A 144179-nucleotide genomic window follows, 5' to 3' on the forward strand; every position below is an offset into this window, starting at 1 on the left:
AGCCTGGGGACAGGGTATCCTACTGGATACCAGTAAACAATCTGTCGCTTTCTGAAGAAAATTTTAAGTTAATTAGAAGCACGTACTTCCCCCCACGTTTCTCTTGGAAATATTGAACGTTTAAAATGTTAATTTTATGATGGAAGTCAGTGGCGGCAGGATTGGTCTGAAACTTTTCACAAATATGGAGTCATGATAAAGTCATGGGTATGTCAAAGATGATTAACGACACAACACAACACCGTGCGTAGACCACCCAACTTTGTTTTTCCCCTCACGATGTTGCATTTCAAATCGGAGACAAGACAACTATTGTCATTTCATGGGAACTACAGTACTGGAGTTACAGTGAACAGCTGAGGCAGGACTACTGAGGGGGAAAAAAACATACATGGACATAGAAGATTTAAACAGACAAATCATGGTTTAATATTGAAGTTATGAATGACATTGTAAAATATAGCACAATGTGTGGTTGACGTGAGATCCAGTTTTACATTCAATGGGTTGCAGGTAGCAGAGGTGGCTATGATGTAGTGGTGCTATTTTATCATGAACACTAGTGAGGACCAATTATATGAAGATAGGTTGAAATGTGGTGAAGTCGTCCTTTAAGCACACATGATGCTAGGGTTTGGCTGTATTTTCCATCAACATGCATGTTGTCTGTGAAATTAATGCTTTCTTTTCTACAATTGTCACATAAGCCATCCCATAGTGCCCTCTAGGGTAAATCTTAATATCATTGTTTGTGAAAAGAAAGAAACACATAACCATGTTTGAGGCAACTTCAGTGGAAAGGGCAGTGAATTAAGGAGATACTGTATTACCCCATTTATTACCCTAGTAATACATAGGCCTATAGGCCAAAATAACTTTCAACCTGGTGTCCCTATTTGTGAAAACTCCAGTTCAGACCACATCCCTGGTTTACATACGCTTTGCATAGGTTTCTTAATCGAATGCAATAACATAGCCACCATTCCTAATGAATTGACAAACTGCCAGATGTATGGAGAAATTTGGAATAGGACTCAATCATTAATGATTAATAGAGCACAGTGTTTGGCCATTTGAGCTTATGTATTAATGCTGTGAACCAAATTTAATACCACATTTCTCAGGATAAAGGGTCAACAAATAACACTTCCAAAGAAAAATGTTATTTGTTATGCAATCCCAATTTGTTATGCAAGAGATGGGGTAATAACTGTGTTCCATGTGGATCTCAGACTTCATGTGGCCAGTCTATGATGTATGACTCCAGATTGTGGCAAGGTTTCAGTCCGATCTGGCTGCCATTGACTCCCATTCTAAAATTAAAGATTTAAAAAGTTTCATCTTTCAAAAATATATAAAGGATATTATATTATGCCAATGTGGCAAAATTGGCATAGCCTACTGGCAGCAAGACATTCGGGACTGACTGAAACTAGAAAGTTGCAATTCTGGAAATTGCAAGTGTGGTTGCCCTGACGCTGGTCACAAGGAATCCGCAGCCAGGTAAATGTATTCTGTCTCTGTCCATTTGTCCCTTTCATGCCCATATATGCATATCTTTGTATCTGTCAGTTCTTGTCCCTATTTGAGCGGTGCTAACCATGCTGTCCTTGTCCCTTTTATGCCCATTTATGGAGATCCCTGATGTCATCAATAGTATGTCCATATCTTGGAATGACCGTGTATGGACATATTGTGCCAGTCTCATGTGGTCTATGACGTCAGACATCTATGATGTATGTCAGTCATCTCCATATTTGGGAAAAGTTACATTTTTCCATTCAAGTCAATGGAGTCAATTCACACTAACTGTAGGTCTTCTTGGTCACGTTATTCATGGCGGAGTAACATGTGTAGGCTAACCTTCTGTGGATATGACTTATGCTAGCATCTGTATTCAAAAATGCTGTGTGCAGCGATGTTATTTTGCATGGTCCCAGTGTGCAGCGATGTTATTTTGCATGGTCCCATAGACAGAGGCTATGTCCATGATGTAGGCTACATTATATGATTAGATTCGACCATAAACGGCCATTTATGTGAAAGTCTGTGCTTGTCAGTGTGGATCTCTGTATCTGTCAGTCCTTGTCTCTTTTATGCCCATATACGGAGATCCCTATAGTATGCCCATATGAGATTCCTGATGGCATCAGCCCAATATGGGCATATTGGTTGGATCGGCGGTTCTACTATAATATGCCCAAGTATGGACTAATATGCCCATATATGGAGATCCCTGATGGCATCAGTGGATCGGCGGTTCCACAAACAAATGCAACTGTACATCGTGCAAGTACAGTACAGTAACAGCAGGGGAAGCAGCTAAACACATAGGCAAAATCTGAACTAGTTTTAGGTTAGGTTAGGTTAGTTTATTTCGGTATGAAATGGTACCGAAAAAGACTAACCTAACCTAACCTAAAACTATCCGTGTGCAAAAGTTGGAGTGTGTAGAACCAGCCGTGTACTTCATCTCCACATACGTGACAAAAGCCTTCCATAATGAGAAGTCTTGAGAAGAAGAGACAGGCCTACTTAAACAGTCTGTATAGTAGGCTGTTTATTATCCTCAGCCAGGCCAAGGCAGATTTCACCCCTGTGGCCCCGTTTGTTTCTTTGTTAAGTTTGTCCGGTGCCAATCTCTATCCCCCCTCTGTGCGGGTGTGGGTGTGCACGTGTAGGTACTGGAGTGCTCCTGGGATGAGCTGTTGAAGAAAGTCCAGCAGGCTCAAGACTTGGATCACATCATCGCTGCCACAAGATCTTCCTGGACTCCATCATCTCCAGATGCCTGTTGGACAACAACAACAGGCACACACACACACACACACACACACACACACACACACACACACACACAGGATAGTGTATGCCCAGAATATGCCATGTTTGTTATGCATCATGCTATTTCTTGTTAAAAAAGACCATGCATTCAATATATTCTTTATAAAATATCCATTGATTCAAAGTCACACTGTATAGGCCCTAACTGTGTATGTCATCGGAGCCACACTATCCTACCTTCATACAGTAACATTTAAGGACTTTTACCAATCGAAATGAATGAATTAGTTCTAGTAGGCTACTCCAAGTTCTGAACACCCCCACTCATGACATGGACCTGCTCCATATTAATCCAAGGTTCTTCTTTTAACATTGAGCATGTTTTATACATTTCTATATCATGTTTACTTTGATACTTTTTTAGAAAGAGGTCTGCTAAGTCTACAACGTTCTATAACTATGCTGACGCAGTATCTTGTGTAATAACAGCAATGTTACTATTTTTTGATTAGTTTCCATAAGATAGCAAAGATAAATGACTGGTGATGAGTGCTGTTAGAGAACATGTCATGGGCAGGCAATCCTGTCGAGTAAACAAAAAAGAAAAAACTAAACAAAGACATTATAATTATATAACTGTGGCGTGTCTGCAATAAACGGGCAGCTATAGTGTAGATACTATATTAATATGCTACTTTAATTTAAACAAATTCCATCCACACCATAGAGTTATATTAAGAATAGAGAGGGCTTCTGATATCCCCGCCCGTCCACTTGCATTGAGTTGCTCACCCAGCGCATGAAGCGTACTTCCGCGTTTGAAACTCCTCTGAAACGTGACGTAGTGGGGCTACTATTTGGCTTCTGAGCCAATCGCTACGGTCGGGGAGCGAGAAACGGGGAGGCGGGGGTAGCGGGGGGGGGGCTATCTGCCTCAACTGAACTAACTGTTTGAATAGTAGCCCCAACTGCAGTACCACAAACGGCCACCATGTACTTTTTGCTTCAAAGCGCCCCCAGGGTTCTGGGGGCTTCATCCACGAGAGAGTGTTTTTTACTGGTGATTCAGTCAGAGTTTATGAAAGGGTGCGCTCGTTTTATTGTCCACGACATTGCAAGCGGCGCGAAGGCCAGCGGACCTTGGTCCTGCTCTTCGCCCCCGAGCGCCGCAGGCGCGAGTGGCCGCGAAGAGCGGGCCAGGGCCGCGCGGCCGGCGGAGCGCCGCGCGAGTTACGAAGCCGTGGTGAATGCAATCGTTATATTTATGCCCAGGCCGTAAGGCCTGGGCAAGCCCACGATAAACGCCCGCGCAGTCCGGTGCGCATTTCCGAACGCACCCTTTCCCCACACTCGGACTGAAACACCAGTAAAAAACACCATCCCCTTGATCCACACTCACAAGCTAGCCAACTTGCTACCTGCTAGCCTAGCTAGTCAGTCAGCGTGAGACCTTATCGGACAAGTTCACAAGCACGCACACGCACGCGCACGCACGCACACACACACACACACACACACACACACACGTAAAGAAAATGGGGGGGAAAAAGCGATCTGAGCTTTTTGATTCCAACACCTACACTAAAACTAATTTAAAAGATAATAATTGTATTAATTAGTAATTCTAATTATTCAATTATTTACCTGGATTTGGTAAATAATTGCAAAAAAAGGCCGAAATCAAATAAACATTCATCCTTCTTCGTGTTTTTTTACCACAGATGGGAATGAGTCGGAATGAGCATGCTGATTGGTCGACTCAGTCACGTGTCCCCATACGAAGCGAATCGGCGGGCCAATGGCGTTGCGCGAATCCCCCCGTGCAGCTGCGTGCAGCAGGAGCAGGTGTTTTAAATGACAACAGCGGTTCTCAAGCCGTCAGATGCTCTCAGAACCTTCACTGGATCAGTCACGCATCACCAGCTCCGACACAGAGGACGTTACTTGGCTTTCAACCTGTTTCAACTCTACATCCACAGTTTCAGACAGTTCTTGACTTTCACGGAGGACGTTGCTTGGTTTTCAACGACGACGAGGACCTAACCCCTTGTTTACTTGATAGCCTACCTACAACCTGCGTTTTGGTTCTTTGTTCCGAGTTTCTTCCAACTGTTCCAGACCAGAAATCATCATGGGTCAACTTGGGAGCAAACTCCGCAAAGTCCGTTCTACTGACAGCCACACGACCACCTTCTCAGCCCGCCTGGCTGATTGGCTGAAGCGTACTGAGCCAGACTGCAGCACAGAGGTGACCCAGTACGTCTTCTTCGAAGAGGACAAGCCGTATGAAGAAGATGAGATCGATGACAGTTTGTAATGGCTTCCTGCAGCGATCTCTATCATCATCATCGGCGGTCACTCGATCGTAGTCGACTATGACTGTAGGCCTACTCCTTGGTCCCAACCTAACCTAACTGACTCGTTTTGGCGTTTCATATTTCAATTCTACATCTGCAGTTCTTGACTTTTCTTCATTTTTGGGGAGTTAACGTCAAGTTCGCCGTCAACCAGTTGTACCGAGAGGGTAAGTTGACAAGTTTTTGTGACAGTTAGCTAATGTTTTCATTTAAAAAAGGGTGGCTCATAGTATGTTGTGTTGGGGAATCACTCCAGTCGTTGTGTCGCTTGACATATTTGAACTGTTATGGTGATGTTGGGTGAGTTTCTGTGACAGTTAGCTAATGTTTTCATTTTAAAAAGTGGGCTCACACAGTATGTTGTGTTGGGGAATCACTGTAGTCGTCGTGTCGCTTGACATATTTGAACTGTTATGGTGATGTTGGGTGAGTTTCTGTGACAGTTAGCTTATGTTTTCATTTAAACAAGGGGGGGCTCACTGCTCACAGCATGTTTGTTGCTAGGGAATCACTTGTCTTCAAGTCGTCTTGTCGCTTGTCAAACAGAACCGTTACATGTTGGCGATTTTCAAAGCGTTCATAATCTTGGGGGTATTTCATAGGAGATAGGCCTATGCCTTGGTATTTGGTTTAAGATGACAAGCTCAATTTCAAACACCACATTGATGCTTTAAACTGAAATGTAATGCGTTTTTTCTTCATAGAACTACATTTGTTTGCTTGTTGGTCTTGGTGTGTGTTTTCAACTCTGCTGGATTATGGTGACAAATTGATGTTTATAGATTTGCTTGGGCCATTGTACTGGTTAAATAATTGAATGCCCTCTACCATGTTGCTCTGGACTGGGATTTATGGTAAGAAGGACCCATCTGTAATGTATTTACTATACATTCTAGGCTCTATAGTATTAGTCTATACCACAGCTCCCCCTGATGGCTGAGTATGGTACGCTCCAGCTTCATACTGCGCATGTGCATATCTCTCTGTATGTTCCCGGTTCCCAGTGATTCTTTCATTCAGTAAACAAGCAGGCATCCACGATACATCGTGTCTCTGTCTCAGTTATTAATAAGAGTATATGAACCCAATATACTACAGTGGCGACGAGGTGGATGGGATTTTCTAACAAAAGAGGATCCCCCTTGAAGAGACACAACTTTGCAGCAAGTAGATCTCAACTTTGTGGAAGTTTAACTGTGGAAGAGACTACAAAGTTTGCACAATGGCTGCATTCCAGGTTGGCGCGATAGGAGAGTATAAAGAAGGACAGGAAGATTTTGAATCTTACATGGAAAGATTGGACATGTGGATGACAGCAAATGATGTGAAAGATGAGAAAAAGGTCAGTGTTTTCTTGTCAGTAATTGGAGCTGATGCCTACAGACTTTTGAAGAACCTTGTCAGTCCAGACAAACCCAGCACAAAATCGTACAAAGAGCTGTGTGATGCACTTGGAAACCATTATAAACCAAAGCCACTTGTCATTGTGGAAAGATTCCGGTTTCAGAAGAGAAATCAACATGACAGTGAGTCAAATGCTGATTATATTGTTGCATTAAAGCAGCTGTCCACACACTGTGATTTCGGTACACATTTAGATGATGCACTACGTGACCGTTTTGTAAGTGGATTAAAATCTGAGGATGTGCAAAGGAAACTACTATCAATGACACAGCTGACGTTCAAAACGGCATGTGAGACGGCATTAGCGATGGAGATGGCCTCACGCAATGCACAGGAATTTTCGGGACGCATGAAAGACACAGAAACAGTCAACAAAGTGCACCTGGAACAGAATAAGGGCGGATGGAAGCCACGGAGCAGCAGTGCTCAACAGAGCTCCAGACCAGCACCTAGAAATGATGATGGCAGGCAGCAGCAGCAGGACAAGCCTTGCTACAGATGTGGGGGTAAGCATGCTGCACAGTTTTGCAAATTCAAGCAAGAAAAGTGTCACTATTGTTCAAAAATCGGCCATATTGCACGCATGTGTAGAAACAAAAATACCCACTATGTGGAACAGGAAGCACATGAAGAGGATGAAAATTATGATGAAGATGCAATGCTGGGAGTGTGCTCTGTGTTTACAGCTTCTAGTAATAAGCGTGGCATTAATGTGCATGTGAAACTGGAAGGAAAAGGGGTGGATATGCTGCTAGACACTGGGGCAGATGCAACCTTAGTGTCTGAGATTTTCTATGAGAAGTGTTTATCTCATTTGCCCCTGGAGAAATGCCGCCAGAGACTGTCCACATTTACTGGGGAACGGATTCCCACACTGGGACAAGTGACGGTGAATGCAAGATATAAGCAGCAGGCCGCAAGGTTACCTCTGGTGATTGTGAAGGGAGACCGACCAGCGCTCCTAGGGCGTGACTGGTTGGACAAAATCAAACTGAACTGGGGGGAAATATTCGCTGTGAAAGCAGCAGGTGGTGCTGGAGTTCCAGATGTGGAGGCTGTGCTACAGAGGCACAAAGCTGTGTTTGAGGACGGCCCCAGCATCATTAAAGAGTTCAAAGCCTCTATTCGAGTCAAATCAGACGCACAGCCCATCTGTAGAAAGGCCAGACCTGTGCCGTATTCCCTCAGAGAACCAGTCGAAAAGGAGCTGGACAGATTGGAAGCGATGGGCACCATTTCCAAAACAGACAGAAGTGAATGGGCATCGCCAATTGTCATAGTACCAAAAGCGGACAAGTCTATACGGATATGTGGTGATTACAAGGTTACCATCAACCAGAGTGTGGAGGAGGAAACGTATCCATTGCCTAATGCAGAAGATCTGTTTGCAACATTGGCTGGAGGCAAACTTTTTACAAAATTAGACTTGTCACATGCCTATCAGCAACTACAACTGGACAAAGACTCAGAAAAATACCTCACCGTAAACACTCACCGTGGGCTTTATGTCTATCACCGGCTCGCTTATGGTGTCTCAAGTGCACCATCCATCTTTCAGGGAGTGATGGATCAAATACTGCAGGGACTTGACCATGTGACCTGTTTCCTGGATGACATCCTTATCACAGCAGGGTCCAGAGAAGAACACCTACAAAAGCTGGACGAAGTCCTGAGTCGTCTGGAGAAGTATGGTGTGAGAGTAAAACGGGCCAAGTGTAAGTTCATGGAAAGCAGAGTGGAGTATCTAGGCCATATCGTGGACAGTGAGGGACTACATCCCACTGACGAGAAGGTGGAAGCTGTAGTGCAGGCTCCAAGCCCCACAAATGTGTCTGAGCTACGCTCGTTTCTTGGGCTGTTAAATTATTATGGCCGTTTCCTAAAGGGTCTGTCTACACTATTACAGCCCCTGCATGCTCTCCTCAAGAAAGAGACTCCCTGGAAATGGACACCGGAATGTGAGGAAGCGTTCACAAAGACAAAGAGACTATTGCTAGAAAGTAAAGTAGTTGTACACTATGACACCAAGAAGCCAGTGAGGCTAGCCTGTGACGCATCCCCTTATGGCGTGGGGGCGGTGATATCACACATCATGGAAGACGGTGAAGAAAAGCCAATCGCTTTTGCGTCACGAACTCTGTCGGATGCAGAGAGCAAATATGCTCAAATAGAGAAAGAAGCCCTTTCCATAATTTTCGGAGTGAGAAAGTTCCATAAATACCTCTACGGGAGAAAGTTTATACTCACTACTGACCACAAGCCGCTCTTGGCAATCCTGGGGCCAAAGTCAGGAATCCCCACTTTGGCTGCCCTGAGAATGCAAAGGTGGGCACTAATACTAATGGCTTACACCTACGACATTGAGTATCGCAAATCAGCAGAACATGCAAACGCAGACGCCTTGTCCAGGCTGCCGCGACCAGACAAAAACAAAACGGCTGAAGAAAGCAGCGTCTTCTACTTCTCAGTAATGGACGACTTGCCGGTGCATGCCAGTGACATAGCACAAAGCACACGCAAGGATACAGTATTGAGCAAAGTGAGAGAGTTCACTTTAAATGGATGGCCAGGCCACGTGGAGGATGAGACTCTTAGACCATTCTTCATCCGGAGAACTGAGCTATCGGAGGAGCAAGGATGTGTTCTGTGGGGAATGAGAGTCATTGTACCACTCGCACTTAGGGCAAAACTGCTCAGTGACCTACACACCGGACACCCGGGCATCTGCCGCATGAAAGCACTGGCCAGGTCATATGTGTGGTGGCCCCACTTGGACAGTGACATTGAGAAAACGGTACAGAGCTGTGGAGCCTGTCAATCCGTGAGGAAGCTGCCTGCAGCAGCCCCATTGCATAGTTGGAGGTGGCCAGAACGTGTCTGGCAGAGAGTGCACATAGACTTTTGCGAAAAGGACAAACAGTACTTCCTGGTACTTGTGGACAGCCACTCTAAATGGCTGGAGGTCATGCCTATGAAAACCACAACGTCGGCAAAGACCATTGATGTTTTACGCAACCTGTTTGCTTCTCAAGGCCTTCCGGAGGAAGTGGTAAGCGACAACGGCCCTCAGTTCACTTCCTGTGAGTTCAAACAGTTCCTGAGGAGCAACGGCATCAAGCAGACACTTGTGCCCGCTTACCATCCTGCTTCTAACGGCGCAGCTGAAAGGTCAGTGCAGATAGTCAAAGCTGCTCTCATGAAACAAGTTCTTGGAGAGGAGGCTCAGCAGCTGCCCGTGTCATTGCAACACAGACTGGCAAACTTCCTGTTGATGTACAGGAGCACACCCCACTCGGTGACGGGGGTTTCGCCAGCAGAGCTGTTCCTAAAACGTCAACTCAGAACCAGGTTCAGTCTGCTTAAGCCGAGCCTGGCAAGGACTGTTGAAGAAAAGCAACTCAAACAGAAGATTCACCATGACAAGACTACAACCAAATTAAGACACCTGTCCCCGGGTGATTCAGTTCGGGTGAGAAATTTTCGTGAGGGGAAGGAAAAGTGGTTCAGAGCCACAGTAGTGAAGCGTCTTGGACCAGTCACGTACCTGATCAACGATGGATGGAGAGAGCGCTCCGTTCATATCGATCATCTGCTACTCTCCAGAGAAACCGAGCTGCAGTACCAGAACTGCAGTGACCACACGACAACCGCCAGAGACTTCAGTGAGCCGTTCACCAGCCAAGTTTCTACTCAGCCTCCGGGAACCTGTGAGTCCACTCCTGGGCCGACTCACGCTCCACGGATGACTCCAGGGACACCTGCGAGGACGCCTGCCAGCAGCGTCAGCCCTGCACAGCCGCCGCAGAGTCCAGCTCAACCAACGCAGAGCCCTACTGCGCCTGTCAACCCCAGCAGTCCTGCCATGCGCCGCTACCCTGAACGAGTGCGCATGAAACCAGCAAGGTTGAGAGAATAGTCAGGGACCCAAGGCCAGTACAAAGGGCAGAATAATCCCTTTTGGCTTGGTTAACAAGGGTGGAGCAGTCTACCTCTCCCTTGTTCAGAATAGGGACTTGTTTTGCTATGGACATTTTTGTTGATGATTATTGCTAAGAAGAATTTATGCATGCTTATTACTATTATTACTATTGTTACTATTGTTATTGTTACGTGGATTGCCAACTGAATTAACGGGACTTAAAGAAAAGAAACAGTACTCTTTTGAAGTTGTTTGGCTAGAGTATTTGTGGTGCATGCTTTGAGTAAAAGAAAACAGTTAAGGGAGTTTTCATTTAAAGGGGAGGACTGTAATGTATTTACTATACATTCTAGGCTCTATAGTATTAGTCTATACCACAGCTCCCCCTGATGGCTGAGTATGGTACGCTCCAGCTTCATACTGCGCATGTGCATATCTCTCTGTATGTTCCCGGTTCCCAGTGATTCTTTCATTCAGTAAACAAGCAGGCATCCACGATACATCGTGTCTCTGTCTCAGTTATTAATAAGAGTATATGAACCCAATATACTACACCATCCTTGTACTTTGTATCTACTGTAGTATGGTTTATCTTTAGCTTCACCTATGGAACAGCATTAATACATCTTCAGTTGCATAAGCAAACTATCCTTGAAATAGCCTATTTCACTATTTGAAATATCCCTTTCTAGAAATGTATTGGAGTCAAAAGTACACCATGTATGCATGCAGGCAATATTGCAGTACTATTTTATGTTGGTCTGTTGGCCTGGAATGACCATGACCTTCAATCCAAACTGCCACATTGACTTTGATAAAGTTAGCAAAGGGCCACATAGGACGATTGAAACTTGAATTGTGTTAAAACAGCATGAATTTGGTAGACAGTTTTACAGCTGTATTGTATCACTCTGGTGTACTCTGGAAAGATTACTTACTTCTAGTCTACATAAAACAATCCACTTCAATACAGTATGAACTTTTAAATTAGGCTACCTGGTTATTAATGTCTTAGTAAGTCACTAATAAAACACCTTAATTAGGTAAGACCTTTTCCTTGTTACATTATAAACAATTAACTTTGTAACATTTGATTACACTTGGATGTAATATGGAAATTACTATTAATTTTAATCAAATTAATTTGCCTCAAAACCATTAACATAATGCTTTTGCCTTTTAGAATTGCGATTTTATGGGGGGTGCACATTTTGTTTTTCCTTTTGAGGAATGTTGGATTGAATCGGCTAAACGGCTGGATTGAGATGGTCAAAGGGCCGGTTGCGGCTGGGCTCTACGTTGCCCATGATGTGTGCTTTAGTGACTCCCATTTGAGTGGTGTTTGGTAGTCAGTATGTAAATGTGTTTCTTTCGCGTTATTACATTGTCACCCACTTTGACTGTGATGTTATCAACCTTGCTAAGGTTATGATTTGATCCAAAGAGGATGGTTTCGGTTTTACCCAGGTGTATTGATATAGTTTGTTGTCATTGAGCCAGGTGCAGATCTTATTTAGTTCAGAGCTAGCAGTTAAGTGCAAGTCGACATGAGGAGTCTCTTCTGACTGGTCACAGAGGTCCCGGTCCCCCCAGTTGAAATAGGTTAGGTGAGCCCTAATCTTGTGTTTCCAGTAAGGATGGACGTCTGAAGACAGCTGCACTAGTTGCCAGTGAGCTTGACTCTTCAGGTGAACGCACATTGCAATGATGGGTACCAGGTTTGATTCCCCCACAGAGATCTATGTCACTTTGCTCTGTATTTGTAGTTTATTTTTTGGGGGAGAGACGGGGAGTGTCATGTGGAAATGGGGGAGAGACGGGGAGTGTCATGTGGCAAAGTCGTCTGGATCAGGAATCAAACCGGTGACGCAGTCAGGCATCAATGCCTACGTGGTATGCGCCTGGACCAGTAAGCCAGCGGGCGCCCCTCTCTGTATTCGTCTTGATTGATTGAGGAGTCTCTGACTGGTCACAGAGGTCCCCACAGTTGAGCTGGGTTAGTTGAGCCCTACTCCTAGCCTCTCCTGGTGGATGTGGACATGGACGACTGCAGTATGAAGAAAGCTGCATTATCTTGCCAGTGAGTGAGCCTGGCTCTTCAAGGGAATTCTCTTTGTGATGCCGCCCCACTGAGATCACATTGATTCACATTGGTCACATTGATTTATATTTGTCTGGATTGATTGAGGAGTCTCTTCTGACCGCTCACAGAGGCCCCTCCAGTTGAGCTGGGTTAGTTGAGCCCTACGACCGCAGCATGAAGGAACCTGCATTACCTAGTTGTCAGTGAGCCTGGCTCTTCAAATGAAGGCACTTTGTATTTGCCCCCCTCCCACTGGGCTGTTACTTTGATTGTTTGTCTGGATTCCCTTGGTACTGTAAAAATTCCAAAAACATAAAAAAAAAAAAAAAAAAAAAAGAAATGTCTGTCTAACACTACTAACTAACTCTATATCTAACTAACACTAACATATCTGTCTAACTAACACTACTAACTAACTCTATATCTAACTAACACTAACTAACTAATACACGCATGCATGCACACACACACACACACACACACACACACACACACACACACACACACACACACACACACACACACAATCAAAACAGTATGGAGCGTCTGGGTGTGGTAGAGGTAAAATCACACCCTCTCCCGCCACTGCAGACGGCTGGGTTTAATACCCAGTAGCAGCGGTGCCTCCAGCTTGGCCGGGCGCTCCAATAAACACATTTGGCAGTGTTTGATTAGTTTAGTTTATTAGCACATTGCAATACAAATATAACAATAGTTAGGGGGTGGGAAGCTGGTGAGGATCTAGTGATCGTGTTCTTTTTGCTGCTATGCAGAAGCTGCTGATGCACATAACCTTGATGCACATAGCAGTTTATACCTTAGCAGCAACAGGAACTGCAGGACACTTGGGGAACATTTGGGAATTGGCAACGACTAAATCGGTCTTCTCCCTGGATTGTTACCTTGTCGTGGTGGAGAAGCTTAGTGACCCAAAGAGCTCACCTGGCAGGTCCAACAACCATGCCAGATAGCTCAAAAAGCAGGGGTCAGACTAAGGACAATCCCTTGTCCTCCATATTGGAGGTTGGGAATGAGGTTAGCAACCTCGTCCCTTAAAACAAACATGGTTACAGAAATAATCTCAAGAAACCAAAGCAGTAAAGTGCTCCAGAGGATGAGACACCAGGAGACACAGCCACAACAACACCTGTGCAAGGTAGCGGCAGTGTTGGAAAAAGTACTCAGACATTTTACTTTTTCTTGACGGTTTTCGAAGTTGTACATCGCATTGATGTGTAATTAATTGTACATGATCCGTCTCTCGCGAACTGCCGGTATAGTGATCCACCCATTACATTTACACATGTATTCAATCTTTCACAGATGGTGGAGAGTCCGTACAGCTCTCAGACGTCGCTGTCTTGTGATGATTCCTCTGATGACGGGTCCGGTGAATGGTGGTGACCTCGGTGAGAGCGAGTGAGACGCACCGGAGGCATACATCCCAGATATAAAATTTGCCAGTAAGATTTTATTTTATAATCGTGAGATGAATGATTATATATATTTTCTATATAATCTTAAGTCGCTCTGGATAAATGTGTCTGCTAAATGCCTAAGTGTAAATCAATTTGTTATTTTTTTGTACTTCATCTGTTATTTAGGTTCAGTGTCGGTGTTGGTGATGATGACTATCATGAAGAGTCACGTGATGGCTTGGGAGGTAAAATTATGGTTATTTAAACACGTCCATTTGGTTCCATTTGTATACTGTGTCATTCAAGTTTGAATGTAAAAAAGATATTTTATTTTGTGCACATCATAACAATTTTTGTTTGTGTGTTTTCAGTTGTGGAGGGAGCCTGCAGCATCCGTTCCACCTGTTAGGAAACCGGGAGAGACAAGCCAGGTAAGAAATAAAAGTGTGTGTGTGTGTGTGTGTGTGTGTGTGTGTGTGTGTGTGTGTGTGTGTGTGTGTGTGTGTGTGTGTGTGTGTGTGTGTGTGTGTGTGTGTGTGTGTGTGTGTGTGTGTGTGTGTGTGTGTGTGTGTTTTTTTGAGAGAGTGAATGAGAGAGGCAAATTTTATTGTAGTGTGAGAGAGAGAATTTATTGTATTGTACAGTTGTGTGTAGAGATCGGGGGACCGATCAACTGGAATCAGTATCTGCCGATACCGATATTCCCGATCACAGCGTTTAATCCACAAATTATTTTATTTATTGTGTTACTGTAGCAGCATTTATATATTTAATGATTCTTCTTATAAAACATTGACATTGTATAAAGTATAAACATTAGGAGATTGCAAGTTGAGGTCCTTTAGTATCCAATTCAACTTATAGATAAATATTGTGAAAATATCTGATCTAGCTTGTTGATCAGCAAGCCATTAGACATTATCGGCCGATCGCGATCACTCATTGATCAATCGGCACATCTCTAGTTGTGTGTGTGGGTGGTGTGTGTGTGTGTGTGAGAGAGAGAGACTAAATGTATTGCATTGTAAATGGATATGTTTTTCTTTACTTATAGGTAGAGGACAGACGGTTTCTCCTGAATGGTTCGGTGCAGAGGTGGCTTGGCAGCCTGCAGACTTCACTTTACAGCTACACCTGGACTCATCAACGATGCTGCAACCATCCAGTCCGACCAACCAGCAGACTTCCTCAGCCCATTTTTGACCAAAGACTTGCTGAGTGGTATTGTGGAGCAGACCAACATTTATGCTGAACAGTGAGTGCCTTGCCCAGACCCCAGAGATGAGGGTCAATGACTGGCAGGACCTCACAGTTGAAGAACTAAAAACATTCCTTGGCCTCCTGTTTCTGACTGGCAAAAATACTATATGCATTAGATGCATAGATGCATTGACGTCATTGAAGTCAAAAAATAAAAAGGTCAAGTTAGTTATCATTTTTCTCAGATTTATTTCCTCAGAGCAGAGGGCATATTCTGGTCAAACCATGCTTTATTCAAATTTCTATAAAGAACTGAACATGCCAAAAACATTATTTTGAAAACTATACATTCACATCTTTCATTAAAGCTATTGTGTGATATTGTCATCATAATACAGAATATTGGGTTTTGAAATATTGGTCAAAATTGTTAAAAAGTTTGGCAGGAAAGCAACAAAGCCAGAAATAAGTGCTATATTTCTCATAGATGTTTCTGGGTTAGGAGAAGGTTTTGTTTAAGGTCTTGTAGTTAGTCGTTATAAATCAATGTGTAGTTGTAGGACTATGTGTACTGTGTACTGAGTACCTTATGTCCACAGAGCAGCCAGCCTGGGGACAGGGTATCCTACTAGAAATGGACCATGACCATGAATGTAAACAATCTGTCGCTTTCTGAAGAAACTTCAAGTTAATTGAGTTTGGAGGTCGTTTTCCTTGCCATGCAGTATACGCTGCACACACACTACAAAGTGTGTGGTACTGCTAGCTCTGATATTACTGTCGTATATTATATCGGCATGCATGATCATGACTAATCTCTCAAGACAGATTCGGGAGGGAAAAAAAGAAAGGGGGGGGGAAAGTAGTTGTTGTTTTTTTTGGTCGATGGGTTCCCACATGACAGATGACCATCTTGTGACTGGCATCATTTGGAAATCTGTGAGGAAGTGACCACGACGCCGTACTTTGGCACATGCATGCCACAAAACCGATTTCAGATCATCCTCTGTTTTTTCCACTACAGTGATGTGGCTAACGATGGGACAGAAAGGCTGTTCAAAGTCTGCCCGGTCTTGGACTATCTAAAACATCTCCTATTATCTGTTCAGTAGGAAGAACATAAAGCATGAGGAAATACTTTCCATTAATATAGTGGTTCCAATGGTATTTATTGGTCGCCAGAGTCCCGTGGTCAGAGTTCTGTTCAGTTTGAATGTAGTGGGGGTCCCTGCTTCATCTCTCTCTCAGCTATACTATGTAGTGGGCCATTTGTCCCTGCTTAATCTCAGCTTTACAATATGTAGTGGGGTCACTGCTTCATCTCTCTCAGCTATACAATATGTAGTGGGGGTCCCTGCGTCATTGTTCTCTTAGCTACACGCCTACATACACAGAAGTAAGCAGACAGTAATTTTTCTGCATGTATTTCTCATAGAGGTATAATATGGTTCTGGGAGCTTGGTGTTTCTGTGCTATGCATGATTTTTACTTGTAAAACAGTATTTCTGCAGTATTGATACTTTTACCTAAGTACAAAATGTTAGTACTTTTTCCACCACTAAATAACGCTATTATTATTATTGAAAACTACTTTAAAAGAATATAGAAAATTCAAAAATAGATCTATTTTCCAAAAACGTTGATTATTCCATAATGTATGTTTGTGTAAGTCTGGGTGACTGGGTCCCCCAGGACTCAGGAGACACCAAATTGATTCTGAGCCAATCATTTACTTCTTCCAGACTAGAGGCGACCCTTCAACAGTAGAGGGCGCCAAAAGCTTGCGTACTTTGTAACTAAGGCTTTGATCCCCTTCATGAAGTTTGGTGGATACATTAATGATAAAGTATCGGAATGATACTAGAGTAGCCTACACTATTATTAGTCCGAAATGAATTTTGATATGTTTCTGGGTTAGGAGAAGGCTTTGTTTAAGGTCTTGTAGTTAGTCGTTATAAATCAATGTGTAGTTGTAAACCTATGTGTACATTTTGGAAAAAGAGTACCTTATGTCCACAGAGCAGCCAGCCAGCAGCCAGCCTGGGGACAGGGTATCCTACTGGATACCAGTAAACAACCAGTAAACAATCTGTCGCTTTCTGAAGAAACTTTTAAGTTAATTAGATGCACGTACTTCCCCCCACGTTTCTCTTGGAAATAATGAACGTTTAAAATGTTAATTTTATGATGCTAGTCAGTGACGGCAGGATTGGTGTGAAACTTTTCACAAATATATGGAGTCATGATAAAGTCATAGGTATGTCAAAGATGATTAACAACACGACACCTTGAGTAGACCACCCAACTTTGTTTTTCCCCTCACGATGTTGCATTTCAAATCAGAGACAAGACAACTATTGTCATTTCATGGGAACTACAGTACTTGAGTTACAGGTACTCATGGCAAGAAAGATACTCATTAACTTATACTATACAATGATATATCCTTATATTTCATACTGTAATATGGTTTGGGCAAGCAATTTTAAAACCAATCTCAATTGTATTTTTCTGCTTCAAAAACGTTTTATAAAAATGATTACTTTTTCTAACAGATTCACTAGTTCAACTCCATTGTTTCAGTCTCTCAGAATTCTCCCCATTTTTGCTTTAAACAACTTTCAAATATGCATTTTTGTATTTCAGTCAATTCATAAACTATTTCCAGACAGTTTTCAAAATGTATTTAAGTTTAACAATGAAATTCATAATTACTTTACCAGGTCAGCTGATGATTTGCATTCTAATTTCTTTAGGACAACAACCGCTCAATTTTCCATAAAATATAGAGGACCTCATTTTTGGAATTGTTTGCCACATCAAATAAGAGACAGTACAACCCTCAGCTCTTTCAAGAAACAACTAATGATGTTTTTGTTAGAAAACATAGATAGCTAGCCATTAGTGGGTTAGTTATGGATATGGTTGTCTGCATGTGATACTGGTATGTTGTGTGTGGGTTTATATTCAGTGTAGTATATATTTATAATCATCCATTTCTTATATTAACTATGTTATGGATAATTTCTGCCTTCACGGAAGGTTAAGATATACATACTGAAAAAATGAATACTTACAGTATTTCATAATTGTATTATTGGTAATAACTATTTTTCATTTTCTTGTAAAGATGATTCTAAGCTTGAATGATAGCTTTTAGGAAGGCCACTCGACAAGCCCTTCATGGGTTTTTTTGGGCCTTTCCGGCACATTATTTTTATTTTGTCTTTATTTCTTTATGATGTATTGTTTTGTCTTTTTTCTATTTTGTTGATCCATATGTTCTTTTAATAATGTGCAAATAAACTAAACTAAACTAAACAGTGAACAGCTGAGGCAGGGCTACTGAGGAAAAAAACATACATGGACATAGAAGATTTAAACAGACAAATCATGGTTTAATATTGAAGTTATGAATGACATTGTAAAATATAGCACAATGTGTGGTTGACGTGAGATCCAATTTTACATTCAATGGGTTGCAGGTAGCAGAGGTGGCTATGATGTAGTGGTGCTATTTTATCATGAACATTAGTGAGGACCAATTATATGAAGATAGGTTGAAATGTGGTGAAGTCGTCCTTTAAGCACACATGATGCTAGGGTTTGGCTGTATTTTCCATCAACATGCATGTTGTCTGTGAAATTAATGCTTTCTTTTCTACAATTGTCACATAAGCCAACCCATAGTGCCCTCTAGGGGAAATCTTATTGTTTGTGAAAAGAAAGAAAGACATAACCATGTTTGAGGCAACTTCAGTGGAAAGGGCAGTGAATTGACGCCTATAGGCCAAAATAACTTTCAACCTGGTGTCCCTATTTGTGAAAACTCCAGTTCAAACCAAATGAATGCCATGTCTCTGGTTTACATACGCTTTGCATAGGTTTCTTAATCGAATGCAATAACATAGCCACCATTCCTAATGAAATGACAAACTGTCAGATGTATGGAGAAATTTGGAATAGGACTCAATCATTACTGATTAATAGAGCACAGTGTTTGGCCATTTGAGCTTATGTATTAATGCTGTGAACCAAATTTAATACCACATTTCTCTGGATAAAGGGTCAACAAATAACACTTCCAAAGAAAAATGTTATTTGCTATGCAATACCAACCAATATCTGTAGGATGTCTAAACATTACCATGTGTTTAACGGAAATGAGTTCCCCAAAATCGACTAAAACTCAAACTATTTACCTGTTATTTTTCCTCTACCAGCAAATTCTTATATTTCAATAAACTGCACAAATTATCAGCCGATATCTTTAATTTAACATATTTACATAATAATCCTCTTTGATCCAAGGAAGTTCACATTTTCATAAACCATTTCAAGTACAATCATACCAGAATGCAGGTACTGTAAAATTAATACATCTGAATAAATTAACATTTTACTTAAGGCACACTCAGTAGTAAACAAACACCAAATAAATTGATCAGATGAAGCCCTTCAAAACGCAATATGGACAAAAGTGAAGCCGTATTCAAGAATGTTGACCGACTAGCCACAGTTACAGAACACATCACACTCCTCCACTGACTTGGTGGTTTAAGTTGATTATTTGCAGCTTGTGGAGGATACGCAAGGCAAAAACAAAATAATGAACTGCTATAATAGAAAAAGCCAAATGAAAGAAAACACAAGTCAGATAAATAATTACCATCTGTAAAACTAAGCTTGTTATTTATGCACTGCTCAATAATCATTGTTTGTTTAAAGAACATCAACAAAAAAGAAAATATACAAGTTGATCGCACAGAATTACAATGCATATATGTGCATGTACTGTATGTGTCATGTTTTGCTTTTAGACTGGCAAGTGTCGGTGGATGGAAGAAGCCTGTATGAGGCCAAAATAAATGCAACTTGATTTGGGAGCATATCTGAGTTTCTAGGGTCCACCGTGAACAGTACCCTGGAAACAGGAATGACCCCCTTGAATCACGTCAGCAAGGTTTGAAGTAGACACAGGGTGTTGTTTAGACATGCAAGTATGGAGAATTAGTACAGAAAATTCTGAAATAAATGTGAAAATACATTAAGAAGTTCATTATTAATTAATTTTGACCACCACTCCTACAGCATCCATGACCTTAGCATTTGTAGAAGTTGAGATCCCTTACTAAAGGGAGGCTGGTAACTTGTGGGAAGGACACCTTCCTTTACACAAGCATCAACAGAACGTGCTGTTTTATACACTCAACATTCACATAGAGAGTCCCTTCATTTTGTGCCGAGCAGGTTTAAAGTGCAAAGACTGTCTATCTGGACAAGACTCCTTCAAATAGTGGGATTGTCCTGTCAAAATGGAGAAGTAATGTGAGCACTGGTGACAGGCCGAGAGAATACTACTGGGCTGTTACAGTGTCATCTACATTGAGCCCCCTCATGCTAAATAATTTGTCACCCACAGGCTCAAAGCGTAAAACCAAGCAATTATGCCAACAGCACAAACTTAATTTTTGTGCAGCAATCCTGCTCTGCTATTTTGCACCTGACGTCATGGCTGCCTTCCTAAGGAGTGGCTTCTTCACCTGTGTTGGTCACCTGGTAAAGTCAGAGGCGGAGGGTTAGAACAGGGCAGCAGCAGCTATGATGGCTATGTAGATTCCCAAGGGAAGGAATGAAACCCATTACAGATAGGATAATGCACGCAGATATCTTAACAGTTATAAGCAAATGGTCAGTTTATAATTTGTGAGGTAAAGATTAATTTGTTAGGGTTGATAGAAAAGAGGCAAAGCCATCCTTTAGATTTCTACTTAATTTAATCAAGAGTGAATTAATCAATATAAAACATCATCAAAAACACAAAAACTGGGGTTAGTGGCAAGAGATTTAAGGAAAGGTTAGCACACAGTCCAAGCTCATTGCAAGTAAACAATTAGACTATGCAGATATGGTTCTCCCAAGAGTTCTGCATGTTACCAGTTACCACCAAATTTTGTTGAGAAATCTAGGGGAAAGTAGCATGGTTACACATAAAGTAGACAGGAAGCAATGTGTTTTTGTACATTCTGGGCATGGCAGTAGGCGGCACCGCTCGACGAGGTTACTTTGATCCAGGTTACTCAATGAATTTTGAAGGACATTTTTACAAGGTGTGTAGAGCCATAATACAATTGTCAATATTATAGTGCTGTAAATGGGGAATTGTGGTCGAAAAGGACAGTGGAAACAAACTGAGAGGAACAGAGGAAATATTTGTTCACAAAACTATTATAACTTTGATACTTGAAGGCACCAGGAAAAGTTGAACTGTGTATCAACTAAACAGTTATAAAACACAAAATGGCTTCCAGATCTTTATACAAGAGGCTTACCGGGGTAAAACATGAGCTATTTTTTGTCACTTAGATCTTCAAATATTATGCTATACTATACATATTCTGTAATACACAAAGTGCAGTGTAAGCAGATGTCTCGATAGCCTAGGCTAGCCATCACAGCTTCATCATTTAGGACTAATTGTAATAGGGCCAGTGAACAAACACGATGGAAGTAAGATTTTGTGATTTGCAATCTCGAATAAGGGCTACTTTTCTACTGTTGGATGTAAATGTAATTGTTACATATGACAACACTATGAAAAATTTGAATTAGAATTTACTTTCACACACACACACACACACCCACTGAGCCCACTACTGCATCCAGTTTTGAAAGGAAAACAAAAGGGAAAGGTTGTGCACACAGTAAAATACTCTGTCAATTTATCCATTTGTAACTCTGAGAGAATTTGGTTACATTTGTACACTCTCGGAGTTAAATTTAACAGAGAATTCTTCTGTGCAACCAATCAGGCCAACCACTCCAAACAGGACCCACAGATAATGGAGAAAACAATGTCAAGTCAACATCCAGAGAGAGGAGACAAACTCAAGCCCCAGAAATCAACACACACCAGGAAAGGACCGATAGAGACAGGGAAAATCGTTGCCACCACACACAAAAGTCAAAAACCAAAGCACATAAGGTTCATCATGTTGCGTGTTTTTCATTCCAGTTCAAAGTATTGGGTTTGTCTGTGTGTGTTTTTTATACCTTGCTCCTGAAGAGGGGCTTAGCACCAGGGCCACAGTACTCATTATAGATGAGCTTGAACAGGAACAGGTGGAAAAGGGTGATGAGTGAGGCCACGCTGAACCAGAAGAGGAAGGGCAGACCTGGGTACCTGTTTGCCATGTGCTCCTCATGGGCCAGGATGGCTTTGAGGTGCAGCGTGTGGCGCAGGTCCTGCAGGTGACGCAGATCCGTGGAGATGTAAAGCAGCGGCGTGATTGGCTGCGTCACCATCACGGGGAAGGTGTGGCCTTTCACCTCCGACGTCAGCTCCACCGGCTCGTTGAGGCAGCCCGCCTCGCAGGCGTACAGCTGCACGGGCTGCTCCTGGGGTTTGACTGACACGTGGAGGAACGGCTTCCCCTCCGCGTCCAAAGGACATAGTAGTAGTAGTTCATATTACTTTGTTTCTGAATCAGAACAGCAGCCACCCCCTATAGCTGCATATGCATTTCTGTATTTATTCATTTATTGACCTTTATTTAAGAGGATTTCTCCAGGGAAGACCATTGAGAGCCAGTACAATTATAAATTGCGATACAAATAATGATGAAGAATGTGGTGCTTGTCAAACAACTCACCGGAGATGAAGAGGTCCATCCACGCGTGTTGATGATCCACGACCAGGTCATCTACGGTGGCCCTCAGCAGCTCCCCCAGCTCCTTCTTGGCTCCGTCTCGGAGCCTACTTAAACAGTCTGTATAGTAGGCTGTTTATTATCCTCAGCCAGGCCAAGGCAGATTTCACCCCTGTGGCCCCGTTTGTTTCTTTGTTAAGTTTGTCCGGTGCCAATCTCTATCCCCCCTCTGTGCGGGTGTGGGTGTGCACGTGTAGGTACTGGAGTGCTCCTGGGATGAGCTGTTGAAGAAAGTCCAGCAGGCTCAAGACTTGGATCACATCATCGCTGCCACAAGATCTTCCTGGACTCCATCATCTCCAGATGCCTGTTGGACAACAACAGCAGGTACACACACACACACACACACACACACACACACACACACACACACACACACACACACACACACACACACACACACACACACATGCACACACAGGATAGTGTATATGCCCAAAATATGCCATGTTTGTTATGCATCATGCTATTTCTTGTTAAAAAAAGAACATGCATTCAATATATTCTTTATAAACTAGACCAGGTCAACCTGGTTGTGCCAGACCCCGGTTCTGCCAACCCCCTGTCTGTCATCATCATTTATGACATCATGCCTTTTGTAGGCATGTCATCATCATGTCATCATCATATATACCCTTTATATAGAAAAGGGACAGACCGACATTTGCTTATGTAGGCCTACCCATTTCATGGGTCTGGCAAATATCCATTGATTGTATGTCATCGGCACCACACTATCCTACCTTCATACAGTAACATTTAAGGACTTTTACCAATCGAAATGAATGAATTAGTTCTAGTAGGCTACTCCAAGTTCTGAACACCCCCACTCTAACAAGACATGGACCTGCTCCATATGAATCCAAGGTTCTTCTTTTAACATTGAGCTTAATTTACACGTTTTATACATTTCTATATCATGTTTACTTTGATACTTTTTTAGAAAAAGGTCTGCTAAGTCTACAACGTTCTATAACTATGCTGACGCATGTATCTTGTGTAATAACAGCAATGTTACTTATTATTTTTGGAATCAAACCTGAATCAAACCAGAACAAAATGTGAGTTTGAAACATATTTAGTTTCCATAAGATAGAAAATGAGTGGTGATGAGTGCTGTTTGCAGAAAATGTCATGGGCAGGCAATCCTGTCATTTAGAGTACAAAAAAGAAAAAGAAAACAATAAACGGGCAGCTATAGTGTAGATACTATATTAATATGCTAATTTAAACACATTCCATCCCCTCCACACTCACGTAAGCTAGCCAACTTGCTACTTGCTAGCCTACAAGTTCACAAGCACGCACACGCACGCACACACACACACACACACACACACACACACACACACACACACACACACATATGTAACAAAAATGGGGGGGAAAGCGATCTGAGCTTTTTGATTCCTACACCTACACTAAAACTAATTTAAAAGATAATAATTGTATTAATTAGTAATTCTAATTATTAAATTATTTACCTGGATTTCGTAAATAACTGCAAAAAAAGGGTCGAAATCAAATAAACATTCATCTTTCATCGTGTTTTTTACCAGAGATGGGAGGAACGAGTCGGAAGGAGCATGATGATTGGTCGACTCAGTCACGTGTCCCCAATGACGCGATCGGCGGGCCAATGGCGTTGCGCGAATCCCCCCGTGCAGCAGGAGCAGGTGTTTAAATGACAACAGCGGTTCTGAAGCCGGCAGATGCTCTCAGAACCTTAACCGGATCAGTCACGCATCACCAGCTCCGACACAGAGGACGTTACTTGGCTTTCAACCTAACCTAACGAACTCGTTTTGGCGTTTCAACTCTACATCTACAGTTTCAGACAGTTCTTGACTTTCACGGAGGACGTTGCTTGGTTTTCAACGACGACGAGGACCTAACCCCTTGTTTACTTGATAGCCTATATACAGCCTGCGTTTTGGTTCTTTGTTCCGAGTTTCTTCCAACTGTTCCAGACCAGAAATCATCATGGGTCAGCTTGGGAGCAAACTCCGCAAAGTCCGTTCTACTGACAGCCACACGACCACCTTCTCAGCCCGCCTGGCTGATTGGCTGAAGCGTACTGAGCCAGACTGCAGCACAGAGGTGACCCAGTACGTCTTCTTCGAAGAGGACAAGCCGTATGAAGAAGATGAGATCGATGACAGTTTGTAATGGCTTCCTGCAGCGATCTCTATCATCATCATCGGCGGTCACTCGATCGTAGTCGAGTATGACTGTAGGCCTACACTCCTTGGCTTGGTCCCAACCTAACCTAACGGACTCGTTTTGGCGTTTCATATTTCAACTCTACATCTGCAGTTCTTGACTTTTCTTCATTTTTGGGGAGTTAACGTCAAGTTCGCCGTCAACCAGTTCTACCGAGAGGGTAAGTTGACAAGTTTTTGTGACAGTTAGCTAATGTTTTCATTTAAAAAAAGTGGCTCATAGTATGTTGTGTTGGGGAATCACTCCAGTCGTTGTGTCGCTTGACATATTTGAACTGTTATTGTGATGTTGGGTGAGTTTCTGTGACAGTTAGCTAATGTTTTCATTTAAAAAAGTGGGCTCACACAGTATGTTGTGTTGGGGAATCACTGTAGTCGTCGTGTCGCTTGACATATTTGAACTGTTATGGTGATGTTGGGTGAGTTTCTGTGACAGTTAGCTAATGTTTTCATTTAAACAAGGGGGGCTCACCGCTCACAGCATGTTTGTCGCTAGGGAATCACTTGTCTTCAAGTCGTCTTGTCGCTTGTCAAACAGAACCGTTAAGTTTTGGCGATTTTCAAAGCGTTCATAATCTTGGGGGTATTTCATAGGAGATATGCCTTGCCTTGGTATTAGCCTGGAGAGACATAACCTCCGCATATTAGCACCCTCTCCTGGTAGTTATAATTTATGGCTACCTTGGTATTTGGTTTAAGATGACAAGCTCAATTTCAAACACCACATTGATGCTTTAAACTGAAATGTAATGCGTTTTTTCTTCATAGAACTACATTTGTTTGCTTGTTGGTCTTGGTGTGTGTTTTCAACTCTGCTGGATTATGGTGACAAATTGATGTTTATAGATTTGCTTGGGCCACTGTACTGGTTAAATAATTGAATGCCCTCTACCATGTTGCTCTGGACTGGGATTTATGGTAAGAAGGACCCATCCTTGTACTTTGTATCTACTGTAGTATAGTTCATCTTTAGCTTCACCTATGGAACAGCATTAATACATCTTCAGTTGCATAAGCAAACTATCCTTGAAATAGCCTATTTCACTATTTGAAATATCCCTTTCTAGAAATGTATTAGAGTCAAAAGTACACCATGTATACTATGCATGCAGGCAATATTGCAGTACTATTTTATGTTGGTCTGTTGGCCTGGAATGACCATGACTTTCAATCCAAACTGCCACATTGACTTTGATAAAGTTAGCAAAGGGCCACATAGGACAATTGAAACTTGAATTGTGTTAAAACAGCATGAATTTGGTAGACAGTTTTACAGCTGTATTTTATCACTCTGGTGTACTCTGGAAAGATTACTTACCTCTAGTCTACATAAAACAATCCACTTCAATACAGTATGAACTTTTAAATTAGGCTACCTGGTTAGTAATGTCTTAGTAAGTCACTAATAAAACACCACCTTGTTACATTATAAACAATTAACTTTGTAACATTTTGATTACACTTGGATGTAATATGGAAATTACTATTAATTTTAATCAAATTAATTTGCCTCAAAACCATTAACATAATGCTGTTGCCTTTTAGAATTGCGATTTTATGGGGGGTGCACATTTTGTTTTTCCTTTTGAGGAATGTCGGATTGAATCGGCTAAACGGCTGGATTGAGATGGTCAAAGGGCCGGTTGCGGTTGGGCTCTACGTTGCCCATGATGTGTGCTAGTGACTCCCATTTGAGTGGTGTTTGGTAGTCAGTATGTAAATGTGTTTCTTTCGCGTTATTACATTGTCACCCACTTTGACTGTGATGTTATCAACCTTGCTAAGGTTATGATTTGATCCAAAGAGGATGGTTTCGGTTTTACCCAGGTGTATTGATATAGTTTGTTGTCATTGAGCCAGGTGCAGATCTTATTTAGTTCAGAGCTAGCAGTTAAGTGGAAGTCGACATGAGGAGTCTCTTCTGACTGGTCACAGAGGTCCCGGTCCCCCCAGTTGAAATAGGTTAGTTAGGTGAGCCCTAATCTTGTGTTTCCAGTAAGGATGGACGTCTGAAGACAGCTGCACTAGTTGCCAGTGAGCTTGACTCTTCAGGTGAACGCACATTGCAATGATGGGTACCAGGTTTGATTCCCCCACGGAGATCTATGTCACTTCTCACTTTGCTCTGTATTTGTAGTTTATTTTTTTTATTTTTTAAGATTTAGTTTTTGGGGGCTTTTATGCCTTTATTGGATAGGACAGTAGACCGACAGGAAATGGGGGAGAGACGGGGAGTGTCATGTGGCAAAGTCGTCTGGATCAGGAATCAAACCGGTGACGCAGTCAGGCATCAATGCCTACGTGGTATGCGCCTGGACCAGTAAGCCAGCGGGCGCCCCTCTCTGTATTCGTCTTGATTGATTGAGGAGTCTCTGACTGGTCACAGAGGTCCCCACAGTTGAGCTGGGTTAGTTGAGCCCTACTCCTAGCCTCTCCTGGTGGATGTGGACATGGACGACTGCAGTATGAAGAAAGCTGCATTATCTTGCCAGTGAGTGAGCCTGGCTCTTCAAGGGAATTCTCTTTGTGATGCCGCCCCACTGAGATGTCACATTGATTTGTATTTGTCTGGATTGATTGAGGAGTCTCTTCTGACCGCTCACAGAGGCCCCTCCAGTTGAGCTGGGTTAGTTGAGCCCTACGACCGCAGCATGAAGGAACCTGCATTACCTAGTTGTCAGTGAGCCTGGCTCTTCAAATGAAGGCACTTTGTATTTGCCCCCCTCCCACTGGGCTGTTACTTTGATTGTTTGTCTGGATTCCCTTGGTACTGTAAAAATTCCAAAAACATAAAAAACAAAAAAACAAAACAAAAAAAAAAATGTCTGTCTAACTAACACTACTAACTAACTCTATATCTAACTAACACTAACTAACTAATACACGCATGCATGCATGCACACACACACACACACACACACACACACACACACACACACACACACACACACACACACACACACACACACACAATCAAAACAGTATGGAGCGTCTGGGTGTGGTAGAGGTAAAATCACACCCTCTCCCGCCACTGCAGACGGCTGGGTTTAATACCCAGTAGCAGCGGTGCCTCCAGCTTGGCCGGGCGCTCCAATAAACACATTTGGCAGTGTTTGATTAGTTTAGTTTATTAGCACATTGCAATACAAATATAACAATAGTTAGGGGGTGGGAAGCTGGTGAGGATCAAGTGATCGTGTTCTTTTTGCTGCTATGCAGAAGCTGCTGATGCACATAACCTTGATGCACATAGCAGTTTATACTGTAGCAGCAACAGGAACTGCAGGACACTTGGGGAACATTTGGGAATTGGCAACGACTAAATCGGTCTTCTCCCTGGATTGTTACCTTGTCGTGGTGGAGAAGCTTAGTGACCCAAAGAGCTCACCTGGCAGGTCCAACAACCATGCCAGATAGCTCAAAAAGCAGGGGTCAGACTAAGGACAATCCCTTGTCCTCCATATTGGAGGTTGGGAATGAGGTTAGCAACCTCGTCCCTTAAAACAAACATCGTTACAGAAATAATCTCAAGAAACCAAAGCAGTAAAGTGCTCCAGAGGATGAGACACCAGGAGACACAGCCACAACAACACCTGTGCAAGGTAGCGGCAGTGTTGGAAAAAGTACTCAGACATTTTACTTTTTCTTGACGGTTTTCGAAGTTGTACATCGCATTGATGTGTAATTAATTGTACATGATCCGTCTCTCGCGAACTGCCGGTATAGTGATCCACCCATTACATTTACACATGTATTCAATCTTTCACAGATGGTGGAGAGTCCGTACAGCTCTCAGACGTCGCTGTCTTGTGATGATTCCTCTGATGACGGGTCCGGTGAATGGTGGTGACCTCAGTGAGAGCGAGTGAGACGCACCGGAGGCATACATCCCAGATATAAAATTTGCCAGTAAGATTTTATTTTATAATCGTGAGATGAATGATTATATATATTTTCTATATAATCTTAAGTCGCTCTGGATAAATGTGTCTGCTAAATGCCTAAGTGTAAATCAATTTGTTCTTTTTTTGTACTTCATCTGTTATTTAGGTTCAGTGTCGGTGTTGGTGATGATGACTATCATGAAGAGTCACGTGATGGCTTGGGAGGTAAAATTATGGTTATTTAAACACGTCCATTTGGTTCCATTTGTATACTGTGTCATTCAAGTTTGAATGTAAAAAATATATTTTATTTTGTGCACATCATAACAATTTTTGTTTGTGTGTTTTCAGTTGTGGAGGGAGCCTGCAGCATCCGTTCCACCTGTTAGGAAACCGGGAGAGACAAGCCAGGTAAGAAATAAAAGTGTGTGTGTGTGTGTGTGTGTGTGTGTGTGTGTGTGTGTGTGTGTGTGTGTGTGTGTGTGTGTGTGTGTGTGTGTGTGTGTGTGTGTGTGTGTGTGTGTGTGTGTGTGTGTGTGTGTGTGTGTGTGTGTGTGTGTGTGTGTGTGTGTGTGTGTGTGTGTGTGTGTGTGTGTGTTTTTTGAGAGAGTGAATGAGAGAGGCAAATTTTATTGTAGTGTGAGAGAGAGAATTTATTGTATTGTACAGTTGTGTGTAGAGATCGGGGGACCGATCAACTGGAATCAGTATCTGCCGATACCGATATTCCCGATCACAGCGTTTAATCCACAAATTATTTTATTTATTGTGTTACTGTAGCAGCATTTATATATTTAATGATTCTTCTTATAAAACATTGACATTGTATAAAGTATAAACATTAGGAGATTGCAAGTTGAGGTCCTTTAGTATCCAATTCAACTTATAGATAAATATTGTGAAAATATCTGATCTAGCTTGTTGATCAGCAAGCCATTAGACATTATCGGCCGATCGCGATCACTCATTGATCAATCGGCACATCTCTAGTTGTGTGTGTGGGTGGTGTGTGTGTGTGTGTGTGAGAGAGAGAGACTAAATGTATTGCATTGTAAATGGATATGTTTTTCTTTACTTATAGGTAGAGGACAGACGGTTTCTCCTGAATGGTTCGGTGCAGAGGTGGCTTGGCAGCCTGCAGACTTCACTTTACAGCTACACCTGGACTCATCAACGATGCTGCAACCATCCAGTCCGACCAACCAGCAGACTTCCTCAGCCCATTTTTGACCAAAGACTTGCTGGGTGGTATTGTGGAGCAGACCAACATTTATGCTGAACAGTGAGTGCCTTGCCCAGACCCCAGAGATGAGGGTCAATGACTGGCAGGACCTCACAGTTGAAGAACTAAAAACATTCCTTGGCCTCCTGTTTCTGACTGGCAAAAATACTATATGCATTAGATGCATAGATGCATTGACGTCATTGAAGTCAAAAAATAAAAAGGTCAAGTTAGTTATCATTTTTCTCAGATTTATTTCCTCAGAGGGCATATTCTGGTCAAACCATGCTTTATTCAAATTTCTATAAAGAACTGAACATGCCAAAAACATTATTTTGAAAACTATACATTCACATCTTTCATTAAAGCTATTGTGTGATATTGTCATCATAATACAGAATATTGGGTTTTGAAATATTGGTCAAAATTGTTAAAAAGTTTGGCAGGAAAGCAACAAAGCCAGAAATAAGTGCTATATTTCTCATAGATGTTTCTGGGTTAGGAGAAGGTTTTGTATAAGGTCTTGTAGTTAGTCGTTATAAATCAATGTGTAGTTGTAGGACTATGTGTACTGTGTACTGAGTACCTTATGTCCACAGAGCAGCCAGCCTGGGGACAGGGTATCCTACTAGAAATGGACCATGACCATGAATGTAAACAATCTGTCGCTTTCTGAAGAAACTTCAAGTTAATTGAGTTTGGAGGTCGTTTTCCTTGCCATGCAGTATACGCTGCACACACACTACAAAGTGTGTGGTACTGCTAGCTCTGATATTACTGTCATATATTATATCGGCATGCATGATCATGACTAATCTCTCAAGACAGATTCGGGAGGGAAAAAAAGAAAGGGGGGGGGAAAAGTAGTTGTTGTTTTTTTTGGTCGATGGGTTCCCACATGACAGATGACCATCTTGTGACTGGCATCATTTGGAAATCCGTGAGGAAGTGACCACGACGCCGTACTTTGGCACATGCATGCCACAAAACCGATTTCAGATCATCCTCTGTTTTTTCCACTACAGTGATGTGGCTAACGATGGGACAGAAAGGCTGTTCAAAGTCTGCCCGGTCTTGGACTATCTAAAACATCTCCTATTATCTGTTCAGTAGGAAGAACATAAAGCATGAGGAAATACTTTCCATTAATATAGTGGTTCCAATGGTATTTATTGGTCGCCAGAGTCCCGTGGTCAGAGTTCTGTTCAGTTTGAATGTAGTGGGGGTCCCTGCTTCATCTCTCTCTCAGCTATACTATGTAGTGGGCCATTTGTCCCTGCTTAATCTCAGCTTTACAATATGTAGTGGGGTCACTGCTTCATCTCTCTCAGCTATACAATATGTAGTGGGGGTCCCTGCGTCATTGTTCTCTTAGCTACACGCCTACATACACAGAAGTAAGCAGACAGTAATTTTTCTGCATGTATTTCTCATAGAGGTATAATATGGTTCTGGGAGCTTGGTGTTTCTGTGCTATGCATGATTTTTACTTGTAAAACAGTATTTCTGCAGTATTGATACTTTTACCTAAGTACAAAATGTTAGTACTTTTTCCACCACTAAATAACGCTATTATTATTATTGAAAACTACTTTAAAAGAATATAGAAAATTCAAAAATAGATCTATTTTCCAAAAACGTTGATTATTCCATAATGTATGTTTGTGTAAGTCTGGGTGACTGGGTCCCCCAGGACTCAGGAGACACCAAATTGATTCTGAGCCAATCATTTACTTCTTCCAGACTAGAGGCGACCCTTCAACAGTAGAGGGCGCCAAAAGCTTGCGTACTTTGTAACTAAGGCTTTGATCCCCTTCATGAAGTTTGGTGGATACATTAATGATAACGTATCGGAATGATACTAGAGTAGCCTACACTATTATTAGTCCGAAATGAATTTTGATATGTTTCTGGGTTAGGAGAAGGCTTTGTTTAAGGTCTTGTAGTTAGTCGTTATAAATCAATGTGTAGTTGTAAACCTATGTGTACACTTTGGAAAAAGAGTACCTTATGTCCACAGAGCAGCCAGCCAGCAGCCAGCCTGGGGACAGGGTATCCTACTGGATACCAGTAAACAACCAGTAAACAATCTGTCGCTTTCTGAAGAAACTTTTAAGTTAATTAGATGCACGTACTTCCCCCCACGTTTCTCTTGGAAATAATGAACGTTTAAAATGTTAATTTTATGATGCTAGTCAGTGGCGGCAGGATTGGTGTGAAACTTTTCACAAATATATGGAGTCATGATAAAGTCATAGGTATGTCAAAGATGATTAACAACACGACACCTTGAGTAGACCACCCAACTTTGTTTTTCCCCTCACGATGTTGCATTTCAAATCAGAGACAAGACAACTATTGTCATTTCATGGGAACTACAGTACTTGAGTTACAGGTAGTGTTGTAGTCGAGTCCACCTAAAGCGAGTCCAAGTCAAGTCCAAGTCATATGAGGTTCGAGTCCGAGTCGAGTCCGAGTCATGACCCCCTGGGAGGGGGCCGAGTCGAGTCCGAGACCGACGGGAGTCGAGTCCGAGTCGAGTCCGAGTCTGACGGGAGGCGAGACTGAATCGAGTCCCCAAAACCCGTTTTTTCTTTTTTTTTCTTCTTTTTTTTAGGTAGGCTACAGAAAACAACCTTTTTTTGTTGTTGTTTTTGTTTAGTTGTTTTGGGGGAATGAGGGTTCTTTGTTCTTTATTAAAACAATAATAGGTCTCCTCAAATTACCTTTGGTTGCTGTGGTTTAGACCAGATGGAGGGATTATATCTCCAAACTGGCTTGGGAACGCCTCGGTATACTCCCTGAGGGAGTGGAGGAAGTTGCTCGGGATAAGGAAATCTGGAGGTCTCAGTTGGAACTGTTACCCCCGCGACCCGATTCCGGCTAAGCGTTTGATGCCGGTTCACAGCCAAAATATCCAGCTCCATGTAGCCGGCACCTTAGGTTTGAGGGCGTTTTACAGTAGGCTACTCCATTGCTGAATGTGATGTTGTGAGCCAAAATGCAATTGTAAATGTCTGCTCGTTTTTACATAATGACATCAATCACATATGGTGAATGATGGATTCATTTATGTTCAGTCTCTCTCTAAATTAGTACCAGGGTTGGGAAGGTTACTTTTAAAAAGTATTCCTTACTTAAAGGTATTAACTAGTTACTGCCGCTACCATTTTTCCCAAACAGACATTAGAGTTGCTCCAATGAAAATGTTTCCCCCAGGCAGAGAACAAGTAGGCCTACTTTTGAGTGCCAATATAATAGTACAAATAAGACTTATACTGTAGTACAATATCCCAAATCACAGGCGATGATTATCCAGTCTAATGTCATGATATTAAAAAAATAATATTAATTACAAAATAATTATACTAATGTAGTCTAGGCTATAACATTTTAAACATTGCTGTTTTAGCTCTGTCATTGTAATAGAGCTGCATGATTATGGCAAAACTTATTAAACAAAATGTTATCTTAATGAAAAACTATTTTATTTTGACCAAAAATAAATTATTAGTTTCCCCATTCAAACACATTACATGCCTGTTTGCATTTCATTATTTAAGGTGATAAATACCTTATGTCATTTTAGTCTGATGCCTGTCAAACAATGCAAAAAAATTCCCCATGTCACTGTTGTTTTGATTTGTCTCAACCTCTCTAGGGGGACTTAAAACGTTACACTTCTCTCTGTTAATCAGTGTAGCCTACTTTGTTAAACTTTCGGACGAGGCTTGCTTAAAGAGTATTAATAGTTTACAGCTGGAAAGAAAACAAGACGTTGCATCTTAATCCAGCAGTGCGCGTGGATGATTTAAACTACACACAACGTCGTGTTTGGAAGCTGTTTACTACACTATGGAATACTATTATATATATCTATACTATGGAATTATTTATTTGAAACACAACACGAGGATATACTGCAGGTAGGAGAAAAGAAAAGTAAAGTGGACTGTGTTCAGTGTTGTCTGCTGGCTGCCGCTGCAGGGGCTCAGTGTGTGTGTGTGCGTGTGTGTGTGTGTGTGTGTGTGTGTGTGCGCGTGCGTGCGTGCACAGTAGTGCGTGTGCTTATCAGATGCGCGTCAGATAGCCTATGCTGCATTACTTAACGCTCTTAATGTTAACGTTAATGGGCTCCTCAACATATGGATATACATTTCTTCCTTTGCATTGTACTGACTTGACTTGACTCGAGTGGACTCGGTGGGGGGCGAGTCCCGAGTCAAATGGTCCGAGACCGAGACGAGTCCAAGTCAAATTGAGGGCGAGACCGAGACGAGACCGAGTCAATGAAAAATTGGACTCGAGTCCTGACTCGAGACGAGTCATTGACTCGAGTACTACAACACTAGTTACAGGTACTCATGGCAAGAAAGATACTCATTAACTTATACTATACAATGATATATCCTTATATTTCATACTGTAATATGGTTTGGGCAAGCAATTTTAAAACCAATCTCAATTGTATTTTTCTGCTTCAAAAACGTTTTATAAAAATGATTACTTTTTCTAACAGATTCACTAGTTCAACTCCATTGTTTCAGTCTCTCAGAATTCTCCCCATTTTTGCTTTAAACAACTTTCAAATATGCATTTTTGTATTTCAGTCAATTCATAAACTATTTCCAGACAGTTTTCAAAATGTATTTAAGTTTAACAATGAAATTCATAATTACTTTACCAGGTCAGCTGATGATTTGCATTCTAATTTCTTTAGGACAACAACCGCTCAATTTTCCATAAAATATAGAGGACCTCATTTTTGGAATTGTTTGCCACATCAAATAAGAGACAGTACAACCCTCAGCTCTTTCAAGAAACAACTAATGATGTTTTTGTTAGAAAACATAGATAGCTAGCCATTAGTGGGTTAGTTATGGATATGGTTGTCTGCATGTGATACTGGTATGTTGTGTGTGGGTTTATATTCAGTGTAGTATATATTTATAATCATCCATTTCTTATATTAACTATGTTATGGATAATTTCTGCCTTCACGGAAGGTTAAGATATACATACTGAAAAAATGAATACTTACAGTATTTCATAATTGTATTATTGGTAATAACTATTTTTCATTTTCTTGTAAAGATGATTCTAAGCTTGAATGATAGCTTTTAGGAAGGCCACTCGACAAGCCCTTCATGGGTTTTTTTGGGCCTTTCCGGCACATTATTTTTATTTTGTCTTTATTTCTTTATGATGTATTGTTTTGTCTTTTTTCTATTTTGTTGATCCATATGTTCTTTTAATAATGTGCAAATAAACTAAACTAAGCTAAACTAAACAGTGAACAGCTGAGGCAGGGCTACTGAGGAAAAAAACATACATGGACATAGAAGATTTAAACAGACAAATCATGGTTTAATATTGAAGTTATGAATGACATTGTAAAATATAGCGCAATGTGTGGTTGACGTGAGATCCAGTTTTACATTCAATGGGTTGCAGGTAGCAGAGGTGGCTATGATGTAGTGGTGCTATTTTATCATGAACACTAGTGAGGACCAATTATATGAAGATAGGTTGAAATGTGGTGAAGTCGTCCTTTAAGCACACATGATGCTAGGGTTTGGCTGTATTTTCCATCAACATGCATGTTGTCTGTGAAATTAATGCTTTCTTTTCTACAATTGTCACATAAGCCAACCCATAGTGCCCTCTAGGGGAAATCTTATTGTTTGTGAAAAGAAAGAAAGACATAACCATGTTTGAGGCAACTTCAGTGGAAAGGGCAGTGAATTGACGCCTATAGGCCAAAATAACTTTCAACCTGGTGTCCCTATTTGTGAAAACTCCAGTTCAAACCAAATTAATGCCATGTCTCTGGTTTACATACGCTTTGCATAGGTTTCTTAATCGAATGCAATAACATAGCCACCATTCCTAATGAAATGACAAACTGTCAGATGTATGGAGAAATTTGGAATAGGACTCAATCATTACTGATTAATAGAGCACAGTGTTTGGCCATTTGAGCTTATGTATTAATGCTGTGAACCAAATTTAATACCACATTTCTCTGGATAAAGGGTCAACAAATAACACTTCCAAAGAAAAATGTTATTTGCTATGCAATACCAACCAATATCTGTAGGATGTCTAAACATTACCATGTGTTTAACGGAAATGAGTTCCCCAAAATCGACTAAAACTCAAACTATTTACCTGTTATTTTTCCTCTACCAGCAAATTCTTATATTTCAATAAACTGCACAAATTATCAGCCGATATCTTTAATTTAACATATTTACATAATAATCCTCTTTGATCCAAGGAAGTTCACATTTTCATAAACCATTTCAAGTACAATCATACCAGAATGCAGGTACTGTAAAATTTATAAATCTGAATAAATTAACATTTTACTTAAGGCACACTCAGTAGTAAACAAACACCAAATAAATTGATCAGATGAAGCCCTTCAAAACGCAATATGGACAAAAGTGAAGCCGTATTCAAGAATGTTGACCGACTAGCCACAGTTACAGAACACATCACACTCCTCCACTGACTTGGTGGTTTAAGTTGATTATTTGCAGCTTGTGGAGGATACGCAAGGCAAAAACAAAATAATGAACTGCTATAATAGAAAAAGCCAAATGAAAGAAAACACAAGTCAGATAAATAATTACCATCTGTAAAACTAAGCTTGTTATTTATGCACTGCTCAATAATCATTGTTTGTTTAAAGAACATCAACAAAAAAGAAAATATACAAGTTGATCGCACAGAATTACAATGCATATATGTGCATGTACTGTATGTGTCATGTTTTGCTTTTAGACTGGCAAGTGTCGGTGGATGGAAGAAGCCTGTATGTGGCCAAAATAAATGCAACTTGATTTGGGAGCATATCTGAGTTTCTAGGGTCCACCGTGAACAGTACCCTGGGAACAGGAATGACCCCCTTGAATCACGTCAGCAAGGTTTGAACTTTGAAGTAGACACAGGGTGTTGTTTAGACATGCAAGTATGGAGAATTAGTACAGAAAATTCTGAAATAAATGTGAAAATACATTAAGAAGTTCATTATTAATTAATTTTGACCACCACTCCTACAGCATCCATGACCTTAGCATTTGTAGAAGTTGAGATCCCTTACTAAAGGGAGGCTGGTAACTTGTGGGAAGGACACCTTCCTTTACACAAGCATCAACAGAACGTGCTGTTTTATACACTCAACATTCACATAGAGAGTCCCTTCATTTTGTGCCGAGCAGGTTTAAAGTGCAAAGACTGTCTATCTGGACAAGACTCCTTCAAATAGTGGGATTGTCCTGTCAAAATGGAGAAGTAATGTGAGCACTGGTGACAGGCCGAGAGAATACTACTGGGCTGTTACAGTGTCATCTACATTGAGCCCCCTCATGCTAAATAATTTGTCACCCACAGGCTCAAAGCGTAAAACCAAGCAATTATGCCAACAGCACAAACTTAATTTTTGTGCAGCAATCCTGCTCTGCTATTTTGCACCTGACGTCATGGCTGCCTTCCTAAGGAGTGGCTTCTTCACCTGTGTTGGTCACCTGGTAAAGTCAGAGGCGGAGGGTTAGAACAGGGCAGCAGCAGCTATGATGGCTATGTAGATTCCCAAGGGAAGGAATGAAACCCATTACAGATAGGATAATGCACGCAGATATCTTAACAGTTATAAGCAAATGGTCAGTTTATAATTTGTGAGGTAAAGATTAATTTGTTAGGGTTGATAGAAAAGAGGCAAAGCCATCCTTTAGATTTCTACTTAATTTAATCAAGAGTGAATTAATCAATATAAAACATCATCAAAAACACAAAAACTGGGGTTAGTGGCAAGAGATTTAAGGAAAGGTTAGCACACAGTCCAAGCTCATTGCAAGTAAACAATTAGACTACAGCCGATATGGTTCTCCCAAGAGTTCTGCATCTTACCAGTTACCACCGTATTTTGTTAAGAAATCTAGGGAAAAGTAGCATGGTTATACATAAAGTAGACAGGAAGCAATGTGTTTTTGTACATTCTGGGCATGGCAGTAGGCGGCACCGCTCGACGAGGTTACTTTGATCCAGGTTACTCAATGAATTTTGAAGGACATTTTTACAAGGTGTGTAGAGCCATAATACAATTGTCAATATTATAGTGCTGTAAATGGCGAATTGTGGTCGAAAAGGACAGTGGAAACAAACTGAGAGGAACAGAGGAAATATTTGTTCACAAAACTATTATAACTTTGATACTTGAAGGCACCAGGAAAAGTTGAACTGTGTATCAACTAAACAGATATAAAACACAAAATGGCTTCCAGATCTTTATACAAGAGGCTTACCGGGGTAAAACATGAGCTATTTTTTGTCACTTAGATCGTCAAATATTATGCTATACTATACATATTCTGAAATACACAAAGTGCAGTGTAAGCAGATGTCTCGATAGCCTAGGCTAGCCATCACAGCTTCATCATTTAGGACTAATTGTAATAGGGCCAGTGAACAAACACGATGGAAGTAAGATTTTGTGATTTGCAATCTCGAATAAGGGCTACTTTTCTACTGTTGGATGTAAATGTAATTGTTACATATGACAACACTGTGAAAAGGATTGTGCCCTACTCACAAATTTGAATTAGAATTTACTTTCACACACACACACCCACTGAGCCCACTACTGCATCCAGGTTTGAAAAGAAAACAAAAGGGAAAGGTTGTGCACACAGTAAAATACTCTGTCAATTTATCCATTTGTAACTCTGAGAGAATTTGGTTACATTTGTACACTCTCTGAGTTAAATTAACAGAGAATTCTTCTGTGCAACCAATCAGGCCAACCACTCCAAACAGGACCCACAGATAATGGAGAAAACAATGTCAAGTCAACATCCAGAGAGAGGAGACAAACTCGAGCCCCAGAAATCAACACGCACCAGGAAAGGACCGATAGAGACAGGGAAAATCGTTGCCACCACACACAAAAGTCAAAAACCAAAGCACATAAGGTTCATCATGTTGCGTGTTTTTCATTCCAGTTCAAAGTATTGGGTTTGTCTGTGTGTGTTTTTATACCTTGCTCCTGAAGAGGGGCTTAGCACCAGGGCCACAGTACTCATTATAGATGAGCTTGAACAGGAACAGGTGGAAAAGGGTGATGAGTGAGGCCACGCTGAACCAGAAGAGGAAGGGCAGACCTGGGTACCTGTTTGCCATGTGCTCCTCATGGGCCAGGATGGCTTTGAGGTGCAGCGTGTGGCGCAGGTCCTGCAGGTGACGCAGATCCGTGGAGATGTAAAGCAGCGGCGTGATTGGCTGCGTCACCATCACGGGGAAGGTGTGGCCTTTCACCTCCGACGTCAGCTCCACCGGCTCGTTGAGGCAGCCCGCCTCGCAGGCGTACAGCTGCACGGGCTGCTCCTGGGGTTTGACCGACACGTGGAGGAACGGCTTCCCCTCCGCGTCCAGCAGCACCGCCAGGTTGATCAGGTCCTGGTTGTAGTGGATTCCCCTCAACGCGTAGCTGTTGTGCAGCACGTCCGGGTCGGCCTGGAACTGAAGGTGGTTCTCTGTGAACTGAAGCCCACCGAAGCTGAGCGTCATGCCCTGCATCACGCCGTGGGCTCCGGCCGCCACCAGTACCTTGCATCCTCTCTTCTGGAGCGTCAGGGTCCACAGCGTGACGAGCTGGAGGATCTGGGCAGCGCTGCTGACGCGCTCGGGCCACAGGTTCTCTGCGTGCATGGTGGCGTGCCCGCTGAAGCAGTGGTCGGCGTAGTTGAGGCTCGACTCCAGGCGCGCGCGCTCTTCGCTGCCCAACCTCCGGTCTAGCAACGGCGCCGTGGATGAGGAGAGGATGTAGTAAAGCGTGGTGTTCACCGTGTGGCTTGATGGTGTGTGGGAGTCTGTGATCTTCCTCATCTCCACACCTGTAATACACAAAAAGGATGGAGATTCCTGAGAGCCTGTATCAGAGTTGTGCTCTATTATTTTCAACTGAAGCAAAAACAATCTCTGTATTTATTCATTTACTGACCTTTATTTATGAGGATTTCTCCAGGGAAGACCATTGAGAGCCAGTACAATTATAAATTGCGATACAAATAATGATGAACAGAAGAATGTGGTGCTTGTCGAACTACTCACCGGAGATGAAGAGGTCCATCCACGCTTGTTGATGATCCACGACCAGGTCGTCTACGGTGGCCCTCAGCAGCTCCCCCAGCTCCTTCTTGGCTCCGTCTCGGAGCCTAGTGAAGGTCTCCTCCAGCTTGGAGGACTCTATGGGCTCTGACGTCCACACCACCGACAGGACGTTATCGGTGTAGTCAGACTTGGCCGATACCTGGATCCTGCTGCTCAGCCTTTTTGTGGCCACCACCACCAGCACGATGCGGTTCTTCTCCACCATTACTCTCCCAGAGGACAGCACAAACTCGTTGTCCTCCACTTTCTCCACGCTGGAGGAGAACTTGCTCCCAAAAGAGGGCGGTTCATAGGACACCTCCAGCGCGGCCGCCCTGTCGGATGGGTTGCTGATGTGAATTCGCTGGAGGTAAACGTTAGGGCGGCTGCGGTGTGCTATGAATTCCTCCCTGATGCTCACACAGTCCCGTGCCGCCTGTGAGGTGGCTGGCAAGATGCATCGCACCGAGAGCACAGACCCTTTTCGGAACCACAACATGGTAGCGTGGGCCTCTGCTCGCTTCCCCGGCAGGTGGACCCCCAAATTCGGGGAGTATTCAGTCTGGTGGACTGGAGCTGAACCCGGTTGAGAAGAGGAAGCTACCCATAATTTGTTAGAGTCAATGTCAACCAGGATATGTCCATTGCCTGATACGAAAGGCGTATCAACGTTCTCCTGAGGTGTGCTGTAGATTCCCTCTCCTCTGTCAACAAGGGACTTCCACCTGTGGATTTCAGTCTGAAGGCATTGGCCAGCAACTCCCCCTGACTTGTTTGAGCCACTGAAAAACCTTATCCCACTGTCTGCACCCATGTACCAGTAGAAAATGAGGAAAATTAACAGTCCGATGAGTAGTCGCCTTGCCCAACTGCTTGAAAGCAAACCTGGCAGACCCTTTAGTCTTTGCTGGAGCCACATTGTGGATTCAAGGGATGCAGCTGAACACGAAATTCAGTTTGCAAACAAACGAATAAGCTTCAGTGTTTTGAGTTTGTATCGACCCAGCTATGCCAGCCAGGTAGGCCCCTCAGACTTGGCTCATTGTTTCGACAGCAAATGATTGATGGAAGCTGACAAACTGGATTAGCTATCCGGGCTAACACCACGACTAGCGATATGAACTAAATCTACGGAAACTTTGCCCTAGTTCCTCACATCGTTACTATCAACAGTTATTATCATTCACATGCAGGTCACCAGACGCTTGTTAATGCCGGTCGTTACATTTCATGTCATTCTGAGGTGTGTCTGGTCCTCGGAAAAATCACTTGTTTGCAAACAAGCTCTCCGTCGTTGACACTTCTGGGTTTACTAAAGATGCCGTAAAGCTTTGCGTAATGAACGCAACCGGAACTGTCGTGGTGCCTGGCATTTCATCTTTTACGACAAGTGGTGGAAACTTTCACTTTCAACCAAAAGCATAGTTTATTTTTCGTGAGGATGAAAAGTAAATGCACCAGAACTTAAAATAAATCTTCCTAGACTAAAGGCGATCTTTCATATCACTCATACATCAGAAAGGGCTCGTCACACGATGTATTTCTAATTATTTCCATTTTCTTTTGATTCGTGAGTTACACACTTGTGACACTTCTAAAAAGCTGCTGCATATTACCGTTTGGGTTGGAACTTGGATCCATAGAGTTAGGTTGAATCAGATCCACATAAGTGCACATTTGATTTGATACTAAACGTGATATGGGTCACGTAGACTCGAATTGAGCCGGGGGGCGTTACTGGGTGACGTGCGTGGTAGTACGATACCTACTAGTAGTAGGTATCGTATGGCAAAAAAATCTAAAACTAAATATATAATGAGACAGCTAGAACATTTTGAATTAATTTTGCTCCATGCACGGGACGGGTAGCAAATTGTCACTGATCATTCAATAAAGTCAGATGTGTGTGCGTGCGTGTTCGAGAGCGGGCGGGGCGGAGAGGGGGCGATATGAGACACACATGTGTATTGCCCCCCCAATGGGAGGGGTTGTGGGTCTACTGCAGGAGTCAACAAAGTCGTCACTCGTCACAGACACAGCAGAGAGTTGAGAGAGATCAGTCCTAAAAGCATCCAGAACAACGGCTCAGGACTCAGGACGGTCTACATTCCACTGGTTGGACTTCACTTCCACTGCTGCCTGGGATTGGAGGATTCAGAGGCAACATGAGAGCTGTGTGTTTTGCACTCTTTTCTGGGATTACTCTCGCAGTACTTTTACCACTCACAAGTTGTTCCAAAGAGCCGCAAGCCACCCACGGTAGGAAAACTGATGAGACACGGTCTGTCTGCCTGTCTGTGTGTCTGTCTGTACTGCAGGCCTACAGAACATGCTCACACTCACACACGCCGTTATGCACGTTTAGTTACACTGTAGCCTGTTCCTATGCGATAGACTGGAGTAATAATACATTTGGTTTAAGTTTGTTGTAAGAATCCATGAGACTTTTCCCACCGGGTTGTTCTGGAGGTTCCATGCCGCTGACGTGGACGTGATCCAGTCCAGTCCAGTAGCCTACCTACCACCGGAGCGGTGCTCTGCTCTGCACTGGCGATTAGGAACTTGTAAAATCACATTTTGTAGCCGAGACTAGACAAATAGCCTATTAGATACCAAAAGTACTAGGAACCAAGACTCTAATTGTGTCAAATCGGTTGCAAATTATTTTTTTCTGCTTAGCCAAATGAAGCGAGTAGCTGCTGCTTTTTCGATTTTTTATAGGCATATAGTTGTTTTTCATTAGCATTTTTTAATAAGCAATGTATTCCACTGTTCAGTCTTTATGTTCATCCATCGACGCGTTATCTTTTATAGCGGTGTGTAGTACTGTGTTCTATTCGTCTGTCATTCAATGTTATATGAGATAGACTACTTAAATGGTTTCCTGTGGAAATAAGCTTAGTCTTTTCATGGATCTCCTTTTAGTAGACCTTGTACCAGTGAACTGTACCGTCATGAAACTGTACCTTTTCCTATGCAAACTTCTAATAAAGTCTTCAATCAATCAAGCGGCATTGTGTGATAATAATTAGGGTACTAAACCTCACGTACAAGCAGACACATGTTATTCTCATTGTTGCTCTGCATGGCACGTAGTCCACTGCTGGCTTATTTGATCAGACACCCCTGCGTGACATGACACGACACGGGGCTCCAATTTGTTTCTGCAAATAAACAAAGTGTGTAGGCTAATAGTGTGCATGTGTCTGCAAATAGCACAGCATGAGATGAGTGCAGCTGCATGTTACCTATTCAGCAGATGTTGTGTTATTTAATTTATTGATGCACTCATTCAATACCTAGTATCCCTTTGATAAAACAAATCACCTGACATCTGATACATCACTGCAAATGTCTTGTCTTCCAGGCAACCTTCTAGTGTTGACAGTTGCGACTAAAGAGACCGATGGCTTCAGGCGTTTTTTGAGGTCGGCACAACATTTCAACTACACTGTCAAGGTAAAAGAGGGAACACATCTTGATTCGAGCTCCTTTGCTCCTGTTTTGAATGCAGCGATAATGACTGTTTCATAAGGCGTGGAAAAGCCCATGCCTGGCAGCTTCCATTCTGCCTACGGAAAACTTAGAGAGAACATAGACACCCATTGTTTGATCATGGCCATTTATCTTATGTGAAGCAATTAGTATGTCATAGGGGATGAGGTTTAAATGCTTCTGACAAAAGTCACAGAAGACACATTTCCTATTTTAAATGGTTTTCTCTCCCTTGGCTTTTGAAGGTGCTAGGTCAAGGGGAGACATGGAAAGGAGGGGACTACACCACAGCTCCAGGAGGAGGGCAGAAGATCCGTCTCCTCAAAGCGGCCCTGGATGAAATGAAGGATGAGAACAAGATCATCCTGTTCATTGACAGGTAGGCTGCAGCTACCACTGTTAATGGCCTGCTGTGCAACCAGATGGTGTAAAACTCTTACACTGTGCCTATTGGTCACTAAAACGCTGGTCATTTTTATTACGGTGTGGCTCTGCAGTCTGCAGGCGTCTAGCCTTCTATGAGCAGCTCAGTCTTTGTGTCTGGAGCTCTTCTTGCAAATGACACATGCGTAACTATAATTTGAAACTTTTAAGTATTTTACAATGGAGGTTAATTGGGCTGAAATACATGGGCTACGTCATACAACTGATGTCATAAGCTGGCCACATGAAATCTGGGATCCACATTGGAGCCACACCGTTTCCATGTGATTCAAATGATTCAGTTGTTTTAAGTAAACCCTTTTCCCTTGTATTTGATTTGTGATCATAACATTCAAGTTGTAGTAAACACCATCACAGGCAACTTGTGCTCTGCACCCAAAGAATGTGCCAAATGTCTCATAAAGGAAACCCATTCATTATTTTTGAAAGTGCAATTGGCTTCTCACTGCTGGTGCTGGTCAACATGGCACAGTAAAGTTTTCTATTTTTCTCTCTGTGTTTCACACAGCTATGATGTGGTCTTTGCCTCGAGCCCCAAAGAGCTTTTGAAGAAATTTCAGCAGGCCGGACACAAGGTTGTCTTCTCCTCAGAGACTCTGATCTGGCCTGATAGACACCTGGAGGACAAGCACCCCCATGTCAGGGAGGGCAACCGGTTCCTGGGCTCCGGGGGTAGGTCATATGTCTACGTATTTATTACATTTTAAGGTATTAATTAGAATCCAAATGGAATTAAGAGAGCTTAGCTGTCGATATGGCTTGGTTTCATTACACTTTTGAGAGAGTACATTTCATATTTTTTTTCTTCATATAAATTAAGTTCCTTGTGTTGGAAAGTTTTTCTTTTTTGTTTAAACAATTGTTAGATTGAATGTTTTTTTTTGTCAGATTATAGATGTTAACAGTTAGCTGTAAGTCCTAAAATAGCTTTTGCCTCCTGTTTTAATGACACACTGTAGTCTACTGTAGGTTAATTTCAAGGGGTTTTGTGTACTTTTATAGCAAGCAAATCACAGGTCTGTCAAGACAGACACCTGGCCGAGTCTGCTGACACCTTGTTGCAAGGTTTCATTTTTGCAGTATGGAGTTAATGTTATTGAAAGCAACGGGAGAGCCTACACAGTAATATTCTGCTGTTATTATTTTAACTTGGAGTGTACAAATGTAACCACAGCATTGACACAAAAATGAATACAGTAACCTGATGAGCTTGTTTATCGTATGACCCGTCCAGTATTGTGAAACTTCCTAACTTTCCTTTTTCTTTCTTGCTTTCCGGTTCTATTTCTGTCCTTAGGTTTCATTGGATACCTTCCCAACCTCAAAGAGATGGTTGCCGATTGGACGGGGGAAGATAATGAGAGTGACCAGCTTTTCTTCACCAAAATTTATATCAACTCAGAGAAAAGGGTACGGATCATATCACTGCATTGTTCTTTTTGTGGTTCTTTTGTCCAAAAATCATTAATTTATATATCTTATTGTTTTGACCTAGTTGATGCTAGTTTTACATGCAAGTGAAACTAGCTAGTTGTATTATCATAACATTGTTTTTTACTCCCCCCAGAAAACCATAAATATCACGTTAGACAATAAATGCAGACTGTTCCAGAATCTTCATGGAGCTCTTGGTGAGTGCATTGAATTTCACTTTTTGGGGTTCAGGCATTGTTGTCAGTGCAGCACACAGGGCAAGAGCTTGTGTTAGAACCGAATTGTTGTGGTCACATGCTAAATTAAATACAGTTGGTTTCCTTATTAAAGGAGTAGTTCACCCCCAAAATGACTTTTTTTCTATTGATTACTCATGCCATGGAGAGTAGAGTTCAATAATATTTTTTGGTTTTTGTCACATTCCTAAGACAAAAAATTGATTTGAGTAAATTTACCCCCATTGATTCCGGATGGTGACCCATTTAGAAACGGGTCACCATCCGGAATGAATGGGGATAAATTAATTGTTATCACATTATTGTCTTAGGAATGCGACAAAAACCAAAAAATATTATTGAACTCTAGTCTCCATGGCATGAGTAATCAATAGAAAAAAAGGCATTTTGGGGGTGAACTACTCCTTTAAATTGCATTTTCAAGTTGCCTAAAACACCTAAAGTAAGCAGCTTTTAGGGTACAGTCACACTTGTGATTGAAACATTTCCATCCTAATCACTTCCATTCTATGCAAGTGAAAGGTTGGAGCTTTTGGTTTCAAAGCAAATTCATGTCAAATTCATGTTTGTAAAGGGCAACAAACAAATCAAATCAAACAAAGTAAACTTTTAAATTTGTAAAAAAAATTATCTTGGCAGATATTGGCCACTCCCATTCATTCACACATTTGTGATCATACGCTTCTTTTTTGTTGATGTCAGTTTTTTCCCCCCATCTCCTTTCTTTGGATGGAAAAATTGCAAAGTTGCTGTTTTCCGGTTTATAGCCGTCCCGGCATGGTTTAACCTGCTGTGCCGTGAGAATAAAAGATGAAAGGAAAGGCTTCCCCCTGCTTTCACTTCCTCTACAGCACTCTGATAGTTGGCTCAAAGAGCAGGGCTAAAGAAGGAAGACTTTGTGGATTGTTACTTACTAATAATCACAGGAGTTTTACGCTTTGCAAAATGTCATTGGTAAACAATAATGTGTTGACAAGTCCAAACAAATACTCTCATTGGATTGTGAACAAGACAACCTAGAGGTGTACATAGTTGAGCCACATGTTTCAGCACAAAAGCTAGCATTTCAGTGCCCTCTAGTGGATAAATGTCACACAGATGCAAGGATTCATTTCAATAGTTTTGCACTGCTTCACCCACCTCAACCAATACCAATAAAAACAGTAATACTGCAATACCGGTTGTATGCCTTTGCCAACTAGTTGCAGTTCACACCCATGACTCGTATAGTAATAAAATGTGTTATGTGTATTTTTGGTGAAATGCAAGTTATTACTACAGTATGACATCAAGCATTCCTGAGATTGCACATTCATGAGAATGGGACATACGGATGGTCGTACGGACGTATGTTCGGACGACCCAAAAATCCATAGGCATAATAATAATACTCCAAAGTTAAAATGCTAACTCAGTACATTAAAGTTCATTACAGCTCATGAAGGAGTTTAGGTAATTATCTTGAAAGGGCATGCTCTTTTGTGTGAGCCCAGCTCCCTTTCAGACATGTCTTTCTCTGCCTGCCTGTTTCTTTTCCCTCGCTCTGCCCTGTCCGTCTCCCTGTGCCGTCTGTGTCAGGAATTTATGAGTTTGCTGCGAGGAAGGGATGTGCTTGTGCACACGTAGCCCCAAGAAGTAAAGAAAGAGTGTAGGGCGGAGGGAGGGGGTGGGGTTGAGGAGAGGGGATTGGGGGCAGGAGGCTTTTCCATTGCTTTCCCCCCACGGGAGGAGTGCAGCTGAGAAGGAGTGCAGCTGCGTTTACAGGGTTGTGTTTGAGTAAAGCCCTGCGGCCCCGTCCACTCCCCAAACAGCCACAGGCGTTCTGTCAGGAACTATGTATTTAAAGACGTGTCGCCTGAAAAATCAAAGTTAGTCAGTGAGGTAGCGATTTCCACCATGTTTTTTAATGCGACTTTCACCACGTTTGAATCCCATCTGTTGTGAGAATGTCTGTTCACAAAGTGCATTTTGGAGGTTCTCTCTCTGTGTGTGTGTGTATATGTGGTATATGAGTGGTTTGTATATATGTGTGGGGCCCTCTTGAGTTTTGAGGTTTAATGTTTAGTGGGTGCTTATCTTTGGATCTAAAGTCACTAATTTGAGTTTTGGAACTCCGGTGTTGTTAACTTAAGGATTATGACATCTGTGTGTTTCCAGATGAGGTGGTGCTGAAGTTCGAGGACGGACGGGTACGAGCAAGGAACGTGCTGTATGACACCCTGCCTGTCATCGTCCATGGCAACGGACCCACCAAGGTAAAAACCCCCACTTTAACCAATTCGACAGTGAACACATTTGGCTGACAAACTCAGCAGCCGGCCTGGTGCTGTGGTCCAGATTCCAGATTTGTGACTATGAACAAGTCCAATCGTAGAATGTCATCTGGGCTGCCAAAAGACATAGCGCACAGTCTCCCTCCAGCACAGTAATGTGATTTTCCCCTTAGCATGCCAAAAATTGCAGATTTACACGCTCATAAAATTATGACTACCTCATCTTAATTCTACACATAATTTGTACACTTTAAAATTTTTACTGACTTGTGTACTTTCCCCTATTATTGTTGCTGTATCATATATGTAAACCCTTTAGCAAACTCAGTCTTTAGCATACATGTACAGTATATCAAAGTCTTATAGATTCCAATAAGCAGATCAGATGTTTCTGTTGGTTTTGTTTACCAGCTCCAGATCAACTACCTGGGCAACTATATCCCAAAAGTGTGGACATTTGAGACAGGCTGTACAGTGTGTCATGAGGACTTAAAGCCACTCTCAGGACTCAAGGTAAGTTTACTGAAAACCCATTGTAAGACTTAAGGCCTGTCCATACTTTGACCGAAACTGCCGTTTTCGGTCAAAAGGTCCTTTTCAACTATAACATTTAATTCCTCGAAAGTTCTGGAATGCTTTTCCTCCGAACAATAGTTCTGAAATTTGCACAACGAGATGTTGTCATTCGCCGAAATCAGGTTCGGTGAAACGGCAAACGTGATTGGTCCCCCCCAATCACGTCCCCCCCCCCCCCCCCAGCTACTGTATTGGAAAGCCTGGTGACGCGAGGCTACTGTACATTGCTTTTGTTTTTGCTTTGCGACCCGCGAAAACTACTATACTGTGTGTCGGTGCAGCGGCGCGACACGACGCAGAAGGTCGTCAAAACGACTAGCAGACATTCTCATTATTTCAAAATGTTTCTCCTCGTCCATGCATGCCCCTCATCCCCTGAACGAGAGTCTGATACAGGCCATCCCGGGGCCTTGTCGTATTTAGCGGGCGGACATACCACCGACGGCTAGATGTGCTCGCCTCCTCCTCAGCCGCACAAAGCAGGGCAAAATCCTCCTCCTCCTCTGCCTCCTCTAACATTTCCTCCTCGTCTTCCTCCTCCTCCATAACCTCCACAATACGTGCCACCGCTTCCAACTTCCAACGTGCCAACCCTCCGAACAGGAGCGAAGTATGAACATCCGACGCTGTTTTTTCCTGAAAAGATAAAAAACAAAAAAGTTTATTTTTCAACCGAAAAGTTCGGTTCTGTCGAAGTATGGAGAGGCCTTTACTTACACAGGGATATGTTAAGGAAATGGAAGACCTGTTCACTCCAGCTGTCTCTGTGTTGCATACAGACCGGCTTGACTTCCGTGCCTGCCTCAACTTCCACATTCAAAGATTATTAATATTTTTCATATTCTAATTATATTCGACTTCCGAATTTCGTTCTGAGAGCACTACTGAGTGTACATGGAAGCCTTCTCAGCTTCTGAATCCTGATACACACGTTGTCATATGGCAGCACAAGACATTTACGTATGAATATGCTGTTGAGTTCAACCTTTTTTAAAGCATAATTTTGCATGTTTTCAGTTATTTATCAGCAGATCAATATCGCAAAAATAGTGGCGTCAGTGGACAATGAACATACAATCCTAGGCCAGTTAGTTAGTTTACCATTCCTCACCTAATATTGAGGTTTGCATTTGTGACAACAAGAATGTAAACTCTTTCAAAGTGCTTGAGGTTTTGACAGTGATTACGTTCTAACAAGTTGTCAGGAATGAATGAGTTTCATAGCTATATTAACTGGGGTATTCAGCTTGAGGTTTGGGGCTCTAAAAGAAACATGCAGAAACGTGTTCAATGTTCGCTCAACAGGTTTTTGCAGGTTTCAGCTATTTTGAACCCCAAATCTCAAGCTGAATACACCAGTTATGGTGAACAATGGACAATGTACTTCTGAATTGAATGGTTGTGTTTAAAGAGAAAAACTAATTTCACATGTTTTTCTATATTGCATAGGTCAGTTTTTAGTATTGAACTTATCAAAGCAAGGTTACAAAGTGATAAGCTTAAAGCTAAGTTAAAGTTACAGGAACATAGCATGAAAGAGATACTGTACAAATGGTAAAGAAGGCATTTAAGGAAATGAGCACTGATAAAAGGTGATAAGATAAAATAAAAGTATATTTTCTGATGGTGTGTAAAAGTCTAGCCTCAGAATCTCAGGCAGGGCTTTACAAAGCTCAGGTGCCCCTGCCACAAAAGCCTGATCATCCCAGGAGAGTTTTAGGAACAACATAAGAGAGCTGTATCTGAGGATCTAAGGCTGTGCTCACGTTCATACGGGACCAGCATATCTAAAATGTAACCTGGAGCCTGGCTTTGTAATGCCTCATTTATACTCCCTCGCATGGCACCGGTGTCTCTTGCCGACTGGTCTTGTCGGCAAGCGTCACGGTCATATGATGAGTATAAATTGAGTTTGAGCCTTTTAAAAAGTCTTCTGTAAAATATTTTAAATCAATTGTGAAAACTGACAGGCACCCAGTGAAAAGAAACAAGTATCTTCTTTAAGCTGAATTGCAGAGTTACAAGAATGTAGTGATGATGATGTCATCTGGAGTCAAATCCTTGAGGTGCTCCATAGACAGTTAATAATAATGAAACAACATCTATTACACTATGACAGAACCCCTGATGCTGCAAGTTGGTTTGTACATAGACCATAGTGTACCATTCACATTCTAACTGGATGAGTCAGTCAGTAACTATTGTAGTTAAATACATGACTTCTTGGTAAAACATGACAGAATGTCTTGCAAAAAAGAATTAACTCCTTTCTTCCATACTTCCATATTTTTTCCCTCCCCTTACAGGAGACTGAATACCCGCTGGTGGTGATTGGCATTTTCATTCAACAGCCTACACCTTTTGTCACAGTCTTCTTCGAGCGTCTGCTGAAACTCAACTATCCCAAGAACAGGCTCAAACTCTTCATTTACAACAAGGTAAGGAGAGAAGGCTGTCAGGAGGACCATAATCACCTTTGTTCTTTGCACGTTGTCCATTGTTTGTCCCCATCTTCTTGTGGGCTCAATTCCATGAAACACTTAGAATGGTATGGCATTTCGGATGCCTATGTGGTCGATCGGCTATCTGCTAATTTGAAAAGCTGTGTATAAATGACAAGCACAAATAGTGGTGCCAAATTGAAAGTGGTTAAGCTGGGTTCTCAATATACTGTAAGTGCTGATTCAACCATTCTCAGACTGTCAGGGTGTTCAGATTTTTGGTGGCATGAAAACTAAAAGCTGCCTCTCCATGTCTCTTGCCACTGACAGTTGGAACTTCTAAACATTCAGTGCCAGAGGATGTCAGCGACCTGCTAGGTTCATATCGTTTGATCATATCTGACTTGAGATACGACGCACAGACAGACAGTACATACGTACAATCCTAAACCTCTAGAGCTCTCCTACCAATGCTCTTCCTAGTCACATGTGCTCACTTGCCTCTCTGTCTGCCAGTTGCAATGACCAGGAATGTGACATGCTGACAGCTTCTAGAAAGAGAACCCACAGGCTCATTGTTAGAGGGCATGCAAAAGCATGCATTGTTAAATACTACAAAAGAACATGTACACAGTTATGGTGTAAGAATGTACAGTATGATATCAGCCAGGTTTGATGAATCTAATTTATTTTATGATAAGATGTATTTTATTTCTCTTCTAATGCGGACGAACTGTGTTTTAATTCCTTATGAGTCTCAGGGGGAAAATCACAACCAGCACAAAGGCACGGTTGTTCAAGTACCTTGTAAGTCTACTATTAAATATAATCATCCAAAATGATGGTGACTGACTAACTGTCATCTTCTCCTTCAGGAGGTTCATCATGAGAAGCAGGTCAGCTCATTCCTGGAGGGACATGGGACCCTGTATCAGGATGTCAAACTCGTCGGTCCTGAGGAAAATATGGACAGTTTTACATCACGCAATTATGGCCTGTAAGATGACGTAAAGAGCAGAACTTTACTTTATACTGAAACACTTGCCCGATGTTTGCCCTCTGTCTCTGTCTCTCTCTCTTATGATTGATTGATTTCTGGTCTGACCCATACACACCCATAAAACGTTTGGAATGTCCTGTTCGCCCTTAAGCTCTATATTTGAAGTACAATAGACTGAGGAATATGCTGAGGACTCAGGAAGTATATTTGCACCTGCTGCATATTTGACTATAGTAAATGTCTTTATTGTATTTTTTTATTCTTTATTTAACCATTTCTGCAGTCGGAGGTAGCTTACATAAAATAATTACCTCCTTTATACGTGTTTATACATGTACTTGGTGTAAACATGTGATGTGACAATAAAGTTGAGATTGAAGTAGAAATGGTTAAATATTTATTTTTATTTTTACTACTATTGCTTTCAGTTAATGTAATAACATCAATTGACTATTAACATGTCAATGTCCATTTGTTTCCCCTTGTCATTGTTCTCAGTGATATGTGTCGACAAGACAAGGACTGTGACTATTTCTTCAGCTTGGACATCGAAGTGGTCCTGAAGAACGAGGACACCCTCAAAATTCTCATCGAGCAAAATCGGTAAGAAATGATGTCACGTATTGTTCGTTTTGGCATTGCCAAAGGGCACATACAGTATTTATCCATATATATAGTGTGGAACTAAAACAATTCTAATGCTTCTGTAGGCCTATCATTGCACCTATGATAACTCGTGTTGGCCGACTGTGGAGTAACTTCTGGGGAGCACTCAGCGCAGACGGTTACTATGCCAGGTCTGAGGACTATGTGGACATCGTTCAGGGACGCAGGGTGTAAGTGGCCACAGCTTTGCTCTCCTCCACATTAACACACAGCGAAATCCTCAGGTTGGACCCTAACCCATTTGTAACTCTAAGAGTGTACAAATGGTTCCATTTGTACATTCTCAGAGGATTCTCTCACCAAGGATTTGGCTTTGATAGTTGCAGCCATGATTAATCAATTCCATTTAAATGTGTTTTTTTTTCACTGGCTAAATTGTTATCTTAATAAACATGGACCTGTAACGCTTTTACAGAGCATTTATCTGATCTTTTACAAAATCTTTTACATAATAATTACAAATATAGGCATATTTTTAGACATCAGAACTTTCTACAATAGACTTGCAATTGGTTTTTCTCTATAATATATTTTGGCGAGGTAGCGTTCCTAATATGTAATTCTAGTGTTGGTAAAGGGTAGCAGTGACATTACTGACTCTGTCTGCTTGCAGGGGTGTGTGGAATATCCCCTACCTGTCCAGTGTGTACCTGCTGAAGGCCGGCCTCCTGCACTCAGAGCTGCCCGATTTTGACTTATTCAGCTCTGAGGACTTGGACTCCGACATGGCTTTCTGTATCAACGTTCGCGATGCGGTCAGTGATTGATCTAGTCACCTTTTTATTCATTGTCCAAATATGTGTGCACGCACACACACACACACACACACACACACACACACACACACACACACACTTGCGTATGGAATGACCATGTTGACACGTTGGTTTTTCAGTCAGTGTGATGATTTCAAATCTTTTTTGAATTCCAGGGAGTGTTCATGTACGTGACCAATCTACACACCTTTGGTCGCATCCTGTCAACAGAAAACTACCAGACCAGCCATCTTCATAATGACCTCTGGCAGATCTTTGATAACACAGTGGTGGGCATGAGCATACTTTATCATACGTTAGCAGAAAGAAATTGTCTGTCTGTCTAAAATCATGTGTTAATTTAGAGCCATTTGGACCCGAGCACTTTACTGTATACCTTTTGGGAAAATGTTCTATTTGCTTTGTTTCTTCAGGATTGGGAAGAGCGCTACATCCATCCAAATTACACCCGGATCATGAAAGACAAGCTGATTTTAACTGTGAGTCCCTCTTTAGGTTGGAACTATAATCACTCGCAGGCAAAACAGAGCAGACTTACTGATGGTAGATAATTTAAAAGGCTGAGCTTCAGGAAAGTACATACCTATTTCTGATGCTGTACTATAATAGGCCCATGGGACATTTTAATAATGCTTTTGATTCAAGTTATTTCTGTTCCCAGTCCTGGTATAAAGGTAGGATTTTATAAGGCCACTGAGTTGCTTTTCTTTTTTTCTGTGTCCCAGCCCTGTCCGGATGTCTATTGGTTCCCACTCTTCTCCGATATCGCCTGTGATCACATAGTCGAAGAAATGGAAAACTTTGGACAGTGGTCAGGTGGCGCAAACCACGTAAGTTTTAATTCTGTTTCAGATTGATGTGTTAGTTGACACCTATATAAGAGACCCTGTGAAGTGAGAAAATGAGTTCAAGTAATCTATTGCAGCCTGGCACGGCCAGACGAGGGCTTTTTAATTTTTTTGCACTGGCAGATTCGTCTAGTTTCCAGTCTAATTCTATTTTATGTACCCGACCACAAGATAAATATGTATCAGAATGCTGCCCTCAAAACTAACCAAGAATTATTTCTGCCATAGTGTTTTAAACACTTTTCAGTAAGACTTCACACTCCGAGTTTTGCTATGTCCAGTACTTCAGTTTGTTTACCCTGTAACATTTATACAAGTTTTATGGTAGTGTGTCCACCACAAATGGCATGTAGATGCAATCTACATATGTAATCATATTTTATCCCTGCTTAACTTGTTTGTTTTATTTTGTTTTGACACTATGTGAGCATTGTCACCAATTCAAGTTTCAAAGGTGTTTATTGTCATGTGCATGTACTGTACAAAAGAAAGAAAAAGCGGTCTTTTCTGGTCTCCAGGGATGGGGAAATTGCTACTTCACCCAGCAAGATGGCTGGCTAAGGGGGAAGCTGTTCTTTTCAGTGTGTGATACTGTCATTCGACACAGTATAAATTAAGCATTAGGTGTTTAAGTGTTTTGCTCCTGGACACGTAGGTTATGTAATGTCTTAAATGTTTACTCTCAGGACGCCAGAATCCAAGGTGGCTATGAAAATGTCCCCACCATTGACATTCACATGAACCAAGTGAACTACGAGAAAGAATGGCACAAACTTCTACTGGATTACGTCGCGCCAATCACAGAGAAAATGTATCCCGGTTACTACACTAAGGTAAGATAGATTTATATTTTTGTTATCTCCTAAACAGATATATTTAAATTATTAAGAGAAAGAATTGACAATAATTCTAGAGAAAGAATTGACAGTAATTCTTAACATTGCATAATTATTATGCAGTCTTCCAATGATAGTGGTGTCTGGTTTCTATATTTGTGGCTTGTTTAGCATAGCTAGCATCAGGGAAACGAAGGGACCCGTTAGTGGCTGTAACATTTCATCCCCATGTGATAAATACATTGATCTAAAATTCTAAATGGAAAGGTATCCTTCAAAAGAAGAGGGAAAAGATTTTGAAGTCTAAAGCCGACATCATAGTCGCCTGGGCGGTGGAAGGCTTTACACCGCGGTGTAGTCTTTTCCAGTCTTTTTGAGTCATGAAACTACAACGTTACGTCATTCCTCGCGGTGGAGAGCTTTACACCGCAAGTCCCAACACATCTCTCTGTTTTTACTATCAGACAGACAGGCTCTACACCCCGTTCACTGATTGGTCGACCTGAACCGGTCTAGACGGTAAAGGACTTCACCGTGGGCCCCGCGACTATGATGTCCTACACTTATTTTCTGACTTGAGGTGGAAAGCTCTCCACCGGTGGATAGCTCTCCACCGTACACTCTGATACGGGCTCAAGTGTGCAATGCCATTGCGACATTTCTCACTGAGAACAGACATGGTGCAAAAGCCCTGTCATTAAAGTTAAAATGAGTTTTGTTGGCAGCCTGTAAATGCTGCCAAGCAACACACCATATAACTGTGTAAATGTTTATCATTATGGCCTAGTTAACATTTACGGCTTGCACAAGTTAGAATTATTCAGGCAAAATACTGCATGCCATGCCAATATTCTTCCTAGTTTTTAATTAAAAAGGGAAGTGTTTCTTGTGGAATTGGTCTGACATACTAAGAAACAATATTGAAAAAATAAAGAGATATTTATAATACAGCCAGCCATATTAGTCACTTGTTTTCTGTTTTATTTGTTTTTGTGTCGCCTTTTCTTGGTGAGTATTTTATTGCGACCGTCAGGGAGCAGTTTACTATGAAAACCTCCACCGGCCGTCCGTCCGTCGGTCTGTCACACGTCACACGTCACACCTTTGCCCTGCTCATATCTCCGCATCAGTATATAGGGCTTGTTTGTTTATTGTATGACATCACGCCACATCATCAGCTGTGGACTCTGTGATGTCATCGTATCGCATCAGTATATAGGGCTTGTTTGTTTATTGTATGACATCACGCCACATCATCAGCTGTGGACTCTGTGATGTCATCGTATCTCCATATATGGCCATCTCCGTATATGGAGATATAAGTCGTCCATGCCCAAGTATGGGCTGGTGAGGTCAGACTTTGTGTGATGCGTAGGTTATCTCCATATATGGAGATTCAACATTCCAGGCAATGCTCTCTTCCCTGGTGAGAATTGCCCCTTTATATAGGGCTTGTGTGTGTATTGTATGACATCACGCCACATCATCAGCTGTGGACTCTGTGATGTCATCGTATCTCCATATATGGCCATCTCCGTATATGGAGATATAAGTCGTCCATGCCCAAGTATGGGCTGGTGAGGTCAGACTTTGTGTGATGCGTAGGTTATCTCCATATATGGAGATTCAACATTCCAGGTGTAACTATGGCTACCCGTATGACGTGAGAGGTGGAGGTTGTGATATTTGTGGAGATAAGCGACCAACGGTCGCTTATCTCCCGATTAGGGAGTCTTACTGGTTTATATATAAGAGTAGGTGGTGACTGGACAAGATCACACTCCATTACTGATGAAGAACAAGCTAACCACGTATCCACCAGTTAATGGACAAAGAGAGACTAGATCTGCTTTATGGCTTGCTGCTACACAAACAATGTAGATGTTGAACAGGCACATGACTCCACAGGGATTATCAACACACACCATCAGAGGGAGATTATACAGCAATCTGACTAGGATGAGCATTTGTACTATAGTACTCTAACCCTAACCCTAACCCTCATGCGATAGCATGATGGCATACTGACAGCTAAACGCCACAATGAAGTGATAATTCCTGTTTAAATAATGGCTCAACAGTTACATTTTCCAGATTGCCCACTCCCATAACAGCTCAGGAGTGGTCAACATTCAACACATCTGCAGTCCTGCTGTTAACACCTGCATTCAGGCTTTATCTCTCAACAACAAACAGGTGACGTTCGTTACGTCCTAAGAAGAAGATCCAGGACACAGAATAAAGTAACGCGACCAGTGTCTCATCTGCTCCTTGTTGATAGATGACATAATACAGTATGATTCTTTGACTGGGTGACAATTCATGAACCCCTTTCTCCATTTTCAGTTTGTGGACAAAAAGAAAAGTTTAAGAAAACCTGTTATGGAGGAAATGTTCCTCTCACTCTGTGTTGCTGATGTCCCCTGTGTTGACATTTTAATATTATGTTTCCCCATCATCAGTGTACCTCTCCCCTGAACTTCGTGGTAAGGTATAAACCTGACGAACAGCCCCTGCTTGCCCCTCACCACGATGCCTCTACTTTCACTGTTAACATAGCTCTCAACAGCAAAGATACCGACTACAAGGTAAATGACCGATGGAGGGCGGTAGAGTGTAAACCGTCAGGTACAGTAATAGAGGGGATGGCACGTGATGCAGGTGACTTCTTCCTTTCGCTTCTGGTCTTTCCTATTTAACTTCCGGATGCGAATGCCGGAACAGGAATGGTGCTAACGCGCATTCTTTTTTCAGCAGGAGATCCAGTCACACACACTTACTCTCTATCCGGCCTAACAGGCCATTTCAAAAACAAAATCTTGCATGACTTTCTTTTCAGACTTCTGTTGTCTGTCTGTCTCTTTGCAGGCTCAATTTGAATTGGCGTTTGTAGTTAGATATAAGCCAGATGAACAGCCCCTTTTAAGACCACACCATGATGCCTCCACATTCACTATAAACATTGCGCTCAACCAAAAGGTCCTTGATTACCAGGTGAGTAAGTGTCCTGATTAATGTAATGGGGTCATCTCAGAGATGCTACATTCATTAATACTAGACTGGAACTTTGGCTTGGGACAGACTGAACAATCACTTGGCTTAAGTCAGGTTCAGGTATAAGAACGGACGGAAGAAATGCATTTGTGGTCAAAACGCAGTAACTTTTTCTGTATGGCACAATTCGAACATAAAATGCAATTCAAAGTTCTCACATATTTTTTTGTATTAATTCACAACAACAGAAAGCAAATAAGGGAATAGTTAATATTTATTCTTAATATTGATAGTTACAAATTCACCTGAGGTGAAAGCGGTGCCAAAAAACTATGCCTAAGATTTCCACAGATTAGAGTCTTGTAGCTCCTCTGACAGAGTCTTGGGCTGAAAATAACTATGCCCTCTAGTCCTAGCCTTTGGAACAACTTTAGGGATCTAATGGCACATATCTAAGAAGCATATAAGATAAAAAAAAACGAGCCATCGCAGAGAACTATTTGTGGTGCGGGTTAGGTTAAGCCAAGGTGTAATATACACACAGTCACAGTACGTTTGCTTTCTGCATAGTTTTACGTGTAAGACTACTGGCCGTCTACAAATAGCACACCGACCACTTAAACTAAAATATTGCAGTACTACAGTGGTTTGAGGACATTCCTCAAATGCACACACAACGGTAATGCTTCATTGTACAAAGCATTGCAGGCATGTTTTGGCCATTTTGGTGTCTCCAACTTCTTCTTTGCATGTGCTAGAAACTGTATATTTTCTTGTTTTGGTATCTATGTCACTGACCTGCATCTTTGATTAAAAATACAAAAACTAAGTCAAGATCATTCATTATTGCTGTATTAAGTGAGTTGCTCTGTCATTCTCAGTCACACTGACTGTGCCACAGCAAAGATTCGATTCTGAATGAGATCTGTAAAATATACTGACATTCACCTTGATCTTTCTTTTAGGCAAATGGTTTAAAGTTAATTGCCATCGGAAAAGTAGCTACATAAGAATTAGAAAAGTAGACCGTCCGCACATGTTTGCATTTACCATGTGTGTATGGCATTCTAATCAGAGTCTACCAAGTAGCTTTAGGCTATAGGCTTAAAAACCTGCCCACAAAGGGAAGATAGATGATAAAGGAAGAAAAATAAAGGTGAAGGCATGACTCCACTTGCTTCTTTAATATAATTTGCAACCTTCAAAACTATTTCTACAAAGACGTTGATTTGAAGCAAACCCGCAAGATTGTGACATAAAACGTATCTACAAATGAGCCACTGCATCTAACTGGAAATGACAGAACATCATTCACATAGACATAGTATCTCTAACTTGTCATTTCTGGGTATAGTAATTGATGAAGTGCTGTTAAATATAAGTTACTACTTAATAATATAAACACAAGTGTAACATTATGGTAATGTTCTTCTGATCATAGGAATACTTGACATATTTTACTCTTTGGCATCTCCACACTAACAGCTGTTGTACCCATTAATTTGTATTTTTATTAATGTGTTTATAATAATATCCAGCACAGTGAGCCCCGTCTTCAGTGAGCCTTGGCCGATCTAAGCCCTCTTGTCTTGTGTTTAACAACAGGGAGGTGGATGCAGGTTCATTCGCTACAACTGCTCAATCGATGCACCAATCAAAGGCTGGGCCCTGATGCACCCGGGCCGTCTCACCCACTACCACGAAGGCCTCAGAACCACAGAGGGCGTCCGATACATCGCAGTTTCATTTGTGGACCCTTGAGCAGCGATCACCTAGCCCACTCTGATGTTGAAGTTGCTCTTTTCCTGATCTGAGCGTAGTTTTTCAAAATTATTTTCTCCAGCACAGGCTCTGAATACAGTTTTTACGGAGAGAGGTTGCTGTTACAAGGGGCAGCTTCAACGCAAGAGTGTGTTTGGTAGACATTCACGGTTCTCCAAGACTAAGAGGCCAGCTGACCCCGCAAAGGCTTGAGCTAAAACTCTCTCAGGAAACCTCCTCCGTAGCTCAACGTAGGCTTCATTGTAAGAATCCACTACATATGTTTTTTTGAGAATCTGTTTTAATTTGAAAGAATTATTCTAGTTTGGAAATGACCTTTCTTTTAATGGACAATGTGCATTTTCTCAGTATTATAACCATATACATTTTTGTTATTCGGTCTTCTAGTTAATTTCACTTTCTGACACTCCAAAAGCACAAAGCCTAATAAATCCACTATTTATTTTTACATGTTTTATATGAATATCTTCCAAAGATCAATGTGGCTTTTATGAAAGCTTTATGCTTTTATGTGCAATATCAGAGTCTTCTTTGGAAGATTCTATGTTGAAATGCAAACCTACTTTTTGATACTTGATCTGGATTAACGGAGATTCACTGAATGTTCTTAAATTGTAGTATTTTCTTGCTGTTACATAACATGGTTGTACTTTTTATGCCCATTTGTTAATAAAACATTGAACCTAGCGAAATTGTGAAATTAAGCAGTATCACTGTTTATGTCTATATCTTAGTACTGAGACACTGAAACACTTAGCTGAGGGTGCTTGGGTGGCACAGTGGTTAAGTAGCTGTCCACCACCACGGAGACCATGGGTTCAAATCACCATGGTCTATCTGGCTTTATCAAGCATCTACTTCCACAAACACGATTGTTCCGGGGACTCGGGGAGGATGACAATTGGCACTGCGCACAGGCTGGGGCGGCACCTGTCAGCAGGGTGTCTTGGGCGGGAGGAGGCTCTTTAGTCCTCCCGGTTGGGACTCCTCACGGTAGGCGAGTTCATTGTGGTCTCGTTTTTTTTTTGGCACCTAAAAAAGACATGTTCAGCTTTACACAGTTATCTGCTTGTATTTTTCTCGTTAACAATTTTTATACTTTTTGAGATTTAAAAAAAAAAAAATGTTTCCCAGTGAATTCCTATGGGAAATGAATTCTGTTTTACCATTTATATTACTGCTCGGGCTTGAGCTTAAACTCAAATTATTCCTAGTTCCCCGAAGGAGGCAGCGCCTGCTCCACCTTATGCACAAAAACGAGTGCTCCTGTTCTCAATCTAACTGAATCTCAAACTAACTGTGACATACACACATAACATATATATATATATATATATTTTTTTTTTATTATTATTATTATTATTATTTTACTTTGTGAGACACATGTAATGTTCCATCCTAACCCTGCTGGCTACATTGTTTTTGTCAACTCCCAACAACCGCCGGCAGATGGCAATAGCACACTGTATAGGAACAGAACAGAGCGCACGCTCGAAGAAGACAACCCAACTGAAACCAAAGAAGGTCTCAGCAAAGCAACGAACGAAGAAGCAGCGCCTGACTGTTGTTTATTATTTGACAGCTAGAGCGCGAGACGCAGACAATATAAATGTCTTCATAAAATAGTTATTTCCACAGCAACCTACTGCCCGTCTGTTGCCAACTCAACGTTATGTAATAGCTTACATGTAACAAATGTAACACTGATGTTTGGCAGAAGAATCAGCGAACGTAACGTCGCCAGGTTAGCTTGAGAACAAATACAATAGACATTGTTTTGGACTTTGGGACCAAAGATGCAGGAAGCAGACTGGTGACAAATCAGTCCTCCATCCACGGTGAGTCCAGACAGAGAGACTTTCAATTATTATTATTATTATTCAACCAGTTAGCCTTTAATAGCCAGTTGGCTCACACTAGCTCTGGTCCACAACGCTATGTCACCGGTGTTGCGCTCGCACGAAAGGCTGAGCATAGTCTGTAGTAAAAAATACGAATTACACTTTTGCTACTCACCAAAACAAAGACTGTTCTAAGATGTTGAAAGCCTACTTTCCTTAGTGGCAACACTCGTAGCCCCCCACCACACGTCTAAAATACACTTTTTGTCCAGAAAAGAAGATATACCACCGGAGGTTTTAGCTACTCCTCACTGCCCTCTACAGGCCTTATCAATAGAAATTTCTATTTAGCCGATTGCCTTCGGTGAAATGTTTTCTTTTCTGGCTAAAAAAATTGTAATTTAGACGTGAGGTGGGGGGCTCAGAGTGTTCCCACTAAGGAAAGTAGGCTTTAAACTCCATAAGGTCGTCTTAGTTTTGGTGAGTAGCGAAACTGTATCTTTTATTTTTACTACAGACGAGAGGCTGCGCAGCCTTTCCTTCGGGCGCAAGGGATCATCGGTGGCATAGCGTTAAGACCAGAGCTAGCCTAGGCTCACACATGCTAGCAGGAAGTGGACAGTGGGCGGCTATACTTTTTTGTCTCGTGCTCATTTATTTCGTCGTACCGCGGTGACAATAGCAGATTTACAAGCTCACCGTACGTCGCGATTTGATGCGCTGCTCGCTTGTAGATCGGCTATTTTTCGGGCGCGCGACCGTTGCACGACGAAATATACAAACCGCCAGCAGCCTTTCTTTAGCTAGTGTCGGTCAGCGGCGATCTGGGATTGTTACACAGAGGACAGACAGATGATTACATAATGGGATTTTAGGTCCCATTTTGGTTCAATGTGGGTGATGATATCGATTACATGGATAACGGATTACATGACACATGTTACGATGTGCTTGATCGATCGTGGAAGCTGATGACAGACTGACAGCGAGCCGATACATCGTTTCCAAAAGCAGAGAGCAGCTCAGCTGTCACTCCGTCCTTCGTCTGTGAAAGCGTGACTGTGTTTTAAAAGCGCTACTATTTGTATCCTCTTCTTAACTCTCGGATCCTTATGTCGTTTTTCCATTTACAGTTATTGTGAAACGAGCGGTGTACTTGATATGTCCTCTATGTTTCGTTTTTTAACGCGGAAACATTTTCGGGATAATTAAAAAGCCGGCATCCTCTGGGATTTGTGTGAAAGGTCACTCACTCACTGCTGTCTGTCTGGGTGCCGCCGGGTGGAAATAATGCTCACATCGTCTTTGTATTAAACATCAATTATTTTGGGCGTTTTCTATTCCTGATTTACTACATCGTTTGCTTGAGTCCAGGAAGGTAAGATTATTTGACATCTCTCCTCTACTGTACAATGCATTTGTTCTAATCTTAGTGTATTGATTGATTGACTGAAGACTTTATTAGAAGGTTGCATAGGAAAAGGTACAGTTTCATGACTGTACAGTTCACTGGTACAAGGTCAACTAAAAGGATTTACACCTCAAAAAAGCTTTTGGGCTTGTTGGGGGTCATTTTTAAATATAATGTACAGTATAATGAATGTAGTCAGTCTTGGACAGATTTGAAAGAGGGCTGGGCCCCTCATTCCACTGCTTTCCACTCCCAAGCTTGCATGGATGCACCCTTATTGGGACCTTAATGGTCTGTTTCGCACTCTCTCTGAGTTACACAAATACTGAGGATTTTACTGTGGCTTTGAACAGCATTGCCTGCCCTGTAGTGACAAAGTAAGGCAGAGAGACCCTATATTTTACTTCTGGGGTCTCTTTGGAGAGACCCCAGACCTCCGGCCAGGTCCTTGATGGTGATCATACGGATCCAAGACAGTTTATAACATTTGCCAAAATTTCATTTGGGGATTTATTTTCTGCTGTGGAAAGCATAACTGAACAGTCACGAAAAACGGTTTATCAAGGATCACAATTTTCATATTGGAGTAGTGTCTTTCATATTTGGGTGAGGAACAATTAATTGATCAAACATGCAAGTTCGGGTGGCATTTAAGTTATAGATCAATTGTTTTGCTATGAAAGAAATAGTAGATTCAACAGCTTTGGTGTCGTGTGGCCGGATGAAGGAAATATTTAGCTATGTTGATATAATTGGCATGTAGACCTATGAGTTGAAGACAGCTGTTGAAACTGAATGCCCACTTTGATGTGAAGGTGACCCACTAACTAACAGGTGTTTATGTGACCATCCAGTAGCCTGCTTTTTAGCTGACCTGACTAGTGAATCAACTCTACTGCCAATCAGATATTAGACATTAAATCATGTAAAGATATATTGATATGTCCGGTATAGACAAATGCCACCCAAACCTTTATTTGCAGAACACAATTGTCCTGTTGATGACAGATATGTATATTTTAGAGTTCCCCCTTATGGACTCACGGTGACAAAGTGGGACGGAGCCCTGTCACCTGACACTGTGTGTTGTAGCCAAAGATTTTGTGCATGGCGGTCATTTGGCAGGACAGTTGATTACTTGTACGGCTGCACGTACGACTGCAAAGTCTTATACTTGGTCCGAGGTAGCCTTGCGCCAATTTCATTTGTTGACCGATAATGACGCAATGATGCAAAATGTGTTTAGGCGAAAAACTACAAAATTGTCTAGAAAATGTCATAATATTCTGATTTGTCAAAAAATAGCAGATTTACAATACAACCTCACAACGCACTGTTCACTGCTCATTGTGCTCCTTGAACTACTCCCCAGGGATGTTTCAGTGTAGTTGAGCTCTGGAAACATCCTGTCTTTTTCATTCCCATGGGAAGCCGACACATACATAAGAGCTTGTGAATGTGCATTGTCCAGCCATAGGCCTGCCTTTTTTACACTGCAGTTTTTGTCCATTCAGCCCTTTACATTTAACAGCTGTAAACATGATGTTTTTGCACAGTATTGTATATTTGTCTGTCACTTAATTTTTCATTGAATTGAATACACAGGACACCAATGGAAACAAGTCTTGGGTATAATCATTTTAGCAGACCTTTCTGCTAAAAAGAAACTGTACTTTCTGTTTTTCCTTTTTTTATTTATTTTTTGTTGCAAACTGCAATGAAGTATTCAATCAGTCAGTCAATCAGTCAAAGCTAGTATCTAGAGGTCAGTTGAGTGACTAAAATTAAGAGTAGTTTTAACTAAGTAGACATAATGCAGTAACCTGACTTGCGTCAGATGGTGGCAGTAGTGCGTAGGCTACCGCTCTACTTTACCATCTGAGATCTCTCGGTGGGAGTTGATAGCTCGTAAAGCCCCGGGCCGGACCAATCAGCGGCAGCTACGGGCGGGCTCTGAGCGGCTCTGAGCCAATAGAGTCTGATTGCAGACCACGTGGATGCAGACAGGCCAATATGAGTGGTTGGAGTTGGCACTCCCAATCCCAGACTGTGACAGAGAGACGGCCACATCCAATCACCTGCTAAAGAATTTCAAAAAATGGCCCGCCCCTTACATCGAGTCTGCCCGAGAGATCTCAGATGGTAAAGTAGAGCGGTAGCCTACGCACTACTGCCACCATCTGACGCAAGTCAGGTTAATAATGCAGGGCATTAGGGATAATGGCTTAGCCTGTGTGTTTTTTTTACTGGATCCACACATTAGGCCATTGCAATATAGCCTATATGCAAAGGTGAAGCCAAGACCATTGGTCTAAACATGTAATTTGCACTACTTTTTGTCTTTGTGTGCTTTCAGAAAGTTTTAAAAACATACTACATTTCATGTATTTGTTTTGTTGTGTTCTCTATTCTGCTCAGTGCCATGTCTCTGGTTTTCCCACGACCCAACTCCAACGTGATCCACAGCAAGAAGGACAAGAGACTGATGGCGGAGGTGAATGCGTCGCCGCTCAAGCACTTTGTCACAGCCAAGAAGAAGATCAATGGTATCTTCGAACAGCTGGGCGCCTACATCAAGGAGAGTTCTTCCTTTCTAGAAGGTGGGCTTCTCTCTCTCTGTTGATCCATGAGATCAATCTTGAAAACGGATTTAAAACTGTACCAAATAGTTTGAAATGCCCTGCCTGGGGTGGCCATTTGAGTGCTTTAGGATGGAGCAGTGCAAATGATATCACGGTGGACATGACTGTTGTGTGTGCCATTTTTGAGAGCATCAAATGATAACATTCCGTTGGTAAACAACGGTAGGGGAAAGGCCTCATCAAAAACCCTTGACAGCATACACTTGCTTTAGGCAAATTATTTGCAGTCAGAGAGGAGCAAGACCTGCATGTTCTTTCCACGTGTATGCAATTCCAAAGCCAAAATACAAAGCGTACATCCAAATCGCTGTGATTGGCGTGGTGGAGGGAGTGCTCGTTTTAATTGATGTTATAACCTATTGTGCAAGGCCAATGTGCAAGGCCATTGGCCAGAGAAGAGTAATCCCATTTGTTGTTAAACCTTGCACATAGGCAGGAGGTTGAGTGAACCAAAACGAGCGCTAACCTAAAAGAAATGGCATCAGAATGACATGCACGTGTGCTGGATCAAATTAAAGTCATGTGGTCGACCTCATGTCTGATGATTGCACTTAACCTCTCAGTAATAACAGGTTTGTAGCACCAGAATGCAGGGTTATAGACAGTAGGTGGGTAATGACATGTATTTGTATTCACCACAACACACTTTTACAAAGTATTTTCCTGCAAATTCAGATGTAACACGGTTTAAGATTCCTTTGGGAAGAATTCATGTGATCTATAGCTAGGCTTTTCTGTTTTCTCTTTGACTTTATGTTCCGCTCTCCTTCACATTGCAGACACACATAAGAACGATGAGTTGGACCCAGTCACCACAGAAGAGCAGGTCCAAGAGGTCCGGGGCTACCTGTCCAAGGTGTCTGGGATTGGAGAGGTTCTGGCCCGCAGGCACATGAAGGTGGTCTTCTTCGGAAGGTACTGATCTCAAGGTCAAGGTCCCACATTTCCTGCTGAACTGTACACATTCTGTTGAGCAGTAGTTCCCAAACGGTGTGATGAGGCACATTGTTGTGCCATGAGACAAATCCAGGCGTGCCTAGGTATTTTGTGACAACCACACTTTAATTTGGCAATATTATGCTATACAAAAGCTATTTTATTTACTGTATCAGACAGTACTTTCTGCGCACTCAAATTAGGCTAATTCTATACCATAATTCTATTTTATTATATCCACTTTGAACCTGGTGACCAATTTGAGAGGTCACGTTGTTGCGATACGACGCGTTGTGAGCTTTTAGCTCTGCCAGAGAGAAACCAAACCAGTTACAGTACATGGCTATCAGCTAAATTACAGTAGACGCATGGCGCTGATGCTCATGTCCATAGCAAACTACGACAAGGTCAACCAACAGAATCCTGCTGGTAGAAGGACATGACGGAACCAATATTTAAAGAATAAAAGGTCAGAGCCATAGTGCTCAGACAGTGCTGCTGTTATCCTAGAAGGTCAGACAGACAAGTGCCAGTAGGAGGCTTACTGTAACATATAGCGGAAATGTTGTCTCTCCCTTTAGGACAAGTAACGGGAAGAGCTCTGTGATCAACGCCATGCTGTGTGATAAGGTTCTGCCCTCGGGTATTGGACACACCACCAACTGCTTCCTGCGGGTGGAAGGTACAGACGGTAATGAGGCCTTCCTGCTCACTGAGGGCTCAGAGGAGAGGAAGAACATCAAGGTGAGCCTGTCGACAAAACCGTTTTTTTCCCCCCCACTTTCTACGCTTCCCACATAAGTAGCTTCAATGCGTCACACATTGACATGTTGTGAGTTTGTAGATCTGCTATTCTTACCGAATGCTTGCAGATTTCTAATTTAGGCAAATGTTTGTCTGATATGCTCAGAATAGGAACGCAAGGATTTGTGTGGTTAAAGGAGTAGTTCACCCCCAAAATGACTTTTTTTCTATTGATTAGTCATGCCATGGAGACTAGAGTTCAATAATATTTTTAGTTTTTTGTCGCAATCCTAAGACAAAAATGTGATAACAATACATTTACCCCCATTCGTTCCAGATGGTGACCCGTTTCGAAACGGGTCACCATCCGGAATCAATGGGGGTAAATTTACTCGAATCAAAATTTTGTCTTAGGAATGTGACAAAAAACAAAAAATATTATTGAACTCTAGTCTCCATGGCGTGACTAATCAATAGAAAAAAAGTCATTTTGGGGGTGAACTACTCCTTTAAGGTTGCACTGTTTATTCTATTTGTCTGGTGTAATCATCAGTGCAAACATGATGGAGGGAATGGGTTGCTTAGTTCTAGTAGTGAATTGTGCAGCAATATCAGCCTGGGTTAGTTCATATCTACTGTATATGGGGGTATTGAAATATTGAAAAAACGTTATTGTTCATTGCAAGTAATGGATCAAGCCAGTACTCATTACAAGTCACAGGGAAGACCTCAGGTTCCCACAGTATACAGTACCCTCAGCAAAGTGACTTAATAAACAGTCAGAACTCCGTTGACTTGTCACTGTTTGCTTAAGGATTATCATCAGATCTGTCACACATATGTTTCTGTTAAATCCATGCTATGGATTGGACATAGAGGAGAAAGTAGCTGTCAAACCCGCCATGCTTGTCATACTGCTCAACTGCTGAGTCAACCATGTCTTTTTAGCTGTGTTGAGCTCAAATGTATTGACTGTAGTCCAGTTCGCTTTCAATTTACCTACTTGGCAGTTGTTTCCTTTTGTCCAGCTTACAATTTTTGAAATGTAATAGATGCATGATTTATTTTCTGTAGAGAGATAGAAAGTATTCGTTGTGACTCCACCAAAATGTAAGCTGTCCGACATAGACTTTTTTTTCTTTTTTTTTTTGAGGATTGTTTTCATGAAATTACATTTTTAATTTAGTATGAGTACAAAGTCAATCTGAGAACCCATCTTACAATAAAAGCAGGAAATCTTTGTACGTCTGTACAGTAGTTCACACGACCGACTTAGAAATTGGCACATGCGTCGCAGGCGACCCGAGGAAGTCCAGTCAGATATGCGGTTGTCCAGAACGGCCGATCCAACTGATACATGTATCAGTCAGATCGCCCATTGTACAAAAGGCTCTGGCCGAGGCCCAAATGATTGCCATAGTAACGCAATCTTTCTATAAACCCTGCATCATGTTCTGTTTTTGACATAGACTATAAGTTTCACAGGCAGCCGGGCACTGGGGAACCGAGACAATAGGTCAGTCAGCTGGTTGCCGTGATGCATCCATTACTACTGCTAGTCTTAGTCCACTTCCTCCTGGGTGCTTCTGTGTTTATTCCTACTTAGTTAGAACAACATTATGTTCAAGGCAGTGGTGCTGACAGATTCGGCTGGCTTGAGAGATTTGTACAAAGTAAAATCTGAGCATTTTATATACTGTAATAGTAATAGTATGAATGAACTAGCCATGCTGGTGTTGTATATACCAGCATGCCTTTAAAAGTAGGTTCACTGCTATCCCATTTCCATGCGCTCATAGTTCACGTGTGTCCCAGATATGACCCACTTCTCATATTTTAATGTATGTATGGCCCGTGAGCGTTTGACACACCTGCCTGACTGACACTCACATGACCACGCTTGACCGTGCCAATTTCCAAACATAGACACAAACATGGCAACTTGAGCTAGCAGACTCTGGGTTCATATCTGTATCTGCATTCCACCAGGTCCAATATGTAGGCCAGGTCATCCAACTGCGTTCCCTGCACCCAGTGTCTGCAGAAGTCTCATTTATTTTATGTCACTGGTTAGGCCTTTACACGTGAGGGGTGTGACAACTAAACAACACAAAAATGTCATACTTTCCAGCGAATATTTTGCAGTATCTCTTATATTATAGTTAATGCCGCATTCATACAGGTTGAAGCCTTAATTCAGGGCTTGTAAGCTCAGAGCAGTCTACCTTGTTCTGTAGCATATAAAGATTGCATTATTGACAGATTATGACGATAATATTTACATTATGTGTGAATGAACTCATGACAGGAACAAAATATATATTTGAATTGCATTTTATTTGCAATAAACTCCCCACTGTATAAGGAAATACTTTTTTATAATCCTTATATCAGGGTAGGTTGAGCCCAGTCTAATTGATGGTAATCTATTTGTGCCTCTGTAATCTTATCCAGATCACGGTGAAACACACATTGCATCATAGTCTGCCCACGTGGTTCATTTCTGCCGTCGTCATATATTTGTCCACTTCTGTGTGAGAACCCTGTACAGAATCTATTTTCTAAAGTCCAATTTCAAAGGTTGTGGCAGCTCAGAAGCTATACTTCCTATACTCCCTCCTGACATCACATGACCTATGAACTCGACGGAAACGCATCACAGTAGAAGAGAAGCTTTATTGTTCACAATAAAGGTGATTTGTTTTTGGCTTCAGTGGAGTCGATCGGACAAGATAGATAAATACACATAAAGATATAACTACCAAATAAAACATGAAAAGGCATATATGGGACACTTTCATTAAAAGACATTGCAATTCCTTGTTGAGATTACGTCACATGTCGGGTAATCATATGATTATTATCAATATTGTCAACATGTTGAGCACAAGTGGGGTTCTGGGTATTGTATATTGCCTTCCAGTGCATGCTAGAATGCTCTCATCAACCTGTGTCTCCCTCCCTCCCCTCTCCATCTGCAGACGGTGAACCACTTGGCCCACGCTCTTCACCAGGACAAGGACCTGGACGCAGGCAGCCTGGTGTGTATCATGTGGCCCAAAGGAAAGTGTGCCCTGCTCAGGGACGACCTGGTCCTCGTGGACAGGTGAGCTGGACACTCAACACCATGTGCTGACATCATGTTCTAGACAAACCCTAGTTTGGGTCAGATGCGGGTCATATCACAGCTTCTCGTGTCTTGTTTCAGTCTCTTGTGTCATCATCATCCATGCATACAAACTATTGTCTTCTTCTCAACCGTGCATGGTTTGTTGACAGTCAAACTGAGCCAGTGTTTTCCTCTACAGCCCAGGTATCGATGTCACCACTGAGTTGGACAGCTGGATCGACAAGTTCTGCCTGGATGCAGATGTGTTTGTTCTGGTGGCCAACTCTGAGTCCACACTCATGCAGACTGTGAGTTGCTAGCACCATTGTTGAACCTTGTTAACGTTAATGCTGATACACAAAATCCTCAGTGTTCATTTTACTTGGTGTACAAAAGAAACCAAATAGACCCTTACAGACACAGAAAAGATAATCAAACATAGCACTGTAAGTAGGAGAGATGCAGCAACTGAACTCTACTAGTCTTAACAAAAGCTCACATTCTACCATTGCTTGATGCAACACAGCATTTTAATGTTTTGTTTATCCAGAATGTGTATTGCGTGTCTTTCTATAGGAGAAATCATTTTTTCACAAAGTCAACGAGCGTCTCTCCAGTCCGAACATCTTCATCCTGAACAATCGCTGGGACGCCTCGGCCTCCGAGCCTGAATACATGGAGGAGGTGGGTGAGCTTTTAACACCAGTTCTATAACTGAGGAACAGGATTAGTGTCCTGTCCAGATGCTGGACAACGATGCCTTGAATTGAAGAGCCCTAGCCATTCTGTGGTATTTGTGTTGTCACTCTGAACATGGTGGCTCTTAAAAGGAAATGACAGAAATACAGGATGTCACTGTGGTTGTTCTATGAATGTATTGATCACCAATCCAATCCCACAACCTTGTTCAATCATAAAAGATTGCCGGTTGAAGTTGTCTTTTAATTCGGAGGAACTGAAAGTTACAGCAGCCTCATGTTGGCCCTTTCCTTTTAAGTTGAAGTAGCCTACCTTTATCATAGAGCTGTTCAAACCCGATTTACATTATCTATTTCTTCTTCATGTGTGAATTGCTTGGTGTTTAGGATTTTGTAAAACAAACCAAAAAGGAATCATAGCTCCCTCCCTGCTACTCAAGGTCATTGGTGTGATTTTGGCTTCACTTGTTGCTTTGGCTGAATGACCATTTTCCATCACCATTTGAACTTTGCAGCATGGCTATTCTTAGCCTGTAGAGCAGGGTAGAGCAGTGGAGCTATAGCAGCCCTGTCTCCTTATTAACTCTAAAAAGACAGATGACTGATAAGCTAAAGCATTATTTGCTATAAATCCGTGGAGTAGCTGGACCTTGGAAAGAGCTTTAAGTGTGTGGGAAGGGACAGAACAGTGTTGATGGTGTGAGCTATGTCTGGCACTCAACCTGCTCTGGTCTTGGTTACAGGTGTCTGGTTGCTCATTATATGAACCTTGAAGGTCTCCTTTCGTTTCTGCACCATACATGACTGGGTGTCTTCTGTGTAGCCTTTATTGATGATGCTGAGCTCATGTCAAACAGACCTTTTGTCTGTTTCTTTCACTCACACAAGGTTATGGTTGAGTAGGGGACTGCTGTGTAGATCGAGAATAAATGAACAGACTTTGTGACATCTACACAAATGTGGAAACAGAAACAGAAGGCCCAGGTCATCAGCAAACTGAAAAGTATGCAGGAAAAAACGACCAACGACCAGCATGGTAAAGTAGCAGTGAGCGATTGAACTGGCCATATTATGAAATGTGCAGGTTGATTTGGGGGTGCAGCCACTCTGCAAATCCAGTGCCTTTGCTGAGCTCAAAGCCCGAGTCGAAAGCCAATCCTGAAACTGGATGGAGAGGGTACATCCTGCACTGCTTAGTGTTGTGTGCCACACGCCTAGTCTCGCGTGGACAATGACTTCTCGATCCATGACGGTCTTTTGGATAAACAGACTTTTGTCTACATGGACTTTTCTTGTACCCGAGACCCATTTGTGGAGGATGAAAATGAAGGTTATTGAACCCTTGAATGTGGCAGGCTCCATGTGTGAAGCAGGCTTCTACCACACTCTTTGGTTTCTTTCAGAGTTGTAAAATCCCTGATTTATACTTTACTTGGTTGTTCAACACCTTCACACAACTAAGTATAAATCCCTGTATGAGTCAATGAGCTCAGCAGGGGAGTAGATTATGGAGCCAGGTGAGGGCAGCTTAGTAGGCTGCTTGGAATGACTGTAGTAGCTCCTGAGCCTGTCTTGGGCTGCTGAACTTGAACAAGGCTCTACAATATGGCCATCAACTCCGTATTGTCCTGTAACTGCCTATGTATTTGTGTCACTATGAAATAGGCACATGAGTTCAATCATAATGTTTTCAGTATTCTTGTCATTCCCTGAGACAATCTTGACTTTATACATGATACAGTATTTCCTCATTTTTGCCCAACAGTCCCTGAATAGATTATGATTGTGCTGTTCTGGGCAGTACCCACAGGTACATCTCTGAATAAGTGCTATTTTGTGCAGCCATTGTAGCCAATGAGAAGGAGTGACTGGTGATCGTATAGTAGGATTGTTATGAGAGGGATTATAGTTTAGTAGGAAAAGATCTCATGACATCATCACCTCCTCTGTTGTCCCCTCAGGTCCGCAGGCAGCACATGGATCGCTGCAGCAGCTTCTTGGTGGAGGAGCTGGGCGTGGTGGACAGAGCCCAGGCCAGCGATCGCATCTTCTTCGTTTCCGCCAAGGAGGTCCTACAGGCCAGGGTGCAGAAAGCCCAGGGAATGCCTGAAGGAGGTGGGCATGGATGTTTCACATGTTCTGTCAATTATTCCCTCAAACCCCACCATTTGATAGGATTTGTATCTCTGCTACCCCATTTTACACTGTAAACCAGGGGTCTTCAAAGTTTTGCAGGCCAAAGACCCCTTAGTTGAGAGAGATGAAGCAGGGACCCCCACAACCTTTTTTCATAGATTCCATATAGTTTTATTGTTTGACAGCACAATCGTCAGAGTATTTTGGATTAATGTCAATTTGTGTTTTCAGATATTTAACCACTTGAACCGTCAATACTTAATAAACTTGACCTTTCACTCTGTACCCTACACCAAACTTCTTTGCCGAAAATAGCCGATCTACAAGCTCACAATGCCTCGCAGCTTGTGGCGTTGTGAGCTTGTAGATCTGCTATTTTTGGTTAAAGTTCTCAGAATATGGACGATAGGGTTCAAATAAATAAATAAACATATAAAAAAGAAGAAAAAAAAGTATGTATGACATAAAGATTTGGAGGACCCCCCGTAGTAACTCTGAGGACCCCTAGGGGTCCCGGACCCCCTGTTGAAGACCGTTGCTGTAAACTCATCAGTGTTAATTTAACTTTGAGTGTACACATGGAACCAGATGGATCTGTAACAGCCCATATGGTTTCATGTGTAAACTCTTAGCATTACAAACCAATTTGTGTTATGTCAGTGTGTTGACATTACATAATGTCACATGTGTGTTGTACCGAAATATAAGTATGGGTCACATACGTATCAAATATACTGTGTGTATGACATTGAAATTTAGGAATGGCACATGCACTACTAAGCAATATTCCTTCTGTGGCTCTATACTGGAGGCTTGTATATTTCTTCTGTAATTGTATTTAGTGCAGCTATGAAAACACATTTTGCCACAGTTGCCATTAATTTGGTCTAATGACATACTGACAAAGTATGCAAGCCTCCTTCTGTATGTGACCGTCAATGGTGGTATCATTTCAGGTGGTGCCCTGGCAGAGGGGTTCCAGGCCAGGATGTTTGAGTTCCAAAACTTTGAGAGGCGCTTTGAGGTAAGCTGATCCTACAGTATGTGAAATGAATGTCAATATGTTGTTTAATTAATGTCAACTAGTTGAGGTCTAGTGCCTCAACTTGTGTGACAATCCTCTGGATGCACTGCGTTGTGTTAGGAGTGCATCTCCCAGTCTGCAGTGAAGACCAAGTTCGAGCAGCACACAGTGAGGGCCAAGCAGATCTCAGAAGCCCTGCGCCTAATAATGGACTCTGTACACATATCTGCTCAGGAGCAAAGGTGAGGATGTGGCTTGTGACTGATTGGCACAATCATGCATATACTGTACAGTATGTCCTTAACTCATTTGCTGCCCCCTCCCGAGTTTCCAGAGTTATTCCCATTGTTTGACCCCGCCTCGCCCGAGTTTCCTGAGTTGGGGCCGAATTTGCATAAAAAAAGACCCTACTATCTACTAGGCATGATCGCGATCGCGAAATTGCATGTTTGACCCCCAGACCAACCCCATCTTTCTAACATGGCAGCCATGTTTGTTTACATTTGAAGAAAACATGACGGCTGCTATCTCATGAATGCCTGAACGGATTTCCAAGCAGATTTTTTTTGTTTGAAAGCTGTGAACGTAGTGCACACACTTGGTGCATGATCTGTGCATGGGCGTGCATGATCAGTGCACTATGGATTACATGGCAGCATATGGAGAATTTGGCAGTTCGGCCTGAAAGTGGACCTTTTTAAAATGCAGTGAATTAGTTAAATAAAGATTTGGATTTTGTAAATTCAAAATATTCCTTTGTGTCCGTCTATGCTCTCCCAGGGTCCACTGCCAAGAGACCAGGGAGGAACGTCAGGATCGCCTGGAGTTCATAGACAAACAGCTGGACCTGCTGACCGTGGACTGTAAAACCAAGATCAAGAAGATCACTGAGGAAGTGGAGAAAGAGGTGACAGTTCACCCGTCACAATAATAACACACCATCTGAACACTCAACAATTTGGTCTGCATGCCAATGGCAGGCATTCATTTTCTAGACCTTTCTCTCCCAATTTAGTCAATTCTCAAGTGCCTTTGCACTGTAGTGGTGATTCGTAAGGGAGGGTGTAGATAAGCTTGTGTCTCCTCTAATACATATGACACTTCCAGTCCACTTCTTCTCACCTGAAAGTGAGAAGTGTCATCGGGAGGACGTAATGTCTACGGAGGAACACACTATTCTTCCCAGTTCAGCTTCTCACCGAACAGGCGGCCTCACCAAACTGTAGTAGTCACTAGTGCAGCGACAGAGATGGCCCTCTCCACCTGGCTTCCCTTTCATGAACACAGCCAATTGCGCTTGCCTGCCTGGCCAGGCTGAATGCGCCACAATGGATTCAACCCCTAGTCTCTGCGGGTGGTGAAAAGCCAAGTTTGGCTTCCATTTGGTTTCTATTTTGGCTTTTGTGTATTCATCCTGGGAAGGTTTCTGTGTGTGTACACTTGGAAATTAATGAGCTGGAACAGCATGGCCTTTGGTTTTTCACCATGGTGGCAGTATTTACAATACAACACCCATTGACAGAGAGTTCAAATAAGGCCGTCTATTTATCTCTCTCTCCATGTTCAAGCAATTCTCATTTTGTGGCCTTTAAGCACCAGTCTGACACACCCATAGGGTCATTGGCTGCCATTACATCAACCTGATAAATACATTTTCAGGTCAAGCTATCACACAGAGAATAAGGACAGTGTCACAGCTACTGCTAAAACCAGCGCAGGGACTAAGGAATGTAATAAACTTTACAGCACCACTTCATTGGCTTTTCAGAGACAAACAGAAGATTTTTTTTTTTTTTTTGGTGTGCATTCCATCTTGATGGCATTCCCTGGGCTTTCTGCACCCTGGTCTCTTATCTAAGCTCAATGTCATTTTTTGCTCTCGTTGGCTGGCATTTTATACCGATACATTATGTGGTGGCCTTGTTCCTTTGTTTCACAAAAGCCCTGTGGATGAATACTGTGTGACAAATGTTGTCCACCCCAAGCTAATTAAATGTATCCACAATTTTTGCCACACAGGCATTGGGTCTATGTTTTAAAAAACATTCACAAGCTGTGACTCTTACTTTGTTTGCATATACTATAGGTGTCCAACAGCATGGCTGAGGAGATAAGGAGGCTGTACGTGCTGGTAGAGGACTTCCATATGGACTTCCACCCCTCGCAAGTGGTGCTGAAGGTCTACAAGAATGTGAGTTGGAACACAACTCAACGCAAGTTTGCATGCAAAACCTTATTGTTCTTGATGATACCATACCTTCCAGCACCTTACATAATCCCACTGAACCAAATATTTAAACTTGGATAAGGATCCCATAAAATAAAAAATAGAAATTAATAATAGAAATTACATTAAAGGTATATTCATTGATTGTATTTCATTCAAATAAAAATATAATTTCATTCATTCTCCTCACTAGAATGTGTGCTGACCAAGTGACCATATAAGGACTTCACCATGGCCCGTGTTGCGAGCATAGCTAGATTCGGTTTTCAGAGGTGGCCAGCCAGTCCTTGACCAATCGGGGTTCGAATATGGCCGTAGTTATGTTATGATGTTTAGTTATGATGGTCAAAATAAAAGATTTGAGAACCACAGTCGCTCTGAATTAAGAACGTCTGCTAAATGCCTAGATTGTAAACTACTGAATGCCACAGTCTCGTAGTAAATCAGTATCATACATATCCTGAAGCTGGAGACGTAGGCCTACCGATATTCAGTGATTTGGTCTAATGATCAAAACAAGAACATTATAATGGTGTAAAAAAAAAAACTAAACATTTCCACGCTGTAAGGCCAGTAAGGGACAAGATGACCCCCGGCCACTTTCATTATCACTGAATACACCTTTAATGTTTATAGTTTGATCGGGGATAAACAGGTCTTTCTGTCTGTGCGATGTGGGACAACATTGTAATAAGCCAGTGGCGGCCTGTACACACACACACACACACACACACACACACACACACACACACACACACACACACACACACACACACGTACACACACTTTCTCATTGACAATTCTTCTTCCTTTACCTGCTTATCCCAGATTAGCCATCTGTGTAGTGGAAGGGCTCAAGTCATGGAGACACCACACTTAGAAAGCCCTCTACTACTGTCTTGTCCTGACCTGGCCATCATTGACAACCTACTGCCCTTGCTTTACCTCTTACACACTGTGCTGTGTTCTTGTGGCCTTTCACCTAGTGAGCACCTGTTGACTACAGGAGGTTCAAAGACATTGTGTTGAATGCTCGCGGTCATGTCAAACGCATTCCATAAGCACTGGTCCTCACTGTTGAAAATGTAAGGAGCACCAGACAAAATTTAGAAGCCCCACTTAAATTTACGTATTTTCTATATTTATAAATTAAGTATAATAAATAAATAAATGGTTCTCCAAAGCATTAAATCAAAAAATACAAAGCCACAAGTGAAGGAAGTGAAGGAACACAACTGTGTGTAAGCTGTCTTTCTGTTTTTGCAGCTCAACTGCACTAAATGGGTGATTGATTTGGTTAATTTTGGTTGGTCTGGCGCTATCAAAGTATGAATTTAACTCTAATAGTGTAACAATAATAATCTAATAATAAATCATACAAAATAATATACAGTACTGGGTATATTGTGAAATCACAATCTTCAGGTATTTTGGCATTTACCCTTTCCATACTGTTGTGTCAGTTCGGATCCTCTTCTAGGATTAATACTTTTATCTCCAATCAGCTAATGTATCATTAGTTATTTAATTAACACAGCCTGCACTGCAGCATTCCAGTTTACAAGAAATCTGGTCCCCCTCTGTTGCTGTCGGCAAGAAACCTAGTACGTCCAAGATCATTACTTGACACATTAACCTGTGGTCCAATAGATCCAATATCATTATTATTTCATCACAAACTCTTAATTAATATTAATATTAATATTTACTTAACAATGATTACTTATTTATAAAACCCACAGACAGACAACAACTTTAACTTGGTGTCCCTATTTTGTCCACATACACAGCTATTTACAATATGCTTTTGCGCCTATACTGCCAGGAATATTATTACATATTATTATTGTCACAGTATGGGGAACGTGCGTATGACGTTTTGTAGGCCGATTTGGAGTTATCGGCCTACAAAACCAGCGCCATTGCTGAGGGGGACCAGTCCAAAAAAAAAAGGGGGAAAAAAAGCTGTAGTTGCTTCTTGTCGGTGAGGTGGTGTGTAGGCTGGCTGTGTACAAGATTTCCACAAGAGCTGAGTGTGTGTGGCTTAGATCACTCTTCTCCTATCTCTAACTTGGGTGTCTGTCACTCTAATTTAGTAATAGGCCGTGGACAGTGTTGCATTGTTCGTGCTTTAACAAGTGCACTGAAGCATTAATATGTTCTCATTTCCAACTTGAAGCAACAGTACTGAGAGATCAGATGTTGAAACATTTTCCATTGACTAAATATAAAATAGCCTACAATTTAAAAAAAGTGTCCCCATTATACAAGTAAACAACATTCAATTGTGGTTTAATACATAGGTTTAGGCCTAAAGAGATTATATTTTAATCGGCAATGCAACACAGGTCCCGTCTTACTCACAATACAAAGTGGAGCTCACTCGACCATTTCTCTCTCTCTCTCTCTCTTTCTCTCTCTCTCTTTCTAGCCTACAACTATTACAAACAAACGGAAAATGACTTACCTCTGTAGATAGAAAATAGCCTAAAAGCATTCCTTTCTCCCTGGCTTTTGTTTCAATGTTAATATTATAGATTCCTAGGCAACCAACCAGCATAGCATTGGACAAATAATAAGTCTACATTATTACATGATAAAGTTTACACCGCTCTGACTTCTGACAGTGCCTGTCAATCAGTTCACACAGCTGCAGACAGTATGTTAGATTGAGTAGACCTCACCACATGAAAGGCAGAGGCACGCATGGACTTTTAATAGCCTAATCATAAGCTAAATGCTCGGGTCTCTCTGAACCTCGGAAATAAACGGATTTCAGGACAATGTCACAGGTCTAAAAAAAAAAAAAAAAAATGAATCAGAACGGGACGGAACTGGACAAGACAATTACGGGGCCACTCGGGTTTGGTTTTGTAATTTGGCATAACACATATATTTCTATTTAATATATTATATGCTTGAGCTTTTCTCTCTCTCTCTCTCTCTTCTGTTGGATAATTAGAGAAAGCGCACCTCTCTCTCTCTCTCAATAAAAAGTGATCCTTGCTTGACCACAATGTTCTCTCTCAGATGATCTGCGTAAAGTGGCAGAGTTGACTGAAGTGTCTAGGCTAATACATATTACAGGAGGTTGAGGCCAGTAAATCTGTCATAAAAATATATCTATTGAATATATTATAGGATATAGCCTACAATGAGATTGAGCAAACAGTTTTGTTTAAAGACAAAATATGAACAAGGCTGTCTGTCAGACAGACCCATGATGTTTACCAGCAAGAAATAACACTAGAAAAGTTGTTATTTTGAGAGAGAAATGTCCCGCACACTTTGATATGGTTTATTTTAATGATAACTGTTGTAGCCTACTACAATCTATCTCAATACATACAGTAATAGGATCGTCATGGAGGTTGTGTAAACGTTGTAGTGCACTTATTATTATTATAAGTGACGTCCCTCGAGGATGGCGACGGGAAATACGTCTTACGCTCCGCCTTACGCTCGAATTCTATATCTCCCTCATATGCATGACATTTTGGTAGGCTGTAGTCTATATAGTGTACACTAGATGTCGCCAACGATTAAGGTCTCTGGCGATTGCTAGAAGGCCTCAAATTAGCAACCAGTCCATCCACTAGCATTAGCGTTAGCATGGAACGGCGCGGGACCCGTGCACGCCATACGCGCGCCTGATTGTCTTAAAAAATTATCGACTATGTGCCTTAGATGCCCAATAGACGCACAGAGACTTCAAACCGGATCAAAATCCGACGTTTTGAACGTGAGATAGAGCGGAGTTGCTGTAATGGCTTCCAATGTAAAAAAATATGCTTGTGTACATGGGAGACACGCTCGATTTCCGGTTTCCGGCGATGACGTCATTTCCATCGGAATATCATTGCTGAAGCTTATATGAAGCTAGAATGGTCATTTATAGCTCTAAAAATGTCAAAAAAATACAAAAAAAATCAGAAAATGATCAGCAAGGCACCGTTTGGCAATCTGGCCCCCAAAATGGCGATTTTTGGCGTTTTGGCTGGCTAAGAGTTATAGGTGAAAACAAAATTAAACAAAAACAGTAGCTGTTTCCGCTACTTTTAAGTAAGTAAGTATAAAATAGAAATAAAAATCAATTCATGAAACACAAAAAGATTTCTGCCCAATAGTGATGAAATACAGCAAATCACCTTTTGTTTTACTTTTTATTTTCACTTTTGGCAAATCATTGGTTGGCACTGGGCAGATAGTTGTCCTGGCATGTCCCTGCATGTAGGTCAACTGTCACGTGTGTGTCTGTGACAATCCTTTCCTTCTGGTTTTGACTGTGGACATTCCCCAGGTGAAATTCCACTAGTTTGTCACACACAACAGAATGTCGTTCCTTGCCTAAAATAAAACTACATAGTATACTGTTGTTCCAATGCAAGCGTGCGCACAGTCACACACACACACACACACACACACACACACACACACACACACACACACACACACACTCACAATCTCTCAAAATTGTTTTCAAGTAAGGAAGCAGTCATAGACATGAATACATCAAGGCAAATACAAAAATAAGTTTATGTATTTTATTATGTTGGCAAACATACTGAGAATGTGTACTTTTCTTTTTCTTCTTTTTTTAGTAGTAGTAGTTAATTTCAAGTTTAGTTGACTAGTCGAACATAGTGTTCCTGGTTTATGTTTAAGAATGCCGGACATGAATCATAACAGCTAACAAGTGCCATATGAATCGGCTTATGAAAAGGAAGTGGCAGGGTGCACAGTGTACTGCAGTCTCCTGACTATGCAGTTTAATGAGCCAATGTTTCATTTGTTTAATGAGCCAATGTTTTAAACTGGAGGTCTTCATCAGGATTTCAAACAACCTCTCAAACTAGACAACGTAACTGTGTGCCCATAGTTACTTCCCTGCTGCTCATTCAGGAAAAGGGTATTAACCCATTAAGACCCGAGGCCAATTCTTAAAATGTCTTCTAAATCCTAAAAGTTTCTGAAAAACCTATGTTGCTGTATATCATCATCGGGCAGAAACCTCTTGTCTCCATATTTTAACTTTTTTCGTATGCTTTACTTGATCATACTTCAGCATCACACAAAAGCATCAAAAGTAACAGATGTAGATCTGCTTGTAGATTTGCTACTTTTGAATTCTGAAAGGTTACAGTTCTGGACATAGAAAGTTTCGACCTGACAAAGATAATATTCGATATATAGCTAAAATAAAATAAATTAACCCCAAGTAAATAATAGTTGCTGCACAAGGTGCGGTCCAAGCACGGGTGCTGGAATTAGAAGTTGAACAATACTGTATAGCTGATACAGTTTATTTCCATTTCACAGTAAGATGCAGGTTGAAAATGACGGTTTTTGAACTATTTTGAGCTGGACTTAACCCATTTCGAACGGGTACACATTTTGTGTTTCATTATTTTTATGCTTTAACTATTGAAAAATAGCAGATATACAAGCTCACAGCGCGGCACCGAGTGCCGCAGTGCAAGCTTGTAGATCTGCTATTTTTGAAAAATCGTGAAAATTAGAATTTTGACCCGATTCTATAAGTGTCTTTTGAATCCTTCTAAGGTTTTTTGAAAAACCTGTGTTTCTATGTCGGCAATCTGGCCAGCCATCGTCAGCGTTGCCGCGCTGTGAGCTTGTGTATCTGCTATTTTTCACTGGTTAAAGCAGTCAATAATGACAGGTCTAAATGGGTTAATCAAAGCCATTTTTGGTGCCTAACCTTTTTGCTGTGTGTTTTGTGTGTGTTTGTAGGAGCTTCACAGGCACATTGAGGAAGGCCTGGGCAGGAACATGTCAGAGAGGTGCTCCACTGCCATCACCAGCACCCTGCAGACCACACAGACGGAGATGATCGGTACGACGCCGTCCCTCACCCCCTGTTCACACTCACATAAATTCATCTGGGCTTCCCTTCTTTTTTCTTATCTTTTGCAGTTTTGGCTTCATATAGGATATTAGTGAGCCAGGAAACCAAAGGCAGATAGTGGAGAAACGTCTGTGTTCGAGTCTCCAGACAGAATTTAATGGGGCTATGTTAATATGGTCAACTCACTATTCCGCTAGCCTCGCGTAGCCAGGCTTACTCATCTGCGAAGAGAAAAGCCTGGTGACAATATAAGGCAGAAAGCGTTCAACTTCCGCCGTGAGAATTTCACCGGAAGACTGCAACGCATGACGTAACTTCCGTTAAACGCAGGACTTCCGCCACTTCCGCTAGAACCAACCGGAAGGCATATTGTCTACAGGGTGCTATTCCGCTATGTAGCTTCCCGACCCCAGGTTTTGCAGGTCTTTAAGTCCGAGTGTATCAAAAAAGCAACTGGCTTAAGCACCGTTGGTCCGACCAGTTTAACATTCACCAGGTTAGCATTCACCAGCGTCGACACTACTCGGCAGGTTAGAATTTCACCAGGTTAGCATTCACCAGCGTCAGCAGGTTAGCATTCACTAGCGTTAGTTTTACTGAGGTTAGGGTTAAGGTTAGGTTTAGGTGTATCTCCGTCGCCCAGACTTTCGTCACCTCCACGCAGCCAATCACAAGCTTCGGTCTGCCTTAACCCTGTTGCCTTTTTGATACACTTGGACTGAACAACCTGCAAAAACACTCTCCCCACGCCACACAGCCATGCTATTGTATGTAGTCCACAACAAGATGACCGTTACACAAAGTCAGCAAGGAGACTTGGTGAACAGAGATATACTGTATGTGTGACCACGACAAAATATACTTGTCTCTTCTCCCTTCTTATTTACCCTTTCTCATTCATCCTCCTCTCTGTCCTCCTATTCAGAGGGTTTGAAGCCTCTGCTTCCTGCTCAGGCCAGAGATCAGGTGGACAAGCTCGTACCTCGGCAGTGTTTCAGTCTGAGTTACGACCTGGCCTGTGACAAGCTGTGCAGCGACTTCCAGGAAGACATCGGCTTCCACTTCTCCCTGGGCTGGACCATGCTGGTCAACCGCTTCCTGGGACCCAAGAACACTCGGCGGGCACTCATGGGCTACAATGACCAGGTAAAACTAAATAAAAACACTCATGGGCTACAATGACCAGGTAAAACTAAATAAAAACACTCATGGGCTACAATGACCAGGTAAAACTAAATAAAAACACTCATGGGCTACAATGACCAGGTAAAACTAAATAAAACAGCTGGGAGACCCAAAGAGCTCTGACTACATCCAGTTTGGATAAAAACGGTGTTGTGCAAATACTTTACTTGTATTATAGATCTGCTATTTTCAAAATGTATTTTTATAAAAATCTGTTTTACGCTGTCAAGAGAATGCAAAAGAAGTCTACACAGTTAGAGAATGCAGATTTTTTTTAAAGATTTTGATCAACGTTGACCTGGTGCCAACATCGATACAGCATGGAATTGTGGGGAGAAAGAAATCGTATGCAACGACAACAAAATATTCTAAGTCTTGGGTCTGAGGGCCTAAATCTAATCAAATGGTGGTCCGTGGCTCAAATTTGCGAATGAATAATGGTCCTTGATATTGAAAAGGGTTGAAAACCCCTGCCCTAGACAAAAGCCTCTGTATTTCTTGTCTCGTCACTGTAGCTCTGTCTCATCTCTCCGTGCAGGTTCCTCGTCCCATGGCCCTGACGCCGGTCAGTACCAGCATGCCTCCCTTCCCTCAGAGCTCTCTGACCCAGGAGGAACTCATGGTGTCCATGGTGACTGGCCTGGCCTCGCTCACCTCCCGTACCTCTATGGGCATCATCGTTGTTGGGGGCGTGGTAAGGACTGAGCATTCTCATTCATTCATTCATCCTTCTTGACCACATGTAACCTACCTAACGCCCCTATACTGGAGAGAGCTTTAGTTGAATATAGTCGATCTACACGCTCACAATGGATAGCAGTGCATTGTGCAATGCATTGTGAGCTTGTAGATCGGCTACAAGCTCACCCCACCCAGTAAGCTAAGGGTTACTGGGGGGGCTACGATACAGACCTTTCTGTCTCCTAAACCCACCAGGAATCTGCTCTCAGTGAAAGGTGGACTAACATAATCTGGATGCTGTTGTTCTTTTGACTATAGCCTTGAGACAACATAGGAAATATTTGTGTAATATCTAGAATATATTGCAACGACACAAATTCTCATAGGAGCTGATTAGACACACAATGTCATTCTTGGCCTGTTTCTGTGTAAATAAATGTCTTGCAACCTATTTTTGTAATCCTACCAGGGCAGGGAACCAATTGTTTTGTCTTCCCACCCTACAGTAGCTAAAGGTTTCCAAAAAAAGGAGGACAAAGAAATGTACTTATACTATTTTACAAGCCTCACATGATTCTTAAAATACAACAGGGTCGTTGAATGGTTAACTGCTGGCAATTGAATTAATCCATACGTGGACACAGTAAAATCCATTTGGTTACATTTTCACACTCTCACAGCCACAATGCCTCCCAGCCCCTTCCCCTTTCCCCCACCATGCACCCAGACTAACATCCTCACGCTTCTCTCCCCACAAGATCTGGAAGGCGGTGGGCTGGCGTCTGATCGCCCTGTCGGTGGGTCTGTATGGCCTGCTGTACGTCTACGAGAGGCTAACGTGGACCACCAAGGCCAAGGAGAGGACCTTCAAGAGGCAGTTTGTGGAGTACGCCAGTGAGAAGCTTCAGCTGATTGTCAGCTACACCGGCTCCAACTGCAGCCACCAAGTCCAACAGTGAGTGGAGTGGAGTGCTGGTCCCCCTGCTGGTAGCTTTAACAATAGCATCAAATGCACTGCTGACCAGTCTGCTCACCATGCCAACTTATGTAACAGGACAGGATTACATGTAAAGTCCTCTGCAGTGCAATTGCTCACTCTGTCCTCCTGGTGATGAGATTAGGAATTGTCTAAATTTTGTGTTGATATAGCAAGAATCGTCTTTCTGGTATTATTGAATTATAAAGATAGCTTATACATCAATAATTAATTATTATACACTATGCTACTCTTGTTACTTGTCCAAAACCATTACTTGGAAATTAAGTAAATAACTTGCAATCCTATGGATCCAAGTAGACCACATACGTACCTGCACTCTTATTTATCAAGGCAGATTACATGTGTGTGAGCACATATTTGAAAAAATCCCAAAAGTCATGTACTTATGAACATACTAAGGTTGTGCCACCCCATGTGGCATGTTGATGAGCTGACTTGATCCTGTAAATGTGATTGCTATTTAGCCTGCCATCATTGATCCCTAACTCTTTTGTCTTTCTTCTGCGTGTGTTCCCAGGGAGCTGGCGGGAACTTTCGCCCAGTTGTGTCAGCAGGTTGATGTGACTCGGCAGAACCTGGACGACGAGATCACAGATATGAACAGGAAGATCGAGCTGCTGGACGCGTTGCAGAGCAAAGCCAAGCTACTGAGGTAAGACACTCACAACAACTACAGGGTGACTTCACTCCTATGAAGAGTGTTCTGATTCGTTTAAAGCTGCATAATTATGTCCTATTCGATACTTGGATTTCCAGTGTGAGACCATATCTACCACTCATCTAGGACAGTGGTTCCCAAACTTGTTAGCTCAAGACCCAAACTAGTGAAAAACTTTGAAAATAGCAGATCTACAAGCTCAACACGTTGCTTCGCACTGCTATTTTCACTACTTATTAAACTTTTTTTTTTTTTTTATATTTTTGGGGGCTTTTTATGCCTTTATTGACAGACAGTAGATCGACAGGAAATGGGGTTAGAGATGGGGAGAGACACAAAGCAAACATGGGTCGGGCTCGGACCCGCTGCAGGCTACACAAAGCCTATGCACATGCGCTTGATTAAAAACTACAAAATAAAGGTACCCATAAAAAATTGTCCGACCCACAAATGCGTCCAAACCCAGTGTTTGGGAACCAGTGATCTAGGATCACATTCATTCAAACATTGCACTTGTGAATAAATGCTCTGTGCGCTGCTACGCGCGATATGGACATGAAAGCGCTCCTGTGGACATAAACGTGACAACAGAGCAGATCCTATAGCCTGCGGGAAGCGTAACCATGACAACAGAGCCTGTGGCCGCGTATACGCAGTAATTACCAAACTCTGCAGAATTCATAAAAACAAGTTGTAGAATAGTATGCTGTCTTCCGTAATGCAGCTTTAGCTCATCTACTGCCATTTTGAATATGCCTTCTTTGGGATCTCCCCGCCAGAAGTCTCCATAGACTTCCATGTAATGTATAGTGCACAGATCATGCACGCCCATGCACAGATCATGCACCATTATGCCATTATGTTTTACATGTTATGTAAGCAAAGATGGGTGCCCTGTATGAAAGATGGGGTTGTATGGGGGTGGAACATGCAAAATCGCGATTGAAATCATGTTCACTAGATTTAATGGGGTCCAAAAATATATTTTCAAAAGAAACTCGTCAAACTCGTCATAAGCAGAGTGGACACATAAATATAACTCGTCAAACTAGTCATAAGCAGTGGATGAGTTAATTTAGTCCTTATTATAATTTCTATTTATTTTTTGTATGCAATTTGAGCTTTCCATGACAGGTAAAAAAATAATCTACGTAATTAAATTAAGCCGACTATGGTACTTATCAGAGGGTTGTGTATTTTGTTGTGGCAGAAACAAGGCGGGTTGGCTGGACAGCGAGCTCAACATGTTCACACAGCAGTACCTCCAGCAGGGCCGCTAAAGACCCCAGCAACGCTGCATCGCTGCCTGCGGTGAAACCAAGCCTGGAGATGTAGGGACAGAGAAGCCACACCATAGAGAGACCACAGGAAAGACATTCTTACCTAGACCACGCTTTCCCCTGCCAGTCACTCACTCCCATGCAGCCATCATATTATTATTATGTTGCAGTGATCCTCTTTTGTTTCCTTGAGTGAAAGAGAAACTAAATGCTGCGGCTTGTAATCAGAAATGGTGGAAACGTATTTCATCGCAAATAACCCTCCTGCCATATTTGACCTGTCAAGGGGGGAAATTGTACATAATAGATCGTCATTGTTTTTGTCTATTTAATATGATGTTATGCCTTGAGGAAAAGTGCCACCCCGATCTAATGGCTTGATGTGGGTTACTGGAGGTAGTTTAAAAGAGGGGAGTGAAAAAGAAACGCCTCTGTCTTATGTAAATAGACTAAGATAAGTACATATGTTATTTATTGCTACAAATGTACTACTGTGTAAGGTAAAGATGTATCACTCTATTCCACCTCGGAAATCCCAAAACTTGCCCCATGAACTTGCACAGGGGAGAGATTTGTGGGGATATCGCATTTTCCCAGTCACCTCCATTTCTTTTGTCATTATATGTAATTAAGTAGCCTATAAATGGGCAGTGTGACAAAAAAGGACATATTAATCACAGTTCAAGACTATACGTTTTCAAATGCTGCACATATTTGAGCAATTGTGATCAAAATAATTATGTATTTTGTTTTGTTCTATGTATTCCTACAAACATTGGATCTTCCTTTTGTCAGCGAATTAAGTCCTAATCATCTTGGTCATAAGTATCGAAAGATGGAAGGTTCCAAAAATGACACTTGCAGGAAGCTAGCAACGAGCAGTGAATCTAGAAATTGACTGTTTACCATTCCAGTAGATTTGGCTTCTACATTACAGAGAGTGTTTTTCCTTGAGGTTAACTATTGGGGAATAAACATGGTACACTACGCAAGTATAACAGTAAGAGGCGAGGGGCATAATACATTTACCTTTGACCCACGCAGGCCAGGTGGCCATCCAGTAGATCGCTTTAACCGGTCCCTTCATTGAAGAGGATTTCATTTAGTCGATGCACCATCCTACAGTACAGTATGTCCGTTAGAAAGAATAGAAAATGTTTGCCTCCCTAAAGCCTTGAACCCAAAAGTGCGTGTCATTTTAGAGTAATTCACATTTCTGTTCGAATCTATCAGGCAGTAACACTGTACTGGAAGGCCTAGAGCAGGGGTCTTCAACAGGGGGTCCGGGACCCCTAGGGGGTCCTCAGAGTTACTACAGGGGGTCCTCCAAATCTTTGAGTGATAGAAGAAAAAAAAATCTCCTTTTCTATATTGACCACTTGAACCCTAGTGTCCATATTCAGAGAACTTTAGCCAAAAATAGCAGATCTACAAGCTCACAACGCCTCGCAGCGCGAGGCGTTGTGAGCTTGTAGATCGGCTTATTTTCGGCAAAGAGCCTTGGTGTAGAGGGGAAAAAGAGCAGACTAAGTACAGAGTGTACTTGTGTAAATGTCAAGTTTATTATGTATTGACGTTGACGGTTCAAGTGGTTAAATATCTGAAAACACAAATTGACAAGAACCCTAACCCTAACCCAAAACACACTGATGATTGTGCTGTCAAACAATGAAACTAAGGAATCTATGAAGAGGTTGTGGGGGTCCCTGCTTCATCTCTCTCTCAACTAAGGGGTCCTTGGCCTGAAAACGTTGAAGACCCCTGGCCTAGAGTATTCACATGTAAATGCCTGTCAAAGCCTCTTTGTCTCCTGAAAAGTCACTTTTCAGAGTGGATCATCTGTGGTATATTTAGCAATGCTTTTTATTTCACCATTGAGTTTGAAAGAGTTTGTTGAGTATTCAGTCTGACAGCTATCTTTCTGGTACTTCAATTGCAACGTCACTGTTATCTACCAGGTGACTATAGCCATTTCAGCATTGGTTATAGTTCATTATGTAAGTGGCATTTGATCTTATATTAAGTGAAACAGGAGTTTGTTTGCACTGGGCTGGAAAGCCACAAAATATGCTGAGTTGTGTCAAGTCAGTAGGAGGGTTTGCGTAAAGAGTTTTCCTTCAGAGTGAGGACATGCACTTTATATTTTTGCTGCTTTTGTTCTTTATTTTTCTTCTCTTATTTTTTTCTTTTTTGCTTTTTCTCTTTTCTTTTTCCTTTTTTACTAAATGTTATCTTTTTCCTTTTTTCCAAAAATGCTAAGCCAGAAAGTCAATGGCATGTCCTGTGTGAGAAATAGGGAACTTTGAGGGAAATTGTACATGTAGGCCCGCATGCTGTGACATGTCGTTTGTTGTGTAGTTAACTGTCAGCAAAGAAATTATTGTAAAGAAAATAATAAACATGACAAAAATCAGTTTATCACTTAATGTGTTTGTATGAAATGTGTGAATGTGGCTTTGGGGGAGGGGCACTACAGTTGAAGCTGAACTGAAGTATCTGTCATTTTAAAAAAAAGTCAGATTATTGTAATCAGGTGTGTGTGTGTGTGTGTGTGTGTGTGTGTGTGTGTGTGTGTGTGTGTGTGTGTGTGTGTGTGTGTGTGTGTGTGTGTGTGTGTGTGTGTGTGTGTGTGTGTGTGTGTGTGTGTGTGTGTGTGTGTGTGTGTGTGTGTGTGTGTGTGTGTGTGTGTGTGTGTGTGTGTGTGTGTGTGTGTGTTTGTGTCTGTCCATCTGTTAGCAAAATTAATGAAGGACTGATGTACAGATTTTCATGAAACTTAGTGGAAATGATCTTGCTGCCTCGAGGAGATGAGTTTGGGTCGGAAAGGTCAAGGTCATGGTCGAAATGACTAGAGGCTACAAGAGAAATAGAATCCGTGCACTATATCAAAAAATATATTTTTTTCTTCCACCATCGTATATGATGTTTCAAGCCCAAATGGCTATTCCTCAGACAATCTTGGTTGAAATGACACCAGTTCTACTGAAGTTCTGCTTCAGTGTTCAGGTGCAGGACAAACTTTAGATCAACAAATACAACAACATAGTTCCCAGTCCCACACAGGTAACTCGCGGGGCCAGACGACTCATCCACCCCCTCTGCCGCCCACGCAGTGTGAATGATTCTGAGCAATGCCTGGCTACATTTATATAGTAACTTTCTCCAAATCTCTCTACAAAGTATTTCACAATAACACTCCAATGCAGAGGAAAAGTCATGCAAGGCACCAACCTGCTCATCTGGAGCTGGAGGGTTTTAAATACATTTTCATTATTGGGGAAATTCCTCTTCATACCACTAGAGGGAGCAAGCCTACCATAGTTTGTGAACCAGTGTCATAGATAATTCATTCTTTATTGGTCTTTGTTGTTTCAGCTCTGATGTACTGTAGGTTTTACATAATTACTTGAGCCATCGTGGCGCACAAGTACGACTTTCGGTGGCGTCTAAAGCCCGTATCAGAGTCGGTACCGCGGTGAAGAGCTATCCACCGCGGTGTAGTCTTTTTGAGTCCTAAAACTACAACGTTACGTCATTCCTCGCGGTGAAGAGCTTTCCACCGCGAGTCCCAACACATCTCTCTATTTTTACTATCAGACAGATCGGCCCTTCACACCGTTCACTGATTGGTCGATCTAGACCAGTCAGTCACAGAGTAAAGGACTTCACCGTGACTGACTATGATGGCCTCCACTTATTTTCTCACTTTATGTGGATAGCTTTACACCTAAAATTTGCGGTGAATAGCTCTACACCCTGGACTCTGATAGGGGCTTAACTATCCAATCGACAGTACAAAGGCAGGGCCTTTAGCCAATGAGGGAGCACCATTCTTGGTGAATGTCACAACCAACAAGTGCGACATGATATAAAGAACATGGCACAAGTTGGCACCTCAACAGAGTGCCAACTTTCCCACCCACATATACATACAAACAGCACCGAAAGTACTTGCACACTCTGCTGGCATACAATTAGGCCATATATGTGGCCACGGGTGCACAAGACGTAGGTTGGCACCTCGACAGAGTGCAGTCTATTTTATTCAGTGTACAATGGTGTCCCGTGCAACACATTGCGAGCTTGTAGATAGGCTTGGTTTGGCACAAGACTCTGCCGGTAATTCCTGACGTAAATGTGACCACATTAGTAGATCCAGATTGTGTGTGTCTTTACTAGCCCTTTGTGACGTCATGGTGATGTTGGGGTGTTGATTAATTTGTTCCTTAAAAGCACATCACGGCTGAGACGCTGTCAGTGTCAAAACCTTTGTTTAATCGAAAGAGGAACGATTAGTAGACAAGTACCGTAAAGCACCTTCAAAGGATTTGACGATTCCATAGACATGGAGGATAAGGAATGGGCTGAGAGAAAAGCCCTCTTGGGTAGAACATCATCACCGTTACCACCCAACCCCAATACTGCTGTTACTATAGCCGTCTCCCCTCGCACCTTGTTCAGCATGGTAGAAGAGAGCGAAATTTATAAGAATGAAGGAGTAGAGAAATACATAGCCTATCAGGTGGAGCACGAAAACGAGATTATGCAGCCGGGAGATTCCTTTCCCTTTGTCAAGGCATTGATGGCAGTCAACACAAGGCTGCGGGATCTCTACCCAGATAGCGAAGAGGTGTTTGATATTGTGCTGATGACTAACAGCCATGCCCAAGTTGGAGTCCGAATCATAAACAGCATTAATCATTACAATTTGACCATAGAGAGATTCTGCATGACTGGAGGGCAGAGTCCCGTCGGCTACCTGAAGGCCTACAACACCAACCTTTACCTCTCCAAGGACCCTGACAAGGTCACAGAGGCAATCGAGGCGCGCATTGCCGCTGCCACAATGTTTTCGCCAGACTATGAAAGAGAGTTGAGTGAGGTCCAGCTGAGAGTGGCTTTTGACGGAGATGCTGTGCTCTTTTCGGATGAGTCTGATAGGGTCCTGAAACAACAAGGCTTGGACATGTTCTTTCAGCATGAAAAGAAAAACGAGGACATTCCTCTTGCCCAGGGTCCCCTGAAGGGTTTTCTGGAAGCCCTGGGGAAACTCCAGAAGAAGTTCTATGAAAAGGATCAGCGTAATGACTGTCCCATCCGCACGTTCCTGGTCACGGCCCGCAGTGCAGCCAGCTCCGGGGCCCGGGTCATTAAAACGCTAAGGAGCTGGGGCCTGGAGATTGACGAGGCTCTCTTCGCGGCTGGGGCCCCCAAAACTCCGCTGCTGAAGAAGATAAGACCCCACATCTTCTTTGATGACCAAATGTTCAACATTCAGGGGGCCAAGGAGGGTGGAATCGCCGCTGCACACGTACCGTATGGTATTGGACAGGACAATAAGTACAACTATAGTACTACTAGTAAGGGGAAACTCCTTGGGCTTAAGCAAGAGATGAAGTGATCTTCCCGCTGGAGCGAATGTATTGACCTGCTGACACCTGAACATCTGAGAACACTGCTGCATAATAATAAATCACACCCAGTGTGAAGTGAGCGGTGCTATTTATGACTTCCTTTCATTAAGTGTCCTGCGAAGCTTGGCCAATGTGACCCTGGGCGTACAACAAACTTTGGGCGACCCGGATAGACGCAGGACAAACGGACAAAGCCAGATGTTGGAGCGGTTAACTCCTTGTGGGAGCACAGCTCAAAAATTCTCACAATTCATACATTATTATATAGATAGAAGAGAGAGGATAAGGCAACTTTTTTTGGTGATTCAAATTTGGGTTTAACTTTAAACATGGTGTCCTTATTTTGGCCACGTCATTATAGGAAAAAATCTTCAAACATTTTCATGAATAGCAAAAAATCGAAGACCCACAAGCTCACAACGCATCGAGAGCTTGTAGAATACTTAATGGGACACCGTTGTATGAAATATTAAATAGGGCTTAAGTGGTTAAATGTTGTTTTTCTACTGATGAATGCAGAAGACAAAGCGATCCTCCTTTCCGCTCCAGGGGAAATCATTTCAGTATCATGACAGTCACCAGGAAGATACCTCGGCAAGGCTAAATAAGGGATTCTTAAGGTGAGACCTTTTTAACTATTCATACTTATTATTATTTTTATTTTTTCATGAACAATTTTTTGTTGGCCTTTTTATTCATTATTTTTTTCAGCATCCTCTATTTATGAGAGAGAGGGAGATGACATGCAGCAAGCAAAGAGTGTCAGGTTGGATACAAAGTGGAAGAGGTTCTAAATTAGATTTGGTGGAGAGGGGAAAAGGGAATCCCAAGATTGACCCCTATTACGTTTTAAGTGGTAAAAAGTTGTTAATCTCTCTAACAGTGTTCTTGTATATTACAAACCAGATATACCACTCATACTAGTGTGATGCTTCACCAGTAGTACGTACAATGATCCCACAAAACAAACGCCTGATCACAGTCGAAAAGCCCATAGATTATGCTTCTACGATGCTTACAAAAAGCTAAAGATAAGATGCACAGGGAATTCATGACATTTTTAGACCTTCCCCATTGCCAGGTATGAGACAATTTGTTTGTACAGTATGTGATGTGGACAATGTCCTCTGGCTGTACCCAGCGTACCAAGACATGATGCTGAATCAGAATTTATTTGTGACTTGTGTAATGTAATCCTTTGGTTGTCTTTATGTATATCCAATGACTTTCCTCAACCGCTGCCTCCGATGCCTGCTAGGAATCTACTGGCCCAACACCATCTCCAATGTCAACCTGTGGGACCTCACAAAACATGAAACTATAGACATCCAAATCAGAAGGAGGAAATGGAACTGGATAGGCCACACACTTAGAAGACAAAATAGTTCAATAACAAAACATACTCTAACATGGAACCCGCAAGGCGAGAGGAAGGCCTGAAGCCACCTGGAGAAGGACCACAGAATAGGAGATGAAGGCGCAGGGACTGTCATGGCAACAACTGGATCGGAGGCCACAAGACCGGAGATGATGGGTGAGTTTCACCAATGGCCTATGTTCCTAAGGGAATTTAAAGGCCTAATTAAGTCCTAGGAGGTGAGCACTGAGCAGCCTAGAAAGGTATGTCTGTATGTGTGTGTCTTTGTAGCTAATCTTGCGAAACACTGGACTAATTAGCGCCAAATCTCTTGTGCGTGTTGCCAGTAGGCCAAGTAACTAACTCTATGAATAGTTTTCACATATGTATTCACGTATATATTTCAAATATTTTTGTGTAAATTAAAATTCACTATTAAAAACACTTATTATGAATTAATCTCATATCCACAGTTCCACTGTCATATTTTTTTGTTTCATTAAATATGCACACACTGCATATTGTACTTTGCACATTTTATACATTTCTCTATGTAGATATTCTATACTGTGTATCCCTATATAAACTTTTTTTTACCTGGGACACATGAAATCCGAGATCCACATGATTCTATTTTTTCCAATATATGTAGGCCTATACAGTAGGTGGCAGTGTGGGGAGGTTGGGTATGTATGTCAAGTTAGTAAAGATGCTATTTTAAAGAGAAAATAAGACATGTAATACTTGAACAGAGATTGTGCTGAAAGATCTTTTTTTACCTATGTGGAATACATAAACTAAAAGCTCTCACTGAAATAACTGTAGAGTAATTTGACACTGGCCAGTAGATGGCAGTATTACACCAAGAACAACTTTGTTGAGATTTAAGACCACAAGATCTCATGGGCACCAAGTCCCATCAGCTTCTTAGCATAGTAGAACTATATACTTACAGTTAGTGGGTAGAACCTAAACAAAGCTGAGTGTGACTATGCAATTGATAATAATGAAGAAAGTATTTACACATTTTACTATTTACTATTATAATCTGCTGTTCTCTGTGTCAGGTCATCTGGGACTGGTCTTGCTTTCTGTCCCCAGTGTCTGAATCATTGAGGCTTATTTAATTTGATCTTTTTTTATCTTCTCTTTTCAATAGTTTTTTTGTAGTTGAATTGACATCTAGCCATTTAGCAATTTTTACTTGTGCTACTGTAGATTTGCATGTATTGGTTTTGACATATAGTGACCTCTTCTTGTATTAGTGTAACAGGTGACACCTCCAGGGGCAACTAGTTGCAGCGCATTTTAGCAATGGCAATGGGCTTGTTAAATATCATCGTTTCATCATCATTTTGGAAATACATTGTCAAACCTGCTCTGAGATGTAGACTACATATGATTACAATATTTTTGAAGCCGCTTCCAATTAAGGGGTGGCTTTGTGTGTCATGTCCATATATGGTCATTTCAGTCCAGAATGAACAGGTTTTATCAAAAACAAAATGTCTGTCACCTCATGTCCATATATGGTCATTTCAGTCCAGAATGAACAGGTTTTATCTGTCCCGTACGTCCAGAATATGTGTGTAGTGTCCGTCCCGGTCTGATGATTGGATACTTTGAGGATTGGTCAAGCTTCACATGACAATTCGGCTCTCCAGATAAAATCATTCATTAATTCATTCAGAATATAAAGAATGTACAGATCACAGAGTTCATAACTCTAGAACACATAGAATAACAGTTCAGCGCTTCACTTCGAACCGAGGTTTGATTTTTATTTGGTTAGCAGTTCATCTGTGGTCATGACACTATTCATTTAGAAAGGCTGTAATATGTTTTACCCTGAGCTGGAGTTGAACTTTGTTTACTTAAATAAAATGAGATCAGACTGACACCATATGAACCCAGGATTTTCCCTTGCTGGTTGTACACAGCACAAAATCCTGAGTGAGAATCTTCAGAAGCTTTTCAAGACTTTATTAATTTTTTCAAGAATGTGATTTGAGAGCATCTCGGTTTCCTCTTGAAATACACAGTTGGGAATTCTCAACCCCATTAAAACATCTCACTTGACACCCAACATTAACATCTTTCAGGACCAGGATTTAACGATTCTTCTTGAATTGTCATCTCTATTCCCTGCCATTGAAAACAATTATTGAAGTATACGTTTCTTAAAGTTCTTGATAGATTACAATATGTCCTTCTGTTAATTGACACATTTAAATGGCATTGGCGATGCATTGCAAGTGTGAATCGGTTCCATAGAGTTTCACAGATGTAGTAATTAATTAGTATATAAGATCAGCCAAGGCAACAAGCTAATGGGAGCATCAATCTTTAATGGCATGTTGTAAATTCATACAACACAAACATTGTATATTAAGTGCATCTAGAGCACACTGAAAATGTTATTCAACCGCCAACCCCAAACAACATCATCCTCATGTCATCTACTTTGACCCCTGTGAAGAATTGCCAATGAATAGGCACTTCAGCTGATTACATAGCAAAAGAAATTCATCTTGCATGGTGGCTCTGTTGCTTGACCAACGAAATGGCAACATTGATCCCATGAGGTGACTTGCAACCCTCATGAAGGTCCCATGGTCTCATGTTGTGTGAGACAGTCTGTTCTTGCTGTAATCTCCTGTGTAAAAACAAGTTAGCAATGCTTCGATGGCCCGACAACGTGCAAAACATGACCTACCATAAGAAATTAGCTATGTTTACAAGACTAGCCTCTGTTTTCTAAAATATGTACTTTATATTGATTCGGTTCTTCAGCATACTCTTAGTACCACAGCAGTATGTTTGTTTTGCCTGTTGACTTCAACAATATTAACTTTATTATTGCATTACAGACATTACATTACACTTACAGAATAGTAAATTGGGTAATCATATATTTTAAAGGCTGATTATTTAATTAAAACGTGTGATTTGAAGGGTGTCTCTATCTTTCTGAATCTAGGCAACCTATCAGTCTCCAACTGCGAGTCCCTTCCAGTCTCTTTAATGCCTAAATGCTTGCAATATGCATTTAATTCATATTCTTGAAATCACAGTGAGGTATGATGTGGTTTTGAAGTTGGCTCACACAGCAGAGGAAACAATAACTTTTGTACTTTTGAATTTGAACTTCTCATGAATCACAATGCGTTTTAGAAGAGGGGACTGTAGAAATTCAATGACCAACCTAATCCCTGCAAAGTGGTTTATGCACCATCCCTGTATCAAATATCCTTGTCATAATCTTGATTAGCTACTGAGGTTCGGCCATGATTGCCGAAAGAGCGAAGTGGTCGTCCATCCATTTGCAATTGGATTAGTGTTTGAGCTAACATTGGTGTTTCACTTGTTTAAGTGAGACCTCCATGCTTTCTGACTTAGCGCTGGTGGGAAGCAAATAATAATAATTTTGCAGTGTAATTCAGTCTGACTAAATATCACTTCCCAGCCAATGTCGAATAACACATTAGGACAAATGAAATGATGCAGAATGGCATTATGACCATCACAGCTTCTTGGTGAGCAGTTGAAGCTGTTGGTCTCTTTAGTGCCTCCCTGGCTTGCTTCTCGGGATTCAGCTGTGGCCACCCTTGGAATGAAACTAGCTAGAAATAAGATGACCTGGCTTGTCTTTACTTTAAGCTGTTACTTGCTATTGACTGAGTGAACAAAACCTATATAGAATATCTTATTGTAATAGAATAGTATTATTATGTCCTCAGCCCATTTACCCCTCAGAACGTTTGGGTTTTATGTGTATTTGTGCATTTTCCATTGGAGAGGACATATTAACACAATAACTATTGATAAAGAGCACAGCTTGAAATGAAAAGAGACTGAAATGTAGACATGGGACAGGAAGGTGGTTGGAGTGGAATTAGGCCATGATGTAGGACATCAAATGCTTTGCTTTCATGGCTTGGTCACCCAGATTGATTAAGTGAAACCAATTGAGAGACACCATGTAAAATCGTGGCTGTTACTTTCATCTGAGTTAAACAGACTCTTTTCATTTTGACATTTTCAAAGAGAACCCTGATCGAACTGATTAAACCACAACAACTAACAGCTCTATCACATGTTTGACATGCATGGGAGTTGTTGTCAGGACTCAGGAGGACACAGGCTCACTTTACTCCTGGGACACATCAAGTGTGTGTTAAAGTCACACCATGCCACTCATATAAAATATCATTTTTGTAAAGTTGTCTAACATTTGCTTGTTTCATTTGTTTAGTTGCCTGCTTGTTGGTCACTGTATCTGAGACCATCTATCAGCAACTGTCATATCAATTATTAATCTTGGGAGATACATTATTTGAACTCAATATTTATCATATGCCAATTATTTTAAAAATAAGAGTATAATAAGAATAAAGATAAAATAAAATATTGAGCTGCGGGCCCCAGATATCTGCTCTGGATCTCTGAATGAGCGAACATAATAAATATAAATGTATCACTATGAATCTACCGGCAGTGAAATATTTGATTGAATATTATGTACAGTCTATCAAAAATGAAAACAATAGGTTGGTATCAGTCTACCAAATGATTGGATATGTGTCTATCAACAGTGAATGATAATGAAAATCGTTCTGTCAACGGACCTTCAATGGTGAATATCTGGGTGAATATAATATATATGTCACGGTTTTAAAGAGAACCAGGGCATTCGAGACGCGGAGCACTCGTGGTGCGGCACGGGGCGGAGCAAGCGGTCGCCAATACAACGTACTCCAGGCGGTGCGCCGCTCTATTGTCCACGACACTGCGAGCGGCTACCGAAGCCCCCCTGTATCCACGAAGCCCAAACGAGTTACGAGGCCCCCCTGGGTCCACGAAGCCCCAAGCGGCGCGAAGGCCAGCGGACCTTGGTCCTGCTCTTCGCCCCCGAGCGCCGCAGGCGCGAGTGGCCGCGAAGAGCGGGCCAGGGCCGCGCGGCCGGCGGAGCGCCGCGCGAGTTACGAAGCCGTGGTGAATGCAATCGTTATATTTATGCCCAGGCCGTAAGGCCTGGGCAAGCGCACGTTAAACGCCCTGTCCAAGTGACTACAATGGAGCTAATGGCTAGGCTAGGCTAGGCTAGGCTAGGCTAGTAAATAAAGAGTAAACACTTCCGGTCTGCGGCGAGTTCAAAGCGTGACGTAACTCTCTTATCCAGTGGCTGACGTCGCCATCTGGTGGTGATTAGTGTGTGGTGAACTACAAAACGAGCGCTCTTACCGAGGTCTCCCTGAGTTACCCATTTACCCTGTAACATATATATGTACATTAGTAGCTGAAGCTTCAATTTAAACATCCTTGAAAATGTAGATAATCTCTAATCACATAACTCTCCATCCCACTATGACTGTTTCACATAACACAGCCAAGTGTGGAGTGTGTCTTTGGCTTGTCAGTGTCAAATTAGTGGCGTCTAACTTTGTTGAACAGAAACTGCACCTTGTAAAATGAGTTTGCAAGGAGGCTAACCGCCATGCTGTCTGAGGAAATTAAAGTGTTCATTAGATTTCCCACCAATTGAGCCAATGTTAAGAGTTGAGGTGTGGTGGACACAGACGACCATGCACATTCATGTTTTCATAGACTTAAACGTCAAATTACATGTCAATTACATGTCAATTTAGCAATTTATGTGGGGCAATGAACACGATTGAAAATTACTTATGCTTAATTTATACACCGTTGTATGACGAAGTAAATCAGGCACTTGGTCGCTCAACACCCATCTCAGTAGAAATGTACAGTATTTAGTGTTTAAATAAATTATGGTGCAAAGTAAAGTAGTCTATATCTACTCCCTGCAAATTATCAGTCACCACTATTTTATTTAATTTTAATTTTAATTTTTCATGACTGTAATCTTTTAGCTTTAGTATTAATGCTGTAAATGTATGTAAAACAAGCCTTGTGCTGTCAATGACAATGGACTTGGATTGTACATAACTTTGTTAAATAATGCACAATAAGAAAAGATATTGTTTTATCCACACCAAAAAAAAAAATACTTTTTGATAAAGCTGTCAACGTATTCATTTTCTAGTAAAGCGCACTCTGTCCTTTAGGCGATGTCTTGTTGATGCATGGACAAGCTTATACCGTTATATGGCTCAAGGAACGGGGAGGGAGTGTGGTTTTGAGTGGGTAGCAGCGTGTACAAAGCTGTGGGCCTCCACAGACCGTTGACCTCTTTCACACTCCTATAGATCCTGCTCCTCTGGCGGAGGAGGAAAGGAGGGATGAAAGGGGAGTGGGCTCAGTGTGAAAGGGACGGCACGCCAGGGGTCACCCTTAGCACCACCATGACCTCACATCACATGCTCCAGAAATCCTAGATACGGTAGTTATCAGATCGAGATTTGGTGAACGCTGAATGCCAACCTGTACTACGAATTAGCTTTTTTTAAATGTTGTATGGCTCTGTAGGAGGCAGGCAAGCCATCTATAGAAGAGTGATTTCCTCTGTCAGTCATTCAATGTTATATGAGTTAAAGAAAAGGATCTCAATGGAAATAAGCCGCAAGGCTTACCTGAGTTTCCTTTTAGTTGACCTTGCACCAGTGAACTGTACTGCCATGAAACTGTACCTTTCCCTATGCAAACTTCTAATAGATACTTCAATTAATCAATGTACACACGGCCAGTAGGCTAAAGAAGCAACTCCACACAAAAACTTTGAATATTCTTTGAATATTCTTTGAATATTCAAATCCTTTTTTTTGAAGAAAAAAAATGTTTCTCTGTCAGTGGTGCTCGAACTTTTTCATGTGAAGGACCCCCAAAATGATATGTATTTGGCCACGGACCCCCATCTCAAAATATTTGGTTCCAGGGACCCCCAGAAGCAAAATTTGAGTTACAAATGTTTGCTTAAAAAATACATACGTATATTCAAAGATTTGCACACATTTTCACAACTTGAGCTTGTATATCTGCTATTTTTCAATAGCTAAAGCATAAAATAATGAAGGCCCCCTCCACCTTGGTCCCTAGTAACTCAGTCCCACTTTCCCCCCTTGTGACACCCATGCATGCCATAGATTCCTCTCTCCCTCTTTCTCTCTGTCCATCCGTCCGTTCCATCTATCTATAGGTGTGGAAGTGAAGAGAAGAGAGTTTGAATGAACACGATGGTTATGCATCATGGACATTCCTTCCTCTTGCTGGTGTTGATAAATGGCGACAGTATGCCACTACGGACCCATATGATTTAGTACGTCTAAACGATTCCATCTGTAGACAGCCCAAGGTCACAGTGTTGAGCGTGTCATGGGCTTCTCTTAAAGGCGCTGGAACCACACCTGTTATTTCTCTTTCTCTGTATTTTGCTCTGTCCAGGAGCGTCACAAGGGGTAGGAAAGTGGGACTGAGTTACTAGGGCCCAAGGTGGTGGAGGGGCCTTAATTATTTTATACTTTAGTATACTTTAGAAAAATAGCAGATATACAAGCTCACAGCGCGGCACCGAGTGCCGCGCTGCGAGCTTGTAGATCTGCTATTTTTGAAAAGTCGTGAAAATGTGTGCAAATCTTTGAATATATGTATTTTTTAAGCGAACATTTGTAACTCAAATTTTGCTTCTGGGGGGTCCCTGGAACTAAATATTTTGAGATGCGGGTCCGTGGCCAAATACATACCATTTTGGGGGTCCTTCACATGAAAAGGTTTGAGCTCCACTGACATCGAAACATAGATTTTTCAAAAAAACGTAGAAGGATTTGAAATATTCAAAGATTTTCATGATTTTTCTAAAATAGCAGATCTACAAGCTCGCAGCGCGGCACTCGGTGCCGCGCTGTGAGCTTGTATATCTGCTATTTTTCAATAGTTAAAGCACAGAGGCCCCACAGTGAATCCTTGTACCCGGGGCCCAGAATTTGGTGCGACACCCCTGGCTCTGTCTTCCATGAGTTGTGCTATCTCGCCCATATATTGGTAAAAACATGAAACACACAAAAAAACATACTTGGCAGCATCAAGCCATATACATTTTTGAAGTCAAACTGAAAACGACAGATGTCTTGCTGGTTTACCATCTGAAGACAAAATCCATCACTGCACACTGTGCTGTTTGAGAAGACATATCACATGATGTAAATCTTTTTGTACCATATAAGACATGGAAACGTAATGTGTTTCACAGGACAATAGCAAAACATAAGTATAGAAAGCAGTGAGTGGACAATTCTGTAACTCATTTTACAGTGTGTGTTTGAATGTGTGGGTGCTCAACCTTGTTTGCGTGCATGTTTGCAGACATTTTTGATCCAATCTGTAGGATGAGAGTGTTTTTTTTTCTTTCTTTTTTTTCTTTTTTAAGGAATGCTATTATGGGGAACTATACTGCTTATCAGTAAACTGGAGGGGGTTATGACTAGCTTACTCTTATCAACAACTCTTATCTCACAAAAGTTGTTGAGCACTTCTCAGTAATATTTCCAATATCTTACAATTTTCTAATATTGGAGAATTTTTAGATCCACGTTTGTGGCTTCAATCATGTTTTCACCTTTGAGTTATTAAATGTAATTGAAACTTTTTTTTAGTTTCTGCTCTGACTGGGCCCAGGGCCTGATTTATACTTGGTTGTGCGCCAGTGTTGTACATCGAAAATAGATTATCTACAATCTCACAATGCTTTGCCGCACAATGCGCCTATAGATCGGATGTTTCCAATACGAGACACGATGAACAGCCAAGTGCAGGTGCAAGGGTCAACATGCTATAGGTGCTGTCATATGGACCACAATCTATGTTGAGCAATGCAAGGAGGCTCTTACAACTTATATTTGCATTACATTTGATCATGTTATCAGTTTCACAACAAACCATCAATCTCAAGGTCTAGATAAAGAGTTACAAAAAACACTTTTTTTCCACTGTAAATCTAATTTCTCCAAACTCATTAAAGACAATCACATGAATCTCAGGATCCTGTTCATTGTGAATTTCTGTGCCACAGATGCATATCAGTCCGGACTGTTCGTCCCATGAGAACTGGAACATATTCACAACCATTAACAATCATTGGTCAATCTCGACTTCACATAATGGTTGCCTTGAGAAAAGGTTGGCTAATAATTGCTCTTATAAATGATAACAGTGTTTTTGAGAGATTCAGTCATGTATGAGAGCTTTTCACATCATACTATAATACTGTACGTAGCCCCAGTTGATAGCTCTCTACCTTTCTTGAGCTTCACCACACACCCACAGTAACACACTAGCAACCAAATCAAGACAAACTTAACTTATAGTGGCATTTCTTTCTTTTTTTTCAGCTTAACAGCTATTCAGTCTTGTGCTGTAAAATCTGCCATAATGCCAGTAGTGGGAAGCATAGTAATGGGGAAATTCTAATGAGCGAGGGAGGTGCTAAATGTTAAATCAGACGTCTTGTTGCTTCCAACTCAGAATGCATTGATCTGCAACAACAACAACAAAAAAATGGATACTGTAATGTATTCCTTCATTGCATGCGTTGACTACTATAACTCCCTGTACTCTGGCATTGGCCAAAAAAACACACTTCTGACTATTTGAAATGTGCATTACATGTCATATTCTGCAATGGGCAAAAGGTACATTTTGATTTTCATCTTTCCAGTGGAATTAAGTCTACTGTCACGTTGTGTGATGAAGAGGCTAAGACCTACATCAGATGATATACTGGACAATGCTTTACCTCAAGCTGTTCTGTACACATCGCTCCTCATTCCTTAACTTTTTACTTTTGTATTTTCTTTCTTTTTTATGTGACTTCAAATTCTGAACATACCGTACTTGGTCAGTAGACTGATTCTGAAAACAAAACAAAAATAAACGATGGATGATTTTTTTTATGATGAGTCGTTTATTTCCTTGCTTTAACACGTGAACTGCAGTAGCAGTTTCTGTTAGCACAAGCAATTACAGTACCTCCCCTTAATTTTTAAGAATCTTAGGATGGCTGTCAGTCAGTCCATCCATCCATCCATCCACCCATCCATTCATCCATCCATCCATCCATCCATCCATCCATCCATCCATCCATCCATCCATCCATGTAAATTGCTGTGCAACTTTATGTTCCCCAGGAGGATGAATCCTAACCATTTAAGTGACCTCATGCCCTTTCCTTTAGCATAACTGTCAGGCCAAAATGTAATCTTTGCAAAATATCTCATAATGTGACTACACAGGGAATCCTACTGATTTTGGTGACTCTGTGGACTTTACCCTAGCAGAAATTGCTCACAATATATTTCAAAATGTATTGGGCAGATTGTCATCAAACTTGCTGAGCACCTTCAGTCTCCCCAGAGGATAAATACTAACTATTTGAGTGGCTCAATTACTTTTCCTCTAGTGTCACCATCAGGCTAGAATTTCAAGGCATATTGTGTCTTTTTAAGTACATTTAATTTGATATTTTTTTTCCAATATGTTACTACTTCAGTGAGTCAGTATACCCCCAATTCTGATAATAATAATAATTTTCCACATTATTGATTTCATTTTAAGCTCCACTAGCGAGAGTGCGGGGCTCTCACTACTTTAGCCCTTTGGGGGTATAGGAGCAGTATGGCCTCTAGGATCTGCTAGTGGGGCTTAGTCTTATTAACATGTTGGTAGTTGGTTATGCAACAGTCTCATGTTGACTATTGTCATCAGCCACACAACATAAACATGGCCCACATTTTTGCACACTGACACTGTTGGAAACTATACGCCGGCATGCATTGACTTGTTGATGACTGTCCTTGGCCCTGTAACAGTGAGCGGCCTATGGTAACAAATCATCACTTTTTTTGAGCAGTGGTAAACCGCTCCTAAGAGTGGCTGTGCGTGTGTCTGTAGCCACTTTTCCTCAGCGTTTTGCCATAGCAATGTGTTTTCCTCAGCGTTTTGCCATAGCAATATGTGTGTGTGCGTAGCCATATTACATCACCAATTATCTGTAGCCACTATCTGTAGCCACTTTTCCTCAACGTTTTGCCATAGCAATGTGTTTTCCTCAGCGTTTTGCCATAGCAATATGTGTGTGTGTAGCCATATTACATCACCAATTACATCCTAGACCTATCTGTAGCCACTCTTCCTCAGCGTTTTGCCATAGCAATGTGTTTTCCTCACCGCTCACTTCACATTGGGTGTGATTTTTTGTTTTTGTCTTGTTATTTTCATGAGGTTTTACTTTCCTTATTGATAGGCCTAGTCCACAGAAGACAGAGTGTTTCAGGAAACATTATCAAGTACACTTGATCCAACTGCTCTTTAGCATATTTCCACTCAAGGCAAACGTGTGTTGGTGATGCCAAACAAGCTGCTCTGAATATTTCAGAAAGCGTTCATCTAGTGGGATTCTCGACTCACGCACAACCATTACTGACTGCAGACAGCCCCCCACACACGTACGTTAATATATATTAATATTGTTGAGTTATATTTTTCTCCATGTATTTTTTTTCAGTGATGTAGGCCTATGCAGTTTGTAAAATAGGCTATACAATTCAAAAGTTATTATTTTTTATAAAATGGCTTCACTTGATCATTTTTGGTGGACATGACCTATTTGGTGCATGTGTTTATTCAAGCCGCTTACAATTTTTGTTTATGATTTTAACTGATAACAGCTGTTCCAAATTAGCAATGTGAGAACAATCTGCATTTCTATATTTCTTGGTGTATAGAATGTTGGCAAATTGACCTACAACAAGATGACCTTTATTTGTCATAATATAAAACTCATATTGGGATCTTGCATATATTGGTATCGTGTGTGTATGTATACACGCACGCACGCACGCACGCACACACACACACACACACACACACACACACACACACACACACACACACACACACACACACACACACACACAGAGAGAGAGAGCACTATGGCGAAAACATACAATTAGGTCCTTTGGCCCTTTGTTGCCCTCTAGTGGTACATGCTTAAAATTGACCAATCAGTGCTAGGGTTAGTCAGTGTTAATCAGTGTTAGTGGAAAGTAACTGAGTAGGCCTATTTCTTCCACACACACTGTGCGAAACACCTGTGTGACGCTCTGGTGTTCTGCGACAGCAGTCAAGGGCCCTATTTCAGATTATGTTGAGAGCCTGTGCTGTGATACCTGCATTATGCAGACTGCATATGAACACTCATGTATTTGTAGACTACTACAGCCTCAATAATATCTGCTTTCATGCTGTATGTTTATTTGTTCTATTTAACCAGTTTCTCTATTATCTCTCACCCTCTCTCCCTTCTACTCTCACTATCCCGATATCCTCTCATCTTCTTACGAAAAAATAAAATAAAAAACTAAAATACAGTGTGCTGCTATACACACGTGCGCCCTCGTACACTCTCTCTCTCTCAATTCAATTCAAATGAGCTTTATTGGCATGAGAAAACATTGCCAAAGCAAGTGTCACAAATAAAATAAAAACAGTTGACACACACACACACACACACACACAAACACAAACACAAACACACTGTCATCATTTCCATATAATAGCAAAACGAGCGTTTGCATCTTTAACGGCGGTTTGCAATTCAATTAAATTCAAAGGAGATTTATTGACAACGGAAACATACGTTTACATTGCCAAGGCAGAATATAATACAAAATATATATAATTTGTAGCCTACACTTTGCACTGCAGGACTATTATTTCATTGCTCCTCTCCATGAAAGTGCGGCGCAATGCTGAATGCTGTTCTCGAAGAGCAGCCAATCACCCCAACTAACCCTAAAATACTACAATATGTGACATCGAAAAACTGGGTCACATGTCTGTCCGCATGAGCGTAAAGCTTCAACGGAAACTTCTCATTTGTCGTCTGTGAAATCGTCATTTCACTCAGGCAGTGCCTAATTGTTGGAGGGAAAATGTTGTGAAATCTTTGGCCATTAATTGTATTATCCAGTTTATCCACGCACAGCATAATATGAAAGTCAAATCATAGGCCTATTGTTCTCTCCATAGCACAGTTGAAAAGAAGAAGCAGACTTTTGACGTAAAAAAAGAAGAAGTTATTAACTTATTATTATTATTATTATATTATTGTTGTTGTTGTTGTTAATAGGCGGCCCATGTAAATCAATTCAATTAAGGAGATTTAGGCTATTGGCAGGAGAAAAATCAATAATTGTATCCCACAGTCTGTTCTGTAGTCCTAGGCCTATATGTCAAATTGACCATTAGGCTATACCTATTTGTTCCTTAATTTAATTAACCGAGGGAAGGGTGCATGGATCATTATAGGCTACATTGAATGAACGTGTTAGTTTACAATTACAGTCTTTAGTCTTTACAGAATCCAATTAAAGACATTAGGTTGAATGGAGACAATAACCATGTGAAAATGTTTTCTCTCCACTGAAGTCATTCAGTTCGTTTTTGTTGTTGTTCACTCGACCTGAGGCTGAGTTTGGACACTTTCCGCCCTCTACACCAAATCTCTTTTTGCCCAATGTTCTCCGAGAATATAAAGGATGCTGGCCTGGGGACTGGGGTTCAAGTGGTTAAAGCGTGTGTGCGCGATGAATGGGGAGACAGAGGGGGGAAAGTGTTTTTTGGCGTTTGAAGGCCCCTTTAACGTGGTTGTATTTGGTGCTTAGCTTGGGCCATTGGCTGGGGGAACTCCCCCCTCATGAATAAAACAAAGCCTGGGAGCCTATCGGAGCGCGGCGCGGCCCTCGTCCCTCCCTCGGCTGGATGCAACTAAAAGTTGTCCACTTCAACTACAGCACCCTGGTGCTCAGCGAGGACTTCTCATCAAAAACTAGGACCTTTTAGGAAAAACGCTGCAAAGAAATTAAGCAACCTTTGCCTGCTCGAGAGTGTAAGGGACACCCCTCCCTCCTTCCCTCCCTCCCTCCACACGCACACACACACTTTCTGATTCTTGTCTTTATTTTGGTGCATGACCCCCCCTCCCTTCTCCAACACCACCGCGCAACCTGCACAACTAGTTGTTTTTAGCGCATGGAAGAAGGAGCAGTTACATTCTGACTGAGAGTTGCACACGCTGGATGAGTTTTCTAATTTCCCTCGCTGTGTTCTTCATCTTATTTGGGACAGTCCATTGTAGTTTCATATTTTAGACACATTTCGCCGACAAGTCTGGACTTGGTTTGGTTTGGGGCGTAGAGAGAAAGCTCGGCTGTGTTAACGCTAGAATGTCGTGTTTGCCAGGAACAGTACCACGAATGATGCGACCGGCGCCCGGACAGAACTACCCCCGGACTGGCTTTCCTCTGGAAGGTAGGAGCTGGTTTTTAAATTGGATGGGAAAATAGTCTACTACATGTTTGGCCTATATTTGTATTTTCTTGAGAGGCCTATCTACAGTACACTTACACTTTCGGAGTTACAAATGGATAGATTAATTTGAGCATTTCACTGTATAGGCCTAACACGATATTTTGGGAGAAAATCCACTTATAAACTTGAACTTGAAATGTTAAAACAAATAAAATAAATTAGGATATACCGCAGCTTTTTGATAGGCCTATTATATGATCATTGTGCGATATTTTATAAACGGGAGTGTGAATATAATCTATAAGACCACTTTGTTTCCCTAACAACAAAATTTGCATTTATTAATCGTCCATGATGTGAGCGTCTCGGTCGGCCAAACTTCGTGCTCAAGTGGCCCAAAAACAAATCCCCGGCAACACGGAGCTCGACCGCAGCCAAGATCCTGGGATTTCCTCGAGTGTCCTGCTGCGAGAAATTAAAATAAAATACACAGCAAAACGAAGAATCAAAGGATTACACCAATATTTGGACAGCATGACGGTGAATAATGAGAGCGCGGACGGAGACCGCGCTCTTCACACCGGCAGGACTGAAGCCGTCAAGTGCTTTGTGATTAATGGAAAATCCAGCACAGGAGGCCACCGTTCATTCTCTACAGGACTCAATTATTTCTATAAATTAGGGCGCATATTCAGATAATTATTGCACACATAGGCCTGCGACTAAGCCTATATAGAGCGGCTTTAGCCGATTATTGGTGGCGTGCTACAGTTGTATCAGAATAGGCCCTATATAGATTTTGGTGACAGCAAATAAATACATAAATATAGGCTGTATAAATATTATATATTACATATGCATTACGTTTTATTTCTCAAACAAGGTCTATAGCATATACACAATCAAGTGTTCATGCATGCATCCATGTGTAACTACAAGATTGTGTACAAATGAATTATGTCCACACTCAAGAGGTCCAACAACCCTCGGGATGCCTATAACGAAATGGAGAACCCCCCCATACCTTGAATGCTGCAGATGTCTCTTTAATGGTGCCAAATGACTTCTCACCAGCTCCTTGTGTCGTTGTGTGTACACAGTGTCGACGCCCCTGGGTCAGGGTCGGGTGAACCAGCTCGGCGGTGTGTTTATCAACGGGAGGCCGCTGCCAAACCATATCCGACACAAGATTGTGGAGATGGCCCACCACGGCATCCGGCCCTGTGTCATCTCCAGACAGCTGCGGGTCTCCCACGGCTGCGTCTCCAAGATCCTCTGCCGGTACCAGGAGACTGGCTCCATTAGACCCGGCGCGATCGGAGGCAGCAAGCCCAGAGTGAGAATAGATCTTATTTTTTAGCCTGTCACTGTCGGGCAGAAACCTCGTATCTCCAAGTTTCAAATTTGTACGTTTTTCGCAAAGTATAGGCTAAAGCCTTTCATCATTGATTGATTGATTGATTGATTGAAGACTTTATTAGAAGTTTGCATATATGAAAAGGTACAGTTTCATGACGGTACAGTTCACTGGTACAAGGTCTACTAAAAGGAGATCCATGAAAAGACTAAGCTTATTTCCACAGGAAACCATTAGGCTATGTATCTCATATAAATAATATAAAACATAATACATGCCGTCGCACAAAAGTAGTGAAAACAGCAGTTTAAATCATTTTTTAAATGATAAATACAAAACTAACGGTTTTGGACAGGTTTCCACCCGACAACGACGATATAGGTCTATAGTATTATTGTTAGCATTAGTTATCATTATTATAGGCTATTATGAGTTGACAGCTATAGGCACACTCATCAATGATGATGTTATTACGAAAGTAGCCTATACATAACTTTAACGGCATATTTCTCATTTAACCACTGTCAATGGTTATCAATTTCTTTGTTGCCCAAATGTATAGCCCTATAGACAAAATAGTAGTTTATGTGGATGAAAAGTCCAGTCATTGTCGAACTCAAAAACCTTTAGTAAACATTTCCATGTTGTTTCTCCTCTCTCTCCCTCCTACATTCCTCGCTCTTTCCACGCTCCTCGCTGCTTGTTTCCCGGGTGCATTCATTCATCCTCAAGCAGCAGGTAGCGACGCCCGACGTGGAGAAGCGCATCGAGGAGTACAAGCGGGACAACCCGGGCATGTTCAGCTGGGAGATCCGAGACAAGCTGCTGAAGGACGGAGTGTGTGACAGAAGCACCGTTCCCTCAGGTGAGGCCTCTTCTGGTAAGACACACTTTTTAATCCACAACTATTTCTCCCTTATTAATCCAATTGATTTATAGGCGTTCATTCATCATAGCCCAATGAATTTGTTTAAAAATGTAAATTGGCTACAAAGTTCTGAGCAAAATTGAGACATGCGGTTGCCATCCAAAATACAGGACAAATAAAGGTGGTATTAGGCTATTATTACACTTATTATAATTATTTATTATAATAATTATTATTATTATATAGTAAGTATGGCTTCAACGGCTTGTTATTATATAGGCTATTAATTATTTTCTTGCTGTAAAACTAGACCATGTTTTAATTTCCCTTAGATCTATATTAGCTTACCATAGAATGCCATTCTTTCAGTGAGCTCAATAAGCCGCGTTCTGCGGGCTCGGTTTGGGAAAAAGGACGGTGAGGAGGACGATTGTGATAAAAAAGACGAAGACGGCGAGAAGAGAACTAAACACAGCATTGACGGCATTCTGGGCGACAAAGGTAGGCCTGCGTTTATTTCCTGCGCGCATGATGATGATGATGGTGCTTTCATTCAGTCATCAATTAGGAAAAAGATGTCGGGTGGAAACCTTGTATGTCCAAAACAGTTCACTTTGTAGCCCTATTTATCATTTTTTTGAAATTACTAAACTAGTGAAAACAGCCGATCTACAAAGTTGTGTGCTTGTAGATCTGCTGTTTTCACTACTTTTGTGCGACGGCCTTGTATGATGAAGCAGGGCTTTACTTTACCAAAAAACATGCACATTTGAAACTTGGAGATACGAGGTTTCTGCCCGACAGTGACGATATATGCAGCTGGATGGAAACCGGCGAGAAGTTGCAAATGGGAGTATAATTGTCGTTTTGTCAACATGGGATTCTTGATAATTTCCCCTCTTAAGATGTTTGCCAGCGAGAGACTAGAGATGCTTAATTATTTATGGTGAGCTTTCGACGGATAGCACCGGGGACTGACATCCATTTGCACAACAAACTCCTCCGGCGCTGGTTAAACGGTCCCTTGAAAGTGATACTGACAGGTGACCAATGTGACAATCAATATCAATTACCGCCAGCAGGCGACAGTTGCTCTTAAACCACAGGGGTTATGTGAGGCAGGCGTTTAAGGTCAATTTCATAGAGCTATATGAGCTATTGATGATAGGGCAAACGGGTCGGCTATTTGGTTATAGGCTTAATTTAGGGGCTTTTCTGATTCAAATAGGCCACTACTAAAAATATATAGGTCTATATTTTTCGCTGCATGTATAACCATTTAAAGCCATCAATTATTTAAACTTTATTTTAAAAGCAATATGACATATGTGTCAGGATTTATTTTCTTTGGTGGAAAATGATCAAAACATTTTATGCATGGTGGCATAAAACCTGGATGTGTTTTCTTTTTGCACTTGAGCTTGAACTTAAGCCTCCAGACTTCTCCATTGAAGGATACATATACAAAAGACAGACCCCTCCAACGCACAGCGTCTAAATTAGATGGACCATTTTCCAGAGAATCAAGAGGGATTTATTTGTCTCAAGGAGCCTATATCACTTACACGCAGAGAAATGTTTAATATTTTGTCAACATTTAAAAACTGCAAATAGAGGGACAGAAAAAAAAGGATAGTGAATAGCCGAATAATTAGTGAATTGTATGTATTTATTTTCTCTCAAGTATCATATTTGAGAGACGGTGCGTCCTGATATAGACTATCTGGTGGATGAATATTGACAGCGCTTGCTTTATTCTCAAATGTCACACCAATGGCCCACCTATGCCAGGTTGAATGACAGGTCTCTTTTTTTCTTTTGGTTTTGGATTTCTTTCTTTATTTTTCTTGTCTCACTCAAGTCAACCCCCGTTGAGTTTGTGCTCTGCACGTTTTGCTTTTATGGTGACGTTTTGAAGCCGAGTTATCAACTGTCCCCTGTTTAAAATTCTTAAAAAAAAGAGAGATCTGTCTCTGCGCTTGTTTCATTCTATCACCGGGCCTGGCATTTAATAACGTTAAGACTTATTACAGCTCGTAATGAAACCGGTGTCTGTTGAATGGGCGTCTGTGTTCGAGAGGGGTGTAATAGCTCGCAGGCATGGTAAGCAATGTATTTATCCCCTATCAGCCCCTCACTCTCAGAGTTTCAAGCACACACGTTGTGTTGAAGGGGTTTAAAGCAGATTAAATTGAGCCTTTTATTTCATTTCACTTTCATGTCTCTCCGGCTCACTTCGGCGGCTGTAGCCCCGGGCGCAAATTTATGCGATTTATAGTTTTCCCTTTTCAGTTGTTTAGACGATGTTTATATATTTATTTCATTTGTTTTACCATTTGTTTTAAGCCACACAAAATATCTCGCCCAAATCTTGGGGAGAGCACACTTCAAAGTTAGCTGACTTCCATTTTATTCCGCAGGGTTCAAATTTGGTCATAACGGGAGTGAGATTGCATTGAGTTTGATGTTTTATCACTTTCAATTTGACGTTCGCTTGCCTTACATATTTGACACGAGAGGATTGTGGGCAACGGAGGGTTCTTCTGGCCCCAATGAGCAGTTTTCTTTGGCATTGCAAGTTTACTGTAAATGTTGAAAATTAGACGGCGATGGGAAATGGCAGTATTGTAGAACTGTAGGCCTATATGCTTTGCTGTATGCATAATTGGTGTTCTATGTGCATGCGTATTCTGCGCAAACGCTTTACTGGAATTCAGAATCCACTTGTCCTTAAATTGGGCCCTGAAAGGCTTAAGCAAACCGTTTAAAAACCGAATGGCCTATATTTTCTTCCGTCTGTACAGTCGAAAATAATTTGCCATTTGGGATGGGTTTGCCTATACAGTCAGTAGGCCTAGTCAGAACAATATTGGCTTTGATTAAACCAATATTGCAGACATGCATGCCCACCCAGTAGGCTGCTTGATGGAAGGAAGGGGGCAACAGACACTTGAACAAACCAGCCGGATTACCTGAGCTCCTCGCTCTAATCAAATTGGGAGCAGTCGGGATTTGCGATTGCTGTGAGTGGGCCAGAAGCCAGCGCAGGGACAGCGAGGTGTCAGTCAGTCGTTTGCTGGTCTCAGATGATCTGTATATACGGACTGCTGCTGTTTAATCTCGTTATGGATTTAGTTTAACATCGTTGAATCGATTAGTGTGCTCTGGTTACACCAACTCACCAAGCCACCTATAAAAGGTCAGGTCAGACAATTATTTTAAATTATTTTTTTCTCACATGCAGCAGCCTACTTTGGGCTATAATGGAGTGAATTGTGTGTTTTTATGTGTCAAAAAAATAAGCTTCGGTGGAAAAAAAGAAGAGCAGAGCAGTTTATAATGGAGAGAATAATTTAAATAAATCGGAGAGAGAGAGAGAGAGGGAGGGGGGGGGGTGTGAAGGAAAGTGTGTTGAAGTTATTATAACATTTCATCCTCGGGCGTCGAGAGAGTTATTTGGTCTCTCTATACCGTCCCCACTTTTTCTCGCAGCGGTTTTCGCTGCTGGGTTGAAATTGAGGGAGACCCAAATGTTGTGTGCAGATAACACAATCGTCAGTGCCTCGTCCTGTGCTGTGCATCAATGTATTCAAGTGGGATTAACCTCCCCCTTTACCCCGCTCGGCCCGCTGCATGCATGCCTCTCTCCTAAATGTTACTGGAATTTATTTTACACCGTATACGATTTTCTTTTTTTGTAATGACAAAGAAAAGGCAAGATGCTGCGTGGGATCGAATATTACTATAATTATATTTGTATTATTGTATAGGCCTATATTATGATTGTTGTTATTGTTTATCAATGTAATAGGCCTATTATTAATAATAATATGAATGCAACAACTATAATAATTATAATATATTGATCGATCGTTTTATGGGCTGTATCTTTTATATATCTTTATATCTTTTCAAAAAGCTTTCTTAAATAGTTTTTTGACAAGCCTATTTAATGTATATTCCCCCCATATAGGGATAGCAGGTCATCTAAAAATAAACGCGTGGATATGAGGGGAGGGGGGATTGCTCCATGCTCCATAAGCACAACATAATCAAATGTATTCAAATCATTTGGAGCGGAGCTCCAGTTCCTTCACATCAAACAACCGTTTAGTTGAGGATGTCCGCTCGCTCAGGGGTCAGAGGGCACCATAGGGAGGGGCGAGGCTTCCATATTTTGTTATTTGACCTTTAAACTTGATTACATAAAGATCATGGCAAAACCTTGAATAGCCTATAGGCCTACTGTAATGGCTTAGTGGAAAGTTACCATTATAGGTTACATTTACTCTCGACTTTTTAAGGACTTTTTAACTTGTATTTTCATTTAATTATATTCTATCAGAGGCAAATATTGTACATTTTGACGTTGACATCTTACTTACGCCTATACTTGGCAGATTTAATGTTTAATTAACTGATAGGCTACATGATTATTTAGGTTCTACAGACAGCACATATAAAATCAGCCCTTGCAGCATTAAAATGATATGACTAGGCTATATATTAAAATGATTTTGAATATAAAAATGAATTCGTGACTTTATACTTGCAACGCAGTATTTTGAATTTGTGGTATTGCTACTTTTAGCCTATAAGTAAAAAAGAGAGACAGAGAAAGAAAGTAGCCTATAATATAGGCTATACGCTATATAAGTCCTATATTATAGGACTTATATAGCGTCTCTGTCTGTCGGGTAGAAACCTCGTATCTCCAAGTTTCAAATGTGTACATCTTTTCCGCAAAGTAAAGCCCTGCTTCATCACACAAGGGCAAGGCCGAAGTAATGAAAACAGCTGATCTACAAGCACACAACGCCTCGCACCGCGAGGCGTTGTGTGCGTGTAGATCGGCTGTTTTCTCTAGTTTAAATCATTTTAAAAATGATGAATACAAAACCAACGGTTTTGGACATACAAGGTTTCCACCCGACAACGACGATACTTCTTCTTCTTCTTCCCCCAGCTGTGCTGCCCCGTCAACCTGGGGCGGACCTGGTGGTTGTCATAAAAGAGGATTTCACGTCGCGTGTTTTTCAGATGTATTATTACATTATTTATATATTTTTAAGAGAAGATGAGGGAAAAGGAGGTGAGGAAAGGAAACGTCGAGGCGGCTGTAGAGGAAACCGAGAGGCTTACGGAGCCTTTGATCCTTCGCTGCTTTCGCTTATCAGAAACATTGGTGGAGACACCGCCACAATGGGACTTCATCATATTACTGGGTGCCAGCGCCGCTTTCAAGCCTGCCCGTCTATTAATTAAAACACCCCCCCCCTCTTCTTGCGTGCGCGCGTGCGTGCGTGCGTGGGGGCAACGAGGGGCCCATCTGGGCGTGCGCGATGCCACCAGCGCCAACGCGATAGTCCTCGGATCTCCGTTGAATTATGGGGTGTCTGTTTTAAAGGGAACTTTTCACTTTAATAGGGTATAGCCTTCCCTATAGGCAACACGGGCCTACTTTGGGGATGGTCTGCTGTGCAGTGCATGGGGATTTCCCTCCCGTGAAGGCTAATAATCCTCTCCTTACATCGCTGTCGGGCAGAAACCTCGTATCTCAATATTTCAACTTTTTCTTTTCATATAGGCATATTTGTTCCCAAATTAATTACCTATTTTGTCATAGGCCTACTTTGTCATATAAGATTGGTCTACAACAAGCTCAAGTGCACAAAGGCCTATCTCAGCTCATTTTGATTTTAGTGAAAAAGTGAAATCATTATTGGTGTGTGTCTGTGCATAGGCTACATGTGTTTTATAAATATTTAGCCGATGAAAAGTATTAACAAGAGCTTGTGAGTTGTGACTAAATAATAACTACATTGTTGGATCCGTTATAACACCGTTATTATAACTCAGTTAATTTTCCTCCCATTTCCTGAAAAGTTTCCACCCGAAAGCGACGAATCTATAACACAAACGTAACTCTCCCAATCTGTATGGTCGTTCTTTCTGCGCTGACATTGGGGTTTCTGTTTCTATTTTTATACGAAAGCACAGCGCGGGGCAACCGAGGGGTCGACGATGTTTGTAATTTGTTTAACCTGGTCAGCGTGATTTGGCACTGAGTCCCTGAGTCAGGCAAACGAATAGGCTCTGGAATGTAACCAATAAGCAATTACATGAAACACATTACAATATACAAAACGGACACATATTGGTAGGTCCTCATATCATTTTTATAGCCATAATTCCATAACAATGATTTTTAACCCCGCCTTTATTTGACGGTTATTTCGGATGAGGTTATTGAAAGATTGGCTACTTTATTGCGTCTGTGCTTGCAGCTAAATGCAGATGATGGCTATAGGCCTACACAAAATGTGTCTCTTCCCTTTTTAAAGATCCATCAAGACTTCATCCGTTTTGCTGGGCTGGCCTACTTGTTGATTTTCTTTTATTCCTCGTGTCTTTTGGGACTTTCTCAATGGCGTCTTTGAGAAAACAAATATATGTAAAGAGGAGCTACTAAATTGGGAAAAGGGTTTTGAATGGGAGAATAGCAGCCCACTTCTTTGCCATGGAGTGTTCAGTAGCCATCCCCTAATCCCACTTTCATTTTGCCGACAAATGCCAAGAATCTCGTCTGGCGACCCAATGGGAGGCTGATCAGCGAACAAAAGAGATGCCGTTCACAAAGAAGAAATTGGCAAAACGGGGTTGAGGGCAGTCAGAAGCCTTGGGCACAGCATTAATGCTCCGTTTGAAAACGATACACGGGACAAAGGATATAACGACCTCGAGGAGAAAGAAGGGGCGGAAAAAAGCCTAAACAACAATATGGCGAACACAAATTAATAAAATGTCACCGCTTTTTGTTCTTTAATTGAACCCTTGGCGAGACCAGTCAGAGAATTCATTCCAAGGTCAGAAAACTCCTTCCTGGAGTTGCCCTGTTGCTGTGCGTCTATAAGACAGACACGGTGTTTATTGTCTATGCGTGTCGATTACCCTAATTGCCCTAAATGCACAACATTTAATCAGCGCGTCAGTAGAGATGTTCTATCAGTTCACTTTGAAGGAGACGTTCTGTATGTTTCAATACAGTTGAGAAGAGCCTGAGGAGTCTCGTTTTGTCCGTCTGGTTGACTTGATATTTTGTGCATGACTGATTCATTAGACCACTGCAGGGATTTGGCATTGGCTGCAGGGGCCTGGTCTCTCATGGAATTCATCCTATTAAAATAATATAGCTTTGGTGTGACAAAACAGGCGACATGCATGAATGTTGGATATATGTTATTGTTATGTAATTTTAATTTTCATACCAGCAATCAAAGTATTATCTGTTTTTATTAAATGGTACGCACCAAGTGTTCAGCACATTATGAAGTATCAACACGCACGCACGCGCACGCACGCACACACACACACACACACACACACACACACACACACACACACACACACACACACACACACACACACACACACACACACACACACACACTGGCACAGAATGTATTGTCACAATGACAAAATAAAATACTTATTTAAAACAATTTATTTTATAGCCGTCAGCAGATGATACAGTACCACATAAATCAATATGTAACTGCACAATATTATGGTAATGTATTATATATCCATATGGAACCTGAATAATAAGAGTTACTTGTTCGGCTGAATTCAAGGGTGCATAACTGATTGCACCTATAGTCCTTTTAATGTGAAGGTCGTGGGGAAAGTGTTCCAAGCAACAGAAGGAATGACACTATGAATGAGAAAAATCATGTCTAAAATCCTGTTAGAAATTTCCTGACAATAGTCTTTCTTCCTGTGCGGCTATTAGATAGCTTATTCATGGTATTCTCTATCAGCCCTTGGAGTAAAATCGCATTCACAAAATGCAGCCGTCCAGTGTAATTGGCTATGAAATGACCTTAAATATACAGAGATTACGGCGCCAGCCATAAAGGCCTTGCAGTTCCTTTTTTTATAGAGAGAGCAGACGTTCACGCTGCTGAGGTATGAAAGTGGATTACTTGCTATTCCAAGTCATTGCATTAAAATAATTTGTGCCACACATTTAATACACTATCAGGGAATAATATTAGTACTTGTAAGCCTAAGAGTTACTCTCTCTTACTGTATGTTCATGTAGATTTTGGGTTTATAAATGTATTTTTTCTTTAATCTAACAAAGACTAATGATACACGGTACACCCAGTGTATGTGGGATACCAAGTTTCATGATTAGATTTTACGCAACACTGACTGCCTATAATGAGCAAGTGACACATCTTTTAAGATATTTGGGGATTTTAGTTGAATCATTTCTGGTGTTGAGTGGAATATGGTTTGGCAAAATATTTAACAATGGAGAGTGGTTTTCAATGGAGTGTCAAAATCAGCTGTATCCTGATTTGAGGAGGCATTAAATTGCATTTATTTTCTCTGCTTTTATTTAGCCTCATTATCCATGTTGCATTTTGTTTATCAGCTCTTTAACTCTTTTTTTTTTTTTTAAGATTTGTTTTTGGGCTTTCATGCCTTTATTGATAGGACAGACTGACAGGAAATGGGGGGAGAGACATGCGGCAAACGTCGTCCAGATCGGGAATCGAACCGGCGACGCTGCCAGGCATCCATGCCTATGTGGCAATGCCTACGTCGTATGCGCCTGGACCAGTAGGCCAGCGAGCGCCAGCTCTTTAACTCTTAAGCCCTGTATCATTAGGGAAAATAGCGGATCTAAATACTCACTTGTGCTTGTAGATCTGATAGTTTTGAAAACGTAACCTTTAATTGATCAAAAGTCATGTTAATATACAAGAGAAACAGCTCAGTCGACAGAGCTGATGTTAAAAACATTTTGAAATGCAAGCAGGATCTTTTCAAGATTTCATCTGACAATAAGTTTATGTTTGAACTACTTCTTGGTCCTCTTTTTGCAAATAATGAACTACAAGGCAATTATTTGAGTTTTGTCATTTAGCCTCTTTGCCCTGTGCAGGTGTTTGGTGAGGATCTGGGTGTTGACTAAAACAACCTTTATGTCTGCCTTCCAACACAGTCTAATGACAAGCAGTCACTAAAGAAAGAGAAAGGAGGGAAAAAGAGTGAAAGTGGTCGGAGGCCAGTCTTTTATTTGTCTATAGGCTCAGTTTAGCTATTCTGGGGAGTTGATGAACTCCTCTAAAAGTTTATTAAAGGGAAGGAAACAATAATATAGCAAAAGGCTTCAGTCAACCATGCTGACAGTTTATAAACTAGAGGCCATTGTGTCTGAGAGGCAGATTCATGAATACCTCTGAATGGGCTCTCTCAAAAGTGACACGATCGAGCAAGACAACGGGTGAAACGCTAAAAGGGAAGGCTTCACGATTTCGCTGGCAGGTCGATTGATATTTCTAATTCTTCTTCTTCTTTGCATTAATGTACATCTGCAGGGGGAGGGGTCGCTCTGGTGGAGTCAATGCGGCAGGCAGGCTTCGCTGGCTTTTTGGTGTGTTTGAAGTAAAGCCTTGTGTTACGCACGCCCACTCTGGGCAGCAGGTGTCTCCACACTTGGAGGGAAATATGCTAATCAGAGAAGCGACAGAAAGAGAGACCAGGGACGGAGGGAGAGGGAAACATTTACTTTTCGCAGTTGGGGTGACACATCAAGCTCCAACGCTAGTTGAACTGTGCCAGTGCATTTGATTTCTTGTGGAACAGTGATTCTTGTGGATTTCATGTTCAAGGTACTACTGTACTACTGTATGTACAATGAGTCAACATTGTTTCATTCTAGATTGTACAGTTACTAAAACAATTGACAACTTTGTTGGTAGTTGGAATTAAAGAATGGGCGTCAGGAAAACATGTGAAATTATTATTTGTTTACAACCATGTACATGTACAATTTTTATGAAGTCATACATATACATGCAAATACATATCTGTAGACCTTAAGAAATACCCCACTAATGGTTAGAATCTCTTCAACTTTCATTGATGCATTTGTGCTCTTCAGATTCAATGTTCCATGCTCTGGGGCCTATTCCCACAGGTGGATCTACATGGTTGATATAAGAACAAGTAAAGATGAGGTGAGATAATAGAAATGTATAGTTCAAATAAAGACAAGTAGTTTATCTTATAAATCGTGTACATTATCTGTCCTGCACACAATAAGCATAAGGATCTCAAAATCATGGTTAAAATGTGGTCAGATCTTGACAAACGCTGTGTGTATATGCATGGAAATTGATTCAGGGTCCTGAATTAAATGGTGCAAAGAACCATGGACTGATTTAGCATCATTGGGACAATGACTTGTGGGTGAATACAGACAAGGCTCGGCCCTCCTATTCCCAGGGGATGTGACCTTGCAACATCCAGGATTTGCAAGGCAACAAGCGATAGCAGGTGCCACCATTAGCAGCATATAGTCAGCCATTGAGGGCTGTCAGGTTCCAGGGACAAGATCCGCTGGTCAGTCCAAGAGGAAAGTGTGTAGGTTGGGAGGGGCTGGGGGTGCTGATTGTGGGAGTAGATTAAGGGAGGAGTTACACTTGCAGACTACTATTAAAACACAAGAAACAAAAGAAAAAGGCAGCAGAAGTTCTTTAAGCGTGTTAAACTCTGGCCAGAGACCACAACAGCCAAACTTCTTTCTACATTTCTATTTTACCGAGCGAAGGGATCTAGTTCCTCGCTGGCTCAACAAATACGGTTTCTTTTTTTATTTTGTGAAAAGTAATGATAATAATATCAGGTGGGAATACATTATATGTGAGACATGTGGTGGACAGTTTAGACTTGTGCCTCTCGACTCCGGTTCTCTCGATCCAGACAACTGTTACTGCCACTCTTTTTTATTTTGCATTGAATTTCAAAATCAGTTCCCGATCCAGCAGAATGAAAACCAGCCAGTATGTTTTAGTCCTGGAGTTGAGAAGCACTTTACACAGCGAGACAGGAAGAGGCCTGCTTCTAGCTCCACTGTGTTCTTAGTTAGCTCGCAGGAGGAGGTGATTTAAAAGGACAAACGCTGGTTTGTTTCCAGGTTGAGGTCACTGGATCCAACAGCCTTCTGGCTTCCCATTTGGCCCAGGGCCTGTGCTGCATGTCATCTCCCTCCATCATCCTCCACATCACCGTTTAAGAAAGAAAATGCCCTCAAATAATCTGCATTGTATGAATGGACCACAATCCCTACATATTTGCAACAGATACATGTGAAAGACAGCATTTTATTAACTCAGAGATCATACATTTATACTTTCTGAGAGTTACAAATGGATAAATAAACACTGAGGATTTTAATCTTCCTCTTGCTGCTTATTGCAACAACAGCGTGAAACATTTAAAATGTCACTCAAGCTCTTCATACAAAAAAAAAGTATATGCATTGATGGGGACTGCTAACGGGTCTTTCAAACAAGCAGCCTTTATTTGACCATAAACCTGTCATGTTAACGCTGCTGCCTGTTGTTTATGGAGTCGCTCCCTGAGTTTATTAGACAACCATGAGAGGACAGATCTTTGGGAAGCCACATTGCAGCTGCATACACCCCACAACAACTCTGGCCCCACACATGTGGATGTCAAAACGTCCACACGTCAAAACAACTGTATAGGCTTGGTGGGCATATGATGAAATACAGTATAGTGCCTGACTGCCTGTTGAAATCAAGGGAGCATGTGACATTTGATGGAGAGCTTCCCTCAGCTTCTATTCGTGTGATTCGACAATAAATCGATCCTTTCCTGCTGTTTGCAGTTCACTTTCGTGGATAACGTAGCAGTCTTCAAATGGACCATTATGTGTCTTTTTTACACTTTCATAGTAAAGCGACCCAAGTAAAACCTCTCACGTGTGTGGTCGTGTTGTGTTTAAATCGCCATCGACTTGCGCTGTGCAAACTTTGTTTCCTCAGATTTCTTAACTTTTCATTGTCAATCCAGGGAAGATTGTATGACCCTTGCAGTGCAGGAAATGACTGATGCGACACAATCTGTGAAGTTTAATGGAGTTGAAGCCGCATGTCCCCTGGGTGACTGGCTTATCCTGACCCGGGGAGTCACGACCTGCTGATGCTGTGTCTATGACTATTAAAAGCCCTTTACTAGAACCCCTGCTGTAGCCTAGCCTACCCTTCATCATGACTTCATCACTTTATCTTGTTTGTTTGTCTATTTATTTATGTAGGCCAGTGTTTCTCAACCTTTTTTCTGCATGGGCACACTTTTCATGTCCCAAGAATCCATGGGCACACAAACATAATAGGGGGGTGTAAATATCATCACTGTCGGGAAGAAACCTTGTATTTCCAAGTTTCAAATTTGTACGTTTCTTCGCAAAGTAAAGCCCTGCTTCATCATACAAGGCTGTCGCACAACAGTAGTGAAAACAGCAGATCTACAAGCACACAACGCCTCGCGGTGCGAGGCGTTGTGTGCTTGTAGATCGGCTGTTTTCACTAGTTTAAATCATTTTTAAAATGATAAATACAATACTGGCTTTCAAGCAGTTTCAAAGGGCACACTTGAACCTTCTCAGGGACACACCAAAGGTCCCAGGCACAGTGGTTGAGAAACACTGATGTAGGCTATTGCTTGCTTGCTTGTCAGCCAGAAGGTTCAAAGAACTTCCAAAAAAATGTTTTTTATCAATGTTTGAGGTTCAACTGACAGAAAGCCCAGTGAAAATTGGTAGGTGAAGTAAAAAAACAACTCCTGAATTTTATGGCCAATGTGTAGGAAAACGAACGATCATTTCCGAGGTCAACGCTTCGACGCAAGGAAACATGGCATGTATAATTAAGCACACAGGCGTGTGTCCAGTTTCACAGTCGTGATTGGGAGTTAACACCATGGCCCAATTGGTCTAAGAATCAACCATCCACCCACGCCACTTACGGCCATAAAATCTCCCATTTTCTGCTCTTTAGGCTCTTTGCCCCCGGAATCTTTTGCCCTCGCTTTATTTATGTGTGTGTATGTGTGCGTGTGTGTGTGCGTGTGTGCGTGTGTGTGTGTGTTTTGCTCTCATGCACAAAGACAATAAACATGCACCCAGAGTGTTACAAATCAGAAATTTGCGCCCTCCCCTCCCCGCCGACTGTGACGGCCAGTGTGTGAGCAGCCGTTCAGGGGCCAGCCAGCTGCGAGGGGCTGGTGGTGGGTGGGTGGGTGGGTGGGTTTGGGCTGGGGAGCCGTGGGTTCAGCTTCAAACAGCGGGGCTTGTCTTACAGTTTTAACTAATGGGCTTATTTATGCAACTGCTGGCACTCTCCCCCTCTGACTATGCTCATAATATTCACGCTAGCCCACAGGGATGGGACGATAATCGTTATCATCGTGTATCGTGATAAAAGACACTTTTATCACGATGATCGTGATAAAAACAATAATTGTATCGTAGAGCTACCAGACCAGGAATGTGACATGCTGACAGCTTATAGAAAGAAAACTACATTTTATCGTGAAATCGTCCTCAATCATTCACTGGGATCAATTCACCTTTTATTTGCCGAGCTGGATATCTGATACCACTTAAACCCTTTATAATTCGTAAAACTGACCCGGAAATAACGTACTTGATACTGTCCTTTTTTTTACTCTTTACCAAATCTCTTTGTCAAACATAGCCGATCTATAAGTTTGCGGCGCGTAGTGAGCTAGTAGATCAGCTATTTTTTGCAAATGTTCTGCCCCAGGATAATGGATGTTGGGGATATTTTGACTATCGCAATAATTGGTCACAATAATCCTGAAATGTTCATATCGTCTCATCCTTACTAGCCCACCACCACAACGACCACCACACCATGCATGTCCACTACTGTTACTCCGTCCATCCATCTTCCACAAACACGGCATCCATTTTTCCCACTAGAACACATCTCCGGCGCGTCACTTTTAGGATGTCCGTAACTGAGTGCATGGGTAGAGAGTCCGGCTAGGAATCAGAAGGTTGCAGGTTTGACCCTTTGTTCGTCCAGTCTACGTGCGGAAGTGTTCCTATAAGCAAGAGACTTGACCCCTAAGAGCCATCTGAGCAGCCATCTGCTGGGTGAAGCAGTAAAAGTAATTCCTCCTCCCTCCTGAGGACAGGAAAATACTCCCTTTCTTTAAAAAGAAAGTTGATCAGAATCAATTGCTGTTTTTTATTATTATTAGCATTTCAGGTTAAAGAAGAGAAATAACATGTGTTATCTAGAACGATATTAATGTTTTGTTTGTGTTCTGTGCAACAGTCTATAGCATTGACACTGCTGCATGCACACAGCAATGACAAAGCCCTGATCTCGTCTTTAGTCATAACTTGACCAGCTGTTAACCCAATCCATGTCAATTTGCTATGAACAGGGGACAGGCCCCACGACTAGAGCGAAGAAAGCTTTTTTCTCCCCCCTTTTCTATTTTTTTCTTCTTCTTTCCAGCCTGGTATTAAGAGGCTGCTCCCCCAACAGAGTGACAGGGCATCAGATCAAGTGCTCAGCTATCCGTCCAATAAAACAGAGTCGGGGGGGCATGTGCATTTCAAAGCACCTTTTAACCATAATCTGCAAAGAGACTCAACAAGCCCAAATCACTTCTTTAGTTTGCGGGTGTAAGAAACTCCACTTCTGCCATTGTTAATCTGCTTTTTTTTCCTCCTTTTTTCCCTTCTTTCAAAATAAGATTATTCTATTGCTCTGTAAAACTTTTCGCATTTGCTTTCTCTAAGCCCCCGGGCTGTCCACTGAGGGCTTTAGTTTGTTCAGTGTATCTAAAAAAAATGCCTCTTATTATTTATATTTACTCGCAGTCATAATCTATATCAGTGTTTATATTGACAGTCAGCAAATTTCTGTTTATGCTGCTATATTTTTATCAGTAACTAAAGACACTTGCGTTGCCACCGCCTGAGGAGGAAAGGAGATAAAGACTTTGCCTTTAATAACTGTTAGTTTGCTAAGACATAATGCCTTGATAAGGCAAACATCTTTGTGAGGGCTGGATTGAGTTCAGTGCCAGTTCTGTGTTTACTGCGAGGACAGGGTTTGTCTGAGAACTGTCCTACAGTGGTGCTCCTTGTGGCCATCTGGTATTCCTGTGACCAGGGACGTGCAGAGAATGTTAGAGAGGCAGCGGCTGAAATTTCTAAAAGGGGATTTTGGTGAAAATATCGAAAATAGCAGACCTCCAAGCTCACAACGCGTCCCTTGGAGGTCGGCTATTTTCGGTGCTTGATACCACACTGAACTAAGTATAATCAAGTGAATACTGGAGATGTGGTGTACAGCATGGATGTCTACACAGAGAGGGCAATTCTTTCAACATAAGATGCTGCATTCAAGTTGGACAAGGCAATTCTCTTGAATGCTAGCTGCCTTCAGGTATGGCATGGAAAGGGGGGCATTTGCATTTCTTTCACCATAGTAAAAATCAAACCTCGGTTCGAAGTGAAGCGGTGAACTGTTATTCTATGTGTTCTAGAGTTATGAACTCTGTGATCTGTACATTCTTTATATTCTGAATGAATGAATGAATGATTTTATCTGGAGGGCCGAATTGTCATGTGAAGCTTGACCAATCCTCAAAGTATCCAATCATCAGAGCGGGACGGACACTACACACATATTCTGGACGTACGGGACAGATAAAACCTGTTCATTCTGGACTGAAATGACCATATATGGACATGAGGTGACAGACATTTTGTTTTTGATAAAACCTGTTCATTCTGGACTGAAATGACCATATATGGACATGGGATACACATTTTGTTTTTGAAAAAACCTGTTCATTCTGGACTGAAATGACAATATATGGACATGGGACACACAAAGCCACTCCTTGGAAGCGGCTTTCACCGCTTCAAAAATTGTATTCATGGTCTGGAGAGGGCACTTTTTACAGACAGGATAAAAGGGCAGGGGCTCAAGCCCCCTTTGATGTCTATGTGTGCACGTGCCTGCCTGTGACCATTATCGTGCTTCCTTTCAAACCGTCCAATTTCTCAACAGCACACTGAGAAAAAAAAGGATCTACAAGCTCACAAATTGTTGCTCTGCAACGTGTCATAAGCTTGTAGATCTGCTATTTTCAGTGCGCGACACAGCACACAACATATAGTAGTAAAGTACAAATCAGACGTTAAAACTGCCTACTTCGCACACTCCACTTTGGGTGTTTACGATGATTTTGTTTTTGCTGAGCTAGTTGTGACTAAATGCCATTGTTTTTGTGCTATTTCTAAACAATGGCTGGAACAATGCTGAAGTCCATGAATGAGAGAGTATACAGTATAGCTGCTGCTTCTAGCATGGTGCTAGTCTCGGCTTCTGATGAGTTTTGTGTATGTAGGCCCACTTGGGCTTGGATTTCAGGTCCTTTGTTGGTGGATTGGGTTCTGGTGCCAGTTGGCAGATTTTTCTCCACTTCTCTTTGTGTTATTTCATAATTTTATTACTTTGGCTTTGACCTCAATTAGTCAAATCTTCAAGACCACAAAATTACGGCGTTCTATTTTACATACAGGGATGATGAAGTGAAGGCATTCTTTTTGTCATTTTGGATAAATGCGAGCATAAATGTGCAAAGCAGATATTATTGTTGTTGTTCAATTAGGTGAGAAGAATATTAAATGCCTTCAGGAACAGACGCTTTGCTGTAAATAAACACCTGTCTTTCCAAAAGGAATCTTTTTTTAAACTGATAGTTAGTTGCTGTTTACAAAGCATCCTTAATGTTTGGGAGGTCACTGTTCAAAGGATAAAAATGCAAATAATTTATACATTTAAAAAAATATTTCTAGATTAATGATTAATATGTTTTAAACTATGAAATTAGATAACACTGAACACAGCTGGTATTGTAATATCGACCAAAGGAATATCACAAGGTCAACACACTATATACCAACATTTTACTTGAAGGCTAGTATACGCAAGCTTATATATCGTCACTGTCGGGCAGAAACCTTGTATCTCCAAGTTTCAAATGTGTGCGTTTTTTCGTAAAGTAAAGGCCTGCTTCATCATACAAGACTGTTGCACACGACTAGTGAAAATAGCAGATCTACAAGCACACAACGCCTCGCACCGCGAGGCGTTGTGTGCTTGTAGATCGGCTATTTTCACTATTTTAAATCATGTTTTTAAATGATAAATACAAAGCGAACGGTTTTGGACATACAAGGTTTCTACTCGACAACGACGATATGTTCATTGCCTCTTTCTCCCAACAGAGAGGTAATTGGCGCCACCATTTTTGTTTCGCATCTAGTGTCAAATCTGGTTTGCCTTCTGCTTCAAATAAAATTGACATTGTCAACAATTAGGTGTCCTACCCAACACCAGGGTCTAAATGTCTCAAAGGAGACCACCTACACCCACCGCAGATGTGTTAGTTATAATGTATTAACATACTCGCCATACAGATCGACTAAAATAACGTGTTATTAATAAAATAACTACTTGGATTGTAGCTTTAAAGATCTGACCCACATTCTAGCAACTCATTCTAGTATCTCCTCCATGTTGCGGCGCTGCTCTGCCCGACCGTTCTTTCCTCCCCCTGAGCACTCAGATTTGCAGGCGATACTTTGTCGCGCTGCTCGGGCGCAGAGAGTCAATATGTCAGCGTTTATTGATGGTCTGCACAGCTCTGCAGGGCTGGAAGGCCTCTTTTCAGGGCCAGGCAGGCCCCCCGAGGTGCTGCCTCTGTTCGGCCCTGAATGGGCCGGGGAGGTTTCGGGAGTCCCTCCGTTGTTTAAGGTGAGCGCGCTCTCACACACAGACGCGGGGGACAAGAAAAGGCCCGTCCAAAGAACCTTCAGAGCCGTGACAAGATGGCTAAAAGACCATCACCCATCACCTCTTCTCTGGGATCCCTTCTTTTCATTCACTCCCTCCTCTGAACCCCTCCAACCACTCAGGGAAGCAGAAAAAGGGGTGGTGGTGGTGGTGTGGGGGGGTTATAAGTGTACGTTGTGAGTGTAGTACCATCCTTGCATGGTGATTCCCCCCCCCCCCCTCCCCAAACACTCTTTTCTATTCTCTTGTCCGGGCTTCTTGGAATGAATAGGAAGGCTGTGAAGAAGAGTTTTTCCCCATGAAGAGCATGCAGATTGCCTTTCAGGGGTGTTGAGTAAAACAGTTGTTTTATGCTAACATCTGCTCAAAAGAATCCACAGAAACATCCACAGTTCTCCAAATGTTTCTCCATGCGCGACAAAAGCGACGTTATGTTCAGATTCCAATTTTCAATGCATTTTTATATTGTGCTACTTCAGGATTTGGCAATAATCTTCACACAAATGTTTATAAAAAAAGAATAACTACAGATACTACAGTTAGATTGATAGATGCAGCTAGTGGTTTCAGATCTTTTTTTCTCTGTACTCTTTTCCCTCCAATTTAAGAAATCATTATGATATGAGTTCTCTTTTCATTTTACATTTCGAATTGAATGAATCACAGGCGAGTTGACCCCACGCCTGATCCCCTCCTACCTCCTCTCTGCACACAAGTGTCAGAGCTCTAGAGACAGGTTTGGCTAAATCCAGCCCCAAGGCCAGAGAGATAGTAGAGAGACAGATGCTTGTCAGAGATAATACATCATAATGCCGCGTGTGTACTATACCCTTTCTCTGTCTCTCTACTGCTTTTAGGTCCGACACAAAGAACATGTTTGTGGAATGACTACAAAAAAATCTGAAGCATTTAGAGTCAATCTCAAATGTACTGCAGGCTCTTCTTTTTTTTGACAGGGTGGGGGTGGAGTTCTTCTATTTTTTTTGTGGCTGACATTTATTGAACAGAATATTGTTTTTAGGGTAGACTGACTCTGGTCACTGGTGCTTGTGTTACAGAAACTGAAAAGCGGAGCTTGATTGTAATTATACTGGAACTAATATGCTTTTCAAAATGACCCATAATGAGTTTCATGCAGCTCTCCGGAGCTCTGACGGTCTTTGTTTCTCTCTGTCTTGGTCAACGTCCGGAACGAAATACGCCTGGTGTCAACATTCAGCACACAGAAAAAACCCACAAATCACTGTTTGCACAATTGCATTATTATTAGAGGCAATTAGGCAATGTGAGCGGATTATTCTGTGTCGACTGAATACCTGTAATTCGGTGTGGCACTGAACTCTGTTTTATGGCACAGTCCTTGACAACAATGGCATATCTACAAGCTCACAAACCCGCCGCGTCGCGAGTCTCGCGACACAATGTGAGTTTGTAGATCTGCATTTTTTTGGCGCACAAATTTGTTGGTCAAGGGCCTCTGTTTGTTCCACTGAGGTGCAGAGAGAGGGGAAGGAGGGGACATCACGCGTTGATGTGAGGTCTGTTCTGAAATGATAGCATCCGAATCCAAGCTCCAGACCCCATTCCAGCCCCCACCACCACCCAATGCCTAGTGTACGGCAGTGAATAGCAGTAGATAACATTCACTGTCCATAATATGATACTGTGTCCCTCAAGGCAGCAGTTCTCAACTGATTTTGTGCTGGGACCCAATTTTCTATGAAGTCTACTATGAAGTGCAGGACCCGACGATATTCAATAATGCAATATTCCTTCATTAAAGCTGGTCTTTGTCCATGACCCAGTTTCGGGTCCTCAACCCAGTGGTTGAGGAGCTGTGCTCTAAGTAAGTGATGTTTACACTGCTGAAATATTTTAGATAAATACAGTGGTATGAGATGGTGAGACCACTTATTTCATTCTGTGGGCTTACAGGAACAGGTGTTTAGGCATCAAGACAGGTGTGATGGTTACAGCAATTTCCGAATGCTTCTGGCTTCCGCCTAACTTGTCTGTAATTCAGATGCTCTGAAAATCAGTATTAGGCTAAATAAGGCAGAGCCATTAATTTCCCGACTTCCATATCCCCTGTGAACAGTTATTTAAATAACTCCTTACTGGAAAAGAGATGGAAATGTGAAAATATGTTTTAAATACTTCTAAGATATTTGTGATTCAAATACATTTTCACGAACACTGTGTTGTGATTGGTCGATTGCCTTCCGGTCTGTAAAGAACGTTTCAGTGAAACGTTCTCAAATTTGAACAGGCTGTATATTAAAAAAATCACACCTGTGTGAACTGAGCGGTGGTCGCGGAGGCTGCGCAACAGCACTACTGGGTAACCCCCCCCCCCTTCCCCCCTGTGTGTGTGTGTGTGTGTGTGTGTGTGTGTGTGTGTGTGTGTGTGTGTGTGTGTGTGACTGTGTGTGTGTGTCTCTGGCCTGAACAACAGCGCCCCTCCCTTAACATGTGTGGTCAGAAAAGGTACTGCAGGCTCTGCAGGCTACATACAGACACGTATAGGAGACGGTGTAACCACCGCTCAAAAAGAAGAAGATATAGGCTGGTTTGAGAGCCAACTTGGCTACGTAGGAAAGACATGCCTAAACTTAACACTTACTGGCAGCAGTGGCTTCTTCCTGTTATGACAACAACAACAACACGGTCCCATTGGGAAACACCATAAGCAGAATTAACAAGCTCATTTATTGACTGTAAAACGACAGCACAGCACAGGGAAAGTGTTAATCTTTCTTCCTTTTCGGTTGCAAACTTACGAACGCTCCAGACCCCTGGAGGACACAGCATGCACTCCAAGGTATTTAATTAGCTGCTAATGTGGTGATAAACATGGAGACGTCTGACATCTTCCTTTATCGCTCTCCCTAGAACACTCAAATGGAATTACAGATGTCTTTGTTCAGTAATCGGAATGTCTCTTGTTTACTTCAAGGATGAACAACAGCGACTCAACAGCCTTCAGTTTGACCACTTTTGATCATTTTGGTCGAGGCTGTTTTTCATTTTTGAGTGCATGCATGTAAAATGTAGTGCCGATGATTTGATGCAAAGAGGCCCACAGATGCATGTGTGTAGATAGATACACAGGCAATAGCATGTGTTATTTATGCTGGGGCACATTCGCCATGCGGCTCCGTATGTGGCGAGTGTGGGAGCCATGCATGGTCCCATTTGCGTGATAAGACCTAGCATGCCAATCGCAGGATCTGGCGAAGACAAAGATGATGTCCAGGTTGAGCCTCTCTCATATCGGCTCTAGGCGTCTGACTCATTACCATAATCTCTGGCCCCCATTATCGGAGAGAGAGAGAGAGAGAGAGAGAGAGAGAGAGAGAGAGAGAGAGAGAGAGAGAGAGAGAGAGAGAGAGAGGGGCATCCACTGGCCTGTCAAACTTTATTTTGTTCCATCCCAGCGATGCTTATTGTCCTGCCACACAGTGCCTGTATGGAGCTGCTGGCAGTTTGTGATACCAAAAAAAACGTGCAGTAGGTTAAGGCTGCCACCTGGACATTGCCGAGCAGGGACAGAGGGGGAGAGGGGGCGAGGGAGAGGAAGAGAGAGAGAGAGAGAGAGAGAGAGGGTGGCAGAACATACCCACCAGCAATCACACAACCTGCCAGTCCCTTTAATTTACATTCCAAATCATTTCTTAGATTTGCTTTCCAAGCAACACACAAAAAAATTCCAATCCTAAAAGGTTTAAGAAAAATCATGAGATGGAGTGTGTGTGTGTGTGTGTGTGTGTGTGAGTGACAGAGAGAGAGACCCACACACACACACACACACACACACACACACACACACACATGCACAGGCACACAAGCATACTGGGGTTTGATAGCGATGAAATTCTAAGAAAAAGCATTAAAGGAAGGAGACAATGTAATGTGGGGCAAGAGAGGAGAAAGAGAAAATGATGCAAGGGAAGGATGTGCCATTTTGCAACTCCCCCCCCCCTCTCTCCCACCAACCTCTGCCCACCCTTCTTCAGCCCCCTTAAATCCACACATGGAGGGAAAACAAACATGGAGTTGACGCCGTCGCTGGAATGAAAAGGCTGCGGCGGCAGCGACTGCGCCGTGCCTTTCTGAGGAAAAGTGATCCACAGCCCGCTGCACCGGCCTCAAGTGTTGTCACGCCGCGTTAGCGGCAAATCGCTTTGCAGCAGCCAGCCCAGCCCTTGCTGCAACCCCCACCCTCCACCTCAGGGGCGTCACAAGGGGGGGGGGTAAAGTGGGTCTGAGTTACCAGGGCCCAAGGTGGAGGGGCCTTCATTATTTTATACTTTACCTATTGAAAAATAGCAGATCTACAAGCTCATAGTAGATCTGCGAGCTTGTAGATCTGCTATTTTTGAAAAGTCGTGAAAATGTGTGCAAATCGTTGCTTCAAATTTTGCTTCTGGGGGCGTCCCTGGAACTAAATATTTTGAGATGGGGGTCCGTGGCCAAATACATGTCATCTTGGGGGTCCTTCACATGAAAAGTTTGAGCACCACTGACATAGAAATCCTTCTAATATTTTTCAACAATAGCAGATCTACAAGCTCGCAGCGCGGCACTCGGTGCCGCGCTGTGAGCTTGTATATCTGCTATTTTTCAATAGTTAAAGCACAAAATAATTGAAGTGAATCCTTGTACCCAGGGCCCCGAATTTGATGCGACACCCCTGGGCTGCAACCCCCACCCTCCACCCCGTCCCCTTGCACCAGCCCACCACCCACAACAACAAACAAGAACCGACTCTTTAAAAAGGCCCACGTCAAAATATGACTATGTGGGCTATACTGTATATAGTGTGCATCTTTTTCCTCTTCTTCTACTTTCATTTATGGAAAACAAATCTTTGCAGTGGCTAAAAATGGTTGAAGAATTGATTTAATTAATGCAGCCCCATGTCCTGCGGCCACATGTAATCCGTTGAGAATTCTCTAGCGGGAGCTTTTGAGAGGGGAGGGAGGGGGGGGGGGGGAGGAAGAGGGGGTGTGGGTATAGGGGGTGGGGGTGCATACAAAAAGACATCCACCGTGAGACTCTTCCAGTGGCCTGTAATGAGAGCCTCCAACTAATCCCATAATTCCTTGTTTAATTAAACTACAGAGCCGGCCCTGTAGTCTTCTAAGCTAGTTTGACGGGCCTTTTCTGTTTCAAGGCGTTTTTTTTTAGTTTTTTTGTTGCCACCAATGTGTCACAAACTTGTTCTCGTCGCAAACAAAGTCGCACGTACAACCAGTGCACAAATAAACCGGCGGGGCGGGGTTGGGAGGGTGCTTCGTAAAAAAAAAACATACATGTCCGCCCACGCCTTCTCCGCGTGTCGTTACCTAGAAGTCCTTTGTGTCGCCGCTTGAGAGCATTTCAGAGAGGGCTGTGGAGGAGCATGTGACTTCTCGAGACTTGGCGTCGGGGTTTCACCTGTACGCAATAATCTTCGGCCCGTTTGAGACGACAGCTCGTGGTGGTCTTAACGTGTTAAGAAGAAAAAGCGCCTTGTTATGTCAAAAGTGTCACTTCCGACGTAAGTGGCCATTATCAGCACTTCATGCATACCAGCCTTTCAAGTGTTTCTCGCTGAGAACTTAAGAGTTTAGCGCCACACCCCGCACTCCAGCTACTGTCCCCTCAGGGGGGGCTCCGGTTGAGCCGAACAGGAATAGACAAGAGATGAGGGGCCACTGACATTTCTATTAAACACCCATACATTCCCCACATGGCTACTGTGTTCATTACAGCTGTCAGTCTTGTCAGCACCATCACCGTGCCCACACAATCAACAACATGTAATTATGCATGGCCGCATGCTTAGGCGTGGACCATCTTCTGCCACAGACGCAGATGTGAAAACAAGTTTGTATGCATTCAGTTGCATCACGTGTGGCTGCAAGTTAATTTATTCTCAAAAGTTCTCAAGCCTCTCTGCAGGGCTTTCTATGGTAGCATAAGAGGTACCTTTTCTACTGTTACAATGTAACCCTTGCCATGGACATGCACTGTGTCTTATCTCCACCTGTCAACCGTTTACTGTTATCAACACCAGTTGAGGCCTGATGTCATGACACTGTATGTCAATCACTTTCTGCAGCTAATGTGTCATTATCATGGGCTCTGATGATGGGTGTGCTTGGGGGCTCTTATCTCGGCAGCTTTGTGAGCCCTGATCTCTGTGCACTTTAAAGCAGTGCATCCCTCTGGTGTGTCGTGGTTTTGCCGCTCCTGAAGAGGCGCCATAGAGACGAGCTGCAAAAGCGAGGGTGCCATTAGAGGGAGAGAGACGGCATGTCAGAGCTGAGCCTGCACTATTGCACACGGCTGATGGACTGTGTCAGGCTAGGTCAGAGTTACAGTAGTGAACGTAGGGAAAAGAGAGACAGACAAGAGCGAGAGAGAGGAATATCTTGATTCAGTTTGTCGCTTAATATCTCTCTCTCACTCTTGCTCATCTTTCACGTTGTCCTCCCTCACAGTCTTGATGATCCCCATCTCATTTTCCAGCTCTCCTCTCCTCTCCTCTCTTCTCCCCCTTTGCTACTCTCCACTTCTCTCTCTCTCTCTCTCTCCCCATCTCTGTGGGGCCAACATCGTACCCTCATGTCTCTATCACTGTCACCCCCCCCACACCACCACCACCACCAATGCATATCTATGAGGTGCAGGGTGCAGCCAGGCAGTGCAGCCATCCCCTAATGTGGAATGGCTTAAAGCGCAGAGGGAGAAGCCACGGGCTGGATGCTGGATTAGACGTGGAGTGGGGGGTGGGTGGGGGGGTTGGGGTGGGTTGAGGAGCTGAGCCTCTGCAGGCTGCCGAGGGGAGCGATTTGGAGAAGGGATCAGCCCCCGCTCTGTCCCCGAACCGCTGGCAAAAAATAAATAGGGACACCAGTCACACCACTAAGAATTCCAGCCTGAAACGAAATGAGGAGACGGGATAACAGTAGCCACCTCGGACCCCCTCTCACCTCTCTCTCTCTGTGTCACCTGACAGACAGACAGACAGACAGACAGACACAGACAATCAGACATTAAAGCCTGATTTATACTTGGCTGCGAATCGTGCCTTGCACCAAAGGTAGCAGATCTACAAGCTCACCATGCATCGCAGCATGACGCACTGTGAGCTTGTACGTCGTCTGTTTTCGGTGCGAGACACCGGCTTGCAACCAAGTATAAATTAAGCGTTGGTCATTTTAGAGAGGACACTGTCTGCAGACAGACAGACAGAGACAGACGGACAGACAGACAGACAGAGACAGACAGACAGACAGAGACAGACGGACAGACATGACCAGAGGCTTGCTTTTGAACATGGTTGTATTCACAGCTGTGTTCGTTTGAAGCCGTTGCCGTGCGTGCTCGGCCGGTCAAATGAAGCCGCATTCTGAGGGTCCTTGTCATGTACGATATCTCCACGAGACAGCGCCTCACTGTTGCATTACGTTGTCATATCTCGTCATCGCCCCGAACCCGCTACATCGCCACAGTGTAAGTGGCCGCGTTGTTCACACGTTTCATTACAAACAAAGGAGCCATAGATCTGCTCTTTCCTCTTCATGATGTTAGTTCTAATTGAAACAGATAACCGTGTGCATCAGATAATCTGGTTGCTGCAGCTATTTTAAAAACACCAGTGTATGTACAGTACATCATGCAGGGGGGCTTCAATGAAATCAGCCACACAAATATATTGGGAATATTTACACTCTGCCAGTATTTTGCAAGCAGCGCCCCGGGGCTTTGTGGAAGAATGGCGGTACATGGATCACCAAGGTGGTCTGGGGAGATTAGCAAACCCCCCCTCCATCCCCTTCCCCTCCAACTCTCAGCTCCATGCCCCCGGGGCTTGTGGAATATACGGGTAGCGATGTGGGATTGCATTTACAGGAACAGAAAGGGTTCTGTCATATAAATAAATGCACAGTGAAGTGACACGCAGCACGGTGAAATGATACGGCCCTCGGAGGAGCCCAATAGGAGGTCCCTGTTATCTACTGTCGTTCTCTGTGAATTGTTACTCGTTTGTTGTTGCGCATTAGCTGTGACCAGTTTTGTGGTTTAAATAGTTTGGACCTGCAGTGATGATATATGAATTTGGTTCTGGCTCGTTGAGCCATGCAATTAAATGCATCATATATTCACAATTAGATGAATAATACTAAAGTAAGAGAATTCATACTTTTGTGGCACTTGCTGTAAAATGAAACAAATTGAAGTGAATTACGGCAACACAGAGGGGCCAGAATTCAGTTATATAGGCCTACTGTACATTGATACAAATAACCAGCTAAGTGGCCTTGTATTAATACGTCTGCCCTGAGATTGGGAGTTTGGGGTTCAATCCCCGGCAGGGTCATAGAAAGGACTAAAAAAAGGGTTGTGAGCTTGGAGGTCGTCTATTTTCGGTGTGTGATACCACAATGAACTAAACATAATCAATTTCTTTCACCATAGTAAAAACTGAATTCATGGTCTGGAGAGGGCACTTTTTACAGACGGATAAAAGGGCAAGGGCTCAAGCCCCCTTTGATGTCTATGTGTGCACGTGCCTGGAGTTAAAGCTATACTGTGTAAGATGCCCAACTAGTGGTCATTAGCCCTATAGCAAACCGCGGTCGCGTCCGCGTCTTTCGGCCGTTTTTGGTACCTTCAGACCCCCGCGTCTGCCTCCACCTCGCTGAGATCTATCTTTTGAGGGGTCCCTTGTTCCTGTGCGTTCAGTAATTCCAGAGATACGGACTCCTTCACCCTGCCTGGTAGGCGAAATTACCTAGAGAAGGGATGGTACAAACGGGCGACAACAAATATGGCTGCCATAGCGACCCCACTTCAAGATGCGCTGTGATTGGCCGGCAGTTGTATAACCCTCGCTGTGATTGGCCGGTAGTGTGATGACGCAATTTTGGCGCGAGATCCGGTCCCCGGCAAGGATCGCAGTTTACATATATAGAGAAGGCTTTACAGGCTGAAATTCACGGAGTGGGTGTTCTAAAACTTTAGCGATTTAACAGTTAGGACAATTTTAAGATTTGTTTTATAAAAAAAGTTACATGGTACAACTTTAAATGAACACTGAAGATTTTACTTTATAAAGTTGTGCTTATTGTAGCGACTGAGCAAGACACTCAGTTTCCTCTCATAAGCAGTGATGAAAAAAGTACTAAATCCTTTCGCTTGTTGCCGAGGCGAGAAAGACTCACCTTTCTCTCTCCGGATCTGTTTTTTTTTCTTTCTGGCAGGCAGTCGGATGGACGAGGGCTCGGACGTAGAGTCAGAGCCTGACCTGCCCTTGAAGAGGAAGCAGCGGAGGAGTCGCACCACCTTCACAGCAGAGCAGCTGGAGGAGCTGGAGAAGGCCTTTGAGAGGACACACTACCCCGACATCTACACCAGGGAGGAGCTCGCACAGAGGACCAAACTTACTGAGGCTCGGGTCCAGGTAAGCAGTTGATGCTTATTCTGTTACCACTTCAACCTTCTATTCTTAGTAATTCTCTCTTTCCTGTCTACACCACCTTACGAGGAGTTGTAAACTTGTAGATCGTATTTTTTCAGCGAATGTTCCCCCCAGAATAGGCATGTGTGGTACAGAATAAGAATCAACTGGGCTTACCTGGACCTGAGCCTCAGTAAGTTTTGAACTTGAGCACAGAAGGCATTTTAGCCGTTAAAACATTCAGAAGGGGATTTCTGATAACAAATCAAAGAAAAAGGTCCCACACATTCTCTGGAACTTGCAAAAAGGAGGCTCTTTATTAAGTCGGCGCTTCAGTCGTTAGACTTTCATCAGGACAGACATGTTGTTAAAACATGCAATGGATTATTATAAAAACATGAGATGGTCAGTCCAGCTTGGTGTATGGATGGTCAGTAGCAGTGTACTGTAAGTTGTGGGATCCTCTTTACGGTGCCTTACGGGTGCACAGTAAAATCCACTGTGTTAATTTAACTCTGAGAGTGTACAAACGAAACCAAAATGGACCTATGATTATGATTACATCTAAAGATGCTTCTCCTTCATTCACGTTTGGTGAATGAATTATGTCTTAAGGCGGTACCCATCGATCATCAGGTGTTTCGAACCTTAAAGGTCTTGATGGCAGGGTTGACAGTGGTGGCCAAGTCACTGCCCATCTCCTCCTCCTGACCAAGGCTAAACTCCTCCCTCCGGCTCCATAAATTATTGTTTTTATTACAGTATAGAGTACCGAAGTCCTGACTCTACGCCCACTAGCCCTGGGTCACAGCATTATTTTTTGTATTGGAATTCCCATAGGCAAATCTTAGATAGTGTCATATAAGAACTTCGTTCCATTGATAAACAAACCACTACCGCGATTTTGTCAGGTACTGTATGTGACTTTGTTTGTTTGTCTATGATATTGAGTTACATTTGAACCTTCACTTGAGTTCTCCACGTGAAAAAGATGCAGTCTCTATTGCTGGCTCTTGGACATTGGCTAATTGAAGGGCCTATCCCCTGCGTCCTATCTGTATTTAAGCCATATTTAAGCCAGATTTAGGTCACGCTTCAGAGCCCGGACAAAGCCAGATGTTGGAGCTTAGCTAGTTCCAGGAGCATAGCTAAAAAATAACCCAATAGTGACCCTCTAGCAGCAGTGATGTCAGACTTCGGTGCCCTATAACCGGTCCATTTGGACCCTTATGGGTCAGGTTAACTCACTTGATGCCCACAACGTGCCAACGCGTTGAACTCTTTGATGTCTCCTGGTGCCCATCGACGCGTTTGACATGTTGTACAGTAAACTATATTAATCTGTAGCTACTGTACCAGGCTACCGTGGTGAAGAAAAAACACTTGAAAAAACCCAAATGCAACAGGGTATCACGTGACCTGCAAATCCTGTTTCCTCAAAGTGCATTTATCTCCTAATCTAACTTTTAAATCACGTTCATGTTTAAAACGTGGCCTTCTCTACCGGCCGTTACACAAGCAATGAGGCCCGCGATTGTTAGTTTTCTGTCCTGAGTGAAAGAAAATACTATTGTGAAAATAAACAGGACATACTCGGATTGAGCTACCAAAACAGCTAAAATGGCGGGTCTCCATGGGCACCTGCCGATTAAATCTCGATTAATCCTGGGCAGCATATGTGTAATGTTCTGAAGAAGGATTCGGTTGAATAGAGACTGTGTTGGTTTTCTTTGGCACCCAGCGGTTATACTGTAGCTATCTGCCTGTTGTTTATTTTTTTGGATGGTCTCTGTTGAGAAGCTCTCCATGGACAGTGATAAGAGCATCCCTGCACGCAGACAAAGTCATGATCTCATTCCTCTCGCCATGCATTGGTTTGGCACTGCTCCTACGGGGTTGGAACATTCCCCTTTGCACCGTCCTCGAATTTTCAACACTTTTTTTTTTTTTTTACACACGTTACATATTTACACGCTGAGTCGGACTTCCATTCACACATACGTAAAACACCCTTGTAAGACGGCCAGCTGTTCAAGTCTCGCCCCAGAGAGAACGCTCCCTTTCTTCTTGCTGGAGTTTTGACAGCTCTACTGTGCCCGCACAATTCCCCCTTTCTCGAAGTCGCCGCGGAGAGAAAAATACTGTAGAGTTATAGCAACAGCTGTTAGGTGCGCGGCGAGGGGGCGGTGGGCGATGGTGGCGTGGGCTGGGGGATTGAATGAACCAGGGGTTGCATTCCTGATGGATTTCTCACTCTCCAACATCTTGGCCAGGATCTTTTCTTCCCACCACTTTCAAGCCCACCGCTCCTTGTAAAATTCACCGCATATTAGAGGGGGATCTCTTGGCTCCTCTCATGGGAGCTTTCAACCCAACAGCAACATGAATCAATCAAGGCCTAGTAAAGGAAAAGAGAGAGAGAGAGAGGGCATGGAGAGAGAGGAGATACTATGCACTACTGCACAAGGCACTCAGACATGTGATCCTTGCCAATATTCAATTCTCATTGACGGACAGAAGACAGCAACATGATTTTACAGAGTTTAATTTAGTTCAGGACAACCTGAACCAACCCAACCTAATCTGCTTCATCTAATACTACTGGTCAGACGATTAGGCAGAAACACACATTGGGCCTTTTAAAAAATAATAACAAAACCTAAATAACTTGAATTGCTTGAAGTGCTTTTAACAATCGGAACTATGGATTATCACGGCTATGGCTCTTTAGCTGGCCCTAATGTATCAGCTAATAGCTGCCGTATAAACCCAAGGGCTGATATGGCAATTCAAACGTGTTGTGGTGTGGCACGTTGTGAGCTTGTTGGTCAGATGCACATAGGGTTTCAATGGTTAACGACAACTCCTCAATCTTCATCCTCTTCAAGAAAACCAAACAAGCACATTTGAATTTAGCCCCAAATTGTGTCACGTGAAAGTCCAAGAACATAGTTGGACATGTGGCAACCAGGTTGTTTCTCTGGTAATCTAATGTGTGACTTCAAAAACTCAGAATATGGTCAAAGTAGATTACATTTGGAAAAGAACACTAGAACTGAAGACAAATTTATGTCTAGGGCCCAAAAGAAACAATTGTTAACTTACAAGCGAGTGAAATTCTATGAAACGGCTAATGTAAAGTTTATCAGTTTGGCTGAACAACAGAGAAATATTGAGGGCTGACAAGTTGGCCCTTTAATCAAAATGTGACAGGCAACCAAATACTGCATGTCAATATGTTTGATTTATTATTACATACAAATAGAGCCAGGGCATATTTCACAGGAGAAACACACCAAATCCATTTTCAAGACAATAAGCTAAAACAAGCTATACATACTGTAAGTTGACACCATCCTCAATGGAAATAAGCTCTTTGGCCGTTTGTGTTTTATCCTTTTGACATAAAAAGATATGGAATATTTGATGCGTATGTTGATTATACGGCTCATATTCTATTTTGTCGATAAAGACGTCATGCAATCAATCAGTCAGTCACCTGCAATGCGACCGACCAACCTTTCTGATCTCAAGTTAAAGGCAAAGTATCATTATACAACCTAGACATCCAAGGACTTAAGGTTGCATTCAAAACTGCTCCCTGGCCATGGGAGATCTACAAGCAGAGCTTGTAGATCTGCTATTTTTGAAAAAGTCGTGAAAATTTGTGCAAATTTTTGAATATGTGTACTTTAAAAGCAAACTTTTGTACTCAAATTTTGCTTCTGGGGGGGTCCCTGGAACTAAATATTTTGACATGGGGGTCCGTGGCCAAATAAATATCATGTTGGGGGTCCTTCACATGAAAAAGTTTGAGAACCACTGACAGTAGTCTCTCAAGAACAGGACTAACTGAGCTCCAGTTAAGTGAAAAGGACCTTTTCTTTGACGATGGCTGGCCAGATTGCTGACATAGAAACATAGGTTTTTCAAAAACAATTTAATTTTCAATTAAATTAAATCACGATTTTTAAAAAATAGCAGATCTACAAGCTCGCAGCGCGGCACTCGGTGCCGCGCTGTGAGCTTGTATATCTGCTATTTTTTTCAATAGCTAAAGCATAAAATAATAATACACAATAATGTGTACCCGTTCTGAAAGAATGGACCCGTACGGGCTAACAGAGTCACTCCTACCACCACCCCCTGTTTTGAGGCTACCGTTAAAGTCTCTGTGCCACAGACAGGGCAGGCCATGGAGTCAGGTACCTGACCCCTCTCGGCTGACCTTGGTGACCTGTACTTGCCTGGCAGCTGCTGCTTGACACAAGATCCAGATGTGTGAGCCTGGGAGGGGGGAGTGGTGGGCATAGTGGTGGGAGGGAGGGAAGACAAAGCATAAGCCTGAGTTATACTTGGTTGTGTGCCGGTGTCGCACCAGGAAAATAGACGACTTAAAAGCTCACAACGTGTCGCACTTCCTCAGGTTATGAGCTTTAGAGAAGAAACAGGGCCATGAGCTTGATGCCGCGCATGTCCATATTTTTTATAATCAGTTGAAATATTTCTTAGCAAAGAGAGGAGACTGGTCCCATGTCTGGAACCAAACCCAGTGTACTGTACCAGTCAGTAAGCAACCCATGGCATTCGTTCCGTTTGATTACTGTCATCTTGCCGGTGGCTGCACAGATGTGTGATCCCCAGATGCACACATCTCGTAGAGAAGAGGAAATTCTACGCACGTACTTGTGAGCGACGCTGGAGGAGAATTAGGCTTCAGATCACCATGACACCATCACTAAAGATGAGCATTGAAACACTTTTTGGCTCCATCGTACAACAACATATGAAATGAGTTGTTACACTTATTTCATATTTTGTTGTATGACTGCATTGCACAGAAAAAATAGCCGATCTACAGTCCAATCGTGACTTGCTGTGAGCTTTTAGATCTGCAATACTTTGTAGGCACAAAAGAAAAACACCCTGTGGCATTGCTTGAGTTTTATCGACCAAACCAACTTGACCGGCCTAGATGGCCTTCGCAGGAATTGTACTTAAACAAAAACAACTTGCTTAGAGAGTTGGCTCAAAGAGTCATTTGTTTTGATGCAGCACAAAGGAGTAAATGCGATTTGTGGCGATCAGCGGGTCGGAAGCAATGGCTATGTACCAGGGACCCGTGTTTAAGAATTCAAATGAATTTCTTTCACTCTGTCTTTCTACTCCCAGTAATCCACCCCCACCCCTACTCCTCTATCCAGTCTCAACCATCTCTCCTCAGCTGTTCTTTAATGAGCAGCCCCAGCTGAATCAAGAACGTATTTGAACAAATAAAACATTATTTGAACCAATCTGTATAGAGTAAGAGTATGTTAATACAATATAACTACATGTGCAGTTGGAGGTAGTCTTTGAACTCTTCTATTGAGAGATTTAGATGCTGGTGGCAGCAGGTACTGTAGGACTCCTACTGGTTGAGAGGGTAGCACTGCCTAAAACTCATAGCACAATATCTCCCCTGCCTTGACCAAGTACGGTTGCCTTACTGGTAAAAAACAAACAAACAGACATGTCAAGAGAGAGCTGATCTCTGATCTTTGTATCAACAGGTGAGTAGGAGTTTCCTTCACTCATCCAGCTGCAGGCTGCATGTCCTGCCATGTCAGTGTGCAGGCATGGTGGCATGTGTCAGCGTCCATGCGTGCGTGTGTGTGTGCATGTCTGGGTATACATGTACAGGCTGTGTGCGTGTGTGCCTGTGCACGTGTGCATACATGCACCATGTATCAGTACTGTGATGGCCCTATATCATAGTACAGTCTGCGGTGATAAGCTATCACCGCGGTGTAGTCTTTTAAAGTCAGAAAACTACAGTTTACGTCATTAGCCGCGGTGAAGGGCTATCAGCGCAAACCCCGACATCTCTCCTCTGTTTTTACCTTCAGACATCTCCCCATCACCCCGTTCACTGATTGGTCGATCTTGACCAATGATTGTGCCCCCTGGTTTTAGAGGCACAGAGGCGCGGTGATAGGACTTCACGTGAGTCTGTGACTATGATGGCCTCCACTTGTTTTCACATTTTTAGGTGATAGCTTATCACCTTAAAGTTGAGGTGATAGCTCTTCACCTCGGACTATGATAAAGCCTTAAGCCTGCCTGTTGCATGCATGGTGTCGTA

At 42.1% G+C, this 144179-nt stretch overlaps 6 protein-coding genes across 8 annotated transcripts in view; 4 read left to right on the plus strand and 2 right to left on the minus strand.

The window, feature by feature from the left end:
* Positions 1-20147: 20147 nt before the first annotated feature.
* Positions 20148-22836, minus strand: LOC308290908 (uncharacterized protein KIAA2013 homolog; the record flags this gene model as incomplete). Its single annotated transcript, XM_080732821.1, has 3 exons — positions 20148-20721; positions 22219-22574; positions 22818-22836. 3 exons carry the CDS (start codon positions 22834-22836, stop codon positions 20689-20691), a joined length of 408 nt encoding a protein of 135 aa, XP_080588947.1. The 3' UTR covers positions 20148-20688.
* A 12850-nt stretch (positions 22837-35686) lies between these two features.
* LOC308291259 (uncharacterized protein KIAA2013 homolog) lies at positions 35687-41656 on the minus strand. The gene is made up of 3 exons (XM_080733238.1): positions 40316-41656; positions 39245-40098; positions 35687-37734 (listed from the first exon to the last, which is right to left on the minus strand). Exons 1-3 carry the CDS (start codon positions 41271-41273, stop codon positions 37702-37704), a joined length of 1845 nt encoding a protein of 614 aa, XP_080589364.1. The 5' UTR covers positions 41274-41656; the 3' UTR covers positions 35687-37701.
* Positions 41657-42414: 758 nt separating this feature from the next.
* Positions 42415-60810, plus strand: plod1a (procollagen-lysine, 2-oxoglutarate 5-dioxygenase 1a). Its single transcript, XM_080733428.1, has 19 exons — positions 42415-42613; positions 43722-43813; positions 44095-44228; positions 44802-44965; positions 45591-45703; positions 45861-45924; positions 48121-48218; positions 48648-48749; positions 51119-51250; positions 52129-52250; positions 52752-52856; positions 52964-53089; positions 53533-53674; positions 53851-53964; positions 54109-54174; positions 54421-54525; positions 55230-55376; positions 57842-57967; positions 59979-60810. The coding sequence occupies exons 1-19, from the start codon at positions 42520-42522 to the stop codon at positions 60132-60134; spliced, it is 2202 nt and encodes a 733-aa protein (XP_080589554.1). The 5' UTR covers positions 42415-42519; the 3' UTR covers positions 60135-60810.
* A 1039-nt stretch (positions 60811-61849) lies between these two features.
* Positions 61850-89001, plus strand: mfn2 (mitofusin 2). Of its 2 annotated transcripts, none has more exons than XM_080732511.1 (18): positions 61850-61993; positions 65826-66007; positions 66829-66964; positions 67567-67729; positions 70711-70835; positions 71038-71146; positions 71415-71522; positions 73498-73651; positions 74629-74696; positions 74817-74938; positions 75477-75603; positions 76783-76887; positions 82675-82777; positions 83715-83935; positions 84513-84668; positions 85414-85610; positions 86173-86307; positions 87524-89001. In XM_080732511.1, exons 2-18 carry the CDS (start codon positions 65830-65832, stop codon positions 87591-87593), a joined length of 2277 nt encoding a protein of 758 aa, XP_080588637.1. In that variant the 5' UTR covers positions 61850-61993; positions 65826-65829; the 3' UTR covers positions 87594-89001. The 2 variants fall into 2 exon arrangements, with proteins under 2 accessions (XP_080588637.1, XP_080588638.1); XM_080732512.1 differs by lacking the exon at positions 61850-61993 and adding an exon at positions 63337-63374.
* Positions 89002-91938: 2937 nt separating this feature from the next.
* LOC308290909 (cytosolic 5'-nucleotidase 1A-like) lies at positions 91939-92994 on the plus strand (the record flags this gene model as incomplete). Its single annotated transcript, XM_080732822.1, has 1 exon — positions 91939-92994. One exon carries the CDS (start codon positions 91939-91941, stop codon positions 92992-92994), a length of 1056 nt encoding a protein of 351 aa, XP_080588948.1.
* A 15565-nt stretch (positions 92995-108559) lies between these two features.
* LOC308291623 (paired box protein Pax-7-like) overlaps positions 108560-144179 on the plus strand; it is a gene marked incomplete at both ends in the record, with an annotated part of 82228 nt that continues 46608 nt past the window's right edge. For both annotated transcript variants that reach the window (XM_080733680.1, XM_080733681.1), the window contains 5 exons: positions 108560-108644; positions 109745-109980; positions 110737-110881; positions 111239-111370; positions 137859-138058. In XM_080733680.1, the coding sequence (XP_080589806.1) occupies positions 108560-108644; positions 109745-109980; positions 110737-110881; positions 111239-111370; positions 137859-138058 (798 nt within the window). The remainder of the gene's footprint in view (positions 108645-109744; positions 109981-110736; positions 110882-111238; positions 111371-137858; positions 138059-144179) is intronic.

The sequence above is a fragment of the Nannobrachium achirus genome, assembly GCF_963921795.1.
Source record: "Nannobrachium achirus genome assembly, chromosome: 9".
Taxonomy (NCBI): Eukaryota; Metazoa; Chordata; class Actinopteri; order Myctophiformes; family Myctophidae; genus Nannobrachium; species Nannobrachium achirus.

Bases quoted from the DNA above. Each gene is read 5' to 3' on its own strand.
- plod1a (XM_080733428.1), top strand. From the start codon at position 42,520: ATGAGAGCTGTGTGTTTTGCACTCTTTTCTGGGATTACTCTCGCAGTA. The intron at 44,229-44,801 runs GTAGGCTGCAGC...TGTTTCACACAG, and splicing joins ATCATCCTGTTCATTGACAG to CTATGATGTGGTCTTTGCCT. The intron at 52,857-52,963 runs GTAAGAAATGAT...ATGCTTCTGTAG, and splicing joins ATTCTCATCGAGCAAAATCG to GCCTATCATTGCACCTATGA.
- mfn2 (XM_080732511.1), top strand. From the start codon at position 65,830: ATGTCTCTGGTTTTCCCACGACCCAACTCCAACGTGATCCACAGCAAG. The intron at 67,730-70,710 runs GTGAGCCTGTCG...CTCCATCTGCAG, and splicing joins AGGAGAGGAAGAACATCAAG to ACGGTGAACCACTTGGCCCA. The intron at 71,147-71,414 runs GTGAGTTGCTAG...GTCTTTCTATAG, and splicing joins AGTCCACACTCATGCAGACT to GAGAAATCATTTTTTCACAA.
- LOC308291259 (XM_080733238.1), bottom strand. From the start codon at position 41,273: ATGTGGCTCCAGCAAAGACTAAAGGGTCTGCCAGGTTTGCTTTCAAGC. The intron at 40,099-40,315 runs GTGAGTAGTTCG...TGTGTATTACAG, and splicing joins GATGGACCTCTTCATCTCCG to GTGTGGAGATGAGGAAGATC. The intron at 37,735-39,244 runs GTATAAAAACAC...TGACTTTACCAG, and splicing joins AGCCCCTCTTCAGGAGCAAG to GTGACCAACACAGGTGAAGA.